Source organism: Dryobates pubescens, chromosome 23, assembly GCF_014839835.1.
Source record: "Dryobates pubescens isolate bDryPub1 chromosome 23, bDryPub1.pri, whole genome shotgun sequence".
NCBI lineage: Eukaryota > Metazoa > Chordata > Aves > Piciformes > Picidae > Dryobates > Dryobates pubescens.
In genome coordinates this window covers 589,267-712,757 of record NC_071634.1, presented here as the reverse complement: position 1 = coordinate 712,757, position 123,491 = coordinate 589,267, and the positions used below count along the sequence as shown (strand labels likewise).

Here is a 123,491-nt window from a genome sequence, read left to right as displayed (position 1 = left end):
TCTGCAAGCCATCGGCTCCTTGTGCTACACCACAGACCCAGCCCCACTCACAGAGGACGAGGAGGAGGCACATGAGGGAATAAATGGTTTTAACAGTGCCGTGAAAGGGGAGTCTGCATTTTGATCAGCCTGGGCCAGGACAGTGCTGTGTGGGGAGTGAGGGTGCCTAGAACTAGCTGGGCTCACTCCTGGCAAGGGTCCTGCCACCAGCTGCAGGGTGTGAGCCAGCCAGGCTGCAGCAGCTGCAGCGGCAGAGGTCAGCCCTGCTTTAGTGCGAGGCTGCGGGGGAACAGGCACCTTACCTGCAGCCCTGCCAGCCCCAGCACTCTGCTGCCTTCCTGCTGGGCTGCTGCTGCTTGCAGGAGCAGAGTGGGGCCCTGGGCCCAAGCTGCCCTCTGCAGGCTGGAGTTTCAGCTGTAGCAGGAGTTTGGTTAGAGCCAGACCCACGTGGAGTGCTGTGTTCGTGTCCTTTGTGCTTGAGAAGTGTACCAGAAGAGGCAGATGTGGTAGGGTTTGTGTATTTGTGCTTCACCTCCTTGTCTCTTGTAAGTGTTGAGCATGTGAAATCCACACCAGTTAACGATGTGCCCTTTGTGTTTGCTCCTGGAGCTGTCACATAGACTAGAAGCCACTTAGCATGAGGTAGGATGTGGCAGCGCCAGCAGGGCAGTGCCAGCTGGGCACCCGGCGCAGCTGCAGCAGGCCAGGCTCGGAGAGCTGGAGTGGCCTTGGAAACCTTCCCTCTGCTGGGTGTGATCCACATCCCACCTGTCCCTGAGGGGGAGCCCTGAGCTGTCCCACTCAACTTCCCACGTGTGTGGGGAGCAGAGAAACCAATGTGGTGTTTGCCTGACCTGGCCAGGGAAGGGCAAGGCAAGCAGGTGCTGCTGGTGCCTGCCACGGGGGCTGCCTCCTTACCTGGGGAGTTCCTTTCCTTTCCTGTGCTCATTCAGCCACCTTTGGCTAAGGGGAAGAGGGGCAAAGGAAGAAAGCTGAGCAGCACTCATGGAAGAGTCAGACCTCAGGACACACTTCAGCAGGGGCTCTGAGGTTGGTTTTCAAGCAGCTTTAGTTCATCAGCTTTCTTTTGGCAAGCATTAACAAGAGAGAGAACTCCTGCTGCAGTCTGTGCTGCCTGCTCTGCACTGGCTGCCCAAACCCCAAACCCTGACAAGTTTGCACTCAGTGATGCCAACCCCCAGCAGCAGAGCTGTGCCTGCTGCCAGCCTCTCCCAGCCGCACTGTGCCAGCAGTGGTGCTTGGCCTCTAACTGGGGCTGCTCTGCTGCAGCCTTGACTCTGAGCATCTGAGCTGGAGCTGCTGCCAAGGGAGCTGCCTTAGCTCTCTCCAACATTCACTGTACACACCAGAGTCCTTTCCCTGCCTGTGGCACAGCCTGACTGCAGCACCTGAGCTGTGCCCTTGTGCAGACAGGCCAGAAACAGAGCTGCCCCCACCTACCCCTGGTGCTGCAGAGAACCATCCCCTGCTTTGGGCTCCCCAGCCTCCACAGGTGCTTCACAGCCTTGCCCCGAGGCTGGCACTGCTCTCTGCTTGCGTTCCCTCAGCAGCCAGGGAGGCTCTGGTGCCAGCTTTTCACTTCAGCCTCTGCCAAGGCAGGGGCTGGGCTCAGCGCTGCCTCCCTGCACTGGTGCTGACCCCTCCTGACACGCTGCAGAGAGCAGAGGACCTGGGTGCCAGCTTTAGCCCTGTGCTGCTGGGGAGCAGCTCAGCCTCCTCCTCCTAAAACCAAGCAGGCTCTCAGCTGATGCTTTAGTAGCAAGAGCTGTGGCTCAAGTAAGGCAAGCCCAGTCTAGAGGCCCTTCAGGCAGCAGCCCTGTGGGGCAGGCAAGCACCTCCTGATTTTCAGAGATTGCCTGGGGAGAGTAAGGCAGCCTGGGACAGGCCAGCCCCAGCAGGTACAGCCTGTGCCCAGCTGAAGGGAATCCTGCACTCTTTGGAGCAAGCAGAGTCGAGGCTGAGAAAGGCAAGTGCAGCTGAAGCTGGGCCATGGGCCTGTGAATGCTCTGCCCCAGTTACCAGCAGTACTCCTTGCTCATGGAGCATGCATAGAGCAGCTCAGGGCAGCCTTCCACACCTCCTGTCTTGCCCCAGGGGTCAGCATCAGCACAGCTACAGCTGTCACCAGCTGCTGAATCAAGACTATGTCCAATGCACCCAAAGCAGACTCCATGGCTATGCCACCTGGGCACCAGTCCCACACCAAATTGTCCGAGGAACAGAGCCCTGCAGCAGGCCGCCCAGAGAGGTTGTGGAGTCTCCTTCTCTGGAGGCTTTCCAAGCCCACCTGGGTGTGTTCCTGGGTGCCCTGCCCTGGGTGCCCCTGCTCTAGCAGTGGGGGTGGGGTGGGTGACCTCTGGAGGTCCCTTCCAGCCCCTAATGTTCTGTGGTTCGGTGCAGTGCAAGCCCAGCACAGCAGGATCAGGCTGTTTATTCCCATCAAGGAAGAAAGCTGCTTGCAGAGCTGCTGCTGCCAAGCCTCATGGAAAGAGCCTGCTGCCTCTGGAGCCTTCTCACCTAGCCATGAAGCTCCTTCCTCTCTGCTGCTTGTTCTGGGTACTTGCTCTGCACCAAGCCCCACATCTGAGACAGCAGAGCGCAGCGTGTGGAGCTCTGGGGTCAGCCAGACCGTGGCAGGGTGGTGGTTGTGCACTTGCTGCCATGCCTCCTGTGCTGAGGGTACACACCACCTCGCCCCCATGGCCACCACTGCAGTATGCCAAAGGCTGATGCTTGGCTGGGTTTGGCACACTGCTTGGTACACACCTGGGATAGTCTTAACCTTTTCTTTAACAACAAGGGGGAAAAGCAAACACCTTGAGTCTGATCACTGTATCTGGCAGGCCAGAAGAGTTCCTTTGATGGCTGTACTATTTTTCTCTCACTTCTGGCTGACTGTAGATAGATGTATTCACCAAGTGCTGCATGTCCTTCAGAACTTCTTTCTGTATTATGAACTGGAAAACAAAATACAGCTCCTGAACCCTGTGACTGCCTGGTGAGTTCATTCCACTGCTACAGCCTGCAGCCCCCCAGCCCCTGCAGCCCTCTGCTCAAGGATGGGTTCATTAGGGAAGGTTTTGAAGCTACCACTGGGAGCAACTGCAGAGAAAACTCCCAACCCAGCCCTCAGCACTGCACACTCCAGGACACCTCTAACAAATCCTTGGCTGTATCCCCAGGCAGTCATGGGCAGAGACATGCAGTGGAAGGCAGAACTAGACTTGGAGAAGGAACAAGAAAATGCTCAGGCCTGACTGCTTGAGAACACGGTGCCGGAGCCGCAGAAGGCAGTCTCCCGTCCACAGGCCAACACAGCGCACACAGCGCGAGCCCTGCACTGCTGTGGTGGCCAGCACCTCTGACCCATCGGCTGAACTCCCCCTGCAGCCAGCAAGCACTTCCCTCGTGTGCCCTCCAGCATGCAGCCGCAGCGACGGGCCCTGGGGGGCCGCGGCGACCGTCCCGCCCTGGGGCGCCGCAGCGACCGTCCCGCCCTGGGGGGCTGCGGCGACCGTCCCGCCCTGGGGGGCCGCAGTGACCGTACCGCCCTGGGGGGCCGCAGCGACCGTACCGCCCTGGGGGGCCGCGGCGACGGGCCCTGGGGGGCCGCAGCGACCGTCCCGCCCTGGGGGGCCGCAGCGACCGTCCCGCCCTGGGGGGCCGCAGCGACGGGCCCTGGGGGGCCGCGGCGACCGTCCCGCCCTGGGGGGCCGCAGTGACCGTACCGCCCTGGGGGGCCGCAGCGACCGTACCGCCCTGGGGGGCCGCGGCGACGGGCCCTGGGGGGCCGCAGCGACCGTCCCGCCCTGGGGGGCCGCAGCGACCGTCCCGCCCTGGGGGGCCGCAGTGACCGTACCGCCCTGGGGGGCCGCAGCGACCGTCCCGCCCTGGGGGGCCGCAGCGACCGTACCGCCCTGGGGGGCCGCAGTGACCGTACCGCCCTGGGGCGCCGCAGCGACGGGCCCTGGGGGGCCGCAGCGACCGTCCCGCCCTGGGGGGCCGCAGTGACCGTACCGCCCTGGGGGGCCGCAGTGACCGTACCGCCCTGGGGCGCCGCAGCGACGGGCCCTGGGGGGCCGCAGCGACCGTCCCACCCTGGGGGGCCGCAGCGACCGTCCCGCCCTGGGGGGCCGCAGCGACGGGCCCTGGGGGGCCGCAGCGACCGTCCTGCCCTGGGGGGCCACAGCAACGGGCCCTGGGGGGCCGCGGCGACCGTCCCGCCCTGGGGGGCCGCAGCGACCGTCCCGCCCTGGGGGGCCGCGGCGACGGGCCCTGGGGGGCCGCAGCGACCGTCCCGCCCTGGGGGGCCGCGGCGACCGTCCTGCCCTGGGGGGCCGCAGCGACAGGCCCTGGGGGGCCGCAGCGACCGTCCCGCCCTGGGGGGCCGCAGCGACCGTCCTGCCCTGGGGGGCCACGGCGACCGTCCCGCCCTGGGGGGCCGCGGCGACCGTCCCGCCCTGGGGGGCCGCAGCGACGGGCCCTGGGGGGCCGCAGCGACCGTCCCGCCCTGGGGGGCCGCAGCGACGGGCCCTGGGGGGCCGCGGCGACCGTCCCGCCCTGGGGGGCCGCAGCGACCGTCCCGCCCTGGGGGGCCGCGGCGACTGTCCCGCCCTGGGGGGCCGCAGCGACGGGCCCTGGGGCGCCGCAGCGACCGTCCCGCCCTGGGGGGCCGCAGCGACGGGCCCTGGGGGGCCGCGGCGACTGTCCCGCCCTGGGGGGCCGCAGCGACGGGCCCTGGGGGGCCGCGGCGACCGTCCTGCCCTGGGGGGCCGCAGCGACGGGCCCTGGGGGGCCGCGGCGACCGTCCTGCCCTGGGGGGCCGCAGCGACGGGCCCTGGGGGGCCGCGGCGACCGTCCTGCCCTGGGGGGCCGCAGCGACGGGCCCTGGGGGGCCGCGGCGACCGGCCCGCCCTGGGGGGCCGCAGCGACCGTCCCGCCCTGGGGGGCCGCAGCGACAGGCCCTGGGGGGCCGCAGTGACCGTCCCGCCCTGGGGCGCCGCAGCGACAGGCCCTGGGGTGCCCCAGCGACTGTCCCTCCTTGGGGTGCCCCAGCGACGGGCCCTGGGGTGCCGCAGCGACCGTCCCTCCCTGGGGGGCCGCAGCAGCCCCCAGCACCCCAAGGGCCCTGCTGCCCTTTCTCCCCTTCCCCCTGGAGTCTCCATGCAGTGAGCTACCAAGCATGGAGACAGCCAAATCCACCCTGCGGTTCTTTAACCATGCTCACTGCAAACGCTCTCCCAGGAAGCGGGTGGGGGCTGTCAGCTGCAGTGCTGCCCAGCCTGCATTCACCCTTGTTCATCACACCCAGGCGAGGCCAGAGCAGGCAGGTGACCAGTGTGACCCCTGCGGAATCAAACCCAAACCACAGCTCAAAACCATCTTGGCTGTTAACATTCCTTTATTGTGGGCACTGGCACCCATCACCCTGACCAGCTGCCAGCACGCCGACTGGCAACAGCACAGCTGCTGCAGCTTTGTGTGCTCAAATCAAGGCCGCACCGTGGGCTTCGCCAGCGCTGTCCTAGACAACGCCAAGAGGAGCCCCAGGCTCCTACAGGCGAAGGTTGGTGCGATCGTGGTACTTCTGGTAGGGGTCACCCAGGTACCAATTCCTCCTCTTCCAGAAGGAAGTGGTCATTTTATCCAGGAGCTTGCACTGTGTCCTAGTGCACAGCATCAGCTCTCTCAGACGCTTCTTCTGGGCAGCTGACTTCTTCCACAGTTTCTTCTTATAACCAGCCTGGCAGAAGGCAACAGACAGAAGGCTTTCAGGTGGTCCCTATGGAACACTGATGAGCCACCCAGGAGAGACTCCCGCTGCACAAAGGCAGGAGTCACAGATTCAGACTGCACTGGGTTGGAAGGGGCCCTCAGAGGTCATCTAGTCCAACCCCCCAGCAGTCAGCAGGGACATCTCCAACCAGAGCTAATTTCATGCTAGCTATCACCTGCAGCAGAAGGAAAGGATTAGCCCTCGACTGCACAGAGCAGCTCTCTGCCATCAAGAGCTTTACCTTTCTCCTGACCCAGAGGCCGTTGTGCAGCCGGAGGAACCTCTTCACCACAGACTTCACAGTCTTCCTCTTCCCCTTCCGCAGGCTATAGTAAGTCAGGGTCCGCGCCGGCTGCTGCAGGATGCTCGGAAGCAGAGGCGTGATGCTAAAGACACCACACGGGGGGAAAGAGCAGCAGTGACACTTCTGCTTGGGAAAGTAACCACTGGCTGCCTCACCGCCAGAGAAAGCAGCCGTGGCTGTGAAGTACCAGCGGCAGAGGTGCTCGCAGGCCCAGTGGAGGAGCTGGCAGTGCTGGCTTGGCACTGGGACTGCTCCAACCTGAACCACTCTGTGTGTGTGTGCCCAGGCTGACTGCACTGCTGACTCCAAAACGAACCTCAAAGTCACACAGAGCAGCTTTGCTTTCATCTTCTAAAAGTGGTTACACATCAGCAAACAACTGAGCTGTTAGCGGCGCTGGGGAAAGCTTTGTGTGGAGCCTGGAGAAGAGGAGGCTCCGGGGAGACCTCACTGCTGTCTACAACTACCTGAAGGGGGATTGTAGCCAGGAGGGAGTTGGTCTCTCCTCCCAGGCAAGCAGCACCAGAATAAGAGGACACTGGAGGTGGAGGTGAGGAGAAAGTTCTTCACTGAGTTGTTAGCCATAGGAATGTGCTGCCCAGGGAGGTGGTGGAGTCCCCATCCCTGGAGGTGTTCAAGAGGGGATTGGATGTGGCACTTGGGGCCATGGTCTAGTCGTGAGGTCTGTGGTGACAGGTTGGACTCGATGATCTTTGTGGTCTTGGTGATATCGTGATACTGTGGAGCCTATTCAGGGTAGGGATCGGGAGGCTTCGGACTAGAACTGTGGTTAGGGCAGAAAGCAAAGCAAGCCCCCAGAAACGCTCCAAGAGGCTCACGGCAGTCCTCGCTCACGTTGGCTTTGCAGAAAGCGCCGCAGACTGTACCTGCAGAGGGCCGAGGCGGTAGCTCCCGCGGGCAGGTTCCCCCCGAGCAGGCTCCCCGCGGGCAGCCGCGGTTTCCACAGCGCGGCCGCCGCCGTCGTCCGCACATACCCGACGCAGCGAGCGGAGAGGCCGGAGAGAGCGGGCCCTGCGCCGAGGCGGCGGGCGGCCCAGGGCGCCCAGCGGCCCAGGATCCCTGCGGAGAGCCAGAGCCTCGCTCGGGGGCCCGCCCGGGAGCCCCGCTCGGGAGCCTCGCCCGGGGGCCTCGCTCGGGAGCCCGCCCGGGAGCCTCGCTCGGGGGCCCGCCCGGGAGCCTCGCTCGGGGGCCCGCCCGGGAGCCTCGCTCGGGGGCCCGCCCGGGAGCCCCGCCCGGGAGCCCCGCTCGGGAGCCCGCCCGGGAGCCCCGCTCGGGAGCCTCGCCCGGGGGCCCGCCCGGGAGCCCGCGCGGGGGGCCCGCTCGCGCCACTCACCTGCCGCGGCTCCTCGCGCTGCGGCGGCCGCCATGTTTCCGCGCGAGCGCGCACGCGCTAGGGCAGCCAGCGAAGGTCACGCTGCGCCCGGGCGGGACTGAGGGGAGGAGGCGAGCCACGCACGGCGGGGTCACGCGCGGCGCAGCTCTCACCGCCCCGCCCCGCCCCGCCCCTGCTGGCCTGTGCCCCGCTGTCCTTGTATCCCGCCGCAAGGCCGGTGACAACAGATTTCTACCCCGGAGGGTCCCGCATAGCTCCGCCAGGCCGCCTCAGAGAGGTGTGGGTGTCCCTGTGCTGCGCAGGCACCACCGTGGCCGGCCCGCCCCCGGCACGCGCGGGCGGCAGTAGGGCAGGGTATGTGCGCGCGGCCCCCCCGCTCTGCTCTGATTGGGCGCGCTGCCCGTCGCTCTCCGCCACGAGCGGCCACGCCCTGGCGGACCGGAAGCCCGCGCTGCTGCTGCGCGTGCGCGCCGCGCTCCACTCGCTGTGGAGGGACGGAGGCAGGCGGCGCTGGCAGTCATCTCGCACGGCGCCTTCCCGCAGCCTGCACCCGGCTGCCGCCGGCTCTGAGGCCATGCTGCGGGCGTGTCACCGAGCGGGGTTCGCCGTGGCCGCACAGGTGAGAGGGCGCGGAGAGCGCCCAGCCCTAGGGAAGCCCTCGAGCCGTCCTCGCTGTTGCTTGCCCCGGGCCGCTGAGGCCTGCCCAAGTTCCCGGCAGGGACAGGGTGCTGTTGGGTCTGCGGGTGGGGGCGAGCGGAGACGGCGCGGTGCCGAGGAGTGGGAGGCGCGTCCTCTAATCGTGGCTCCGTCTTCTCTGAATGACTCCACACGCGTGAGCCGCGATTGGCTGCCGGGCTTTGATTGGCGGCCGCAAGCGCCAACAGCGCGCCTGGGCTTGGCGGAGACTGCGGGCTGCTGGGCCGGGTGTGCTACGGGTGCCGGCGTGCGCCGCGGCCGCCCTGCGCGGAGGTGCTCGGCTCCCGCCCGCAAGGCATGCCGGTCCTTGCGGTGCGTGGGGCCGGCGGGGCGCGCCGCGCCGCATGCCGGGAGCTGTAGTCCGCCGGGTCCTGGCCTGCTGCCGCCTCCCGCCGGTGTCGGCCTCAGGGCAGCGCCGGGGAGCGGAGGCCGCCACGTGGAGTAGCGGCAGGGCTCGGTGGTGGCACATGACCAGCCTGCTCCTCGGCGGCGCGGCGGCCGGGCCCGCTCACCCACGGAGAAGGACGTGACCTTGGCTTCCCCGCCGCGGCCTCCCCTCTGCCGGCTCGGCCTGCCACGCCCGGTGGGTCACGGCTCGGCCGCTTTGAGCCCAGAGGGCGGCCGACCGCCCGGCCGTGTCCTCAGCGGCGAGAGTGCTGGTGCACGGTGCCGAGTAGTGCCGCTGCAGGCGTGAGCGGTGCCGAGGGGCCGTAACGGGGCTCCTCAAGCCCTCCCCGTCACATCCAGAGAGGAAAGAACACGTTTGCTGGCCCTCTGTCCTTCCTTATCAGCAGAGATTGGGATGATACTGTACTATGGAGTCTTTTAAAGCAGTTGTCCAACTTTGAGGAGCTCACATCGGTGAGAGTGACTGCTCTTGTAGTACACAGCTCCTAGTTAAAGTGTCTGCTTAATGGTAATATAAATAAGTTGGTCAGATCGCTGCACATTCCAGCGTTCCTTACCCTGTTCACATGGTACAGGAAAAGGGTCACAACAGCCCCACACAATGCTCCAGTCTTGGGACAGTGTCTGGAAAGCTGCCCAGCACAGAGGAGGTGTTGTTGACAGCGACCAGCATGTGCCCAGCATGTCGACAGTGACCAGCATCCTGGCCTGCTCAGCAATAGTGTGGCCAGCAGGACTATGGCAGGGGCTGTCCCCCTGTACTGGGCCCTGCTGAGGCTACACTTTGAGTACTGGGTTCAGTCTGGGGGCCTGCACCATACAAGAAAGACACCGAGGGCTGGAGGGGGGCAGAGAAAGGCAATGAAGGGGCTGGGCAGTAGCAGCTGAAGGAACTGGTGTTGTTTAGTCTGGAGAAGAGGAGGCTGAGGACAGACCTCACTACTCTCTAGAGCTCTGTGAAAGGAGGTTGGAGTGAGGTGGGGGTTGGTCTGCTCTCCCCAGATCAAAAGTGGCAGGACAGGAGGTCCTCAAGTCATGCCAGGGCATGCTGAGCTTGGATAGTTGGAAAAAATTAGTCACTGAAAGGGCTGTAGAGCTTTAGGACAGTGTGCCCAGGGAAGTGCTGGAGTCACCAGCATTCAAAAGATGTAGCTGTGGTGCCTAGGGACGAGTTCTAGTGGTGGACATGGCAGGTACTGATGGGGCTTGATCTTAAAGGCTGTGTCCAGCTTGAAGGATTCTATGATCCTGTGGTTCAAAGCTCCGCATTCAGCCCCCAGTGACTCTGTGAGGTACCCACTTCCAGCCAGCAGCTCTCTGGTCTGCAGCAGCTGGGGTTTTCTCTGCTGCTTTGTACAGCTGGAGAGCCCTGTGCCAGGTCATCTGATGCTGGCTAGTGGAAGGCCCTGGGTTTGCAGGCCTGTGGAAACTCTTAGATGGGAGGTGAGAAGGCAGAAGGGAGGAAGTGGCAAATGTTTGTCTGTCAGGGCTGTTTGCATCCTTGAAAGAGTGCCTCTGGAATGCCTGCACAGAGCTGGACAAGCAGTGCTGTGCTTTGCAGCTTGGGGCTGTGTCTTCAGTCTCTAAACACTGGGTGGAAGAAGTGTGCCAGCACGGGGGTGCCCCAGCACTCTGCTGTTTGTTGTCTGCAGAAAAATCCTTTTTTCCCTTCATTCCTGTTGGTAGTTTCTGACAAGAGTGAGCACAGTGGGATTTAGTTTGGGCAAGGAAATAGTATTTATACATGCAGCTGCTTTTGTTTCATGTGGAGGGGACTCTGTGGCATACCATAGTTATGCACATGAAGGCTGGTGCTGGTCCTGGGGACCTTCAGCAGCTACAACTTGTGTCCTTCTGAGTGACAGAGCCAGACAGTGGGAATGAGAGCCAGGGGTCTGAGTGCTTGTTCTGCAGGAGCTGCAGGACTGTGGGCTCTCAGCAGGAAGTGCTGACCTCATCTGAGGTGATTGCAGGTCATTTTTGCATAAGGAGCAACAGCTCCCCTCCTGGAGGTGAGCCCCTCTGGCTGTTCAGAGGCTGTCAGCAGCAGTGGCTTGTTCCCTGCTCCAGCTGCAGTGATTCCTAGGCAGCCACAGTGACACAGGTTTTGTATCTTACTCTTCCATGTTCTCCTCTTTACTGCTGCAGTGCTCTTGCCTTCCTTCACAGGAGGCTGGGTGCATCTCAGAGTCATACAATTGTGTTGGTTGGCAAAGCTCTCTAAGATCATCAAGTCCAGCCATGTCCCCAACACCACCATGGCCATTAAACCATGTCCCCAAGTGCCACATCCACACATTTCTTGAGCACTTCAGGGATGGGGACTTCACCACCACATGTACTGAGTGTTCCTGTTCAGTTAACTAAAGCTCAGGCCAGAGCCTCAGCCTTGGCCTGCAGACCTGCTGGTGCCATAGTTAGAGGGAGAGTGAGAGCAGCCTGCTGGTGCCTCTGCTGTTCAGCTATGGGAATGGATTGCTTTGCTTTGACACAGCCCAGATAGAGCCTCTTGGTCTTGTAGCACCTTAGGAGCAGCAAGGTGTAACAGCTTGAGGGGGCAGAGGGCAGCCCTTCCTCCATGGGTGTTACCAGTGAGGCAGGTACTGGAAATGGCTTCAGCACTTCAGCATTTGTGCTCTGTGTACCAGAGGGGCTTCGGGGGGGCAGTGGTGTGAAGTCCACTCTGGGTCAGCTGAGGTCCCTTCCAACTTGGGCTGTTCCACCACCAGCCAAATCTTCACTTTCATCTGTTGTTCATCCAGATGAGAGCAGCCAAACCACAGGCACTGTCTGTGATGCTGGACCCTGACAGCAGGCTACAGGCAGCAGTGGCAGCCAGAACTAACCCCCAGCCAAGTCTCCACTAACTCCTCCTTTCCAGATGCTGCAACAGCTGGAAATTCCTGCAGCTGGCCAGGGGAACAGCCACCCAAAAGCTTTAAGCACCAACATTTTATGAGCAGAGGCCCAAGGCTAAATGTTCTGCTCCCCATGCAGACACCCCAGCACCCCCACAGCCAGTCTGGGCAAAGCGTTGCTCTTGCTTGGCCATCAGGATGCTGATGCTCATGTTTGCTGTCCCACCAGCATTTGGACACTTACAGGCAGTTTCTAGTGCTCCCTTTGTTGCATTATTCCCAGGAGCTTGTCCTGCTTCAGGCCTCTGTTGTGGATTTGTAGCAGTGCCTCAGAGGGTTTGGAAGGCTGTGTTATTTATTCCAACTAACTTCTTCAATGTTCATTACTTTACATTCATTCTCTGTTACTCAGGAGAGTTACTTTGCAGGGCACATCAAACCTTCTCTCCAGTTAACACTAAGAGCCCCAGAGACTCCAGCTCTGGAGGTTCTCCTGAGCTCTCAGGGCAGGACATCATTAAAGCAACAAAACCTGCCTTGCAGCCTCCTGCTTCTCCCCTGACTGCAACCAGCCACAAGGCACAGTGCTCTGCCTGCACGCAGTCCCAGCTACACCTCTCCTAGTCACCAGGATCAGGCATCCTGGCCCAGAATCTGCACAGAACAAAGCCTGCAAGGCACGCAGAGTGCTTTCTGCATTGAGCTGTGTGCGGATGTCTGCTGCTTCTCCCATGCTTCATGTTGTAGCAGGGAGCTGTTGAGAGCCAGCAGCGTGTCCAGCAGTTGATGACAGAATGCTTAAGTTCCCTGTGAAGGGGCCAGGGAAGCCTGGGGGTGTGCTGCTGGACAGTCAAGGCCAGTACAGAATGCATTTCACAGTTCCTCTCCTGTCCGTCACAAAGCAGAGCACAAGCAGGGCCGGGGGTTCCTGCTGCTGTGCACATGGTCCTGTCACTAATGAAGACATTCTGGCTGCTGCTCAGTGCTCCTGCTGCTTCCCTCTGCTGCTGAAGCACAGGATCTGTGCTTGTTCTGCCCTGTGCCAAAAGAAACTCAGCCCTGGGGACCTGGTGTAGGGAAACAGCTCCCAGTCTGCTATTTGAAAGAAGAGTTTCCAGTTGACCTCAGTGCTGGGAAAAGTTCCCTCTGTGCCTTGTGCTCTCATTTCCTGTGGGTCCTGTGCTCCTCTCTTTGCAATTCACATGTGGGGAAGAAAAAAAGCCCTGAGAGGGGACAGCATTTCTCCTCCTTCTGTAGGCTGGATCAGTTAACCAGGCTTTCTAGTGAAACCCAAAGATTAAGCTGGGCAGTGTGGATTAGAAGGGTCAGTAGGTTCAGAGAGGTTCTCCTGCCCCTCTGCTCTGCCCTGCTGAGGCCACAGCTGGAATACTGTGTCCACTTCTGGGCCACTCTGTTCAGGAAGGACCTCAGAGAACTGCTTGAGAGAGTCCATCCCAGAGGCACAGAGCTGCTGCAGGCAGTGGAACATCTCCCTGTGAGCACAGCTGAGGCAGCTGGGGCTTGGAGCTGGGAGCAGAGCAGCCTGAGGGCTGCCCTCAGTGCTGGGATAAAGATGTGCAGGGCTGGAGCCAGGCTCTGCTCAGGGATGGCCAAGGACAGCACAAGGGGCACTGGGGGCAAGCTGGAGCAGAGGAGGTGCCAGGGGAACAGGAGGGGAAACTTTGTCCCTGTGAGGCTGCTGGAGCCTGGAGCAGGCTGCCCAGAGAGGCTGTGGAGTCTCCTGCTCTGGAGCCTTCCCAGCCCCACCTGGATGTGTTCTGTGTGCCCTGCCCTGGGTGCCCTGCTCTGGCTGGATGAGCTCTGGAGATCCCTTCCAACTCCTAATGTTCTGTGATGCTGTGATTGTTGAAGAGGATCCCAGCTGTGCTGCCCAAGGTGGAGGTCAGGAGCACAGACCAGCTAAATGCACAGAGGAGTTGGGGTGTGTTCAGTGTTCTCCAGACCACCTGGCTGTTTCTTGGGAGGCCTTAACCTGCAAGCTGTGTGGGCAAACTCTGCTTGGGGAAAAGGGAGCCCAGTGTCCCTGTGAGCGCCAGCTGCTGCTGTGCAGGATGTGGCCCAGCAGGTAAGGTGGAAGTGTCAGTGCTAACGCTTGCCTCCTCCCCCTCTTGCAGAGCAGCCGGTGTGGGAGAGCAGCGCCGCGCCCGGCACGGCTGCCCCGCGGCTACGCCACACACTCAGGAGAGTCTGGGTACGTAGAGGGGCTGGGGGGGCTGGGACTGCTCCCTCTGCTCCCTTCTCTGCTCCTTAGCCTGCTGTGGGAGGGGACCGGCGTGGGGGCAGTTTTATCTCTTTATTGTTGGTAGCTATCGTGTGGCCTGGTGTGGCCCTTGTTTGTGTTCAGTGCTGGTGGAGATGGTCAGTACTGAGGGGGCAGCTGTGGGCTGCTGTCTTCGGCTTAGCCCCGAGGCAGTGTGGTACCAGGGGCTGGATGTGGGGGCTGGGTGTGTTGGCAGGCTCCGGAGCAGAGCAGCTGTCCCAGCGTCAGCTGGAGCCTGCCAGGCTGCCGCGGCCCGGCGGGGGCCCCGAGTCGGGCCGGGGCCGGGGGGGGCCCCGAGTCGGGCCGGGGGCCGGCGGGGGCCCCGAGTCGGGCCGGGGGCCGGCGGGGGCCCCGAGTCGGGCCGGGGGCCGGCGGGGGCCCCGAGTCGGGCCGGGGGCCGGCGGGGGCCCCGAGTCGGGCCGGGGGCCGGCGGGGCCCCGAGTCGGGCCGGGGGCCGGCGGGGCCCCGAGTCGGGCCGGGGCCGGGGGCCGGCGGGGGCCCCGAGTCGGGCCGGGGGCCGGCGGGGCCCCGAGTCGGGCCGGGGGCCGGCGGGGGCCCCGAGTCGGGCCGGGGGCCGGCGGGGCCCCGAGTCGGGCCGGGGGCCGGCGGGGGCCCCGAGTCGGGCCGGGGGCCGGCGGGGCCCCGAGTCGGGCCGGGGGCCGGTGGGGGCCCCGAGTCGGGCCGGGGGCCGGCGGCGCCCCGAGTCGGGCCGGGGGCCGGTGGGGGCCCCGAGTCGGGCCGGGGGCCGGCGGGGCCCTGACTCTGTGCTTCCCCACAGGCTGTCGGTGGGCAGGGTCGTCGGCGCGGGGCTGCTGCTGCTGGGCGGCGGCGCGGGCGGCACGCTGCTCTATGCCAGCTACGACCCCGGCTTCCGCGACGGCGTGGAGAAGGCTCTGCCCTACTCCCAGAGGCTCTTCGAGGTGGCCCTCGGCCCCGCGGCCCCCAGCGCCCCGCAGGGTGCCCCCCAGCCCCGGAGACCGGTGAGTGTTGCGCTGCCGCCCTGCCCTCCCTGGTCCCCTGAGCAAAGGCAGCGCCAGCTCCTGGCTGTCCCTGCCGGGTGAGCTCTCCTTAATCGTAAGAGGCAGGTTCACAGCCAGGAGCTGCGGTGCTGCTGGGTGCTGCTCACACCATTCCCTCTGGGGAGCTGCAATCGGAAAGGTTCCTTCTGTGCTGAAACTGAAGGCACAAAGCCCTGGGGCCTGGCTGCTGTCCTCGGCTGTTCCTCCAGGCCCCTGTTTCTGCTGCGGCCCCCGGGGTGCGGCAGCGTTGCTCCCTGTTGGGCTGGAGTGGGGCAGGCTGCTGGGGAGGCTGATGGAGGCTTTGGGCTTTGAAGGTGCAGCACGGGCCGCTGAAGATCTCTTCTGTAGAAGAAGTAATGAAGGAGTCTAAACAGCCTGCTACCAAATCCCAGCTGAGCAAGCCAGAAGCTGCTGCTCCTCCAGAGGACAAAGAAGGTAAGCTTACAGAATGTGCTGTTGAGGGAAGCCAAACAGTGGGGCCCTAGATCACATCCTCAGGTAGGCTCAGGCCTTTGGAGTGGTGGAGCTGGAGTCTGCTGTCATTTCACAGAGTTAATGTTGTTTAATGTCAGGGGGAAATGTGTCTGAAATGCCTTCTGTGTTTGTCTTTTTGGGGAAGCTCTTTGCCTGATAGAACATTTGGTACCCAACACAAGCCACCTGCCCTCGGAGTGCCTGCAGAAGGCTGCATGAGTTGCTGCCCTGTTGCTTCACATAGCCAAATTGCAGGAAACAGTCAAAAGGCTGCACAGTGTGAGAGGACCAAGGCAGAGATTTCAGAGCTATGCTGCTGAGAATGGGGCAGCTTGGACCCTCTGCTTCAGTCCCCACCCCCCATCATTACAGCCAGAGGAGATCAGCTTTTACCAGCTGCAGACACCCTGGGGCAGGGTCTGCAGGGACACTGCAGCAGCAGCAGCCCGTGGACAGCACACGAGGAGGTGCTGAGTGCTCATAGCAGGCAGCTCTGCCCCTCACAGGGACTCAGCAGAGGTCTGCTGCCTGCCAGGAGCAAAGCTCTGAGAGGCTGCTGGGAGGTGCCACGACTTGTCTAGAGCACAGACTCATTTCCAGTGCTGCTCTACCACATGGGCACAAATGGCACTGCAGGCTGGAACTTGGACAGGACCCAGGATGACTTCCACAGCTGAAAAGTCTCGGTGCTGAAGCTGTCTCTGCTTCCACAGCAGCTGGAGGAAAGAGCACAGCCAGAAGTAGATGGCTGATGCAGATCAGCTTCTGGATTCAAGGCTGGTGCCTTCATGAAGTCTTTGACAGTGGGATGTGCTTCAAAGGCTGGAGCCCTCAGGGGTGGATGGGATCCACCTGTCTACAAGAGGCTAGAGACAGGCTGCTGGGGAAAGAGGCTTTAAACTGAAAGACTTGGGCTGAGTGGTACCCCTCAGATCACTGCAGCTGACTGGAGAGTAAGCCAGGCCAAGCAGAGCAGCTGCAGGGGTTCCTTAGCTGCTCCTCAAGACACGAACCAGAAGACAACGACCTCAGGCTTACCTCTGCCAGGGAGCTGCAGGAGGAACTGCAGCTTTGTGTCCAGAAAAAGCTTTCATGGCAATAGCTGCAAGCTCCCATGGCTGGAGGGCAGAGGGATGGCTGCAGGCTGTTCCATAGCGACAGGCAGTGAAGAGGAGGTGGAGGAGCTGCACTCTGTGTTAAGAAGAACCTGAATGCAGAGTTGTCAACTGCAGTGATTGTGGAAGCCACACTGAATGCCTCTGGGTCAGGATCAGAATCGTCATCTCCAAGGGGAATCTTGCAGCACCTGCTACCTGCCTCCAGCCAATAAAGGCAGTGAAGCAATATTTGGGTCACTTAAGCAAGCTTTGGGTCAACGGAGCCTGGTACTTAGGGGTGACTCCAGCTACCCTGTTGTTGGAAGAACAATACAGCAGCTCACAGCTCACCTGTCACCCATCAAGTTCCTTCGACATGTGGAGGGCTGCTTCCTCATACAGCTGTTGGACATGCTGGCCAGGGCTGAGGCTCTGTTGACTCACTGCTCACTGACCAAGAGGAGCTGCTCTGTGACATCTCAGGCAGCGACAGCCTGGACTGCCCTGGTCACAGTGGTGTGGAGTCTGGGATCCTGCTGAGCACCAGAAGCTTAATACCAAGAGAGTTTAGATTATAGAAGAACTAGCTTCAGCTCTTGGGTTCCAAGGCCTGGAAACAAAAATGGAGGTTGCTGCAAGTGCAGAGCAAGCATCGGTGAAAGAGGAGTCGAAGTGAGTCCTCTGCCAGGAGCTCAGCCCCTGCAGATCAAAGGGCCCAGGCATCACCCACCCAAGGGTGCTGAGAGAGCTGGCATGGCAAGGCTGCTCTCCATGGTCTCTGAGAAGCTGTGGAGATCAGGGGACATCCCAGAATAAGGAAGGCTGATGTGACACCCATCTACAAAAAGGGCTTGTGTTGTGAAGAAACACCCCAGGGCGAGATGGGCGAGGGAAAGCCCGCAGCACTCGGTATGATTGACAAGCAAGCTCCAACTTCATCCTTCAAACGCACGGCTTTTAAAGCATCTCGGCTCATCATGCACAGATGGCATTATTCCATTGGCTAGTAGTCCAGGGTTGCATTGTAACACACAGCCTCCTCGCAGTTAGGTCTATGTGCAACTTCACAAGCTCCTTTCTCAGTAGTCCTTTGTTTCACAGACACTTTGTTTCACATGCTGTTATCTTGTAAGCAGCTGCGAGCACAGCCACAAGGCTATGGTGGCCTTGCTGCATCAGCACACCAGCTTACTGTGAGCAGTAAACAAGATGCAGTCTGGCCTACACACTTTGTTCAAGCAGCGGTTCCATAGAACCATGTCCCTGCAATTCAAGCCATTCCACAGCAGGCTTCAAGGAGGACTCAGGCCCTTGCAGGCAGTCCCTCCACAAGTCACCTCTGGGATGAGGCACATGGCTGGGAAAAGCCAGCACAGAGTCACCAAGGGCAAATCCTGCTTGGCAGACTTGATCACCTGCAACAAGAGTGCTTGCTGGGTGTGGGGCAGGCAGAGGAGCTTGTCTGCCTGGATTTCTCAAAGGCTTTTCCTGTGGCCCCCTCAGCCTCCTCCTGCCTGCTGGTGCAGACCAGTCTGTGCAGACCCACAGGGTGCTGGTAAATAGCTTCTGTTCCAGCTGGCAGCCTGCCATGAGTGGGGTCCCCCAGGGACTGACCTTGGCTCAACACCTAGTTACTTCAGAAGTGATTTGGGTGATGGGATCAAGTGTGCCCTGGTGAAGTTTACTAATGCTACCAAGCAAGTGGGGAAGGGAATGCTCTGTAAGGGAGGTGCACCCTGCAGGAGGGACTGGATGTGGGCTGGCAGAGTGGCTAACAAGAACTGTGTGAAGTTCAGAAAGGACAAGTGTGAGAAGATGTAATCCAGCAGCACAGGCTGGGATCTACCCATCTGGAGAGCAGCCCTGTGGAAAAAGTCTTGGGAGCCTTGGCAGGCAGCAAGCTCAACGAGTGAGCAGTGAGTTGCAGGGCAAAGAAAGCCAGCAGGATGCTGGGTGGCATCACCAAGGGCATCACCAGCAGGGATAAAGAAGCCCTTGTCCCACGCTGCTCAGCACCGGTCAGACCACTCCTGGAGCACTGCCTGCAGGTTTGACCCCTGCACAGAAAAGCTGTGGACAGGCTGGAGAGGGGCCAGAGAATGACCAGAGGCTGGCAGCCCTGCCAGGTGAGGAGAGGCTGAGAGAGCTGAGCTTGTTCAGCCTGGAGAAAAAGCACTTGGGAGGCCTCACCACGTTGCAGTGTGCAGAGGGTGGCTGCAAAGAGAGGAGGAGGTTCTGATCTCTTCCCTGACTCCTTCAGAAAGAGTGGTGCTGGGTACCAGCTGCTCCTTGGGAGGCTCCCATTGGACTCCAGAGGAAAACTTCTCACAAGGACAATCTACCACTGGAATAATTGGAAGTGGTGGAGTTCCCAGGGCTGGACACTCTGAAGGTTTGAGCTGGAGAGGGGCTAAGCCATCCTGTCTGCACTGTGCTGTTGCCAAGGGAAGTTAGACCAAATGATCCTTGAGGTCCCTTCCAGCCTGGCAGTCTGATCCTCTGACTGTGCTGCACAGCTGAGCTATGAGACTCATCAGGAAGAGCACTTTGGGTGCTGCCATTTACCTTTCCTTCTTTGTACAAGTGCAGGAAGCCTGGTGCTGGGTAATGCCTGAGCAGAGGCAGGTGGAGTGGCAGTGGCCTAGGGGAGCAGCTGTGCCGGGGGTGTGTGCCTGCGAGTGATCCCTGCGCCTTGTTTGCCAGGAGAAGCCTCTCCTGGAGAGCATAGTGTGCAAATAACAGATGTGGGCAGAGGCCCAGCAGCGAGTCTTGCATGTCTGTGGTTGCTTTGCAGCTCATACTAACTGTGTGTGTTCTGACTGTGCTTGGCAGCAGGCAAGGAGGCAGCACAGATCCTCTCCGCCACGGGGGTGGCCGTGTCGGTGCCGGCGCCGGGGACAGAGCCTGCAGAAGGTGAAAAGATGCCAGAACACCATGAGCTAAGCCCAAGGGCTGTAGCCCCACGTGCAGAAATTCTGCTGCTCTGTTGGTATTTGTCAGCTTTTAAAGGCCTGCTTCCTTGTGCCTTCTGCTGAAGGAAGTTCCTGTTGTGTGGTGGCGGAGTGCTGGGGAGCTGAGCTGAGCGTGCTGGCTGGGGCAGCTTTAGCTGCAGGAGAGTCTGCTGAGCTAGAGCCACCACAGGCCACTGTGCCTCTGCTCTGGGGCCTTCTGACTGCTGTTAGAACAGCTGCCCAGGGCCCAGGCCTGTTGCTTAGTTCAGAGAGGCTGGCTCCAGCTGCCTGTCTCTCACCTCAGGCTGTGGGAGCACATGTCAGAAGAAGAGAGCCAGCAACAAGGGAATGCAGCAGCCCCAGTCTGAGAGGTGGGAGCCTGCACTTCTCTCTTCAGACACAGACTTGCTGCTGGGCTGCAGAGAGCTGCCTAGCTCAGTGCTCACTCAGAGGCATCCTCAGGAGCCTTAGGCTGGGCTATGATCCTGGCTCACCCTAGCTGCCTCCCTAGGCTGGGCTATGATCCTGGCTCACCCTAGCTGCCTCCCTAGGCTGGGCTATGATCCTGGCTCACCCTAGCTGCCTCCCTAGGCTGGGCTATGATCCTGGCTCACCCTAGCTGCCTCCCTAGGCTGGGCTCTCCAAGCATGTCACTTCCAATCTAAGCCTGTGTCCATTAGGTGTTTTGCAGGTCCTTGCCCTTCACTCCTGAATCTTGTGTATTTCAGTAGCTAGACAGCCTCCAGCCTGCAGGTGCTCCTGAGGTGTCCATGCTGCTGTTCTCAGCTCTAGGAGTCAAGGCTGCCCTTTGTTGTTAGGGGCAGAGCAAAGCTTGGAGTAGTTTCAGCTTGGCTTCTGCAGCATTCAGGTTTCTAAACAGAGCCTGACTGTGCAAATCAGTTCTGGAAAGAAAATTGCTTCCCTGCAAGTGTTCCATAGGCTGCTTTGGACTCTTCTGATGCAGTTAACTCCTTCTGCCTCTGAACAGGCCAAGAGCAGGAGGGGCCCCATGCCATCAGGGAGCGGCCCCCGGAGGAGGTGGCAGCCCGGCTGGCCCAGCAGGACAAGGAGGAGCAGGAGAAGGTTGCTGGTGAGTCTGCACTGAGCTGCCCTGGGCCTGGGCTCACAGCTCAGCTGAGCTGGCTTTAGAGTTTGCAGTTGTTCACACACCTCTGCCCCTTGTCCCAGTGTCATGTTGGCAGAACCAGTGGTCTTGAAGCTTCTTCCCCCCACTCAGAAGTAACTGACGGTCAAAGCACAATGGACAATTTGGGACTGGGATGGCCCTCCAGGGTCTCCAGTGTACCTCCCTGCCTGGGCAGCTGGGACAGCCTAGGCTAGACCAGCCCAGCCCTTCATCTGGAAGGGACCTACAGTGATCATCCACTCAAGTGCCTGACCAGATGAGGGCTGACCAAATCAAAGCATTGTGCAAATGTCTCTGGGCTTGGGCACTGACCATGTCTCAAGGAAGCCTGTGGCAGTGGTTGCCCACCCTCTAAAAGTATCAGTGAGGATCCTTCTGCAGGAAGGCTGCTCAGGGTATTGTCCCCTGTGTGTCTGAAGCCCTCCAAAGACAGGTGGTGTTCCCCACCCTGAGCAGTTTGCCAGAGCCCAATCAGTTTCTCTTGTTGGCCCTTGGGTCTGTTGCTCTGGGCACCTGTGAGAAGTCCAGTCTCTTCTGTAACAGCCCTTTGCTTGTGGAAGGCATTACCTAAGATACCTCTCAGCTTCTCTCCTTGGAGCTACAGCAAACCTGGCCCCCTCAGCCCCTCATCTGTGTCGTGTGCTCCCAGCCCCTAACCATCCTGGTGCCTCTGCCCCGTTCTCCACCTGGTCTGTGCCTTTCTTACCCTCAGGCTCTCAAAAGAGGCCTCCTATTCCTGATGTGTTCTCCTAAGTGCCAGCCAGAGCTGCACCTCCCCTCCAGCTGGGGCTGTGCTCCTGTGCCACTCAGCCCTCTCTGCAGCCAGGGCTCCTTGCTGCCCAGGCCACCCGAGATCCCCACGTCCTTCCCTGCAGAGCTCTGCCTTGGCTTGTTCTGCAGGGCTGTAGGGACAGTCAAAGCCTGGAGCTCCTGGGTTGGCAGCTAGGACAATTTCTTCTCAGGGCTGCAGAGCAGAGCTGTTCCTGCAGCTGTCACTGGGAGGTGCCTTGGCTTTTGCTGTGTCCTCCTCGTGCCTTCCTGCGAGCAGTGAGCTTTGCTTCCTCATCCTCCTCCTCTTCATTCCTTAGGTTTTTAAATACTTCTGGGCTCTTGTTTGGTCTTGGTTTGGCTGCAGCACAACTTTGTACATTGGGAGTTTTGGTTCTTTTCCTGGTCTGCCCCAGGGGAAGCCAGAAAACTAGAGAAATGTTTGCTGAGGTTTTTCTGCAGGTGGTTTTGCTGTCTGGTGCCAGGGCAGCCTGTGGCCACCTTCTGAAAGCAAACCCATCTCAAACTGCAGCTTGCCTGTAGTGGTAGAAAGCTTCCATATTGTCCTTCAGATACTGTTGGTGAGGGTGGAAGGGACAGCAGCCTCTTGGAGATCTGGATGGGTGCTGAAGGTTTGGGGCAGTGCAGAGGTAGCTGACTGCAGTGGCCCTGCCAGCCTTGGTGGCGAGGGAGGCTCTGAAGGTGGATGGGCTGGAGGCACAGGCTGCAGGGGTGCTGAACACAAACTGCATTTGCAGTGAAGCCCTTGGACTTGAAAGGGAGCCTGGCAGGGCTGAGGCCATGGGCTGAGGGTGCTCCAGCCTGCTGTGGTAGCTCCTCTCTCAGTGCTAGGAAAGGGCTGGTGGTGCTAGGAGAGGCTGGTACAGCCTGCTGCCTGCTCTGACATGTCCTGCTGCTAGGCATGTGGCAGAGGGGCTGACCACACTCAGACATCCTCTGAGAGCCTTGGTGCTCAGCCTGAGTCTGAGCCTTGGGCTGTGGTTGCACAGGAGGGTTGAGAAGGATGTAGGAGCCTGGAGCAGAGGTGCTGCTCGTGGTCTGCTGCTGCTTGCTTCTGCTCAGAGCATTGTCTGCTGTAGGAGAGCACCACAGACAGAAAGGAGAGGCCTGGCATTAGGTGCTGGCTCCATCCAAGGTGTTTTTGTAGTGAAGGGCTGAGCTGGTACTCTGAAAGGCCCAGAGGGTAGGTGGATGTTTCTACCCACTGCTCAGAGACAGCTGCTTGCAGGAGGGCCTGAGGAACCACTTTCCAGGCTTCTGCCTGGACCATTCACAGCTCCTTTGTGCTTCTCTACCACGAGAAATGAGTAATGGGAGAAGAGCTCTGCTTTGGAGTGGATTCTCCCTGTGGGACACAGAGAAACTGACTTGTTTGCTCTTCAGAACCATCAGGTGGAAGGTGGCCAGCAGGAGCAGGGAAGTCCTTGTGCCCTGTGCTCAGCACTGCTTAGGCCACACCTTGAGTCCTGTGTCCAGCTCTGGGCCCCTCAGTTTCAGAAGGGCATTGAGAGACTTGAAGGTGTCCAGAGAAGGGCAACAAGGCTGGGGAGGGGTCTGGAGCACAGCCCTGTGAGGAGAGGCTGAGGGAGCTGGGATTGCTTAGCCTGCAGAAGAGGAGGCTCAGGGGAGACCTTCTTGCTCTCTGCAACTCCCTGCAGGGAGGTTGGAGCCAGCTGGGGGTTGGGCTCTGCTCCCAGGCAAGCAGCACCAGAACAAGAGGACACAGTCTCAAGCTGTGCCAGGGGAGGTTTAGGCTGGAGGTGAGGAGAAAGTTCTTCCCAGAGAGAGTTGTTGGCCACTGAAATGTGCTGCCCAGGGAGGTGGTGGAGTCCCCATCCCTGAAGGTGTTCCAGAGGGGATTGGATGTGGCACTTGGTGCCATGGTCTAGTCATGAGGTCTGTGGTGCCAGGTTGGACTTGATGATCCTTGGGGTCTCTTCCAGCCTTGGTGATTCTGTGAATGCAGCTCCCTGGCACAGCTTGAGACTGTGTCCTCTTGTTCTGGTGCTGGCTGCCTGGGAGAAGAGACCAACCCCCAGCTGGCTACAACCTCCCTTCAGGTAGCTGTAGAGGGCAATGAGGTCTCCCCTGAGCCTCCTCTTCTGCAGGCTAAGCAACCCCAGCTCCCTCAGCCTCTCCTCACAGGGCTGTGCTCCAGACCCCTCCCCAGCCTTGTTGCCCTTCTCTGGACACCTTCAAGTCTCTCAATGTCCTTCTTAAACTGAGGAGCCCAGAACTGGACACAGGACTCCAGGTGTGGCCTAACCAGTGCTGAGCACAGGGCACAATGACCTCCCTGCTCCTGCTGGCCACACTGTTCCTGATGCAGGCCAGGATGCCATTGGCCCTCTTGGCCTCCTGGGCACACTGCTGGCTCATGTTTAGGCAGCTGTCAATCAGCACCCCCAGGTCCCTCTCTGTTTGGCAGCTCTCAGCCACTCTGCCCCCAGCCTGTAGCTCTGCCTGGGGTTGCTGTGGCCAAAGTGCAGCCCCTGGCACTTGGACTTGTTGAATGCCATCCTGTTGGCCTCTGCCCATCTGTCCAGTCGGTCGAGGTCCCTCTGCAGAGCCCTTCTGGCCTCTAACTGACCAACATCTGCTCCCAGCTTGCTGATGACTGTCTCAATCCCCTCATCCAGATCTTCAGTGAAGATGTTAAAGAGGCTGGGGCCCAGCACTGATCCCTGGGGGACAGGACTGGTGCCTGGCTGCCAGCATGCAGGCTTGCACCTCAGTGCTCCCCTAAGCAAGGAGCAGCTGCAGGTGACCTGCCTTCTGTGGGCTGCAAGCGTAGCTCCTGAAGTGACCAGTTCCTCTGGGGCAGAGAAAGTACCACATGCAGGTGCAGAGGACACACTGTGTCCTTTTACTAATCCTGAGGCTCTTTCCCTTGGAATTTAATTCAGTTAATGAATTTCTCCTCCAGCCCTTGCAGCAGCCCTAGAAGGAGCCCTCAGCACCACAGCTCGCATCACCCTTCAGGCCATCACTGCCCAGGAGTCTGCTGTGCAGGCAGTGAATGCCCATTCCCAGATACTGAAGGAGGCCATGGACAGTTCTGAGGTAAGCTGGGCAGACAGGGACTTCTTTGCTATTGTGTTCAATAGAACTTGGGATCTCACAATGATAAAGTTGGAAACCTTGCTTGCAACATCTGTGCCTTTAGCACTGTTTTAACTCTGCTCCAGGCTTTGCAGGTGGTGGTGCAGCTGAGATGAGCTGGCCCAGCACCCTGGCAAGCTGAGCCTGCAGCCTGTCCCATGCAGGGGACTCCACTGCTGCCCCTGGGAGCTGAGGCCAGGCCTGGCTGTGCTCCTGGGGTGCAATGGGAATGTCTCCAGCAGCACCTTGTCCCCATCACCCCTGGGCTTTGCCATGGCACTCCTTGCACCAAGGGAGTCTCCATGCCCCTGGTAGCCACCCTTGATGTGCTGGGCCATGGTGATGAGGTCTGCCCTCAGGCTTCTCTTCTGGAGGCTGAGCAGAGCCAGCTCTCAGCCTTCCCTCACCTGGCAGGTCAAATGTGGTGCAGCTGAGCAATGCAGTGAGTTTGCTTTTGAGTGTTAAGGACTTTGTCCCCAAGATGAATCCCTTTGGCAAAAAGAGAAGCTGAAGTTTGCTGATATTCTCCATGCTGTATTTTAATTCACTGCATCTCAATTCCCAGCCCTCTTTTCACCTGGGTGTAGTTGTGGTGCCGTGCTGTCCACCCTGAGAATGCCACTGAACCAATTCCCTTTGCCAAAATAGAATGGAATGGAATTAACCAGGTTGGAAAAGACCTTTGAGATCACTGAGTCCAACCTCTCACCCAGCACCATCTGATGAACTCAACCATGGCACCCAGGGCCTCATCCAGGCTCTTCCTAAACACCTCCAGGGATGGGGACTCCACCACCTCCCTGGGCAGCACATTCCAATGGCCAATCTCTCTTGCTGGGAAGAACTTCCTCCTCACCTCCAGCCTGAACCTCCCCTGGCACAGCTTGAGACTGTGTCCTCTTGTTCTGGTGCTTGTTTGCTTCTTGTCTGAAAGGAGCAGGGGATCACAGAATCACAGAATGGTCTGAGCTGGAGGGGTCCAAAGCTCACCCAGCCCAACCCCCTGCACTCAGCAGGGACATCCTCCACTGGAGCAGGTTGCCCACAGCCCTGTCCAGCCTCACCTGGAATAGCTCCAGGGATGGAGCCTCAGCCACCTCCCTGGGCAGCCTGTTGCAGTGTTCCAGCAGCCTCCTGGGGCAGAACTTGTTCCTCACATCCAATCTCAATCTGCTTTGCCCTGGTTTGAAGCCATTGCCCCTGGTGCTGTCCCTGCAGGCCTTTGCAAACAGTCTCTCTGTAGCCTTCTTGTAGCCCCCTTCAGGTCCTGGCAGGCTGCTGTTAGGTCTCCCTGGAGCCTTCTCTTCTCCAGGCTGAACACCCCCAGCTCCCTCAGCCTGTCCCCAGAGCAGAGCTGCTCCAGCCCCTGAGCATTTTCATGGCCTCCTCTGGACCTGTTCCATCAGGTCCATGCCCATGAGCAATACCAGCTTGTGGTTCAGGTGTGCCACTGCTGGGGCCTGAGTGGGGCTCCTGCTTCCTCTTCCCTTCTGGAGCAGAGAATATTGTGTAGTGGTTGGTCAGAGAGGGGCATCTGGGCACCTTAGCAAGCATTGGAGGCTGAATCACATAGTTAAAGCCCAGGTTCTTAGGAGCTTGCTTTCAGGGTTAGGTATTAGACTGGCTTTGAAAGTAAGCATCTTTCCAGCATGCCTGAGCTGGGAGCACTAGGCCTGGGAGCACTAGGCCTGGGAGCACTCTGGAAGCGTGAGAGTGGCACGTGGAGATCGCTCCCACACCGTGGCCCCAGCCAGTGATGCTCACACAAGCTTCTGCCAGCTAACACCCAGCAAAGCTGGGAAGGGAAAAGCCCTGAGTGAGGCTTCCAGCTCTGCTGTGGGTCAGGCTGAGGGAGATGGGGTAGCAGGGTGTGGATCTCTGCAGTGACCTCAGCCTGTGCTTCGCAGGACGCTGGGGACAAGAAGTCCTCGCAGTGGCGCACGCTGGAGGAGGCCCTGAAGGATCGCAGGAGAGCAGTGGATGAGGCTGCTGATTCCCTTCTGAAAGCCAAGTAAGTTCCCTGCTCTGAGGCTCACCAAGTGCTGAGTTGTGTCAGCCATGGGAGGGCTGGCAGGCACCAGCTGCACTGCTGGCTGTGCTGGCAGGAAATGAAGGTGTCTGGTTAGGGTGCCAGGCTGAAGAAAGGTTTCCTGCACTCAGGAATCTCTTAACTTCCAGTGGGTGCTCCTTGGGTGCCTGCTCCCGTGGTCCTCAGTGTGCCAGAGGGCCTGCAACAGCCCCATTCTTCTCCAGACCTGCAGCTCCTTGGTATTCAGTGTGGTGTTGCTGAGGTAGTAAGATTAAACAGGATCAGCCCAGAGTCCTTTCAGCACCGCTCGGGGGGGATCTGGCTGGTGTTAAACGTGCTCGAGGGACTCCCTGGGCCTCGCCACTCCCATCAGTAGCTTTTTTGGCTGTCATGACCTGCTTAAGCAGTGAGCTGTTGGCACAGGTAAGAGGCTTCTCCTGAGCACATCTGAGGAGCCTGACTCCTGCAGTGGAGCACTGCTGGCAGTCTGAGGTCCTGTGTGAGCCATGCCAGGGGGGCGGCAGGAGCCTCCCAGCTGCGCAGCTGCTGTACAAGGAACAAACTCCTCCTGTCTCTGCTGACTGGAAATGGTCAGGGGGTGCAGCTGAGGGCTCAAAGAGTGAAGGCAAATGGCAGCCCCAGGTGCACTGGCTCCCCTTCCCCAGTGCTCTTCTGCCTTTGCTTTTCTTTGCTGCTTGATTATAAAGCTGGTTCCTTATTCCAGTGAGGTCTCCAGAAGCCTGCTCTGTTTGCCTGGCTGTGCACAAGGAGTGCTTTGTAGAATCATGGAATTGCTTCCCTTGGGAAAGACCTTCAGGACTGGGTCACCATTCTCTAGCTCTGCTAAGGCTGGTGCTGAGCCACGGCCCTCAGCCTCCTTTAAACCCCTCCAAGAATGAGGATTCAGCCACCTCTCTGGGGAGCCTGTTGCAGTGGTTGAGAAACCTTTCAGCGAGGTTTCTTCTACTCTCCAGCCTAAACCTCCCCTGCTGCACCTGGAGGTTCTGTCATTGGTTACTAGGGAGAAGAGACCAACCCCCACCTGGCTCCATCCTCCTTGCAGGGAGCTGTAGAGAGCCAGAAGGTCTCCCCTCAGCCTCAGTTCCTGTAAACTAAACATCCCCAGTTCCCTCAGCTGCTCTTCAGAAGCCTTCCCCACTTTCCCTTGACCTCCAGTTACACTGGGGGAAGCACTGGGGAGAATCCATCCTGGCAGAGCTCTGTACATTTTCTGCCATCTTCACTTATCTCTGTCAGTCATCCAGCCCCAAGCTCCTCTGCCATGTTCAGAGGGTGTCCTTGATCCTGCTAGGTGATGGCTGGCTGCTTTCCAGTCCTACCTGAGTTTTACTGATGCCAGCTCCTTCCAGGGAGCTTCCCTCTTGAGCCCTGGCTGCACCATCTCTGATCCTCACTTCACATGGCACTGACTCACTGACATCTTCAGGTTTCAGGCTGTGGAAGAAACAATTCTTCAATCACAGCATCTTAGCCAGCCTCGAGTCAGCTCTGCTCGCTGCCAGGCTGTGAGGCAGAGCTGGCTACAGCTGGCAGCTGCTTTTCTTTCAGAGAGGAGCTGGAGAAGACAAAAGGAGTCATTGAGAATGCCAAGAAGTCTCAGCTGGCAGGAGCCAAGCCTCACATTGCAGCTGCAGAGGAGAATCTTCACCACATGCTCGTTGACTTGGACAACGTTGTGAAGAAGGTAACACCTCCCCAGCTGCTGCAGACCTCCACTGGCACAGCCCCTGCAGGAGGGGACACTGCAGTGTGCATTCCCCCTTCTGGAGCTGCACTCAGGTTTGGAGCTGGTGATGCCAAGGTCTCTGTGAGAACCTGAGCTCTGTCCTGCGAGTCTCCAGCAGCTCCGTGGGTGTCAGTCCTCCTGCAGGCCACGTGGGATTCTTTCCTGTGCTTGGAAGAGGCATTTAGCATGAGGTCAGGGAGCAGGAGCAGCACTGTCTGCTAATGGCTTGGTGGGGAAATCACACTGCAGCTCAGAAGAGTGGGGAAGAAACATGGAGGTGAAATCCATCTCCCTGTGCAGGACAGCTGGAGTACATCCAGCTGTGCTTCCAGGCAGTGCAGCCTGGCAGTGGGAACAGCACAAGTACCTGAGGAGGGCATCACACAGTGAGCTTACCAGGGTGACTGTAGGCAGAGGAGGAGAGCTGGAGATGTGCAAGGAGAGAACCTGAACTGCAGATACTGTCTTGGTCCTGGCTGTCTGTTCAGAGAGTGCCTGTGAGACAGAGGGGGCAGTGGGAGCTGCAGCAGCAAGCAGCCCCTGTGCAAGAGAGCTTTGCTCTCCCCGGGGGCTTTTTGTCCCCACAGCGACTGCTTTGGTTGGGCTTGAGGGTACTGATAGCTGCTTTCAGTGGGATCTGCCTCTGCTCAGTGCTTGCCCTGGAGAATAACTGAGCTGGGTTTGGTTTGTTGCAGGTGCAGGCAGCCCAGGCTGAGGCTAAGATCGTGGCTCAGTACCACGAGCTGGTGGCCAAGGCTCGGGAGGAGTTCCAGCGGGAGCTTGACAGCATCACTCCCGACCTGCAGTCTGGCTGGAAGGGGCTCAGTAAGTCTCCACTGGCAGCCTGCTGATGGATAGGTGCCCCTGGCAGTGCTTCTGTAGCTGTGGCACTCAGCTGCATGCCCAGCACCCTGGGGGATCCCCACTGGACTGGTTGGTTTGAAGTGAAAAGTGAGTTCCCCAGGAAGTGACCTGAAGCAGGGCTGTGAGGTGGGACCCCTGTGCTGGGTGGGAAGTTTCACCAAAGGTAGCTCTTGTAGGGCAAACACCACCTGGCTGTTCAGACAGCTCTGCCCTGCCATGGTGTTCCAGGCCACTCCAGACATGGACCAGATCTGTGTTGCTCACTGGCTGACTGTTTGGAGCTGTTGCAGACACCACTGCTAGGGTGATAAAGCACTCCCTGAGTGGCTCTAGTTCATCACTGCCATGACAGAACTGAGTTCTGAGAGACAGAACTCCCTGCTCACACCCTGCCTACCCCAGGATGTCTTACTCCTAAGTGAACCTGGCACAGTGGCTTGCCTGCAGCTGCTGCACAGCAGCCCTTTGGGGAGTTTCCATGCTGCTCTTGTTGCAGTTCCTTGCCTGGGGTCTGAAATCTCACAAGCTTGTCATTATTTGAGGTGTTGGAGTGTTTCTGCTTCAGCTCTTTTCTGCTCTCCCTGGGACAGGGTGAATTGTGGAATGTGATGCCAGAGCAGCTGGGCTGTTTGTCTCCTGCCAGGGAGTCCTGCCAGGGTCAGCTGTGGTGCCTGCACGCCACAGCCTTGCAGGAAGGAAGCAGGAGGGAGCTGACCTCCTGTTGCAGTGGTGGCTGAGCAGACAGCTGGGCCACAGCCTCCCCCAGCAGTGCCCTCAGCACACTGTGTGTGCACCAGTGCTGGGGACAGGCTGCTGGGAGAGCTCTGCTGTGTCCTGGGAGCACTTGCTGCTCAAAACGCCCTTTGCCCAGCTCCTTGCAGTCACATGTTAACAACAGCTGCAGCAGCTGGCCTCAGATGTGGCCATTCAGAGGGGACCATCATGTCTGAGCCACAAGAGATTTCCTTCCAGATGGAAGTGCTGTTAATGTGGCTAGCTGCTGCTTCCTGCTTTGGAAACGTGCACCATGGTCCCTAGCAGGACTCTGCTCTCTGGAGTGGCCAGCTTGGGCTGAAGATAGCCCCAGCCCCCCAGTGCATGTGGGGGAAGGGTGTTCAGTGAGCAGCTGGTGGGCCCAGCGTGCTCCTGGGTTGTACTGAGGCACCCTGCAGATGGAGCTGTGCAGGGGAAGGGGACAACACCTTTGGGGCTTGCACTCACTGCCCTTTGGAGCTTCCCAAGGGGTGGCTGTGTGTGGGAGTGACTGCTCAGCATCCCTGCCTCCCTCTGCTGCCTGGGGCTTTGTTTAGCCAACTGCTTCTGCCCTGTAAGAGCAGAGCTGTCAGACTCCAGTGCCCTGCTGCACTTCTCTCCTTCCAACTTGCATCCCTTGCTTTGGCTGAACTTCAGCACCCACCTGTGGCTTTCCAGAGGTGATTTCTGTTGTTGGGATGCTTTGGCCTCCCTCTTCCCTGTACTTGGCATACTGCTCCTGCTGAACTCCTGGGGACCTGGGCTCATGGTGAAGTCACTGTAGATGAGCAGCTCTTAGTTCCCTGCTTTTCTCCTGCACAACTGACTTGCTGTAGTGACCATGCATTAACTTTTCCACCCTCTTCTCTTTCTGTTGCAGAGATAACTGACCTAGGTGAGTTCCTGTGCCTTGTGGATGCCATCTCTTCTCTGTCCTTTCTGTCTTTGTGTGGCATATCAACAGAGGGGTGGAATGCTGCAGTCCTAAGTCACTTCAGTCTGAGGTTTGCTCTGAGATCCTTTCTGCTCATTTTGCATGGCCAGCTCAACCCACAGGCTGCCCAGGTCAGTGTGGCTGTGGCTCCTGAAAGGCAGGATTCCATTTTCCTGGTGAACTGAAGCCATTTCTGTGCTGCTGGGCTTCCAGTCAGGAACAGAGGGAGCAGAGTGCTGGTGTTTGTCTGGCAGCAGGCCCCCCGACAGCAGCCCTGGCCCGAGGGGTGCTGGGTCCCCCCAGCACAGGGCCTGGGTACTGGTGAGCTCGCAGAGCCATGCAGGGCTGCTCCGAGCGGGGTCACCAGGGCCAGAGCTGTGTCCTGTGGAGGCACTGGGTCCTCTTTATCTCCATGACTGACTTTAGGAGTGTTGAGAACCTCTCTGGTTCTGAGGTTGATGATCATTTACTTTCCCCCTTTGATGGAATGCAGTTTGAGGCAGTAAGCCCTGTTCTGTACCAGTGCAGCAGCTGAGCGTGGTGCTGGCAGCCCTGCACTGAGCTCTGCTGCACCACTGCTGCCTGCAGGCCTGTGGAGTTCCACTGCCTTTGCCCAGGAGCCCCTGGTGTCTCCATGCTGGCAGTGCAGCTGGCAGGGTGAAGCGCAGAGCCTGAGCCACGCGCTGGGCCTCCAGCTACAAATGCTGCAGGCACAGCTCGTCCCCTCCCCCACACACATGGTCCCTGCTGCTCTGGGGCAGCCAAACCTCAAAGGTACCACTGGGTAGCAGGAGTCTGCAGCTGATGTGGAGGAGCACTGAAGAAAGGATGGCACTGGGACTGGCACAGTGATCTGTAGGGTTAGACCCGGGGCCAGGGCTGCTCTGGGCACTCTCACCTGGGGCTGTGAGGCAAGAGGCAGCCAGAGCTGTGAGCAGACCCTCAGGCTGTGGCAGGGCTGGGGGGCAGTGAGACAGTTGCAGGCTGGCACTAGGCCGGGGGCGGCAGGGGGCAGCAGGCTGGCACTAGGCCGGGGGCGGCAGGGGGCAGCAGGCTGGCACTAGGCTGGGGGTGGCAGGGGGCAGCAGGCTGGCACTAGGCTGGGGGCAGCAGGGGGCAGCAGGCTGGCACTAGGCTGGGGGCGGCAGGGGGCAGCAGGCTGGCACTAGGCTGGGAGCGGCAGGGGGCAGCAGGCTGGCGCTAGGCTGGGGGCAGCAGGGGGCAGCAGGCTGGCACTAGGCTGGGGGCAGCAGGGGGCAGCAGGCTGGCGCTAGGCTGGGGGCAGCAGGGGGCAGCAGGCTGGCACTAGGCTGGGGGCAGCAGGGGGCAGCAGGCTGGCGCTAGGCTGGGGGCGGCAGGGGGCAGCAGGCTGGCGCTAGGCTGGGGGCGGCAGGGGGCAGCAGGCTGGCGCTAGGCTGGGGGCAGCAGGCTGGCACTAGGCTGGGGGCAGCAGGGGGCAGCAGGCTGGGGGCGGCAGGGGGGCGCTAGGCCGGGGGCGGCAGGGGGGCGCTAGGCCGGGGGCGGCAGGGGGGCGCTAGGCCGGGGGCGGTAGCCGGGCCTTAGGCGGGGGGCGGCAGGGGGGCGCCAGGCCGGGGGCAGCAGGGGGGCGCTAGGCTGGGGGCGGCAGCGCAGCGCTAGGCCGGGGGCAGCAGGGGGGCGCTAGGCTGGGGGCGGCAGGGGGCAGCAGGCTGGCACTAGGCTGGGGGCAGCAGGGGGCAGCAGGCTGGCACTAGGGTGGGGGCAGCAGGGGGCAGCAGGCTGGCACTAGGCTGGGGGCGGCAGGGGGCAGCAGGCTGGCGCTAGGCCGGGGGCGGCAGGGGGCAGCAGACTGGCACTAGGCTGGGGGCGGCAGGGCAGCGCTAGGCCGGAGGCGGCAGGGGGGCGCTAGGCTGGGGGCGGCAGGGCAGCGCTAGGCTGGGGGCGGCAGGGCAGCGCTAGGCTGGGGGCGGCAGGGCGGTGCTAGGCTGGGGGCGGCAGGGGGGCGCTAGGCCGGGGGCGGTAGCCGGGCCTTAGGCGGGGGGCGGCAGGGGGGCGGCAGGCCGGGGGCGGCGGCGGGCACAGCCCATCGGGTGCCCGCAGCCCCCGCTCCTCCCGCAGCCGGGCAGCTGTCCCCGGACGACCTGAGCTCGCTGGTGGCCCATGCCCACCGGCGCATCGAGCAGCTGAGCCGGCAGCTGGCGGAGCAGCAGGTGCGGCAGCAGCAGCGTGTGGAGGCCGCCCTGCAGCAGCAGAAGCTGGAGGACAGGAAGGCCCTGGAGGCGGCGGTGGCCAAGGCGCTGGAGCACCACCGCAGCCAGATCGACTTGGAGCAGGAGAAGAAGGTGAGCTGGGGCCCGGCGCGGCGAGGCTGCGGCGGGGCTGCAGGGCGCGCAGAGCAGCTGGGGCCTGCTGGGACGGGGAGAGCCCCAGGGGGGGCAGGGGCTGAGCAGGGAAGCTCTGCAGTTAGAATGGGGAAGTCATGCAGGCAAAGGGATGACCTCGTCGTGCTCCTGTCTGCTGGCACAGGACTCCTGGGTCAAAACCGAAGTCTGACCTGACCCGGCACGGCCCCCCTGGGGCTCTGCAGCCTGCCTCCAGCAGGTTCATAGGCTCACAGAATGGGTTGGGTTGGAAGGGCCCTTAAGCATCATCCAGTTCCAGCCTTCCCCTAGCCCAGGCTGCTTAAGGCCTCATCCAGCCTGGCCCTGAACACCTCCAGGGAGGGGACAGCCACGGCCTCCCTGGGCAGCCTGTGCCAGAGTCTCCCCAGCCTCGCCACCAAGAATTTTCTTCTAGTCTCAATCTCCCTTCCTGAAGCTCCAATCTGTCTCACAGTGTCACTCCCAGCCCTTGTCACAAGTCCTTCCCCAGCTCTCCTGGAGCCCTTCAGGCACTGGAAAGTTGCTCTAAGGTTTCCTTGAGCCTTCCCCAGGCTGAACAGCCCCAACTCTCCCAGCCTGTCCCCACAGGGGAGGTTCTCCAGCCTCTGATCATCTTGGTGGCCTCCTCTGGAAACTCTCCAGCAGTTCCTGGTCCCTCTTGTGCTGGGTGGCATCAAAACTGGAGACAGTGCTGCAGATAGAGTCTCAGCAGGGCAGAGCAGGGGCAGAATCCCCTCCCTGTGCTGCTCGGTGGCACTGTGGGCACTGAGGCTGCTCTTTAGCACTGGAAGCAGAGGCTCAGCTGTAGCATAGAATCCCAGAGTCAATAAGGTTGGAAAAGACCTCAGAGATCATCCAGTCCAACCTGTCACCCAACACCTGACACCTAAACCATGGCTCCAAGTGCCACATCCAATCCCCTCTGGAACACCTCCAGGGATGGGGACTCCACCACCTCCCTGGGCAGCACATCCCAATGGCTAACAACTCTCTCAGTGAAAAACTTTCTCCTCACCTCGAGTCTAAACCTCCCCTGGTGCAGCTTGAGACTGTGTCCTCTTGTTCTGGTGCTGCTTGCCTGGGAGAAGAGACCAACTCCCACCTGGCTCCAACCTCCCTTCAGGGAGTTGCAGAGAGCAAGGTCTCCCCTGAGCCTCCTCTTCTGCAGGCTAAGCAACCCCAGCTCCCTCAGCCTCTCCTCACAGGGCTGTGCCCCAGACCCCTCCCCAGCCTTGTTGCCCTTCTCTGGACACCTTCAAGTCTCTCAATGTCCTTCCTAAACTGAGGAGCCCAGAACTGGACACAGGGCTCAAGGTGTGGCCTAACCAGTGCAGAGCACAGGGCAGAATGACTTCCCTGCTCCTGCTGGCCACACTATTTGTGCAGGACAGCTGGGCTCTGGCAGTGCCACCCTGGCACAGCCCCAGCCTGGCAGTGCCAGGGTAAGCAGGCTGCTGTGTGTGCAGGTTGAGGAGGTGCGAGAGGTGATGGAGAACGAGATGCGGACGCAGCTGCGGCGCCAGGCTGCTGCCCACACTGACCACCTGCGGGACGTCCTCAAGGTCCAGGAGCAGGAGCTGAAGGTGGAGTTTGAGCAGGTGAGGGAGAGGAGTGTCCAGAGCAAAGCACACACTGCATAGCGGGGGGCTGAGCCACCTTCCAGGGGAGATATGCAGGTGGGGACACCCTGCTTGTCCTGAAGAGATCTCAGGTGCCTGAAGGTGCAGGCTGTGTTCAGCCTCGTCTGGAAAGTTCTTTGGTGAGAAGCTGTTGGCAGCTACAGAGCAGCAGCTTCCCATAGCTGCAGCTTCTCACCCCTGCATCGTCCTGGGCAAGAGCAGGGCTACAGGAAGGGATCTTAACAGGGAGCTGCCTGTAGGGTTGCTGCCAGCCTGACATAAACAACTTGCTCTGCTGCAGAACCTCTCTGAGAAGCTGAGTGAACAGGAGGTGCAGTTCAGACGCCTCACGCAGGAGCAGCTGGACAACTTCACCCTGGACATCAACACAGCCTACGCCCGGCTGAAGGGCATCGAGCAGGCCGTGGAGAGTGAGCACAGACCCCCCAGGGCCCCTTGCCCAAGCCTGTGACGGTGCCACCCCCAGGGCCCCTTGTCCAAGCCTGTGACAGTGCCGTCCCCAGGGCCCCTTGCCCAGGCCTGTGACAGTGCCACCCCCAGGGCCCCTTGCCCAGGCCTGTGACAGTGCCGTCCCCAGGGCCCCTTGCCCAGGCCTGTGACAGTGCCGTCCCCAGGGCCCCTTGCCCAGGCCTGTGACAGTGCCGTCCCCAGGGCCCCTTGCCCAGGCCTGTGACAGTGCCACCCCCAGGGCCCCTTGCCCAGGCCTGTGACAGTGCCATCCCCAGGGCCCCTTGCCCAGGCCTGTGACAGTGCCATCCCCAGGGCCCCTTGCCCAGGCCTGTGACAGTGCCACCCCCAGGGCCCCTTGCCCAAGCCTGTGACAGTGCCAGGCTTGGACACAGAGCTCACTGCCCTTGGGTTTGCAGTGCTGCTGAGCACCCAGCTCGGGCTGCCTCTCCCAGAAGCTCTGGGCCTGTTGTGGCCCTAAGCAGCAGCGCAGCCTCGCTTTGAGGGCACATGTCCAGGGACAGCTGCTGTGCCTGCAGGGTGCTGAGAGGGATGTGTTTCACTGCTTGTGTTCCAGGCTCCTGTAGTCCCCAGCCCCACCTGAGGCCGCTCCTTGGCTTCCTTTGCAGGTCATGCAGTAGCAGAGGAGGAAGCCAGGAAGGCTCATCAGCTGTGGCTCTCCGTTGAGGCCCTCAAGTACTGCATGAAGACAGGCTCCGGGGACAGCCCCACGGAGCCGCTGGGGGGCGCGGTGAAGGCCATCCAGGCCAGCTGCAAGAACGCCTTCACAGAGACCCTGACGGGGGCGCTGCCGCCGCAGTCGCTGACGCGGGGCGTGTACAGCGAGGAGGCGCTGCGGGCTCGCTTCCACAGCGTGCAGAAGCTGGCCAGGAGGGTGGCCATGATCGACGAGACCAGGAACAGCCTCTACCAGTACTTCCTCTCCTACCTGCAGTCCCTGCTCCTCTTTCACCCGCAGCAGCTGAAGCCCCCTGCTGAGCTGGGCCCTGCCGACCTCGACACCTTTAAGCTGCTGTCTTATGCCTCCTACTGCATCGAGCGCGGGGACCTGGAGCTGGCGGCCAAGTTTGTCAACCAGCTGCGGGGGGAGTCCAGGAGGGTGGCCCAGGACTGGCTGAGCGAGGCGAGGGTGACCCTGGAAACCAAGCAGGTGGTGGAGATCCTGACGGCCTACGCCAGCGCCGTGGGGCTGGGCACGACGCAGGTGCAGTGAGCCAGGCCTGCAGCCCAGGGGGCGCTCAGCTCCCAGCCCTGCTCCCCAGCAGCTGCCGCCCAGGCTGCTGGCGGCACTGGCTCAGAGCCGGGCTGCAGCCCCGGTGCCTTGCGCTGCGTCTGACTCCGACGGCTGTGTTTGCACTGGGTGTGAGCTACCCTGGCAGGCAGCTCCAGGAAGCTTCTCTGCAGGTTGTGTAACAGTTTTGTCTCCCCACGGTACCAGGCAGGCTACTGTGACCCAACCGAAACAATGTTTGTCTCCTGCCATTCATTTGCCACTTTGTCAGCTGAATAAACCAGAACTTCACCCTCTCTGCTGCTGGCCTCCTTTGTGAGCTCCAGCTGGTGCTGGGCAGTACAAGAGCTCCCTGAGCTGGGTTGCAGCTCAGCTCTTCACTCCTGCCAGGGGTGAGGGATGTGATCACTGTGTCCCTTCGGTACAGAACCCAGGTACAAGTTTGTGTAGCTGTACCTTAAGCTGGTGTCAGAGCAGGGACTGTGGTAGGCTTCTGCCCCTGCCTGTCCTCCTCAGACCTGCTCTGCAGTGGACAGCTCCAAGCCAAGATGTTTGAGGCTGCAGGTAACTCAGGGGGGTTTCCACTGCAGAGCGGTGGCAGTCTGCCCTTCTGGACTCAGTTTGCACATCTGTGGCACCTTGTTGCTCCTCCAGTGCCCTCAGGCAGTCACTCAAGGGATTGAATCCGGCCAGTCTCATGCTGGTGTAACAGCCACCTCTGCTCCTGCCTCAATGGTACCACAAACCCAGACTCTGGAGGGCTTAGTGTTTTGAAGTACAAGTTGACAAACTAGCACAGGTCTCTTGTAAGTCGAGGTCTGTAGATCCAAAGCCATCTGCTCCCCTCTCTTTTCCTCCTATATTGCTTATATGATTTTCAAAAGGCACCAGCTGGGCTACAACACTTCCTGGAGGCATAAAGACAGGGGGGATGGAGTCCACACCAAGGTTTGCATTTGACCTTCAAAATCAGAATCTGTCACACCAGGTAACTCAAAAAGTCCTTGCAAGGTACGACTAGATCATCCCACGAGCAGAGCACTAAGCCCCTATAGCACCGTAGGCATTTAGCGGCCCCTTGTGAACTAGATGATGTCTCATTGCTGTTGATGCTGTTGTGGAGACGTCCAAACCGGCACTTCCCTCTGTAGCTGGGGAGGGGGCGCTGACGAGGGTCTGAGAGGGCTGTTTGGTGTCACCTGCGCTGCCGTTCCCCTTCGGGAAGCATGTTAAAGCGTTGCCGCATAGGGGAGAAGAGGAGGCTCAGGGGAGACCTTCTTGGTCTCTCCAACTCCCTGAAGGGAGGCTGTAGCCAGGTGGGGGTTGGTCTCTTCTCCCAGGCAACCAGCAGCAGAACAAGAGGACACAGTCTCAGGCTGCGCCAGGGGAGGTTTAGGCTGGAGGTTAGGAAGAAGTTCTACACAGAGAGAGTGATTGCCCATTGGAATGGGCTGCCCGGGGAGGTGGTGGGGTCACCATCACTGGAGGTGTTCAGGAGGAGACTTGATGGGGTGCTTGGTTGCATGGTTTAGTTGTTTAGGTGGTGTTGGGTGATAGGTTGGACGCCATGATCTTGAAGGTCTCTTCCAACCTGGTCTGGTCTATTCTATTCTATTCTGTTCTATTCTATTCTATTCTATTAAATGTTGAGCGGCATCGGTGAGAAAAATGCTTACCCTTTGTGCACTTCAAGCACCAAGTAGGCGACTGAGGATCACCAGGGCTTTGTTGTTTCAGAGGACACATTCGTTTGAAGTGTTCCGTTCGTCCGCAATTGGAACATCTCTGAGACATCTTAAGCGCGGCGACAACTCCTCCCGCCCCGGCTGAGGCCACCGCAACAGCCACAGGCTGCAGCTCGCTGTCGTAGAATGCATTTTTGACACGCCTCGATCATTTCCACAATCGTAGGAGCCTTTAAAGCAATCAGCATTTGTTTACGCTCCTCATTAGCATTCCCAAACGCCAACTATAGAGGCAGAACCTCCCTAGGTTCCGGATTATCAACTTGCTTACCTATCGAGTCCTTAAGTCTGTCAGTAAATTGCAGGAGAGTCTCTGAGGGACCCTGTTTAAGAGCCGTGAAGGACAAGGTTTAGGTAGACCAGGGACATGTCGTAAAGCCTGCTCTGCCAGTCCGCTGAGCGAGAGCATCTCGGTGCCAGCGGGCTTGAGCTGGATCCGCATGCGGCGCCAAGCCCAGCAGCTACCGTGCCACGGCTCACCCTGCGGCCGCCCTGCGCTGCACCGCGCCCGAGCATCAAAGACAGCCAGCTCACGGGTGTCCAGATGGCTCCGACAGGAGAAGCGAGCTCGGAAGGGGTTGAAAGTGCCCCAAACGCGGTTTTCAAAAGACTCCAAGTGTAAGGAGAGCAGAGACCATGCTTCAGCAGCTGCCTTTCCTAAGTCTCTCAACAACGGCCGTGCCCCCAGCTCGTACACCCAGCGCCCTTGCGCGTCTGTAAGGCCAGGGAAAGCACAGCAATTCTCTCCTTCTCCCATCGCTTGTTGCCTAATTTTCCTCCAAGTCTCTCTCGGATCACGACGTAGCCACGGACTAGGTGAAAGGGTAGAGGCAAAGGGGGAGGCACAGAAGGCAGCGGTGAAGCGGAATCCTCGGGCGGAGGCAGGGGCGAGGCATGGGCGCAGAGCGCTGATGTGGAGCAGTAGCAGCAGCTGCCGCAGCGGCGGCTTTGCGATCTTCTTTTAACTGCCCTAAAGTGTCTCTAGTGAGACGCCAGGTCGTGAGACGAGACGTCGCTGTCTCATCTCCTTTCGTAGCGGCATCTCTAATTGCCTGCCCCCTTTTCCCAGGCTGAAAGTTTAATAATAATAAAAAACAAACAAAAAACCCAACAACCAGGTAGGAAGAGACCTTCAAGATCATCGCGTCCAACCCCTCAACCAATCCAACACCACCTAATCAACTAACCCACGGCACCAAGCACCCCATCAAGTCTCCTCCTGAACACCTCCAGTGATGGTGACCCCACCACCTCCCCGGGCAGCCCATTCCAATGGGCAATCACTCTCTCTGTGTAGAACTTCCTCCTAACCTCCAGCCTAAACCTCCCCTGGCGCAGCCTGAGACTGTGTCCTCACACAGTACAGCTCTCCAGACGTTCTCAGCCAGGCAAGTATCAAAGTTTCTCTTCATCATAGGCTATGCCTCTTTTCTTGGCAATCTGGGTCAAGAGCCCCACGACAGACTTCTCTGGTCAGCTGCTGACCCATAGTGCCACAGGCCGTCAGCTCCCCGTGGCTCAGCTTCTCCACGCTCCAGAGGAGCATTTTGTCCGGACACAGGGCTCTCCTCACCGCTGCTTCAGTGCTACACTGGGGCCGCCGCCGCTCTGCCCCGCGGCTCAGGACCTCGAGCAGGTCTCTCTCAGGACCAACGGCACCTCGAGCTCACCATCGTGTGGTGGTGTGAGCCACGGACTCCATGGACAGCTCCAAGCCAAGATGTTCTAGGCTGCAGGTAACTCAGGGGTGTTCCCACTGCAGAGCAGTCACTCCCTGGTTACATTTCCCCTGCCCTGGAGCAAGGCATACAATTGGTTCATGCTAACACCCAATCTTTCCAAACACTTCTCAACCCATCCTGCCAGCCCTGGGTGCTGTCTCCCAGTTCCCAGGTGACCAAGGTGGCCAATGGCATCCTGGCCTGCATCGGCAATAGTGTGGCCAGTAGGAGCAGGGAGGTCATTGTGCCCTGTGCTCAGCACTGCTCAGGCCACACCTTGAGCCCTGTGTCCAGCTCTGGGCTCCTCAGTTTCAGAAGGACATTGAGAGACTTGAAGGTGTCCAGAGAAGGGCAACAAGGCTGGGGAGAGGCCTTGAGCACAGCCCTGTGAGGAGAGGCTGAGGGAGCTGGGGTTGCTTAGCCAGGAGGAGGCTCAGGGCAGACCTTCTTGCTCTCTACATCTGAAGGGAGGTTGTAGCCAGGTGGGGGTTGGTCTCTTCTCCCAGGCAATCAGCACCAGAACAAGAGGACACAGCTTCAAGCTGTGCGAGGGGAGGTTTAGGCTGGAGGTGAGGAGAAAGTTCTTCCCAGAGAGAGTTGTTGGCCATTGGGATGTTCTGCCCAGGGAGGTGGTGGAGTCCCCATCCCTGGAGGTGTTCCAGAGGGGATTGGATGTGGCACTTGGTGCCATGGTTTAGGTGTCAGGAGGTGTTGGGTGGCAGGTTGGACTTGATGATCTCTGAGGTCTTTTCCAACCTTATTGCCTCTGGGATTCTCTACAGCTGGTTAATGCCAACACCCCATCTCTTGCCCAGCCCTGCGTGCCCTCAGTTCCTGAGCAGGTGTACAGCCCTAGACTCAAGTCAGCACACACCCATCCCACACCTATCCAAACCCAACCCTTCTCCTACACAGCTCTGATGGCTTAGCCCAGGTGCTCCTAGAGCGCCCAGGTGCTCCTCTGTGCCTCCTGCAGCAAACCTTGCCTCCAGCCTGCTGCTGCTCCTGCAGCCTGAGCAACACTCACCTGGGCTTTCTGCTGCCTCTCCCAAACTCGGTACCAGATAGGGAGCTGGAGTCGGCCCAGGGAAGGGCAACAAATGTGGGGAGGGGGCAGGAGAACAGGGCTGGGGAGGAGCAGGTGAGGTTGGTTTCTGCTCCTAACAGACAACTGGGGAGGAGATGGCCACCAAGGTGCCCCAGGAGAGGTTGATGTTGGATGCTAGAAGAAACTTCTTGACTGAAATGCTTCTCAACTGGCCCAGGCTGCCCAGGGTGGTGGCTGAATGCCCATCCCTGGAGGTGCTTCACTGAGGCAGAGCTGTGGTGCTGAGGGCCATGGCTTAGCCCTGGCCTCAGCAGAGGTTGGGCTGGGTGCCCTCAAGGCTGTTTGCCAGCTGCAGCGATTCCATCAGTCTGTGCCTCACCCCCTGGCTGCTCTCCTCACCCCCTGGCTGCAGCATCCCACACAGCAAGGCTTCATTGATCACTTTCCACTGGAGTGTGGTTTAATACCCCCACAGCAAGACCTGCTCAAAACAGCTCTCAGAATAACCTTCTGGCCTCCTCTACAAGCTGAGGCTGCTGAGGGCCCGTGCCCCTGTCACCACTGTGCCATCAGCACCGATCCTGCCCTCAGCTCCAGCTGTACCAATGGCAGCAGCTGAACACCTGCAGCCCAAGGAACAGCAGAGGCCTGAGAGCTGCACAGCTGCAGTGTTTATTCTGGACGTGAAGTGGTGGAGGGAAAGGAGTTGACTCCAGTGCAGGCTGATGCTGTAGAAGGTCCAAGGCTGTCAGATCTTGTACCTGGTGGAGCAGCCTCCAGGACTGCTCAGGTCACAGCTGCCTGGCAGGAGACAGCTGTGGGTGGCCAAGCTTGTGCTGGTACAGCTCAGGTGTGTTTGAAGTCACCAAGATGATAGAGGACAGCTTCCAGCTTGCTCTCACCCAGCAGCTCCTGTACCAGCAGGCTCTGCCCTGCTCAGCAGCAGCTCCCAGCAGCTGTCCCCTCAGTGCTGTCACTGCCCACAGCAGTCAGGGCAGGAGCTGCTCCCAGTTTCCAAGGGGCAGTGACAGCTACTCCTGGTCACTGTCACTGCTGTCGCCATCTGTGATGCTCTCCAGGGCCTCCCTGCAGGCACAAAGCACCCAGCAGTCAGGCACTGGAGCCAGCCCCTCCCAGGAGAACTGTCTGGTGCCTGTGCTCCTCAAGGGCAGGCCCACCCAGTGTAGTGGGAGCCACCCACCTCCACCAGCTGCCCACAGAGTGCTGGGCCAGCTGCCAGGGCACTGGGCTCCTGCTTACTCATGCTCTTGGAGCAGCCACAGGCTCCGCAGCGTGGACCTTCCAGGCCCCTGGGCTGAGCCTGGCTGCAGCAGCTCAGGAACAAACCCTGGTGCCTGGTACTGAAGACAGCATGAACCTCAAAAGCTGTGAGCCATGTGCAGGGCCACCCTATCCCACCTCCCTGCTGTCACTAGCCTGAACCTGGTGTCTTCTGCGTGGCCAGACCCAGCTAGGAGAAGGTCTGGGGCAGATGTGAGCAGTGGGTAAGGCTGACTCCAGCATGGGGGTTACCCTCCCTCCAGGATGGGAATGGAGTCCCTCTGAGGGGGCAGCTGGGGCAGGATCAAGCAGAGGCAACACAAAGGCATTCTGGGTCCAGTCCTCTGCTGCCCTCTCCAGCAGCCTGTCTGCAGCACCCCTGGGCAGTCACAGGAGGAGCTTCAGCTTACCTCTGCTCTTCAGAGAGCTCAAACTCTTTCTTTGTTCTGCTTTTCAGCTTCTGGGATGAAGGCAGGCCCAGGGATGCTGCCAGCTTTACCAGCCTAACTGCTGCATCTGCAGAGTTGCTCTGTTTAGCACAGGTCAGGAACTCATCCATCACCTGCTCACTGCAAAAGCAAAGGCAGAGAGCTGCCTGGTCATGGGGAGGTGGCCACCACCAGCAGATGCTTCAGAGGTGATAGGTTTCCAGATCATTCACCAGCCCAATCCTGTTCCTGCCAACAACTCCCCCTCAGCACTCACCCTGTGCCTGTGTGTGCTGGGCACCTCCTGTCCTAGCAGAATGCAGCACTGCTCCTTGCCCCAAACCAGAGGGCAGCAGCCCTCAATCACCTTCCCCACCTTGCACCCCCCCTCAGGCCCAGACCCTCCTGCAGGCAGCTGGCAGAGGCCACAGTGCCACAGGACTCACTGCCAGGGGCTGCTGTGCTGCCCTGGGGCACTGGGAGCTGCTGCCAGCTGCCTCTGCTCTGCCAGCTCCACCTGGTACCCAAGTGCTGGCTCTGCTCCTTCACCACCAGGGACAGCTGCTGGAGAGCCCTCTCCTGCCTTCAGGCAGGGAATCAGCCAGGGAATCAGTGTTAGCAGCTGCTGCTGCAGGCAGCTGGGCACAGGCAGGCAGGCAGGGGACTGCTCCACCAGGGCAGGGAAACCACTTTCCCTCACCCCTGGCATCCAAACCAGCTCCACCACCAGTTCAGAATTCTCCCTTCCCTGTCCCCCAGAGTGAGCCTGGGGCTCTGCCATGGCTGGCAGTGCCAAGGCCTCCTGGGCCACGGCAGCAGCAGTCTGCAGCCCGGGGCAAGCGCAGAGTGCTGCCAGCAGGCACTGGCACCGCAGCTCTAAGTGCTTCACTTGATCTAAAGCCCCCAAACCAAACCCACTGCTGCAGGCAGCATCCCCCCCAAGGCAGAGAGAGGCTTCCTGCTGTAGCCTAGCAGTGTGTCAGAGACCCAGGGCTTGACTCCACGTCGTCTGCAGCTATCCAGACACCTGGAACACCAGAGCCTGGTTGAGAGCACCCTGGCTTTGCTGAGCACACAGGAACAACACATTCCCAACAGCCCTGCTCAGCCTGAGTCATCAGTGGCACTGTCCCCATGTCCCAGAGCTTCAGCCCCTCCCTAGCCTTGGAATGTTTCAGCTGAACAAAGCCCCAGCCCTGCTCACAGGGACAGACACAGCCTCCACAGCAGCAGGGAGATGCAGACCACTGTCAGCTTGGACTGGGGCTAGACTGGATGACCCTCAAAGGGCCTGTCCAACTCAAGCTGTTCTACCAGAGCAGGGCAAGATGCCAGCAGCAGGGAGACTCAGCACTGCTGTACTCACCTGGGAATTCTGTTGATCTGCTGGAACCTCTCCATCATGCTCCTGTGCAGAAGGGAGACAGTGATGAGCCCAGAGAAACCCCAGCACAGGGCACAGGCACAGACAGCACAGCTCTGGACCAGGCCCTGCTGAGCCCTGGGGCAAGCTCCCTCTCAAGCATGAGCTACTTTCAGGATACTTCTGTTTCAAATGGCTCAGTGCAGAGTATCTAACAGGAAACAGCTCAGAATCTCACCCTGCAGGACAGGTATTTTAGCCAGGACCTCAAGCTGAGAGCCAGGGAGGCCTAGCTGCTGGAGAGCCCCCAAAATATCCTCTTTAGAGTTTTAATTAGGGCTAACTCCAAAATGTCCTCAAACTCCACTTAGGCTCTTCAGCAGTTTGCACTCCAAGGGGTTGTAATGGTTCACAGATGGGGAGCTGGCTGCAGTCAGCAGTGTGTCAGTGACACCCAAGCCTGCCTTGCCAGGATGCTCTGAGCCAGCTGCTACAGCAGCTTCCCAACCACTTTTGAGGCAGACAAGACAGGGGAGGCCCCACAGCCCCAGGGGGCTGGGCCCCTCCCTTTGCCTGCACTAACATTCCAAGGCAGCTCCTGACTTCTGCCCCAGCCCAGAGCTCCAGGCAGCCAGGCACCTACCAAGCATCCTGGGTTCTCCCAGCCCTGGAGAACAGCAGAGCCACATGGCCTAGGCTGCTGCCTGTCCACTGTAGTGGGGCCTGATCCCTCCCAGCAGGCTCATGGGCAGCTCTGATGTCTTCTGCACAGGTGGCAAATGCCAGCTGAATCTGTGAAGAGATGCTGCTGCTAATGCCCACACCTCCCACCAGACATCCCCTGTCCAGAGCAGCTCCCCCTGCAGATCTGCCCCAGCTGGGAGTTCCAAGTGGGAATCAGCAGTGAGAGCTCCTGGCAGAAAAGTCCTTCCCTTCTGTCAGGCCAAGTGCCCTCACTGGGCAAGCTCCAAGGTGGCTCTGCAGGGACAGCTGTACCCAGAGGCACCAGCAGCACACATGACCTGAACACTCAACCCTCCAATGCCATCCCTGCCAACCCCCTGGGTCCTGCCAGGTGTGCCTGGATGGGCTGGGTTCCCTCTCCAAGAGCTGCTAAGAAGGGATTCTCTGCTGTGTTCCTCTGAGCTTTCTCTCCAGGCTGAAGCCAAGCTGCAGGGCTCAGCAGGCCTGGAAAGCTGTCCCAGGTGCACACAAACACTGGAGCACTGAAGTCTGCATGCTGAGCACAGCTGGGAGACATCTCTGCTCCTTCCCTCAGCTCCTGCACTGCTGGGGGCTGGGACACACATCTCTCACAGCAGCTCCTGTGGGGCTGTGCTCTGGATGTGCTGAAAAGATGATCTCAGCACTACTGAGCACAGCCTACAGAGCCCAGGCCCCTTCTGCTCCTCCCAGCATCCCAGCAGCAAGCAGGCTGGCAGGGCACAGAGCTGGGACATGGTGGCATGGTCAGCACCCAGAGCTGAGGGGAGGAGGGACAGGAGGGCCTTGGGAGTGATGCCTTTGCCTTCCTGAGTCCCTGCTCCCCCGGGGGGGCTGGAGCCCTGTCACACTGGCAGTGGGGAAGGAGTCCTCTGCTGCTGTGTCTGCAGTGTTTGCTGCCTGCTCTCCCACCCCCCACAGGGAGGGAATGGGCTGTGTGGGGGGAGCTGCTGGCAGGGATTAAACTCAGGAGTTCCCTTACCTCCTGAGGGTGCTGATCCCTGCTCATCAAGGACAGGAGCTCATCCAGCAGCTCTGGTCTCCTGCTGAAGCCCAGCTGTTTCATGTCTGTTCAGAGAGAGGCAGTCAGCAGCTGTGACTCCTGCTCCCAGCCCCTGGCAGCAGCAGCACCACCACCACGCCAACAGCCACTCTCTGGTCACCTTCTTAGTTCCCTATCCCCTCCTTCCCAGGCCCTACAGGTCCTGTGCACCAACAACATGAACTGGTTTCCTCTTCCCCTCTCTGCCAGCCTTGAGATTCCTGGGCACCAACTGCCCTCATTACCAGCCCTCAAGGTGTCAGGGACCTGGCCAGCCTGGTGGTGATGAGGACCCCATCACAGCCTAGACAGGTCCCAGCAGAGCTGCACTGCTGCTGGACACCGAGACTTGTGGTCCCCCAGCAGCCAGGGTCACCTCCAGGGGTCCTTGAGGCCAGATCATGATTTTTATGCTGATACAGCAAACCCATTACTAAGATTTGATCTGACCTGCAGAGTGCAGGTGACCAGAAGCCATAAGCTAAGCAGTGCTGTGGAACTGAGCTATGGCACTTGGGAATCTGTGCTACTGACTCTGCTCACAGCAATCCTGTGCTCCTCTGACTGCAAGGTCTCTGCTATGCTACTCATAAAATCCTCTCAAGAAAACAAAGCTTTAATTGTGAGTACCAGTCAGTGCTGTCATTGTGCTGCCCAGGATGCCCACAGGACCCTCACTCTTGGCTGGCAGCAGGGCATTCTGGTCTCCTGTTCTTGAGGCAAAGAGCAGGCAAATAGTCTAAGTGAGTTCAGTCTGCAGTGCTGGTTGAGGCTCTACCCTCTGCTGAGCATTCAGCCTCCCCAGACACTGCTGTTGTGCTGTGACACAGCCATGACCTCCCCAATGGTCTGTGCTGTGCCCCTACCCTTCTCTACAAAGCCAGCCCCACCCCAGCCCTAAGCAGTAACCCCCTTCAGGTCAGAGCAGCACAGCATGGCTGCCCTGAGCACTGGGGAGCTGCCCAGCTGCCCCCTTGGCACTGCTCCTGACTTGTCACACTGACTGTGTGGCCATGTGGCTCTCACCAACCTTCCCAGACTGAAGGGAGCATGTCCAGGTGGTTGGCTGCATCCAGTGCTTGAAGGAGGTCCAAGATGTTCTTGGCACTGGGATAGAAGAGCTGATGATGGAAGAGGTTGGTTTCAGTGGCTGGAGCTGCTCCCTGCAGGGGAGAGCCCTGCAGCTCGCTCACCCCAGCACAGCTTACCGAGGGGGACATCTCCCTGTACCACTGCAGCACAACATCAATTTGCTCCATCATGCACAGCAAGGAGAAGAACTTTGACCTAGAGGAGGAGATGTTCTCATGCAGTAATGGTTGGAGTGATCAAACCACAGAGAAGCACCAAGGGATGGTGTTCTGCTCAGACTTGTCAGCAGAGCAGGGAAGCCTCCCTGCAGGGCTGCAACAGCACGAGAAGAGCAGCAGCAGTGGCACAGGAGGGAAGTGGCAGAATGAATTCTGCAGTCTCCCAGAGGCCACCTCCCTGCCTGAGGTACCTGAGCCTGTCTCAAATACAGCCTCTAGTTCAGAACCACTTTAAGAAGTGAACTAAATTATCCTTTCCCCTTGTGCAAGTTTGCAGTGCCAGCCTGAGACCTTCACCCTGGCTCTGAAAAGCATCCCTGCACCGAGGAATTCCTTCCCATTCATTTCCCTTGAGGCCATTACAGGCTAAGGAAGGTAACACTCCATGGATCATCCCACCCTGGAGCAGCAGCTTGTGTGGAAGAGACTTACTAGAGACTCTTAGTTCCAACCCCTGAAGAGGCTTCTGCTCAGACCAGGGCTGCTCAGTGACTGCAGCCCTTAGTGACACAGTGTCAGATGCCATGATCAGTGTCAAGTGGTGGAACCCCCTGGGGGCTTGGTGCCCAAGGACACTGCTGCACTGCAACCTCTCCTGCTGGGGGCTGGACCAGACAAGCTTGAAAATCTCTCCCACAACCACCCCATGAGTCTGGGAAGCCATGCAGGGAGCCAGGTCTGACTGCAGACCTTCTGGTGACACCTCCTGAGCTGTCATCTCAAGTGGACACCAGGACTGCAGAAGCTGTCAGTGGTTGGCAGCTGCCAGAGGGGGCTCTGGCTAGACTGCTCCAAGGCACTGACCTCCCTCTGGGCAAGGCCACCAACTGGAAACCAATCCTAAGCTGGCCCTGTCCTGAAGAGGGCTCCAGCTCCCAAGCTGCAGAGAGAGCTGTTCAGCAGAGCACCCTCATGCAGTGCTGCACTCCCAGTCTGCAGAGGCAGCAGAGCAGAGGCTGGAGGCAAGGGGCCCTGCACTCACCAGTAGGTGTTGAGCCGCTCCATGTCCAGGAACCTCCAGTTGTCTCCCTTCTCCATGGCCTTGTTCAGCCTGTAGGCCAGCTTGATGTCCTTCAGCTCACAGCACTGCAGCACAGCAGACACAGCACTCAGCACAGCCCCTGAGAACACCCCCACACACCTGTGCAGAGCCCCATGCTGACAGCACACAGCTGCACAGCTTCCTAAGCCAGGCTGAGCCTTGCAGGTGCAGCCACCACTGCAGCAGGGGGAGAGGGGCAGCAGGGACCCAGCATCAGCAAGAGGTGAGTGCCACAGGCATGCAAGGCACCAGCTGAGAAGGCAGCAAGCAGAGAACTGCAGAATGCTGGAGGACAGTCAGAGGAGGGGACAGGCAGGTGAGGAAGATGGAGCTGAACCTTGGCTGACAGGCTTGTGAGCTGAGAGGCAGGCTGCTGCAGGCAGGGTACTTACCACTTGCATAGCATTGGTGAAGAACTTGGCTGAAAGGGAGAAGAGGGAACCTGTTAGCTTGAACCTTCAGGGGGACACAGCAGCTCACTGCCCCAGCATGCTGGGGACAGGTGAGACACAGCCAGCAAGCTGAGAGTGCAGCAGAGGTCTTCACTTGATGTGTAGAGACCTTGGTGTGGCCTAGGCAGCCTTCTGGGGGCAGTCACACCCCATGCTCCTGCAGACAAAGCATTCCTGCAGCTGAGCTGCTTGACTTTGGGCATTCTGCAGAAGCTGCACTCTGGTCTGGTGCAGGAGAGCACTGACAGGCAGGCTGCACAGCCAGGCTGCACAGCCAGGCAGCCACACCACTCACAGCCTCTGCTAGCTCCAGGGGCAGAGAACACACACAGCAGAAAGCTTTTCAGGCAGGTTGTCCCCCTCCTCAGTACAACCCAGAGCTGCCCAAGGACAGGCAGCTGTCCCCTGGAGAGGTTTCCTTCCTGCTCTGTGAGGCTCTGGTTTCTGTGGCTGCCACCTGACAGCAGCAGGGAGCCAAGCACTGCGCTTCTGCACGGGAAGCCGCAGCAGCAGGCAGGACATGAACTACCCTCAGCAGCTCATTTGTGTGAGCAGAACTGGGGACAGGTGGCTTTGGTTTGCTGGAGGAAATGCAGGGGCACTGGCTGCCACAAGAGCCTGAAGCAGTGGCTAGTTGTGGGGAGCAATGTGGTAGGAAAAACTGGAATGCAAGTTAAGTAAAGCCAGAGAGTGCAGTGGCCCCACCTGGCCCTGGCAAGACCTAACACAACAGCTGGACACTTTTAAGGTGGAAAAAGCACCTCTGTGTTATTAGGGTATTTAGTAGGCACTTCAACTACAGCCTGCAGAACCCTCTGGGCCAAGGAAAGGCCTTGCAGCAAACTCAGGTTGCTGAAGGTGAGTCAGCTCACATCAAACAGGGGAAAGCAGCCTCAGTTCTGTGCCAGCCTGGATGCTGCAGAAGCAATCAGCAAGAGTGCAGGATCCACCCTGAAGGACAGGAAGCATCTACAGAACACTTGCTCAGACAAGTGGCTTTTGGCTAGTCAATGTGAGCAGCCTCCCTGTTCCACAAAGCTCATTCAGCTCAGAGAAGGCCTGGGTGTGCTTGCTGCTCACCACTGCCTTTGCCAGCCCAGGCATTTCTGAGCAGTGTCAAGCAGAGCAGGGTCACTACCCAGGCTGCTGGCAGCAGCTCACAGCCAGGGCAGTGGAGCACACAGGGCCAGGCAGAGAGAACGTGTGCACTGTCCTGCCAACTCACAGGCCTCTTTCCAAGGACAGAGCCAGCCCTGCCAGGAAGCCCTATCATAACCTGCCACTGTCCTTTCATCTGCCCTTTGCTCCATCAGTGATCTGGGTGAGGGGAAGGAGGGCACCCTCAGTAAGCCTGGGGACAAGATGCAGCTGGGCACGAGCCCTGATCTGCTTCGGGGCAGGGAGGCTACAGAGGGAGCTGGCTGGGCTGGATCAGTGTGCCAAGGGGCAACAAGGCCAAGGGCTAGGCTACAACTACTCCAGGAGAGCTCCAGGCTGCAGGAGGGTGCCTGGAAAGCTGCCTGGAAAGACCTGGGGAGAGTTGATCAACAACTGGCTGAAGATGAGACAGGGTGTGCCCAGGTGGCCAAAGCCATCAGCATCCCAACCTGGAGCAGCAGTGCTGTGGGCAGCAGCAGCAGGGCAGGGATTGTGCCCCTGGGCTCAGCACTGGGGAGGCCACAGCTTGAGTGAGCTGACACTGAGGAGCTGGAGCAGGTCCAGAGAAGGGCAACAAAGCTGGGGAAGGGTCTGGAGAACAGAGGTGGTGAGGAGCAGCTGAGGGAGCTGGGGGGTTTAGTCTGGAGAAAATGAGGCTGAGAGGAGACCTCATTGCTCTCTGCAGCTGCCTGGAAGGAGGTTGTAGTGAGGTGGGGGTTGGACTCTTCTCAAATAGCAAGGGACAGGAGAGGAAACAGCCTCAAGTTCTGCCAGCAGAGGTTTATGTTAGACCTGAGGAACAATTTCTTCCCTGAAAGGCTTGTCAAGCACTGGAACAAGCTGCCCAGGAGGTGACAGAATCACCAGCCCTGGAGGTATGCTGAAGATGTGGTGCTTAGGGAGATGGTTTAGCAGTGGCCTTGGTAGCATTAGGTTAATGGCTGGATGTGATGACCTTAAAGGTCTTTCCCAGCCTGAATGTTCTGATTCCATGAAATGCCCCAAACACTGCCATTTCCTGGAAGGAATCAGGAAGCACTGGAACAGGAACTCAGCCACACTGCCACAGGAACCTGCTGGCTCCAGGGGAGGATTATGCTCAGCACAACTTCCCAGCACTGGAATTCGACTGCCTTTGTCTCCAGCAGGTTTCTACAGGCACTGACACCAGCAAGTTGCATGCACCCCTCCCAGGAGGGCAGAAGCACCTGTGCTCTGCAGGCAGCCTGCAGCCCAGGCCCCTGCCCCTGGCAGCCTGCCGCAGCGGAGGCCCTACCGTCGTCGGGGTCCTGCGCGGCGAAGCTCCTGTGCTCCACATCATCCAGCACCTCACAGATGATGCCTGAGGAGGGCAGCTGAACTGCAGGACAAACAGAGAAGCACCATCACACTTCAGTTGTGCCGAGCCCTTTGCCAGTAAGGAGTTTGCAGGTTGCATGTGGAACCAGAAACCAGCAGCATGGTGATTCTCATGGTGTCTGCACCAGCTGCAGCCTTGTGGCTCCCAAATCGGCCTCATTCCTGCCAGGCAGCCACTCCAGAAGAGGGCAGGGTCAGAGGGATAAAGGGACTTCCTAGCAAGGAACCCAGGAGGCCTGGCAGCCTGGCTGTTAGAAGCCTGCACTGGGAAAGGCAAAGCCTTTCATAAACACTGAAAAGGGGAAAAACCCAAAGAAAAACCCAGCAAGCTGTGCCGGGGCCAGGGCCAGGCTCCAGGCAGCTCCTGCACACTCATCAGCAGGCAGGGACTGCAGCTGTCACTGCTGTGCCCATTCTCTTCCCATGCCCACAGAGTTTTGGCTGAAGGGCCTCCAGCAGCTGGGCTCTGTGCTCTAACACAGCTCTGATGCATGGAGCTGGTGCAAAACCCAGCAGCTCTGCAGTTTCTTCCTTCTGAGTGCTCTGCCATCAGGCACCTCGTGGTCAGATCCAGCCTCCACAGAGACCCAGCAGCACCTGCTCTTCAGCTTCACCAAGTGGTGACCACGAATGGAAAGGAAGCCTGCTTCCCTGCCCATCCTCAAAACCCCAAGGGCTTTTCCCTCCTGTAAGAGGCTGTGATCCCCAGGAGCTTCAGCCAGGCAGAATCAAACTGCACAGGGAGCATGAGGGCTGCATGCAGAAGGGCTGCCTCGCTCCATAAAGCAGCTGCCTTCCCCCACTGCTCTGGGGAAGGCTGCAGAGCAGCTGTGGCCCGAGCCGGCACTGCACCTACCGCCTCTGTAGAAGATGGCCAGCAGGTGATCGTAGGTGGCCAGGCTGGGCTCTGGAAAGCAAAAGCACTGAGGTCACTTTGACATCCTGGGCTGGCTTTATGCCCAAGCTCCAGTCCATAGTCTGCAGCCCTTCCAGCTGGACAGCAGGCTTGTCCATCCTCATGTGCCCACATTGCAGCTGGCAGGGTGCACAGCAGCTGCAGCATCCCCCTGCGGCGAGGTGAGCCTCCTGCTCTACACTGAGAGCAGAAACACTGCATCCCTCGTTTCACAAACACTCAACAAGACATCAAGTCAGCTGTGCAGATATTGCCTGGGTTTGCAATGTTTGTTTGGCACCAGAAAACCTCTCTCAGATCAAAAGCCTTTTGTGGTCCGAGGTGCGGGTGCAGAACCGGCCACGACCCAGCTGAGCGCTGCAAACATACTCCTGCTGCTCACTGCCTCTACTGCAGTGCTCCAGTAAGGAGCCAGCTGAGCAAGCCTGTGAGTGAGGGGACACTGCACACACACAGCTCCTCAAGCAGCTGGAGGTGAAAAGCAAATGTTTCCCCCTGGTAAGAATGCAGGAGAAACCTGCTCCTGACAGAAAAGACTGCAGCACCAAGATGCTTTCTTACTTGAGCTAAGGGGCAAAGCCCACCCACTAGACTCTACCCAACCATCAGCACTGACCAAGGACTGAAGATGATGGCTCAGCCTGAAATCCACAGCCACTGGCTTGCTGAGCAGCCACAGCTCAGCTCTTCAGCAGTTTCATTTCTCACTTTTCTTGCAAAAGGAAACAAACTGAAGCTGAGATGAGAGTGAGAAATGCTTCTTTCCACAGGCCCCAGATTTCTGTCCTTCAAGTAGGGATCACTGTGGTGTTTGCTTGCTGCTCAGCTCCAAGCTAGCTGGTCTGGAGATGGCCCTGGAACACAACAGCCACTCTGGCTCTCTTACCTATATCCAGTGCCTCCATTTCCTTTATAACCAGCAAGGACATACTCCTGCCCACACCACCACATCTTCTCAGAGTCTTCAGCAGAGCATTAAAAGTCAGCAGATTTGGCTGCACTCCCTGTTGAACCATGTGGTTCAGGAAGACCTTAAAGAAAACCCTTACTTAGTGCTTCACACCCCAGGATCACAGCTCAGTTTTCACAGCTGCAGCTCCTCAGCCTAATCCTTCTCACCCCCTGCAAGTGACTGAGGGCATCCTATCCAATCTTCAGTTCCACCAGCAAACCCCTGGGCTACAAAATGACATCTGATCAGAGCTGTGTCTAGCAGCCCACAGACACTTTTCAACCTCTGTGTATTTCTCCTTACTGAGGGAGGTGGAGCCTCTAACCTTCCCCCCAGGACTCCATTTCTATCACCACCAGGAATTACAACACAGAATTGTTTCTGAAGTGGTTTGGGTTTCTCTCCCATAACCTCCCATGTACTGTCTGTCTGAGCAGTCCTTGGCTCGGGTCCACTCTCACTCTGCAGGGGTGGGTGGGACACTGCAGGCTCCCCACTCCTCAGCAGTCTGTGTAAGCTGGTGCACTTCCTTTGCACCCAGCATTAACCTTCCTACAAAGCTCTACTCTGTAGTACTCTGACAGCTACAAAATTCTCCTGGCCCCCAGTCCCAGCCCCTACCCCCTGCCCCTTCCCCCCTCTCCTGCTCTGCACCTCCTTACCTTGGCCAGCTCCCACCTCTCCAGGAACCTGTCCTTCAGCTGCGGGACTGCCGCAATCAGGCTGTTGAAGGTGTGCACATCAGCTGGAAAGGGCAAGAGAAGGGACTGGAACTGCCTGGAACTGCGAGCCCCTGCACAGAGCAGCTGGCCCTGAGATGGCTCAGCTTCTGGCAAAGTCTCGTGCAGAGCCGCCGCCGCCAGCCGGCCACGCGCCAGCTGCGCCGCGCGCCGCCCGCACTCAGCTCCCATGGTGCAGCTGAGGTCCGTACCCCTGCGCCAATCATCACCGCCTTCAGCAGCCACACCAGAGAAGGCAGCTCAGAGTGACACTCACCCTTGTGCCTTTGGTTCAGCAAGTCCATGTACATGTCATAGGCCTTGGCAGGAGCCCCGTGCTGCAACGACAGCGAAGCGATCCCTGAGCCTGCGAGACGGCAGGAGCCGAGGGGCGCCCTGCGGCCCCGCAGCACGGCTTTACCTTCACCATCCCTCGGATCATGGTGCAGTAGGAGTGGGCATTCCTCTCAGGCATGATCTTAAATATCCTCTCAGCATTGTTGTTCTCCCTAGAACCAAGGGACAAGCTGAAGGTCACAAAACTCAGTGGAAAAGACCTTCAGGAAAAGGACCCAAGGCGCACAGCACAACACGGGCTCTGCTCCCCAGGGCTGACACTCAGGTGTTCTACCGTCACATACTCCATGGCCAGCAACTCCCTAAGAGAGCAGCAAGCACAGAGGTATTCACAAGCAACACCTGCATGCAGGGCTCCCAGTAAGGCTGTAGGTCTGGTTTGTCACAGCACTGCATGTGCACAGTGTGCTGCTTCCAGGAGTGCCAGCTACGTACCTCCACCTAGTCCCGGCCGGCTGCGACCCTCTCCGGAGCTGCCTATTGGGAGCCTTCTGCTCTGAAGCATTCCCCTGGAGGAATTTTGGTAGAAGCAGGTTTCTCAAAGTTATGGTTAAACATGCTAAGACATGATTTGGTAACAACACAGAGGCTCATCAGCCATTTCTGTGCTAGCAAAGGCACTTTCCAATGGCTTGGATTCAAACTCCCAGACACCATCCAGGAGTCAGTAAGCAGATCAGGAACACCGGTGATGTTATGAGGCACACTAACAAGGGGATCCTCTGTCTGTGGAGCTGGGGGAACCACTGCACCACAGCAAACACTTTGCAAAGCACTTTCTCAAAAGCCTTCCCAGGGCCAAGCACTGTATGACATGTCTGCTGTGACCTGATGCCCAAGAGGGCACACGGGAGCACTGAAGTCTGTGCTTTAGACTGGCAGAAAACAAAGCAGCTGACGGTACAGTGAAGCTCATCTGCACTTGCAGGCAAGTATAGAAACAAGGCTGGCAGTGAGAAATTACTGAAAGACAGCTCAGCACAACTAAGCCAAGACAGGCTTCCAGCTGCTAAGCTCAGCTTTATAGCAGGTCACAGGATTGTTGTAAGTGCCACCTCTCCAGGGACTGTTGGCTGAAGTGGACTCCCCTCACTTATCCTGGCACCAGCTTCACATGCTCTCAGCATGCATCAAAGAACCAAAGAGCAACATGTTTGTCACACCTCTGCTTCTTCTGAATCCTCTTTTTCTTCTTCCTCTTTTTCCAGGGTAGATTCTCCATCTCCATAGAAGCATAACAAATCCAGAAGGCTGTTTGTGGTCTCCAGAGATACAGGAGTGCCTGTGGGAAATGAGGATGTAGATCAGCTGCAGACCAAGCAGGAACACACCAGCCTACATCTGTACTGGATGGAGAGCTGCTGAACACCTGCTTAGGCCACTGTGCTCTCCTCCAGCACAGCAGTGCTCCAGCCAGCCACCAACCCTACAGCTCCCACAGGCCCCGTCGCAGCAGAGACAATTCAGCACTGAACTGCAGGATCTGTTCTGCTGAAGCCACTGAAGGCACAGAGTTTCCCTGATCAAGAGGAAAGGGAAGTGGCAGCTGGCAGCCAAAGCTGTGAAGCCTCACAAGCCAACACAGCATCAGAAACTTCCAGTGCTCTCCATGACCACCCCTAGGACACATCCTGCTGTGAAGACCACTTTGTGTGTGTCACTTTCTGAGACACATTTAAAACCAAGTAAATAAAACAACTCTATGATGGACTCGTATCCTTTCCACCTTGTAGCAGATCCAAGTCTCGCCCTCCCAGGATGTTCTCTCCTCTGTCAGAGGCTGTGGCAGTTACAGGTTCCTTTTGCCTCCTCCTCAGCCACCCATGACAGAGATAAGGTCCAAACTAAGGAAGAGCTGGGAAACACTCAGCATTTCTTGAGAGCAGGCTCACAGCAGGGCACTCAGCTGCTGTGTGACACCAGTGCAACAAAGCAGCAAAGTGCTCAGCACCACTGTAGCTGCAGGGGGGGCAGAGAGCAGAATGGTATCACTCAGTCACCCAGCATTTGCCCACCCCAGGCCCTACTGCATCACAGTTCTGCTCTGGAACACAAGAAATTAACTCAGTACTGTACTGGCTGCTTTTTGATCTCCTAATCTGCTCTCTGTGTCACCAGGCAAGCACTGCTAAGCAGGGCCCAATAATTCTGGACAATCACCTCCACAGACCAGAGTCAGCTGTGAAAGGCAGTTAGGAAACTGTCTCCATAGCCTGTGGCAGCTACTGAAATATTTTTGCCAGAGTTTCAGCGGAGCTCCACCACAGAATCTGCAGGTGACCACACACCTGCTTGTACGAGCTGATCAAACAGGTCCACAGACTCCTTCACCCTTCTGAGGCAGATGTGCTCTTTTAGAGCTTCCTCACTCACTCCTTCAGTCTGAGGTGTAAGAGTCTCTGGCATCAAGCACTGAAACAAAGACTGCCAGTTAGCCACGAGCTCCAATCGTCTCCAAACCCTCACTGCAATGCCAGGCACCCTGGGCACTGCTTGGACAACCTCCCACCCCTCCCACCCCAACAGCAGCACTACTTTTGGTGATGAAGGACCACCCCCCCACTTCCCCCTCTTGTGCTGGGAAGCCAGTGCTTAAACATTTCTTTTCTTACTTTCATCTACAGAAGTTGCTAGGGTATTGAACTCCTTAGGGAAAATGTTTGCTCCAGAAGCACAAAGGAAATACAGCACAGCTCTCCTGGCTGGCTGCAGGCGCTGCCACAACGGTCCTGCCATGGCACTTTGGGAGCAGTCTGGCAGCTGATTTCACCACCTGACAAAGCATACATGGAATTAAAATGGAACCCCAAGAGCTTACTGGTACATTGGGCTCTGCAAAAGTCTTGTCAAAATACTGAGGGAAGTGTTGAATGATGTATCTTGCAGCATTCCTCCCAGACTCCTTCGACAGTGCAAACAGCCGCTGCAGAGCACAGAGGGGAGAGATGGACAAACAGGGTGAGGAGAAACATCTGCCCCAGCACTGAGCACGCTGCTGGCATCAGCTGAACTCAGCTGAGTGAGACAACAGTCCAGGCAAACCTTCTGCTATTGGTGCCAAAGTGGGAATGTTTACTCTTGAAATGAAACTCTTGTACCAGGGCTCTGAAGTGCTGCACTGCTACCTCAGGCTCAGAAGCATCTCCCTTACAAACAGTGCCTACACTCAGAGGCTCCTCTCCCTGGCACTTCCAAGAGCATCTCATGCTTCCCCTTCCTTCCCTCCAGAGGAAGCCAAGGCACAGAGACACAGCTTCACCAGGCTGAACACTCACCTAAGCAATTGCTGTTGGGAGCTGTTGAAGACAAGGACCTGAATAACCCAACCCCTCAGCAGGGGAGCCACTGCCCTGCAGGAATGGGAACTGAGCTGGCAGGTCCCTCCCCAGAGGGCAGGAAGACACAACCCTTGTGTGCAGGGTGGATTTGCCCAGAGAAATGTTACAGACATCATGAATTCAGAAATGCAGAGGGCAGAGAGCTCTCAACCACATCTGACGCTTCATTTCCTTTAGGGATTGAAATTGGAGTTGTGATTCCTAGGCTAAACAAAGAGAAGGGGGTGGGAAGCCATCAAGGTTCTGAATGGGAGCACTTACAGAACTGGCTGCATTTCGTGGCATAAGGAAAGGGTCATCCTGGAACATGTAATGAGCAGCAGTAGGGTCCTGCAGAAAGGAGAAGCCAGGATTGAAATGTTTACACAGGCAGACCACACTGCCTCAGGGGAGGGAGGGCACAATGAACATCACAGACACCACCTGATGCCCATCTCAGTCAAAAGGGTTCAGCCTGCTTGGAACAGTTATTCAAAAGCATTTCTATTCCACAACAGAGAGGCTACCAGGGTGACAACAGATGAGTCCCTCCTGTGACACAGCAAGCAATAATGGCCCTGCAAAGCAAGCAGGACCCCAGCTGTAACAGGCTTGGGGGAGCTGAGGGAGCTTGTAGCACTGGATTTACTTTTCACAGCTCAAGAGAGAGGATTAAAGAATGGCACTGCAGCACTTACAGGTCTGGCCTAGCAAGAGCAGACAGTTGTTGCTCTTTGCAGGGCCTGAAAGCAAGAGGTGGCAGTCTGGACTGGGAAGCTGACCTGGTAAAGGATCCTGATGTCAGAAAAAGCTGTCACTGGTAGCTGCAGCTCTCTCAGCCCTGAAATGAGGCTTTGTGGGCACAGCAAAAGGGAAAACCCCCAAGAACTGCATGTGACAGCCTCACCTTTCATTTGAGGCCAAAGCAAGAGAGGCTGCAGAGCCAAAGGCTGCTGCACCAGATGGGCAGCTGGAGCTATTGCCTTGCTCAAGGCAGCTACTCACCCTTCTCACAGTAGAAGCCAAGGTCTGCAGAACTGCCAGCTTATCCCTAAAGAGAAATCAGCTCTCATTAGTACTTGCCTGCAGCTTCCAGTGCTGTGCATTACACTGCATGCAGAACAGGCATGGGCTTATCCTGCAGGCATTTTCAGTTCTAGAAAATACCACCTTGCTGGCCCTAGAAAACATCACTTTGTGCAGCAGGAGGGAAAACTCAACTGCAAAAAATGGTCAGTCCTGGAACCACCACAGAGTGGGGAAAGGAGGACAGCCAGAAGAGGAGGTGTGCTTCCTGCTACCACTCCTGCCCTTACTCTGCATTACCAAAGAAAGGCCACACAGAAGAGACACAGCAAGGATGACCTGGAATGCTTCTCAGAGCCTCCCATCTCTGAGGGGTGGATTCAGGAGCTCCTCTCCAAGGCTTGGGAGCTAAAAAACCCAAAGAAAACCAAACTAGATTGCTCAGGACCCCTGTGCCTGGGATCCCTCAGACTTTGGCTGTGTTTCAAGCAAGCAAAGGCCAGTGAGAACGTTCAGGGGCTCTTACTGCAGCCCTGACAGCTGCTTTTAAGGAAAGGTCCACAGTCTGCACAGGGGAGTCAGGAACATTCCCAGGGCTCTCGGCCAGCAGGAAAGCCATTAGTGGGACACTAAATGCAGGAACAAGACAACCTGATGCCTTATTCCTCTCTCTCAGATGAGAACCAGCTGTCTCACAATGACTGTCTTCCAGGTGAGACACCTACTCCAACAGTGAGCACTTACCAGGTTTTCTTGCGGGGGAGCACAATCTCTTCTTGAGCAACTACGAGGAACAAGATCAGAATTGGTATTAGACACAAAGAGCTGCCCAAGAGGTCCTCACCTGATGACAATGGATCACTCAAGCTGATGCAGCTCCAAGTACTAAAGCAAGGAATTTAAAACCATCACATAATGTAGGCCACAGTTTATTGCAATAACAATAGAAAAGACTGGTGAGAAACTTAAGTGTCTTGTGACAAGACAGGATCAGGGCCCCATGGTACACATGTCCAAGGCATGGCACCCACTTACCCAGTCAAGCTTCTTCAATCCTCCTTACCCTCCTTCTTCTCACCCCAACCCTTCCCATTCCCCTGCTTTCCTAGTCCTCTAGCTCCAAGTCTGCCCTCTTTGCCCATTTGGCTCCTCCGGCTCAGCCTGCCTGAGCACCACAGCAAACTGCCCTCTGAGTGTCCTGCTCTGACAGCCTGACTGCAGCTGCTCCACTCATTCCACTGCAAGGATCAGCCTGCTCAGAGAGGATAAAGACAAGAACAAAAGCTAGAAGCTGTCAGTAAAGTACCTCAGGAAACTCATTGACAGGGGGGCATGTGGGACCCCTGACTGCAGCCCCCAGAGGCAGGGTCTGCAGCGGCACAGTGGGAACCCTGCCCATGTGCTGATGCTTTGTGAGCTGTTACCAACTGGCAGGAGCCTGCTCCCGTGTGCAGCACAGCTGTGAGCACCCCAGCTCACACAGCTCCCAGGAGAAACAGTTAAGCAGTACAGGGGAGAAGTGAGGACATGGAGGAAACTCTCAGGATCAAGGAGGAAAGCTCCTTATTTTTCTTGTACAGTTCATTCCATTTCAAAGAGCAACTGGGCAGCTCATGGAACTGACTGACATGGAGATGAAAGCAACCAAGCCAGGAAATCCCTGCACAAGGAAGATGGGAGGAAAGAAAACCCAAGAAAGGGAAAGAGAGCATCCATGCCTTCTTTATCTCCTGACACACTCTGTTGTTTGGAGATTAGAAAAAACAAAGGCAAGACATGAGTAATTAAGACATCTTACCTTCTGAAGTAGACACAGTCTTCCCAAGGGCTGCACTACTGGAGGAGCATCTATAAAGCAGAGGTGTGGGGTCATGATGTTACCATTCCAGGTGGAAAGTATATTTTGCTCAGAGCACCCTGTGGAGCAGAACCTTTCCACGTGAGGCATACCCCAGAAATAACCTCCCCTCTTCACCCCACCCCCAAAACAGTGTGGGCAGCTGCTCAGGGAAGTGAGTGTGCCTCTGTTCTCAGCGCTGGAGAGGACACCTCCAATCAAAACTAATGAAAACATTGTTGGGGTAAAACCTAAAGAGAAAAGGCTAGCACCAATCCTGGTGTTAGTTTTGGGCTCCTTACTCCAAGAAGGACATTGAGGTGCCCTTAGAGCATGTCCAGAGAAGGGCAACAAAGCTGGAGAAGGATCTAGAGCATGAATCTTGTAAGGAGCAGCTGAGGGATCTGGAGTTGTTCAGCCTGAAGAAAAGGAGACTGAGGGGGGAACCTTCTCCAAATCCCTGGAAGCAGGGTGGAGAGAGGTGGAGGTCAGTCTCTTCTTCCAAGGAAAAGCAATTGGACAAGAGGAAGCACCATCGAGTTGTGCCAGGGGGTATTTATATTGGATGTTCATAAAAAGGGCTGAAAAGGCTGTCGAGCCCTGGAACAGGCTGCCCAGAGACATCGCCACCCTGGAGCTTTTCAAAAGTCGCAGAGCCGTGGTGCTGAGGGCCATGGGTTAGTGGTAACCTGGCAGCGCTGGGTAGGGGTCAGGCTCCAGGATTCTCTGATCGGCTTTCTCGGGAGATCCAGCTCTAGAAAACACTTCACAGCCCAAACTCACCCCTGGTGCAGCTCCGACCCTGTGAGCGCACAGGGAAAAGCCCCAGAAGAGACGCTCAGCTCCCCGCCGCGCTATTGCCGCCCCGACCCTGCGGCCACCTCCAGCGGCCCGGCCGCATGCGCCGAGCGCGGAGCACGCAGCCCCGGCCCTGCGCGGCCTGTCCCGCCTCAACTCCCAGCACCCTCCCGCCTCGGTTCCTCCGCCTGCCACCGCCCCGGGCCCTCTTCCCTCTGCTGCGGCAGAGCCTTACCGCCGCCCGCCCGCGAGGCAGCACGGCCTGCGCAGCAGCGCCGCTCGCCGCCAGCCGCCTCCTGCCAGCCGCGCCGCCATGGCCCCGGCGCAGTGCGGGCCGGGAAGGGGGGCGGAGCCGCCACGGCCCCGGCGCAGTGCAGGCCGGGAAGGGGGGCGGAGCCGCCACGGCCCCGGCGCAGTGCGGGCCGGGAAGGGGGGGCGGAGCCGCCATGGCCCCGGCGCAGTGCGGGCCGGGAAGGGGGGGGCGGAGCCGCCATGGCCCCGGCGCAGTGCAGGCCGGGAAGGGGGGGCGGAGCCGCGGGCCCGGCGGGACCCTGGGCGGGACCCTGGGCGGGACCCTGGGCGGGACCCTGGGCGGGACCCTGGGCGGGACCCTGGGCGGGACCCTGGGCGGGACCCTGGGCGGGACCCTGGGCAGATCACTCCTGCGCTGCCCCCCGGCCCCGCCCGCCCGCTGCCGCCGGACCGCGTGGTGCCTCCCGGGGTGCAGCGCCGTCGGCTGCGGAGAGGTATCGGCCGGGGAGGACTCTCTTGTTCGCCATGAGGCCCACCAAAGTGGTGCCGTGGCGGCGGCTGGTTGGGGTCTCCTTTGGGATGTACACGGCCGAGGAGATCAGGTAGGTATCTGCGGGCGGTGCGGCTGCGCTCTGCCACCCGGCCGTGCCGCTGAGGACTACGACTCCCGGCGTGCCCTGCGGCAGGGCGCCGGCGGCCCCGGCGGGCTGCGGGCGCGGTGCCTGCCGGGACATGCAGTTCGGCCGCGGCGCGGCCCTCGCTCGCCGCTGGCATGGCGGCAGCGCCCTGGGTGTTAGGAGCCGGGGGGATGCTGGGGTCTCCGCGGGGCTCTCAGACCTAGGGCCACCAGAAGGCTTGGAGGAATGGAGAAGGGCTGGGGGAGAATTCCTCGCTCGGGACTGAGCGGGGCTGGAGGAGGCAGGGAAGCCGCCCCGGAGCTCTCACGGGCAGCCCTGCTCTGTCCGTTGGGGTCGGGGGGCAGGGAGGGGTACGGCTAGTCCCATGTGCTGCCGGCGCCCAGGCTGCAGCTTGAACTCGTGAGGCCGACAGCCTCTTGGGGGCCTCCTCTGAGGGGGTGTGCCCCTGCACCCCAGTGCCAGCAGGGCCTGCCGCAGCCTTGGAGAAGCCCTGTGCTGGGCACGTTGGCTTGATCCTTGATGGGCGCTCTCCTGGAACGCTGGCCAGGACCTGAGCCTGCGCGTCCCGCACGGAGGAGACCTTGGAGACACCAGCGAGCAGAGAATGTTCAGATACTTTAGTGCCAGTGTAACTACTGCAGAGCTGAGGTCTCTGTTGCTGAGTGGGCTAGCAGCTTTTTCATCCCTCATGGAGTACTAGAGAGCTGTCAGCATTTCCTTAGCTTTGGTGTTTGAGCATTGTGTGTGGTCAAGAACATAAAGCTGCTGCCATTGAGGTGTTTTCATGGTTCTCATACCTTCCCTTCTGTTTGAGAGGACACATGGATGAATTAACCAAGCTTCTTAATAGAGTGGGTTTAGGTCTAGAAGAAATGGTTCCTGTGTTACTGGTGGTACGAATGATTGTGCTCAGATGGTGAAGTTAGTGCTGCAACAGTGCCCACAGTACCCTCACAAACATGCTTTCATCAAAACAACCATCACAGAGATGCTAAACGCCAGGGCTAGCTGTACCAATAAGTGCCTGTGACCCAGCTGTTTGCTGCCACTGACTTCTGTTCTTTTCCTTCAATTTCAGGAAACTGAGTGTGAAACAGATCACCAATGCTCAGTATTTGGACAGTGTGGGGAATCCAGCTGCTAACGGGCTGTACGACCTGGCTTTGGGCCCTCCCAACTCCAGAGAAGTGTGTGCAACCTGCATGCAGAGCTTCAGCAACTGCCCCGGGCATTTTGGCCACATAGAGCTGCCACTGACTGTCTACAATCCTCTCTTCTTTGATGTATGTATGCCTCCTTGTCATCTTGCTGGGGAAATGGGTGATGGTGCTCAGGCTGCCCTGGGGTTTGCAGTCCTTGCAAAGAGAAAGCTCTCAACATCTGTTTTCTTTCTGAAGTGTAACAACAGCAAGTACAGTCGAAAAGGTTTGTTGAGCCACACTACAAACTGACTTCATAGAGTTCTGCAAAACTTGTGCTTTACTGCAGACTTTTTCCCAGTGCTGGTGAGGAAGTGAGGGGGGATGCTGGTCACTGACTGTGTGGCTGATTGTTGTTTCCTTTAAACAACTCTTGCAAGGTTACACCAGCAGCTGCCTGCTTCTGCTGTAGGATCTTGGTGTGCTCCTTGGACACACAGAGCTTGGTTTTGCTCTGGATAGCTGTGTTGTACATTCTGTCCTCTTGATCCTCTTACTCCAGAGTGATTTTAGAGCTGTGGATCGGTGTGGGCAGAACTCAACAACCTATCCGGTCACTGGAGAGGGACATAACCTGTGTGACCGGCGAAGGGGACAAGTGTAAGTCTGGTGGCAGCAGAGTTAAAAGTGCTGATTGTGTAGAAATCCATCAGGCTTTTTTCATTGAAGAAATGTAAAAGGTTGCCAAGAAGCTTTCTGGCATCTGAAAGCCAGACAAATGCTCCTCACAGCTTTACAACTGTTGCATTTAGATGGCATGTGGGATCTCTGACACAGAGTAGAGAGGTGACTTGGTGAGCATCACTGGGACAGGTGTCACAGGCTCATTTAGAAAGCTCCTGTGACAGACTGCACATTCTCCTGAGTGCTTCCTGTGGGTGCTTTTTCAAAGGCTCATCTTCTAAACAGAAAAGGATTCCTGGCCATAAGGGCAGGACTTGTCTTACTTTGGTCCTCTCAAATTTAGGTTCATAATCTGATTGTACTTGGCTCCTTCTGGAGTTTGAGGAAGGGCCTGTGTGCAGAGAAGGATCATTTAGTCTGTGACAGGAACCTGACCTGGGATGAATTTCCCTCCTAAAGTGCTGATCTCCCCATGATGCTGGCTCCTGCATAGGCTGTTAATTGAGACTACAACCCTCACTTCCAGATGACTGCAGTTAGATGAAGTCCATCCTGCACCTTGCCCCAGCTCCTTGTATTGACCAAGGAATGAAATCACAGAGTTGTCAGGCTCGGAAGGGACCTCAAGGATTATCCAGTTCCCACCCCCTGCCATGGGCAGGGACACCTCACACTACAGCAGGTTGCTCACAGCCACATCCAGCCTGGCCTTCAACACCTCCAGGCAGGAGGCTTCCACCACCTCCCTGGGCAGCCTGTGCCAGGCTCTCACCACCCTCATGGGGAACAACTTCTTCCTCACAGCCAATCTCAATCTCCCCACTTCTAGTTTTGCTCCATCCCCCCCAGTCCTATCCCTCCCTGACACCCTCAAAAGTCCTTCCCCAGCTTTCTTGGAGCCCCCTTCAGATACTGGAAGGCCACAATTAGGTCTCCTGGGAGCCTTCTCCTCTCCATACTGAACAATCCCAACTCCCTCAGTCTGTCTCCACAGCAGAGCAGCTCCAGCCCTCTGCTCCTCCTCCTGGCCCTGCTCTGGACACCTTCCAGCAGTAATTCTTGGCCCGCAGCTGATGTGTGCAGCTAGAGCAAGTTGTGTGCAGAGCTGTGGTGAGGCTTGAGGAGAGTGGTTGCATGAAGAGTCTTGAGGGACACTGACAGTGCTTGTGACCAGAAGGTTGCATTTTACTGGTGTGGAGTTCTGGGTACCACATTGTCCTTTATGGGACAAGCTGCAGTCAGTGCTACATCAGAGCTCCTTGGTCCCAGAGCTGCTGTGCAGGTGACAGGTCTGGCTTGCAGGTGACAGATCTGGCTTGCTTCCACCAAATCAGACCTAAACCCCACTGCTGCTTTTCTCCCCCCACCATAAGCTCCAGTGCTCTTTCTTTCCCCCCACACTGCTGGGCTGGTTTCAGGCTGGCCAGGCCCAAACTGCCCCCTTTGTTTCTGTCTCCCAAGACCCATTAGGGCCATGCTGCACTCCCCATACCTGAAGATAAGAGAGGTGCCTCCCACAGGAGCAGAGAGGGAAGAACTTTGCAGCCAGCTGTATAGGGATGCAGGATTTATGGGAAGAAACACAAAGATCACACCTTCCAGCACACCTCCTGGAGGTCTCAACTCTGTGGCCCTCTTCAAGGCACCTAGGCTCAAATGGCCACAGTGGCCCAGAGGGAGTTTGCTGCAGATTGCTCTTTGCATGTGAGTTTGTGTGCTTGAAAGGTGTGTGGGGTTTTTCAGTCCTATTCTTTGTGATTAAAGGTAACAATTGGTCTGATTTTTCACTTGCAGCAGCACTTTGTTTGAGTTCAGTCAAATCACAGAATGGCAGGGGCCTCTTGAGATCTAGTCAGACCCCCCCAGCAGAGCAGAGTCATGCAGAGCAGGAACATGTCCAGGCAGGTTTTGAATCATTGTAGAGGTGGAGATTCCACCACCTCTCTGGTCAGACTGCTCCACCATCTCAAAGTAAAGAAGTTCCTCCTCATGCTTAGATGGAACTTCTGATGTTCAAGTTTGTGTCAGTTGTCCCTGGGCACCCCTAGAAAAAGCCTGGCACCCACTGTCAGCATTGAGGAGATCCCCCCCTCAGTCCAGGCTGAAAAGCCCCAAGTCCCTCAGCCTTTCTTCCTAAAAGAGATGTTCCAGTGCCCTCAACATCTTCAGAGCCCTTTGCTGTACCTCTCCCCGTCCTTGAACTTGGGAGTCCAGATGTGGCCTCACCAGTAGAGGGGGAGGAGAACCTCCCTCCACCTGCTGGCCCTTGGCCTTGGCCACAAGAGCACATTGCTGGCTCATGGCCATCCTGCTGTCCACCAGCATTCCCAAGTCTTTTCCCACAGAGCTGCTTCCCAGCAGGTCTCCCCTCACCTGCACTGCTGCAGGCTTGTCCCTCACCAGGTGCAGGACCCTGCACTTGCCCTTGCTGATTTTCATAGGGTTCCTCTTTGCCCAGCTCTCAGCCTGTCCACACTGGATGGCAGCACAGCCTGGGGGGCTCTCAGCCACCCCTTCCAGTTTGGTGTCATTAGCAAACTGTCTGAGGGTTCATTCTGTGCCCTCATCCAGGGCGGCGATGGCCCCAGTACTGACCCCTGGGTGACACCACTGACCTCCAGATGGACTCTGTGCCACTGACCACAACCCTCTGGGTTCTGTCCTTCAGCCAGTTCTCAACCCCTCCATTGCCCACTCATCTCACCCTGAGCTTGCCTGTGAGGATGCTGGGGGAGATGCTGAAGTCAAGGTAGACAACACCCACTGTCCTCCCCTCTGTCTAGCCATGTCCCTCTCAGGGCTGTCAGATCTCAGGCAGGACTTCCCCTTGGTGAATCCATGTTGGCTACTTCTGACCACCTTCATCTCCTGCACATGCTTTGAGTGCACCCAGAGCAAGCTGCTCCATCAGCTTTCCAGGGGTGGAGGTGAGGCTGTCCTTACCCAGGTCTTCCTTCTTGCCCTTTTTGAAGACTGGAGTGACCCTGGCTTTCCTCCAGCCCTGAGGCACCCACCTTTCAAAGGTGATGGAGGGCAGCCCAGGAGGGACTCTGCCAGGTCCCTGAGGTTCATTCCATCAGGACCCATGGACCTGTAGATACCCAGTTTTATTTAACTGCTCTCTAACTTGATCCTCCTCAACCAAGGGAGAGCTTCCCTTCCTCCAGACTTTCTCTCTGCCCTCCAGGGACTAAGGTCCAACCTTACAGTGGAGACTGAAGCCCCTCTTGTTATTTTGTGCATCCTTGGCCAGATTTGATTCCAAGAGTGCCTCTGATGTCCTTGTGGCATCCCTGCATACTCTGGCAGTGTTCCTCTATTCCTCCCAAGTGAACAGTTCCTTTTTCCATGTATTGTGGACTTCCTTCTTCTGTTTGAGCTTTTCTAGCAGCCCCTTGCTCATCCCTGCAGTTCTCTTGCCTCCCCTGCTTGATTTCTTACTCAGGGATGCAGTGATCTTGAGCTTGGAGGAGGTGATGGGTATTAAACCAGCTCTCTTAGCCTCTCTACATTTTAGAGCCCAACCCCATGGGATTCTTCCAAGGAGGTCTCTGACTAGGTCTGAGTTGACCCTGCTGAAGTCCAGGGCTGCAGTCCTATTTGTTACTGTGCCACTTCCCCACGTGATCCTGAACTCCACCATCTCATGGTCACTGCAGCCAGGGCTGCCTGCAGCCTTCCCATCTCCAGCCAGACCTTTGTTCATTAGCACAAGGTCCAGCAGCACACCTGTCCTCATAGGGTCCACACTGCCTGTGTCAGAAAGCTCTCATCCATGCCTTCTGGACTGTTTGTGCCTCCCTGTGTTTCCTTCCAGCAAGTATCTCAGGCTGGTTGAAGTCTCCCATGATAATCAGGGCATGTGACCCTGAGGCTGTTTGGAGCTCATTGATTTCCCCTTCCTGATGAGGTGGACTATAGTGAGCACTCACTGCAGTGTCACCCCAGCCACTTGCTTACTGTGCAAGCCAGGACAAATTTCACTGTGAGGGTGCTGGAGCCTGGAGCAGGCTGCCCAGAGAGGCTGTGGAGTCTCCTGCTCTGGAGCCTTTCCAACCCCCTCGGATGTGTTCTGGGTGCCCTGCCCTGGGTGCCCTGCTCTGGCAGGGGGTTGGGCTGGATGATTTCAAGGTTCTGTGATTCCGTGAGAGCTGCCAGGATAACTTTCTTCCCCTATTCTCTGCAGAAATTGTTCCTCCTGATCCGAGGCTCCTGTTTGAACTGCCACATGCTGACCTGCACCCGAGCTGTGGTGCACCTGCTGCTGAGCCAGCTGAAGGTTCTGGAGAAGGGCTTGCTTCATGCTGTCCACGATCTGGAGGTCATTCTGAACAGGGTAAGTACTGTGTGCTTCTCCATTCCTTTCTGAGTCAGCAGTCCTGCAGCTGGAGCTGTGACAGTGGTTTGTGTATTCTCTTGCTTGCAGTTTTTAGAGCAGTGTGCAGATGCAACGAGCTCAGAAATCGAAGAAGAGTTAAATCAGCACGTTCAGGAAATGCTGGAGAGCCACCAGCTAAGGGATCAGTGCTCAAATGTGAGTACAGCACTTCCCAGCTTCTGACAGCACTCATGCAGGAGAAACTCCTCCCTTCACTGTGCAGAGTTCTGAGCTGTGTTATACTTAGAGGACTTTCTGGAGGAAATAAAGCTTAAAAAGGTTTTGTTTTCATTAGCATAACTGTGAGGCTTCCCCAAATCACTCAGTGTAGGGAGATGATTGGCTGCTGTAAATAGCACATAAATCCAGCCTGCTGCTGCTGGCATTGCAGGACCTACAGGTGCTGGTAGGTCTCTGAGTGGTGCTGCAAAACTTTCTGGAGCACTCCTGGATCCAGCAGATTGGCAAAATTGCTTCTAGTGGCATTTCTAGAGTGAGGGAATTGAGTTCTCATCTCCATTGAAATGAAGGGTGATGGACATGGGTAGCTAAAGGAAAACCTTAGTGAAGAAGGTAATCAGAGGTCTGACATCTTAGGTTTCTTTGTAAGCTAAGTTTAATCCTGACTCACATCTTTCAAAAGCAGCCTTAAGCAATTCTCATGACCAAAGGAAGTGATTTTCCTCAATCTGCTGTCATCTTAAATGATCATGAGAGGAAAGCTTGACAAGTCATTGCTGACTTCAGCAGAAAGTCCATTTGTGAAATAAATTTCAAAAGGAGGGTGGTGATCCAGAATCCCAGAGCTCATCCAGTTAGAAGAGACCTCCAGGATCATCCAGGCCAACCCTTCCCCCAGCACTGCAGGCTCAGCACCAAGCCATGGCCGTTAGCACCAGCTCCACAGCTGCTGGAACACCCCCAGGGATGGGCACTGCAGCACTGCCCTGGGCAGCCTCTGCCAAGCTCTGAGAACCCTTCCAGGGCAGAAAGATTTCCTGAGCTCCAGCCTGAGCCTCCCCTGGGGCAGCCTGGAACCATTGCCTCTGCTCCTGTCCCTTGCCACCAAGGAGCAGAGGCTGCCCCCTCCTCACTCCAACCTCCCTGCAGGGAGCTGCAGAGAGCAAGGAGGTCTCCCTCAGCCTCCTCTTGTCCAGCCTGAACACACCCAACTCCCTCAGCCCTCCTCTAGCCCAGGGGCTCCAGGCCCTTCTCCAGCCTTGCTGCTCTCCTCTGGACACCAACCCCTCAATGTCCCTCCTGTGTGTTTTCAGCTATGTGGGAAGGTGACAAAGGAACACTAGAGAACAAGGCATGAATTAACTTATTACAGGGATGTGTGTGCACTGATTCAGAGAGTCACTGAATTGGTTGGGTTGGAAGGGACTTCAAGGATCATCCAATTCCATCCCCCTGCCATGGGCAGGGACACCTCCTACCAGCCCAGGCTGCTCAAGGCCTCATCCAGCCTGGCCTTGAACACCTCCAGGGATGGGGCTTCCCCAGTGTCCCTGGGCAGCCTGTGCCAGTGACTGATGTTAGCACTGGTTTTCTTGCTAGCTCCTGTTATTGTGGAGTTTTTAAGGAGTTCCTCACATCAAATGCCTGGGTTTATTTTGTATTACTTTCATGGTTTTTAGGCCTTTGTTGTTTTTTGTTTCCTCTGTCAGGTCAAAAATGTTTGTGAGTGTAGGAATAAACTGATAGCAGAGTTCTGGAAAACACACATGAGTTCCAAGAAATGCCCACACTGCAAGTAAGTTTGAGTACATGAGGTGGAAAGAGCTGGTGCAAAGCTCAGCACTGTGAGCATTGTGCTGACCTCCTCCTGCCTCTCCTGGCTTTCCTCTTTCCCCTTCCAGATCCAGGAGATCCTTGGTGCGGAAGGAGCACAACAGCAAGCTGACAGTGACCTACCCCTCTGCAGTCTACTCCAAGGCAGGGGACAAAGGCCTGGATGAGCCTGCAGGTACAGTACTGCTCCAGGACTGGGCACTGGGCTTCCTGTATCAAAGGCACAGACTCCTAGCAGTGACAATGCCCTTGGGACTCATGTACAGCAAGTGTCACTAAACCAGTGAGGCCAGCAGTGGGGGAGAACACAAACCAGTGAGGCCAGGAGTGAGGGAGAACACAAACCAGTGAGGCCAGCAGTGGGGGAGAACACAAACCAGTGAGGCCAGCAGTGGGGGAGAACACAAACCAGTGAGGCCAGGAGTGAGGGAGAACACAAACCAGTGAGGCCAGGAGTGAGGGAGAGCACAAACCAGTGAGGCCAGGAGTGAGGGAGAACACAAACCAGTGAGGCCAGGAGTGAGGGAGAACACAAACCAGTGAGGCCAGGAGTGAGGGAGAACACAAACCAGTGAGGCCAGGAGTGAGGGAGAACACAAACCAGTGAGGCCAGCAGTGGGGGAGAACACAAACCAGTGAGGCCAGCAGTGGGGGAGAACACAAACCAGTGAGGCCAGGAGTGAGGGAGAACACAAACCAGTGAGGCCAGCAGTGGGGGAGAACACAAACCAGTGAGGCCAGCAGTGGGGGAGAACACAAACCAGTGAGGCCAGGAGTGAGGGAGAACACAAACCAGTGAGGCCAGGAGTGAGGGAGAGCACAAACCAGTGAGGCCAGGAGTGAGGGAGAGCACAAACCAGTGAGGCCAGGAGTGAGGGAGAACACAAACCAGTGAGGCCAGGAGTGAGGGAGAACACAAACCAGTGAGGCCAGGAGTGAGGGAGAACACAAACCAGTGAGGCCAGCAGTGGGGGAGAACACAAACCAGTGAGGCCAGCAGTGGGGGAGAACACAAACCAGTGAGGCCAGGAGTGAGGGAGAACACAAACCAGTGAGGCCAGCAGTGGGGGAGAACACAAACCAGTGAGGCCAGCAGTGGGGGAGAACACAAACCAGTGAGGCCAGCAGTGGGGGAGAACACAAACCAGTGAGGCCAGCAGTGGGGGAGAACACAAACCAGTGAGGCCAGCAGTGGGGGAGAACACAAACCAGTGAGGCCAGCAGTGGGGGAGAACACAAACCAGTGAGGCCAGCAGTGGGGGAGAACACAAACCAGTGAGGCCAGCAGTGGGGGAGAACACAAACCAGTGAGGCCAGCAGTGGGGGAGAACACAAACCAGTGAGGCCAGCAGTGAGGGAGACCACAAACCAGTGAGGCCAGGAGTGAGGGAGAACACAAACCAGTGAGGCCAGGAGTGAGGGAGAACACAAACCAGTGAGGCCAGCAGTGGGGGAGAACACAAACCAGTGAGGGCAGCAGTGGGGGAGAACACAAACCAGTGAGGCCAGCAGTGGGGGAGAACACAAACCAGTGAGGCCAGGAGTGAGGGAGAACACAAACCAGTGAGGCCAGCAGTGGGGGAGAACACAAACCAGTGAGGCCAGCAGTGGGGGAGAACACAAACCAGTGAGGCCAGCAGTGGGGGAGAACACAAACCAGTGAGGCCAGGAGTGAGGGAGAACACAAACCAGTGAGGCCAGCAGTGGGGGAGAACACAAACCAGTGAGGCCAGCAGTGGGGGAGAACACAAACCAGTGAGGCCAGCAGTGAGGGAGACCACAAACCAGTGAGGCCAGGAGTGAGGGAGAACACAAACCAGTGAGGCCAGGAGTGAGGGAGAACACAAACCAGTGAGGCCAGCAGTGGGGGAGAACACAAACCAGTGAGGCCAGCAGTGGGGGAGAACACAAACCAGTGAGGCCAGGAGTGAGGGAGAGCACAAACCAGTGAGGCCAGGAGTGAGGGAGAACACAAACCAGTGAGGCCAGCAGTAGGGAGAAGCTGACTCCATCAGGTTTCTCTGTTTCTGAGCCTTGGGTGCTCCTGCAGCTGTCAGGATCCAAGTGCCAAAGAGTGTTCTGCCAGCTCTAATGTGTCTGGGGGCACTCTGGTTCTGGCAGGAGATGATCTCCTGCTGGGTTTCAAAACACACCAGATAAAATCTAATGTGGGAGGAAGGTGGCAGCCTTACTTCAGGAAGAAAATCAGTTGATGCTAACACGAGGAGAATTTCCTCTGAAAGAGGGAAAGAAAGGGGGTGGCACTTGCCAGGATCAGTGAACATTGTGTTTGAGTCACTTCAAGCTTTCTTTTTCCCTCTTGTATCCTTGATCCATCACACAGCCAGGTGAAATTGGAGCTACTTGGTGTTGAAGTTCTGTAACCCTTACAAAAGATTCCTGCCGAGATCTTGCTCTGTTTGCTATCTGTGCTTTAAATGCTAGACTAAATCTGGAGTTGTGGCTGAGGAGGCACAGTGTCAGGGTTGGGCTCTGAAGCAGGAAGGGCAGGACCTGCTCCAGCCCCTCAATGTCCTTCCTGCAGGGAGGGCCCAGAGCTGAGCACAGCACTCCAGCTGTGGCCTCCCCACTGCTGAGCACAGGGGGATGGTCACCTCCTGTCCCTGCTGCCCACCCTGCTTCTGACCCAAGCCAGGAGGCCATTGGCTCCCTTGCCCCCCTGGGCACTGCTGGCTCCTGGTCAGTGACTGCCAACCAACACCCCCAGGTCCCTCTCTGAGTTGCAGCTTTCCAACCACACCTCCCCAGGTCTGTAGCTCCCCATGGGGTTGTTGTGGCCCAGGTGCAGGACCTGGCCCTTGGCCTTGTTGAACTTCCTCCAATGAGCCTTGGCCCCTGGCTCTGACCTGCTGCAAAGCCTCCCTAGCCTCTTGCAGATGGACACAGCCACCCAGCCTGGTGTTATCTGTAGACTTACTGAGGCTGCCTCAATGTCCTCATCCAGACCATGGATAAAGAAAGAGGGCAGGCCCCAGCACTGAGCTCTGGGGGACACCACTGGTGCCATTAGTCACAGTATCACAGTATAACCAAGGTTGGAAGAGACCCCAAGGATCATCAAGTCCAACCTGTCCCAACAGACCTCACAACTAGACCATGGCACCAAGTGCCACATCCAATCTCCCCTTGAACACCTCCAGGGATGGGGACTCCACCACCTCCCTGGGCAGCACATCCCAATGACGAACGACTCGCTCGGTGAAGAACTTTCTCCTCACCTCGAGTCTAAACCTCCCCTGGCACAGCTTGAGACTGTGTCCTCTTGTTCTGGTGCTGGTTGCCTGAGAGAAGAGACCAACCCCTTCCTGGCTACAATCACCTTTCAGGTAGTTGTAGAGGGCAATGAGGTCACCCCTGATTCTTCTCTTCTCCAGGCTAAACAACCCCAGCTCCCTCAGCCTCTCCTCACAGGGCTGTGCTCAAGGCCTCTCCCCAGCCTTGTTGCCCTTCTCTGGACACCTTCAAGTCTCTCAATGTCCTTCTTAAACTGAGGAGCCCAGAGCTGGACACAGGACTCAAGGTGTGGCCTAACCAATGCAGAGTCCAGGGGCACAACGACCTCCCTGCTCCTGCTGGCCACACTGTTCCTGATGCAGGCCAGGATGCCATTGGCCCTCTTGGCCACCTGGGCACACTGCTGGCTCATGTTTAGGCAGCTGTCAATCAGCACCCCCAGGTCCCTCTCTGTTTGGCAGCTCTCAGCCACTCTGACCCCAGCCTGTAGCTCTGCCTGGGGTTGCTGTGGCCAAGTGCAGCACCTGGCACTTGGACTTGTTGAATGCCATCCTGTTGACCTCTGCCCATCTGTCCAGTCGGTCAAGGTCCCTCTGCAGAGCCTTTCTACCTTCTAACTGACCAACATCTGCTCCCAGCTTGGTGTCAGCTGCAAACTTGCTGATGACTGACTCAACCCCCTCCTCCAGATCATCAATGAAGATGTTAAAGAGGATGGGGCCCAGCACTGATCCCTGGGGCACACCACTGGTGCCTGGCTGCCAGCTGGCTGTGGCACCATTCACCACCACTCTCTGGGCTCAGCCTCCAGCCAGTTCCTAACCCAGCACAGAGTGTTGTGGTCCAAACCACGAGCTGACAGCTTAGCCAGCAGTTTGCTGTGGGGGACAGTGTCAAAGGCCTTGCTGAAGTCCAGGCAGACCACATCCACAGCCTGCCCCACATCCACCAGGCAGTCACCTGATCATAGAAGGAGATCAGGTTGGAGAGGCAGGACCTGCCCTTCCTAAATCCATGTTGGCTGGGCCTGGGCCCTTGGCCATCCTTCAGGTGCAGTTATTGCCCCCAGGATAATCTGCTCCATCACTTTCCCTGGCACTGAGGTCAGGCTGCCAGGCCTGGAGTTTCCAGGTTCCTCCATCCGTCCCTTCTTGTGGATGGGGACCACCTTGGCCAGTTTCAGTCATCTGGGACCTCTCCAGTGAGCCAGGACTGGAGGAAAGTGATGGAGAGCAGCTTGGCCAGCTCATCAGCCAGCTCTCTCAGCACCCTAGGATGGATCCCATCCGGTCCCATGGACTTGTGAGTGTCCAAGTGGCTCAGCAGGTCCCCAACTAATTCCTCATGGATTTCCAGGGCACTACACTGCTCCCCGACCCTATTGCCCAGCTCAGGAGCCACTGGTCCTGAACTCCTCCTGCCTTGCTGTTAAACATTGAGGCAAAGAAGGTGTTCAGGACCTCAGCCTTTGCCTCGTCTTCAGTCACCGTGTTCCCCTCCAGGTCCAGTAAGGAGTGCAGGCTCCTCTTGCCCTTCTTTTTAGTGTTGATATGTTTGTAACATTGCTTTTTATTGTCTCTCACTGAGGTGTTCAGCTTCAGTTCCAACTGGGCCTTTGCCTCTCTAATTTTATTCCTACATAATCTAACCACTTCCTTGAACATACCTGGAGAAGCCTTCCCCTCCTTCCCAAGGTGACACAGCCTCTTTTTTCCCCTTCAGTCCTCCAGGAGCTGCTTGCTGCTCCAGGCCCAGAGCCTTCCCCTCAGCTCATCTTTCGGCACATGGGAACTGCCAGTTCCTGTGCCTTCAACAGATGGCTTCTTTCTTTCTGTACTGAGCTGTTTTTGGGCTTCAGTTGTTTCATATCCCCACAGCAGACATGTTCATGATACCTTTCTGTGCATGTCAGCCAGTATATTTCAGCTGTATTTTCATTCCTGCTCTGGACTGGAAGCACATATTAAAAACAAAACCAAAATTCAAAGTAACCTTTGGTGATATTTTTAAACACTTTTCTTTACTGCTTGAAAAAGACAAATGACTTTCCTTTTTCCCCCTCAGCTCTTGATGACAGCCAGCTGGGGAAGAGAGGCTACCTGACCCCCATCACTGCCAAGCAGTACATCATGGCTCTGTGGAAGAATGAAGGTGAGGAGCAGCATTACTTTGATTTCTGTATCATTTAGTGGACAGAGTCTGCAAATGTTTTCCTCTGCCCTCCTCAAATCTTGGCCTTTGGCCTGAAGGGCTCCAGGCTAGCAGGCAGATGTGAGTGGAGGGCTGGTGGGAGGTGAGTGCAGAGATCTGGATCAATGAATAGTCTGTTCTTAGACTGGGGCTCCCCACAATGGATTTGATGTTCATATGGTGCTGCATCTAATGTTTCCCACAGGTTCTTTGGTTACAGACTGGAAATGTGTCCAGTGGTCTCCTAAGCTCCCTGCAGGCTGCCTCTGTCTGCAGTTGCTAGCAGAAACCAAAGCAGTTTGATGTGTGGGTCACAGCTGGCAGCTGGGAGCTGTTTCTTCTGCTGTTGTGCTTTTCCCCCTCACTCAGCTCCATGCTCCTGTTGGGAGTTGTTTCTGAAAACATCATCTGTGTGACCAAAAGGGACACCAGCAATTCTTTGTGCCTGAATGGTTTGGTTTGAACAAGCTCCCCGGCATTTCACTTAGCAGATGCTTTTGGCTTGCCCAGCAGGGCCTGTGGGGTTGGATTCCCCAGCAGCAGCACTGCTCAGGCCTTTGTCTCTTCTGCTCTGTCTTTTCAGGTTTCTTTTTGCGCTATCTCTTCCCTGGGATGGATCCCCAGGAGAGTTCAGGATTCAGTCCAGACATGTTCTTTTTAGATCTACTTGTGGTTCCACCCTCAAGGTAAAATTGTGCCCCCCCAAATCTGTGGCAACCCCGGGGCTTAGTGCATGCTGTTCACGGGGGTCAGAGATGCAGAGACGCCAGCACTGCTCTGCTGAACTGCCACTGCAGTCTTTACATGACTGCCAAAAATCACAGCAGCAGCTGCTGCTGAGTTTATTTATTAGTTGGTAAAAGACTGAAATGCTAATTGTGCACACAGGTGTGTTTTGGTGTCAGTGTTTGAAACCATCACAGAGCACTAGCTGCCTAGTGCCTAGTGTTGTTCCACCACGCTGCCTGCTGCTGGTGGAGCTGCTTGTGAAGGAGTTACTCCTCTGTTGGTACTGTCCCAGTCTCACCTGTGACTTGTTAAGTGCTCACTGCTGGTTTCTGGGATTCTTTTTGCTTCGTTGAAGATTTAGAATCTCAGAATGGTTTGGGTAAGCTGATGAAGGCTGGAAGAGGCTGCCCAGGGAGGTGGTTGAGGCCCCATCCCTGGAGATACTCACGGTGTGGTTTGGCAGGGCACTGGGCAACCTGATCTAGTGGATCTCTGCTTATTGCAGAGGGGCTGGGACTGGAAGGCCTTTGGAGGTCCTTTCCAACCCAATCCATTCTATGATTCTGTGATTCTATTCCGGAGCCACAGCGTCCTCCTGGGGAAGAATTTCTTCCTAGTGCCTGCTGTAAATCTCACTTGCAGTTGGAAGCCGTGCCCCCTCATCCCCTCCCCAGCCCTCCCGTAGCCACCCCAGCCCCGGGGGCTGCCCCGCAGGCGTCGGGCCCTGCGCGGCGGCGCCGCCCTGAGCCCTGCCCTCTGTGCCGCAGGTACCGGCCCATGAACCGCCTGGGGGAGCGGCTGTTCACCAACGGCCAGACCGTCAACCTGCTGGCCGTGCTCAGGGACGCCCAGCTGCTGCAGAGGCTGCTGCTGTGCATGGCCAGAGAGCAGTGCCAGCCGCTGAAGCTCCCGCAGGAGGTACAGGCGGTAAGAGCTGCTGGGGGGCTCTGCTGGCGGCTCCTGTGGCTCGGGCGCAGCGAGGCTCCGGGAACCCTGTCCTGCCTCAGCTGCTGGAGCTGTTCTCCATGGGGTTTCGATGCTGCCCCTGCCTCTTCCACTCACCCTTCTGGTGCGAAGGGAAAAACATCTTGTACGCACTTCTTGGCCATGGTTTTTGTCTTAGATGACTGTATGTGAGACATAAAGGGCTCCTCTTACTGCAGGGGGAAACATGTACAGCACAAACAGCTCACCACCAGCCTTCATCCTGGCTTGGGTCAGAAGCAGGGTGGGCAGCAGGGACAGGAGGTGACCACCCCTCTGTGCTCAGCACTGGGGAGGCCAAAGCTGGAGTGCTGTGCTCAGCTCTGGGCCCTCCCTGCAGGAAGGACACTGAGGGGCTGGAGCCTGTCCAGAGCAGGGCAGCCAGGCTGGAGAAGGGCCTGGAACCCCTGGGCTAGAGGAGGGCTGAGGGAGCTGGGGGTGTTCAGGCTGCAGAAGAGGAGGCTGAGGGAGATGATCTTGCTCTCTGCAGCTCCCTGAAGGGAGGCTGCAGTGAGGAGGGGGCAGCCTCTGCTCCTTGGTGGCAAGGGACAGGAGCAGAGGCAATGGTTCCAAGCTGCCCCAGGGGGGGCTCAGGCTGGAGCTCAGGAAATCTTTCTGCCCTGGAAGGGTTCTCAGAGCTTGGCAGAGGCTGCCCAGGGCAGTGCTGCAGTGCCCATCCCTGGGGGTGTTCCAGCAGCCTGTGGAGCTGGTGCTTAGGGCCATGGCTTGGTGCTGAGCCTGCAGTGCTGGGGGAAGGGTTGGCCTGGATGAGCTTGGAGGTCTCTTCCAGCCAGATCTGTTCTGCAATTCTCCAACATCTCACTGAGTTACAATTGAGGCAGGGGCAGAAAAGCCACTTTGTCTTTTAAGCCAAGTAGAGCCAGTTGTGATTGTGGTTGGTTTTGACCATTAATATCTAAATAGAGTTTCAACATCACCAAATCACACTGCTTAGTATCAGGGCTTGTTTGCTCCCAGCCCGTTCCCATGGTCACATAAGTGCTATGGCACCTGCATTATTGAGCTGCATTATTCTGTGATACTGCACTTAGCTTCAGCTGATCTTGGGTACAGCTGGGGTGTCAAACCCTTTTCATGCAATCCTAGAATGGCCACGTTGGAAGGGACCTCAGAGACATCTGATGCACCCTCCCCATCATGGGCAGGGACACCTCTTAACTAGTCTTGGCTGCTCAAGGCCTTTTCCAACCTGGCCTTGAACACCTCCAGGCAGGAGGCAGCCATAACCTCCCTGGGCAGCCTGTGCCAGAGTCTCACCACTGAAGAACTTCTTCCTCAGCTCCAGTCTAACCCTGCTCTCCCTCAGCTTCAAACCATTCCACCTTGGCCTGGCTCCAGACACCCTCATGACAAAAACCCTCTGCAGCCTTCCTGGAGAACCCCTTCAGTTATTAGAAGGCAGCTCTAAGGTCCCCCCTGGAGTCTTCTCTCCAGGCTGAGCACCCCCAGCTCCCTCAGCCTGTCCTCACAGCAGCGCTGCTCCAGCCCTTGGATCATCTTTGTGGCTGCCTCTGGACTCTCTCCACGAGCTCTGTGCCCTTCTCCTGCTGGGGACACCAGAGCTGGAGGCAGGATTGGAGATGAGGTCTGAGCAGAGCAGAGTCAAGGGGCAGAATCCCCTCTGCTGCCCACACTCCCCTGGCTGCAGCCCAGCACACAGCTGCCTGCTGGGCTGCAGGAGGGCACTGCTGGCTTTGAGAACGTTTTCCTTTACTTAGAACTTAGCCCCTGGGTGACCTTTAAGCATCTTGCTGGTGGGACAGAAGGTTCCTGAATTTGGGATGGGAGTGGGACACTGACTTCAGGCTGGAAACAGAGGGCTGGAGGTGATAGAAGCTGTTGTGTTTGTGTTTACATCATTTTTTGTCTAAGAAGGTGTTGTGGTAGCTGAGGGGTCCGTGGCCTGTGCTGGCTGAGCAGTGCCATCTCCTTTGGGCAGAGGCTGTGGCAGCCTCTGGCCCGAGCAGCAGGCCTGTGTCAGGCACCGGGCTCTGATCGCATGGGAGTCAGCTTCACACTGTCAGTCCTCTGGTGCCACACTGGTGCCTTTCATGAGGGGCAGAAGTGGCCAGTGCTGCAGCCCTGCAGCTTCAGCCTCGCAGGCAGCAGGGATCTGGTTCAGGCTGAGCTTCTGACTGCTGTGTCTGTAGAAGGCCGGAGAGAGCGGTGAGGCTCTGGACCGTTCCGTCCTGGCGACGATTCCAGGCCAGAGCCTTGCGGATAAGCTGTACAACGCCTGGATTCGGCTCCAGAGCCACGTCAACATCGTGTTTGACAGTGACATGGACAAGCTGGCGACGGAGAAGTACCCTGGCATCCGGCAGGTGGGTAGCAGGCAGGGCCCGAGGGGCTCTGGGCTTTGAGGCACAACCACGAGGAGCCGCGGCAGTAAGGGAAGGCACGGTCTCTGTGGGCAGTGTGAGGGCGCTTGGATGGTGTCAGCTGTGGCAGGTCTGGGGCAGCCTGGCTGTGGCTGCAGGCTCTGCCATGCTAACCTTGCCCCTCTGTGTCTGAAGCTGCTGGAGAAGAAGGAGGGACTGTTCCGCAAGCACATGATGGGCAAGCGCGTGGACTTCGCCGCCCGCTCTGTCATCTGCCCCGACATGTACATTGGCACCAACGAGATTGGCATCCCCATGGTGAGCACAAACACAGGAGGGCTTCCTTCTGCTGCAGCTGAGGCCTGAACTCCACTGCCTCACTTCCACCTACCTAGCTAAATGTGGAGATGTGCTGGCTCAGTGTCACAGCTCTGCGCTACTGCTGTAGTGTTAAGTACGGAGCAGGAGGTTGTCACTGGTGTGCTGAGCACCACATCTGGGAAACAGTACCAAATCAAGCAGGAAGAGCTGCCCTTGTTTCCTGGGGTTATGAGCTGTGCAAACTCCATGAGCAGATCCTGTTTGCCCTGTGCAGTGCGTGCTGGGGGAGCTCTGGTAGCCGTTCAGGGAAGGCCACAGTCACGTCACCAACGTCATTCACCCTGGGTGGTTTTTACCCACACAGACATGACACCAGGCCTGAACCTGAGCTTTTCATGTTACCATCTTTCCTGCTTGCCTCTCTGCAGATGTGGGGCTGGGGATACCCTGCTTTTTTTCTGTACTTTTGGGGTGTTTGCAGAACCTAAAGTCATCCTTTCTTCTTTTCCAATGCCAACTGAGTTTTCCTTTTTGGCTCCAGTAGAGAGTGGTAACAAGGTGTTGTTCCTGTTCTTGTGGTGGGGGGGTTGAAAACTGAAATGTGTGTGTTTGGCATGGCAGTAGGAGGAGGAGCAGATGCATCCAAGAGCTTAAAGTTCTTTCTGCTGTCCTCCTATCAGTTACCATCTGACACTGCTTCCTCAGCAACCCTGTACTACTTCAAGGCAAAGCTGAACAGGGTGTTGCTTCTCACCTCTTTTCCCTTCTGTTTAGGTATTTGCTACCAAACTGACTTACCCTCAGCCAGTCACCCCCTGGAATGTCAAAGAGCTGAGGCAGGCTGTCATCAATGGCCCAAAGGCTCACCCTGGGGCCTCCATGGTCATCAATGAAGATGGATCTCGCACAGTGCTGAGCGCCACCAGCCTGACCCAGAGGGAAGCCATAGCTAAGCAGCTCCTCACTCCTTCCTCAGGTGCTGCCCAGTCAGGCCTGAAGATTGTAAGTGTGACAAAGGGCTTGTCAGAGCCCCGCTCCCCTCTGCTAGTTTAGTTTAAATGGAAGCACTGCTGACCACTGCTGATTGCAGTGGGCCTGCTGGCAGAGCCTCCAGGGGCAGGGCTGCCTTGGCTTTTGGTAGGTGGCCGAGGAAAAGAGAGGAGTGTGGTGGGGAGAGAAGCTTGGTACTTCATCAGGTGTTACTACCCCCCCTTCTCCATCCTCAGTTTTGCTGCTTTAATAGGCAGTGCTGACATCCTGCCCAGATGCAGAGCAGGCTTTCTTTTGCAGCTGGCTGTTCTTGGAAAGTCTTTAGAGCATGGAGGATAAAATGCTGCAGTCAGCCCTGCCTTCTCACCTCAGCAAATGCTGCTGGGTTTATTTTCTCTCCTTTTGAAGCATTACAGATGTTCTGCTGTTGTTTTGGGGTGCAGTTCAGAGAGCTGCAGTTTGGTGTCCTTGAAGGACAGGTGCAGCACCAGCTGGTGATGTTGGGTGCCCATGGGTGTGTGTGGAGCAGCATACCCTGCCTCTTGTGTGCTGTGCAGCCAGAGGGGAGTGCTCTGTGTGTCAGCAATGACTGCTGCAGCCTGAGGGCTATCTTCCCATCACCATCACCATTTTCAGCTGACAGATCAAGAAGTGAGCACACTGCTGCCCCTCTGTGCCTGGAGTGCTGGAGGGGCTTCACTTCAGTGTTGCAGCTTAATCAGCCTTGGAAACTTCTTGACCCTCTCCCTTGCAAGAGCTGTGAATTTATTGCTTGCCTGCTAGGGCAAAGGCTTTGGTGATAAACTCTTTTCACTGTCTGACTTGTGTATTCCTGTCTCTGGTAGAGCTGTGGTAGAGATGTCATATTTAATCTTCAATAGTTAGTATTTCAGACTGGCAATTTGTGTGGTGTCAGCTCCTGTGGAACCTGTCCCAGAGGCAGAGGGAGCAGTGTTTAGGCTGTGCAGAGAGCTGCTCATGCTGCTGCTGGCAATCACTGAAGTGGATGTGTGGCTGCTGCTGGCAGAAGTGGAAATCAGACTGTTTTGAGGGACTCTGTTCTCTGTTATGTCAGACTCGAACCTAAAATCATAACTTGGAGACCCCTGGCCTCTGCTTCAGCTACTGGGTTGCGGGAATACCTTATTCTGGTGGGTGGTGTTACCAGTTCAGCCCTGTGGCTTTGGATAAAAAGATTATTTTCTCATTTACAAATTGTCTTCCAGCCTTTGGTCTCTGTATTGCCAAGGGAGAGGAGGGATTGGTGGAGTGTGGCTTGTGCTGTTGGCTTGGTTGGATCACAGTGGTCTATGGGGGGATGTGTAGGCTTAGTGTGTGGCTTTGTAGAGAGCAGAGGGCATTCAGTTTAAGAAGGACCTCAGGGAACTGCTTGAGAGAGTCCATCCCAGAGGCACAGAGCTGCTGCAGGCAGTGGAACATCTCCCTGTGAGCACAGCTGAGGGAGCTGGGGCTTGGAGCTGGGAGCAGAGGAGCCTGGGGGCTGCCCTCAGTGCTGGGATAAAGATGTGCAGGGCTGGAGCCAGGCTCTGCTCAGGGATGGCCAAGGACAGCACAAGGGGCACTGGGGGCAAGCTGGAGCAGAGGAGGTGCCAGGGGAACAGGAGGGAAAACTATGTCCCTGTGAGGGTGCTGGAGCCTGGAGCAGGTTGCCCAGAGAGGCTGTGGAGTCTCCTGCTCTGGAGCCTTCCCAGCCCCCCCTGGATGTGTTCTGTGTGCCCTGCCCTGGGTGCCCTGCTCTGGCAGGGGTTGGGCTGGGTGAGCTCTGCAGGTCCCTTCCAGCCCCTCAGGATCTGTGATTCAGGGCAAGTCTTCTTGGTTCCCTTGAGCCCCCTGCAGCGCGTGGGCTGCAGCCCCGGGGCGCTCTGCAGCGTGCTGGCAGCCGGGGTGCCCGCAGCAGCTGCTGTCCCGCAGGTGTGTCGGCACATCCGGAACGGGGACGTGCTGCTGCTGAACCGGCAGCCCACGCTGCACAGGCCCTCCATCCAGGCGCACCGTGCCCGCATCCTGCCCGGGGAGAAGGTGCTGCGGCTGCACTACGCCAACTGCAAGGCCTACAATGCCGACTTCGACGGCGATGAGATGAACGCCCACTTCCCCCAGAGCGAGCTGGGCAGGGCAGAAGCCTACACCTTGGCCTGCACTGATGAGCAGTATCTGGTTCCAAAGGTAAGGACACCTGAGAGGTTTACTAAGCACCCAGAGAGGTTTACTAACACCTGGAGGCACTTGGATCTTTTTTTGTTGGCTTGGATTGTGCCAAGAGAGCCAATGGCCTCCTGGCTTGGGTCAGAAGCAGGGTGGGCAGCAGGGACAGGAGGTGACCATCCTCCTGTGCTCAGCACTGGGGAGGCTACAGCTGGAGTGCTGTGCTCAGCTCTGGGCCCTCCCTGCAGGAAGGACATTGAGGGGCTGGAGCCTGTGCAGAGCAGGGCAGCGAGGCTGGAGAAGGGCCTGGAGCCCCTGGGCTAGAGGAGGGACTGAGGGAGCTGGGGGTGTTGAGGCTGGACAAGAGGAGGCTGAGGAAGACCTGAAGTGAGGTTGGAGTGAGGAGGGGGCAGCCTCTGCTCCTTGGTGGCAAGGGACAGGAGCAGAGGCAATGGTTCCAAGCTGCCCCAGGGGAGGCTCAGGCTGGAGCTCAGGAAATCTTTCTGCCCTGGAAGGGATCTGAGGGATTGGCAGAGGCTGCCCAGGGCAGTGCTGCAGTGCCCATCCCTGGGGGTGTTCTAGCAGCCTGTGGAGCTGGTGCTTAGGGCCATGGCTTGGTGCTGAGCCTGCAGTGCTGGGTTGAGGGTTGGCCTGGATGATCTTGGAGGTCTCTTCTAACTGGATGTGCTCTGTGATGAGACTGAGAGGAGTCTCTGTATTGGTTGTTGAAATGGATTCCTGGTTTCTGTTCTGCTTTCACTTGTTCCCCTCAGCTAAAGGAGGCCCAGCACAGCCAAACAGTCCTGTTCCTTTTAATCACAAACTCACAGAATGGTCTGGGTTGGAAGGGACCTCCAAAGGTCACCCAGTCCAACCCCTCTTCAGTCATCAGGGACATCCTCTGCTAGATCAGGTTGCTGTCCAGCCTCACCTTGAATAGCTCCAGGGGTGGAGGCCCAAACCATCTCCCTGGGCAAGCTGTTGCAGTGTTGCAGCAGCCTCCTGGGGCAGAACTTGTTCCTCACATCCAATCTCAATCTGCTCTGCTCTTGTCTGAAGCCATTGCTCCTAATGTCAGTGTCCAGAAGAGATTTAGCAGAGTTGTGCTGTGCTGATGATTTCTTTGTCTTATGAAATACCCATCTGGAATAACTTTGGAAGCTGCTGGGAGATGACTTACTGCTACTTCCCAGCTCTCTCTCTTGTTGCCTCTCCAGGACGGGAAGCCACTTCCCGGCTTGATCCAGGACCACATGATTTCTGGGGTCAGCATGACCATCCGGGGCTGCTGCTTCACCAGGGAGCAGTACATGGAGCTGGTTTACAGAGGGCTCACAGACAAGACAGGAAGAATTAAAACCTTTCCTCCAGCCATCATGAAACCACAGCGCTTGTGGACAGGAAAGCAGGTAGCTTCCAGTGCACTGGGCTAAGGAGTGCTGCTGCTTCCAAAGCAGTCAGGGTGCTCATGCTGGAGCCAGCGCTGCTGGGAGAAGCCAGATGCCAGCATCTGACAGCACACACCTCGGGGTGTGTTACTGAGAGTCACTGACAGTGACTGACAGTGTGGAGGAGAGCTTGTGCTGCTTGCTGCTCCGCGCGTCCCTGGTGCAGCTGCAGCGCTGCAGCTGACAGGCAGGGCAGCAGAGGAGCCATCTGTTGCTCATAGCAAACTGAGTTATGCCAGGCAGTGCTTTTGAATCTCTGAACTTAGAATCGTAGGGAAAGGTTCTGGTATTGGAGTTTTGGGTGGAGATCATCCTTAAGCTGATGTCACATCTGAGGAGAGTGCTCCACTGTCTGCTGTTGAGGGTTGAACACTCAGTCCCAGTGGCACAGCAGGGGAAGTTTTCTCTCAGCTTGGCTGGTGAACCCCAGCAGGCAGCTCTTTATTTCCTATGTCCATGTGGATATAGCTCACTACTGGAAAAACCTCTGGTGCCTTCTGCATATTGAGGTGTCTCAGCTGGGTGGTCTTTCAAAGGCAGGGGAACAAGGGGGTGTTCCTGTCTTGCCAACAGGGGATTTCCAAGCCTTTAAAGCTTTGTTGTCAGTGTGTGTAAGACACTGCTCTTCTCCTCCATCTGAGAACTGAGAGATGAATGACTGCTCCCCCCCTGCCTGCTTCTTACAGGTTGTCTCCACCTTGTTAATTAACATCATCCCAGAAGACCAGATCCCGCTGAATTTGACTGGGAAGGCTAAGATTGGGGGAAGAGCCTGGGTAAAGGGACCTGCAAACAAATGTCTGAAGCTGGACTCCATGTGTGAATCTCAGGTATGCTGGGGCAGCAGCTCTGGAGGCTGGGCAGGGCTGTCACAAAATGCTGCAGACAGCAGAGGAATAGGAAGGGAAGCAGGAGTGCAGCCAAGTGAAACCAGGTACAAACAACAGTGGTGATTAGAGGATAGGGCTTGGCATCAGGAAAAGCTCTGCTCTGATCTTGCCTGGTGCAGATTCCTTCTGCTTTTATTAGACCATGCTCAATAGGACAGTCTAGTTGGAGGCCTGTGTCTAGTGGAGTCCCTCAGGGGTCAGTACTGGGGCCAGTGCTGTTCATCAAAGACCTGGCTGAGGGCACAGAGGCACTGCCAGCCAGTTTGCTGAGGGCACCAGTCTGGGAGCAGTGATGACACCCCTCAGGCTGTGCTGCCATTCAGTGAGACCTGGACAGGCTGAGAGCTGGGTGGGGAGGAACTGAATGACATCCAACAAGGGCAAGGGCAGAGCCTGGCATCTGAGGAGGAACATCCCCTGGGACCAGGATAGGTTGGAGACTGACCTGTTAGAGAGCAGCTCTGAGGATAGGGACATGGGGGTCCTGATGGACTGAAGGATGCCCATGAGCCAGCAATGGCCAATGGCATCCCGGGGTGGATTAGAAGGGTTGTGGTCACTTGGTCCAGAGAGGTTCTCCTGCCCCTCTGCTCTGCCCTGGTGAGGCCACATCTGGAGTCTTGTGTCCAAGGACAGGTCAAAGGGCACTGGGGGCAAGCTGGAGCAGAGGAGGTGTCATGGGAGCAGGAGCAAAAACTTTGTCCCTGTGAGGATGCTGGAGGCCTGGAGCAGGCTGCCCAGAGAGGTTGTGGAGTCTCCTGCTCTGGAGCCTTCCCAGCCCCAGCTGGATGTGTTCTGTGTGCCCTGCCCTGGGTGCCCTGCTCTGGCAGGGGGTTGGACTGGGTGAGCTCTGGAGCTCCCTTCCAACCCCTCATGTTCTGTGGTTCTGTGACATTGTTTGTCTGTGTAGGTGGGACATTACAGATGGTGTTAGAGCTTTTATTTCTGCTCTCAGTGCTGTGTGTTGCTACCCTGACCACATTTAACTGTTCACAGTGCGGGGGCTGTCATCATGGGGATCACCCAGCAACACCTGCAGGGATCACAGGATCACCATTTCTGTTTTCCTCCATAGCTGTGCTCTGTTTTTCAGGTTGTTATTAGAAATGGGGAGTTGCTGTGTGGAGTCCTGGACAAAGCTCACTTTGGCAGCTCTGCCTACGGCCTGGTCCACTGCTGCTATGAGATCTATGGGGGTGCCACCAGCGGGAAGGTGCTGACGTGCCTGGGCCGGCTCTTCACTGCCTACCTGCAGCTCTACAGGGGTTTCACACTGGGTGAGTGCCACAGGGCTGCAGCACCTCCCCACATACAAAGCAGGCATTGTTGGACACCATAGATTCATAGGATGGGTTGGATTGGAAGGGACCTCAGAGATCATCCAGTTCCAAGCCCCTTGCCAAGGGCAGGGACACCTTCCCCTAGCCCAGGTTGCTCAAAGCCTCATCCAGCCTGGCCTTGAACACCTCCAGGGAAGGGACATCCACAGCCTCCCTGGGCAGCCTGTGCCAGTGTCTCACCACCCTCACTGGAAAGAATTTCTTCCTAATCTCCAATCTCAATCTCCCCTCTTCCTGCTCTAAGCCATTGCACTTGTTGTATCACTACAAGCCACTGTATAAAGTCCCTCCCCACTGCAAGACTGCTGAGGTCTCCCTGAAGCCTTGTCCAGGCTGAACAGCCCCAACTGTCCCCACAGGGGACATGAGGAGAGTCCTGCACCAGTACAAGTGAGGGGTTAACATGCTGGAAAGCAGCTCTGTGGAGAAGGACCTGGGAATGCAGATGGACAACAGGTTCCCTGCAGCCAGCAAAGTACTCTTGTGGCCAGGAAGGCCAACGGCATCCTGGGGTGCATCCGGAAGAGTGTGGCCAGCAGGCTGAGGAAGGGTCTTGTCCCCCTCTATCGTGCCCTAGCAAGGCCACATCTGCAGTACTGGGTCTAGTTCTGGGCTCCCCTGATCAGGAGACACAGAGAACTGCTGGAGGGACTCCACCAGAGGAACACAAAGATGCTGAGGGCACTGGAACATTTATGTGATGAGGAGAAACTTGGAGCTCTGGAGCTGTTAGCCTGGAGAAGAGCCAGACCCAGAGGGAATCTTTGCAGTGCTCAGCAAGAGCTAAAGGGTGGGGGAAAGGGGATGGGAGAAGACCTCTTGTCAGTGGTGCCCAGTGACAGGACAAGGGGCAATGGGCACAAACTGGAACCCAGGAGGTTCCATCTGAAGAGGAGGAGAAACTTCTTTGGTGTGAGGGTGCTGGAGCCCTGGAGCAGGCTGCCTAGAGAGGTTGTGGAGTCTCCTGCTCTGGAGAGATTCCAAAACCACCTGGGCGAGCTGCTGTGGGTGACCCTGCTGGAGCAGGGGGGCTGGATGAGGTGGTCTCCTGAGGTGCCTTTCAAGCCCCACCAGGCTGGGTTTCTGTGAGTCTCTGTGCTCTGTCTCTCTCACAGGGATTGAAGATATCTTGGTTAAGCCTGAAGCAGATGAGAAAAGAGACAAAATCATTGAGCGGTCACGGCAGGGTGGTGTTGGGGTAAGTCCCTTGCAGGATTGGTTTCCTTCCCATCACTGAAATTGGTTGCAGTCCTGCCCTGTTTAACCTCCCTGTGTTTTACTTTCAGGCTGTTAGAGCTGCTCTTAATTTGCCAGAAGCAGCTTTGTGTGAGGAGGTGCAGGGGAAATGGCAGGATGCCCATCTCTGCAAAGACCAGAGGGACTTCAACATGGTTGATCTGAAGTTCAAGGAGGAAGTGAACAGTTACAACAATGAAGTTAACAAGGTTGGCATCAGGGTGCCTGTGTTTGCTAATCTGGTTTGGAGACTTTCTTACTGAGTTAATGGAATGGTGCTGAAGGCTGCCTGATTCTTCTGGAGGCTGAAGCTTTCCATCTGTCCCCAGCATGAGGCTTCACATGCTGCCCTACTTCCCTGAAGGAGAAGATGGTTTGGTACTCAAGATGCTTGTGAAATGCTGAACAGTTTGTGCTTGCTCAGCATCTCACTTGCCTAAAGCTTCTGCAGCAGCTGGGTCAGTTTGTTATTTTATTAATAGTGTTTTGATTTTGTTCCCTTCACCCCACCACAACTCTTTAGGTTTGCATGCCCCATGGCCTCCACAGGAGCTTTCCAGAGAACAACTTGCAGCTGATGGTGCAGTCAGGCGCCAAAGGATCCACTGTGAACACAATGCAGGTAACACAGCTGAATACTCAGCAGCTGCTTCTCTTAGGTGGTTTGTCCTGCAGTGTGAGCTACTGAGAAGCTCTTGTGTGGATAACTGATACCACAGCAAGGTTTTTATTCTGGGCTTCTGAAAAGACAGGCCTTTGGCATGGAGAAATTGTAGAAGAATGTGATAAAGAGCTCAGTGAGTGGTAGAGGAGAGCCCACATTCAGTGAACCTTCTGGGTTTGAATTGGTGCCTTCTGCATTGGGGTTTATAGAAGCAGGAGACCTCCTTTTGGGAAAGAATGCTGCAGGTCCTACAGACAGTCCTGCTGCAGGAGAAAGCTTCTCCTGGCCTCTCTTGGAGACTGACTCCTCTGTGCCATACTTCCACTACTGAATAGGAACAGCTGGGACAAAAGGAACAAATGGGAGACCTTAGAGCAGCCTTCCAGTACCTGAAAGGGACCTGCAGAAAAGCTGGGGAGGGACTGTTGACAAGGGCTTGTAGTGATAGGGTAAGAGAGGATGGATTGAAGCTGAAAGAGGGAAAATTTAGACTGGAGATTAAGAAGAAGTTCTTGGCAGTGAGGGTGGGGAGACACTGGCACAGGTTGCCCAGGGAGGCTGTGGCTGCCCTCTCCCTGGAGGTGTTCAAGGCCAGGCTGGATGAGGCCTTGAGCAACCTGGGCTGGTGGGAGATGTCCCTGCCCATGGCAGGGGTTTGGAACTGGATGATCTTGAAGGTCCCTTCCAAACCAACCCATGCTGTGAGTCTCTGTGCACTGAATGTTACCTTGCTTGTGGTAGGAATGGCAGCACAGGCAGCAGGCAATGCTGTACAATCCTGTCTCAGAATGACCAAAGCTCAGGATGGGCTTGGGCTTGGGCTTAGTACACTGCTGAGAGGTGTTGTAGGGGCCTTAAAAAAATATTTCTAGTACTTGTACTTTCACATCTCTTTGTATTACAATAAACATTCAGAATGAGGGGGGAATGTTGAGATGAGGCAGGGCTGGAACATCTCCAGAAGGCCAGATGAGGCTTGCCTGCCTTCCTTGCCCACGAGCAGCAAGGAGTTAATGGACATGGTGGCACTGAGTATTTCTAGAAAAGCTGTTGACTAAAGTGAGCCAAAGGAGTGATGGACATGTGATGTCTCCTTTTTCCTGGCACCTTTAGATTTCCTGTTTGCTGGGCCAGATCGAGTTGGAAGGCCGCAGGCCCCCACTGATGGCATCTGGCAAATCGCTGCCCTGCTTCCAGCCTTACGACTTCTCCCCTAGCTCAGGAGGGTTTGTGACTGGCAGGTTCCTCACTGGGATCAAACCTTCTGTAAGTGTAACACTGCTGTGCTAATACTGAAGTGTATTTAAATCAAGAGGCTGCCCAGGGCACTGGTGGAGGGGTTTGGAAGCCATGGAGGTCGGCAGAGGGTGAGCTGGTGAGAGGTGAGCTGGCAGTGCTGGCTCAAGGCTTGGCCTTGGTCCTGAGGGACTTTTTTTCCAACCTGAACAATTCTGTCATTCTGTGGTTGTAATACAGTGTCTGCAATAAATCAGCCTGGTTCCTATGTAGATTTGAGAAAGAGCAAACCATGCCAGCCATGGTGTCCTCCTCAGCAGAATGCTGATGGTGTTGTGCTTACCTCTAGGAGTTCTTCTTCCACTGCATGGCTGGCAGGGAAGGTCTTGTGGATACAGCTGTCAAAACCAGCCGGTCTGGCTACCTGCAGAGGTAAGGGGCTTGGCTTACAATGTGAGACTTCAGAAGGCCCTTAAGTTTGTTTGGGATGGTGTTGGTGGTGCTCTGGTGAGCACGTAGCAGAAGCAACTTTCCTTTAGGAGAAATCTTTTTCCTGCACAAGATGCACAAATGCAGGCAGCTCCATTTCCCTTGGCCACGTCCTGTGGCCCTTCTCTTTATTCAGGCAACACCTCTGGTATGTAGAGGAGGAAGGACCTTTTTTAGGAAGAGGCTCTAAAGGAAGGATGCCTCCTCCTTTCAGACAACCCTTTGGGAGGGATAGCAGAAACAGAGAACAGTTTGCTGGTTCATGTTAAGTCGCTTTACTCCAAGGAAACTGGAGGTAGAAATGTGCAGAAAGCTTTGCAATGTGGAATTAGACTGAGTTGGGTTGGAAAGGACCTTAAAGATCATCCCTGCCATGGGCAGGGACACCTCCCACCAGCCCAGGTTGCTCAAGGCCTCATCCAGCCTGGCTTTTGAGGAGGCATCCACAGCTTTGGACAGCCTGTTCCAGTGTGTCATCACCTTCACAGTGAAGATTCCTTCCTGATGCATAATCTAAATATACCCACATTCGGGGCTGTTCAGCCTGGAGAAGAGAAGGCTCCAGGGAGACCTTAGAGCTGCATTTCAATACCTGTAGAGGAAGGCTGAAGAGGGATTGTTCAGAAGGGCCTGTGGGGATAGGACAAGTTTGGAAGTAGAGCAGGGCAGAGTTAGATTGGACACCAGGAGGAAGTTTTTCACTGAGGGTAGTGAAATACTGGAACAGGTTGCCCAGAGAGGAGGTGGAGGCTCCATTCCTGGAAACATTCAAGGTGCTGGGGCTCTGAGCAACCTGGTCTAGTTGAAGAGGGCTCCTTCCAACACAATGTGTTCTGTGATGCTGTGATTCTACCCTTTCTCAGGGTCTATCACTCCTAATACCATTGTGCAGGTCACCTGTATGCTGTCTGTATGAGTTTTGGCTTCCAGAATTCCTGATCAGCTCTTAAGTGCACTTAAAATACCAATGAAACAGTGTTAGATATTCCTGTTGCTCTGTAGCCTCCTAACAAGGTTCCTTGTTCCCCCTTTTCCTCTGGCACAGGTGCATCATCAAACATTTGGAAGGGCTGGTGGTTCAGTATGACCTGACCGTACGAGACAGTGATGGCAGTGTGGTGCAGTTCCTGTATGGAGAGGATGGGCTTGACATCCCTAAAACCCAGTTCCTACAGCCTGAGCAGTTTCCTTTCATTGCAGACAACTATGAGGTGCAACACCTAAACCCTGAGTGTTTGTGTGAGCTGGAGGGGGAGGCTGGAATGCATGGAGACCGTCTGGCACGCCTGCTACCTGGATCTCAGGCACTCTCAGACCAACCTACATTTGGAGTTGCCATTGTGTGCACAGTGTGGCAGATCTGAAGCCTGGGGCCTGATTTAGCAGTCTGTTTGCAGAGAGCATCAAGAGCTCTCCCTCTTCTCACCTACAATACTCTGCACTTGGATTCAACACTGATGGCTTCTCACTTCTGCCAAGCTTGATTCACTTCCTGTCAGCAGTGTCACCACTGCTGGTCAAGAATGGCAGGAGTTAGATACAGATAATGAGGAGTTTTGCCTCAGTTGGGTTGAAAAACAGTTTTGAAAATGGTTTTACAGCAGCTGAGCATTTTGAGTGGCAGCAGCTGAGCTTTCCAGCTTGCCTCTTCTGCTACAGTGAGCACTGAGAAAAGGATAATCATACAGGTGACCTTCTTGCAGGTAATCCAGAAGACAAACCATCTGGATGAAGCTTTAGCAAGGATGGAGTCTCACCGAGCTAACCAGCAGTTCAAAGCCATCAAGAAGTGGCAAGCCAGGCACCAAAACTCTGGGCAAAGACAAGGAGGCTTCCTCACCTTTTCCCAGAAGAAACTGGCAAGTGTGAAAGCACAGATTCCAGAAGGAGAAATCAAAAATGGGAGAGATCCAGTGACCTTGCAGGTAACACAGGAGCAGCTGAGCTGCTGAGCCCTTGAGAAAGCTGCAGAATCCAGTGGTTCTTTTTCTAATGTCTTATTATGTCCCAGAGTGGTTCACAGTCTGTTCATATGAGCTGCCTGTGGAAGGAATCACCTCAGCTGTGGCAGTGGTGAACCTGATACTCACTTACTGAAGTCTGTAGGCCCAACAGTTAGGGCAGAGGGCCAAAGGCCTGAGGGCAGGCTGGTTACAGAGAACAGCCCATGTCCCTGGGTGAGCTGGGGAATTGGGTTTGTTTCCTTGGTGGTAGCTTGGGTGTGCTGTAGGTTTTTCCATGAGCACAGAGTGTATCTCTAGGATGGACTGATGCTTGCTCCTTGGATGAGAGCCTGTTTAAATACAAAGACTGGAGGGCTGAGCCAGTCCTGCCTTCTGTTTCAGCAAAGTACTCTTGCTTAAGCCTCTCGTACCTCAGGGCTCTAATCTGTGTGTTGTGGCCTTGCTTTCACAGGGAGTTTACCCTGGTAGAATAAGGACACATAGCATGAAACTAAGGTGAAAGTGTTGAGAGAGCTGTGAGCCTGTCTGCAAACACCCTGCAGTCCCTGCTTGATCTGTTCAGGAGTGCTGAGGCTGTGTTGCTATTGGCACTTCTGATAACATTCAAAACTATTTGGCCTGGGGATTCATTCACTCTTGTTTTTGTTTCAGTAGCTAGGCAGATAAAGCTCCATGCCTCTGTCTCAGCTAAGTGGACAGACTTCCATACCATGAGCAAACTCTTCCCTCACAGAGCAGCAGGGCCTGTACAAGACAGGGTCAGCACTTCTGCCATGGGCCTTTTTTGTTTTAATTGGTATTAACTTCTTCCTTTATTAAATGCAACAACTGAAAAGTTACTTCAGAGACTGACAAGCTGAAGACAGGAATGGAGTGGGTCCAGAGGAGGGCTGGAGCCCATCTGCTATGAGGGAGCTGGGGGTGTTCAGCCTGGAGAAGAGAAGGCTCCAGGGAGACCTTAGAGCAGCCTGCCAGTACCTGAAGGGGCTACAAGAAGGCTGCAGAGAGACTGTTTGCAAAGGCCTGCAGGGAGAGCACCAGGGGCAATGGCTTCAAACCAGAGCAGAGCAGATTGAGATTGGATGTGAGGAACAAGTTCTGCCCCAGGAGGCTGCTGGAACACTGCAACAGGTTGCCCAGGGGGGTGGTTGGGGCCCCATCCCTGGAGTTACTCAAGGTGAGGCTGGAGAGGGCTCTGGGCAACCTGCTCCAGTGGAGGATGTCCCTGCTGAGTGCAGAGGGGTTAGACTGGGTGAGCTTTGGAAGATTCTTTGAACCCAGAACATTCTGTGATTCTGTGAATCTAGACAATGCAATCTGTGTGTCAGGTCTCTGCTGGGCTGTTGGGCTTGAATGTGACAGCTGCAGACCTGGCAGGCTCCTTTGTTGTGGCCAGCTTTAGACAGGCAAGGTGGTGAGTAGCTACAAGTAAAGAGTAAATAACTCCCTCAATATCAAGTCATCCTTAGAGGACTGCTTTTCACTGATCTCTGGGGTCGTTACCATGGATAGGCAGGTGACTATTTCAGGCTAGCAAAGAATCTTGAAATCCTTGAGGTCACAAGTGTGAAGTATCAGAGCGTGGAGGGCACGAGGTCTGTAGCGTGACCGGTTTGCCACGTCGCACCCAGCCTGCAGTTCTGTGCAGGGTGTCCCTCCCTGCTCCACTGTTGCCTGATCAGCCCTGGTGGAAGCACTGTCCCACTCTCCTTCACCATCTGCTCATGTTTTCAGTTGCTGAAGATGTGGTATGAGTTAGATGAGAAGAAACGAAGTAAGTACCTGAAGAAGGCAGCCAGGTGTCCCGACCCAAGCCTTGGGCTCTGGCGTCCGGACACTCACTTTGCATCTGTGTCAGAGACCTTTGAGAAGGGAGTTGCAGATTATGTCAGCAAGTGGGAATCTGAAGGCAAACGAAGCTGTGTGCACCCAGCACTTCCTTCATACAGGTGATGACTTCTCTGTCTTCTCTGCACTCAGTCAAAGCACAAAACACCTTTCTGTACTGTTTGCTAAAGCTGGAGAGTCTTTGTCAGCTCCTGGTTTGGCTGTGCCCTGTGTGAAAGACATCACTGGGGCTCAGAGTGGCTCCTGCCAGCCCAGCATGCTCAGTGTGCTGGGGAGGGGCCCTGCTTCTTCATCCTCCAAACCTGCCTTTTCCATGCTTTAGCCTTTGGGGACTAACAGCAGCACCTGGCTGTCACCCTGCATGTAAAATGGTACTTCAGCAGCTCTAAAACCCAAACTCTGCTCCTGCCACACCTTGGAGTTAGCAGGGCAGTTCAGATGAGCAAGCTGGGAGTCGATGGAGTCTCTTTTGCCATTCTGGCAGCAGCACTGCAATGCAGTTCGGCCAAGGCTGCAGTCCAGACCAGAGTGGGACAGAGTTGCTGCTGCTGTGTCCATAAGGCAGCAGGAAAGGAGCTAACCATTGGACTGAGAAATGTTTAAGGTTCTTCTGAGCCCTCTATTTTGCACTACACTGAGCTAAACCTCTTCTTCCCTGTCTTCAGGCTGAAGGACTTGCTGTATTTGAAGTGGCAGCGATCTCTTTGTGACCCAGGAGAAGCTGTGGGGCTTCTTGCAGCTCAGAGCATTGGGGAGCCTTCCACCCAGATGACTCTGAACACCTTTCATTTTGCTGGCAGAGGTGAAATGAATGTCACACTGGGTATCCCAAGGTGAGCAATCTGAACTGTGTTCTCAGTGGGTCCTTTGCCATCTTTGGCACTTACCTAGAAGTGCTTCACCTGGCTGGCAGGTGCAGCTGTGATCTTGAGGGCAAAGGATCCTTCAGCTGAGTTACAAATTGGGCCTGTTCTGAACTGTTTAGAGTGGTTTACAATTTTCTGGTCATTTTGGTTCACTTTTCAGGTAGCACATCTCTGTTCAGGCCTTTTTTTCCTACTGATGGACAGCAAATGGCTTCTTTCTTCCTGGGTTTTAGTCAGTGCAGTAGAAGCCTAAGGATGTGGTGCTCTGTGGGTTTGCCCTCTGCTGATCTCTTCCTCTCCCTAGCAGCTTGGGACCCTATTCCTTTCATACATCTGATGTCACTGCAGCCATGCAATCTGGCATGTTCAGTACTCACCAGTGCAGAGAGAGCCTTAGTTGCTGGCAGCCAGGTTTCCCCTGGCTCCTGTTTGTGGCAGTGACTTTGTCAGCACCTTTGCCAGTCATCAGCTGGTTGTGAGTAACGGGGCTGCTGTCCCTGGCCTCCTGCACTGGTGTGTGGGCTCTTGGGTGGGAAATGGTTGTGTTCTGGCAGAGGAGGAGGGAAGGCAGACAAAGTGGAAGGAAGCATCTGTAGGAAGCAGGTTTCAGCAGCTCCATTCTTGGAACAGTTTCTCATTCTGCCTGTTCTGTTCCCATAATTGGGTGATAATCTAATTGAGGCAGTAGAGCTGCTGCTGTACTGTGCCTGATGAGCAGCCAGAGGAGAGGAGCTGTGCAAGGTCACCTCTTGAGAAATAATGACATTGAAGCAATCTCTGCTGTTGCATAAAACCATACCACATCTGTGACAGAGGGCAGTGGAAGGAGTGCTGCTCAGACCCCTGTTGTTATCCATCTCCACACTCCCAGTGGGAATTATCTATCCCAGGAAACTCTTGTCTCTTTGGACACCATATTACATGCTCTAAGCCTGGGAATGAAGTTGAATAAGAGGTGGGCAAAGTTTTGAAGCCATATTCTTAAGCAGTATCAACACCTGTAAAGGTCTGTGGGGTGGGTGCCAGGATGAAGGTGCCAGGCTCTTTTCAGTGGTGCCCAGTGGAAGGACAAGGAGCAGTGGGTACCAGCTAGAGGAGGCTTCATTTCAACCCAAGGAGACGCTTCTGTATGGTGAGGTTGACCAAGCCCTGCAGCAGGCTGCCCAGAGAGGTTGTGGAGTCTCCTTCTCTGGAGCCTTTCCAAACCCCCCTGGATGTGTTCCTGTGTGCCCTGCCCTGGGTGCCCTGCTCTGGCAGGGGGTTGGACTGGATGGTGTGCAGAGTTCCCTTCCAAGCTCTCTGTGATTCTGTGTGGCGCAACCACAGTGCCTGCTGCGTGTGGCTGTGGCAGCGCTGGCAGCTGCTCTGTGCTGCCCAGTGAAGTGCTTGCTGAAGTGCAGTGCTTTTATTGCTCAATTTGAAATGTCATTCTTGATTTAAAGGCTGAGGGAAATACTGCTGGTGGCTGGTGCCAACATCAAAACACCAACCATGAGTGTTCCTGTGTTCAATACCAAGAAAGCTCTCAAGAAGGTGAAGCAGCTCAAGAAACAGCTCACAAGGGTGTGCTTAGCTGAGGTGAGCCTCCTACTGAGGAGTATCTTTTGGGGGGCTGCAGAACAAACGTTGAGCTTTGTGGCAGTTCCCAGGTTTGAAGGCTTATCTGCAGACACAAGAGCAGAGGGTCCTTTCTTTTCACCTCTTGCATACTGAACCTGTAAGATCTACTAGGACCTGGGGCAGTGGAAGCAATCACAGTTACTGTGGCTGCATTGGACTTCAGTCTAACCTGCAAAGCCTCATCTTAGGCTGCAAACTATAGAGCGTAAAGGAAAGGCAAGAATTTAGTTACAGCAGCACTGTAATGGCAGGAAGGTTGAAGCTGGCTGTCACAGCCTCCTTTGGCTTTCTCTCAAGCCCCTGGTCAGTCTCAAGAGTGTTCAGTCTTTGAGACAGGCTCACCTGGCAGTGATGGCACAGCAGGGATCTTTCTGTTTGACCCCACCCCTTCCTTATCTCATAGAAGTGGCTGTGCTCAAGAGAAGCAGAACCTGTGGCTCTGGAGACTCCATGTACTGAATTGTGATGTATTCTGTGCTCCCTCTTCCTAGGACTGCCTAGGGCTTCCTAGGCTTTCCTGGGCCCTCCTGCAGGTCCTGTCAGCAGGGGGCTGAAAGCAGCAAGGACAGAGTTAAGAGTCAGTTCTGTGCTGAAATGTAAAACAAATATACAAATAACTAGGCAAAGGTGTACAGACAAATACACAAGATGTACAGGATTTACAGCACTTACAACAGGGATTTATAGTTGATCAACAGCACAAGGACCAGGGGAAGCTGCCAGCTTCTCCTTCCCTGCCTCCCCTTCCCCCTCCCCCGTACAAAGGGGACAAGAGACAGAAGCACAGAAATTAACAGCAGTCACGACAAAAGCAGTGCAGCCAAGGTCAAGCAGAAGCAAGGCAGGATCTGCCAGCCCCAGGAAGCAAGAGGGAGATTGTTTTGGTACAAGCAGTTGAAGTCCTTACCTCTGCAGTGGGGCTGTTTGGAACCAGCTTTATTTGCCTTTCTGCAGCCAGCAGTGAGTTAGTTACAGTTTTACTGCTTTCTGTTCAAGACCTGTGAAAAGCTTTTAAAGGCATGGCCTAAACCCCACAATAGCATTGGGATGGCAGGGAATAAATGAAGGTCTTTGTCAAAGGAGTCAAGCTCCTGCCTGGGGCCTCTGTAGGTCCTGCAGAAGGTGGAGATCGAGGAGTCGCTGCGCATGCAGTGCGAGCAGGACCGGCATCGCCTCTGCAAGGTCCGCTTCCACTTCCTGCCCCACCACTGCTACCGCGAGGAGAAGAGTGTGAAGCCCAGGCAGATCTTGCACTTCATGGAGACAAGGTGAGTCTGCTTCCAGGCAGTTCAGTGTGTGCCCTTCTCTTGCCTTTCCCTGGGCTCTGAGTCACTGTGTGCTGTTCATTCCTGCTGCTGTGGCTCTCAGAGCAGCAGCTCCCTGTCTGCACAGCTGCTCTTCATGTCCTGACTGAAGCCCTGGCTCTGGGGGGATTCTCCCAGTGCAAGTTTAGCTGGTCAGGTACCTGTAGAAGAGCTATATAAACAACCTCTCATCCCTTTTCTCTGCATGCTTAAACCAGCTTGTCAGCAGCAGGAATGTTTGGGTAGTTCAGGTATCCCTTCGTGCTCTCCTTGAACAAAACCAAACCTGAATTGCCTTTATTATTAGAGAAAACAAATCAGAAAAGGCTGGCTGCCTTGTCCCCTCTGCTTCCTTCCCCATGTCTGACCAGATTTGTGCTATTACTAATAGAGCATTCAGTGATAAGTGGCTGGTAAAAGCTGGTTTTTGCAGAGGTACATTGAGTTCTTCCTCCCCTGGGCCAGGCAGGCACAAGCTGAGCTGCTTTATTAGCAGTTTTGCATGTGCTTGGTGATTCACAAACCCAGCCCAGCGGTAATCCATCTCTCCTGGAGGGCAGTTGATATGCAGATTTTGTCTGGCTGAGCTTTGGAAGCATGGCAGCATCTGTGGTGGTAAGAGTGCCCATCCCAGTGTTCTGATTTCTACAGGGAAGGGAAAGGGAGGGGAAGAGAACTTCTTTGCCTTTTCCTGGAAGTACTTTTGTCCCCGGCAGAGAATGTGTCCTGTCCTGAGCTGACTGACTCCTTCACTTTCTGACAACTCCCAATCCCCTGCTGTGCTGCTGAGCTCTGACACTCTGGGGTGCTGCTTCTTTCAGGTTCTTTAAGTTGCTTCTGGATGCAATTAAAAAGAAGAGTGCCAAGATGGAATCTTTTACTGCAGTCAGTGCTTGGAGGGCAACTCACAAAGATGTAGACAGTGACCAAGACAAGGTACAGAAAAGCACTGCCTGAGGAGTGCCTCACTCCCTTTATTTGTGTTTGAGAACCATGCTTTTCATCTGAACATGAGATGTGTGGAGACTGAATTACTGCTCTTTATGCATAAACTGTTTGCAGTCTCCTGAGATCCACAAGGAAATGAAGGTCCATGAAATCCTGATTCACTTCAGGCTGTACTCCAAAGATGCCTCTTGATTTTAGCTTCAGTGAGATGAAAGCATAGCACAGTTGGCTCCCCAGAATCACACACAGAGAACACATTCAGTTGGAAGAGACCTTCAAGCTCATCCAGGCCAACCCTTCCCCCAGCACTGCAGGCTCAGCACCAGACCATGGCCCTAAGCACCAGCTCCACAGCTGCTGGAACACCCCCAGGGATGAGCACTGCAGCACTGCCCTGGGCAGCCTCTGCCAAGCTCTGAGAACCCTTCCAGGGCAGAAAGATTTCCTGAGCTCCAGCCTGAGCCTCCCCTGGGGCAGCTTGGAACCATTGCCTCTGCTCCTGTCCCTTGCCACCAAGGAGCAGAGGCTGTGCCCCCTCCTCACTCCAGGTCCTTCTCCAGCCTCACTGCCCTGCTCTGGACAAGCTCCAGCCCCTCAATGTCCTTCCTGCAGGGAGGGCCCAGAGCTGAACACAGCACTCCAGCTGTGGCCTCCCCACTGCTGAGCACAGGGGGTGGTCACCTCCTGTCCCTGCTGTCCACCCTGCTTCTGACCCAAGCCAGGAGGCCATTGGCCTTCTTGGCCCCCTGGGCACTGCTGGCTCCTGGTCAGTGACTGCCAACCAACACCCCCAGGTCCCTCTCTGAGTTGCAGCTTTCCAACCACACCTCCCTAAGTCTGTAGCTCCCCATGGGGTTGTTGTGGCCCAGGTGCAGGACCTGGCCCTTGGCCTTGTTGAACTTCCTCCAATGAGCCTTGGCCCCTGGCTCTGACCTGTGCAGGTAAAGCTTCCCTACCCTCTAGCAGAAGAGCACAGCACAGCTGGTGTCAGCTACAGGCTATTGAGGCTGCCTCAATGTCCTCATCCAGACCACAGGGATGTTAAAGAGTCTCTGTCCTGCTGTGGCAGTCATTGTGAAAACTGGTGGGAAGATCCTGCTTCCAGTGAAAGGCTTTTGCATGTTCCCTGGGCCACTGCTGTCCCACCAGGGACTGTCCCTTCACCAGCTGGCAGCTGATGTATCTTGCAGATGTTTCCCTTCCTTCTGTTCCAGCTGCCACGAGTTTATCTCTGCCTTATAGCAGTGGGCTGAGAGAAATGAATTTGCTCTTACAGGTCCAGCATGGAGCAAGCTCCATGTTTGGCTGAAGCCTTTTGATGCAGTTGATGCTTCCTAGCAGTCAGCCTGATTATCTCCTCTATCCTGGGTTTCTAGGTACAGAGCCTTCATGAAGCTCCAGCAGAGGAAGAGGAGAACATTGTTGATGCAGATCCTGATGAAGGGGATGGTGATGCTACAGAAGCCAAACGGAGGAAGAAGCAGGAAGAGGAGGTAATGAGTTTAGAGGAGCCCAGCACTGCACTTTAGCTCCCAGTTTCCTCTGCCTTGGTTTTAGTTGCCTGCCATTCATTGCTTTTAAAACTTTGCTGTGGTTCTTGATAAACATTCTCCATGGCCCTGCATGTTCCTCCATGCCCCAGTGGTAGGTGGTTGTAATTAAGAGGTTAAATCCTCATTGAGAATCCCATCTTCAGTTGGATTATGGGAAGAGTTTTTCTGGGGGAGACAAATAAATTCTGCTACAGCCCCAGCAAGCTGCAGTGCCCCAGGCTGTGCTGAGTAACAATGGCAACCTTGTGGGTTGCTGTGAGCAACCTGGGGGCAATTCCCTCGCTGCAAGAGTGGCCAGGTATTGGAACAGGATGCTCAGGGAGGTGCTGGAGTCACTATCCCTGAAGGTCTTCAGGGGCTCTGGACAACCTGATCTAGTTGAGGATGCCCCTGCTGACTGCGGAGGGGCTTGGAGCGGATGACCTGTGGAGGTCTCTTTCAATCCAAACCACTCCATGATTCTATAAGACATGGATATGGCACTGGGAGAAACGGCTTAGTGGTCATGGTGGTGTTAGGTGGATGGTTGGACTCAATGATCTTGGAGGGCATTTCCAACCTTCCTGATTCTCTGGTAAGCAGCAGAGACTGCCCTGGATCCGTTGTGTTATTCGCTGTGCAACAGAAGCACTGTGACCCTGTCGCAGCAGAGAGGCTTGCCGCTCGCGGACAACAGCGTCCGTGGTCTGCTCTGCTTTGGTAAGTGTCCTGGCTCAGGTGAACACAACATGATTTCTCTGCAGGTTGATTATGAGAGTGAAGAAGAGAAAGAAGAAGAAAACATGGATGAGAATCTGGAAGGTGAAGAGGCTGAGTCGGAAGAAGAAGAGCGGCCTCCTGGAGCCGAGGATGAGAGCGCGGCGGCTGGCGCGGCGTGGCTCCTGCCCCCGGCGTCTCAGGCCAGAAGGGAGAGAGGTCGCTGGGCTCAGTCTGCAGAGCTGCGAGTGAATGCTGTGCTGGAGAGCCACCCCTCCATCCAGGGCTACAGCTTTGACACTGAGAATGACCTGTGGTGCGAGGTGAGGTCAGGTGGGGCCTGCATGCCGCTTGCAGGTCGCTCCATAGCAAATGGAGCTTGGTGCTCTGCTGCTGCTGCTCTCTCTGAGCTGTCCCCTGTGGTCGCAGCCAAGGGCAGCACAAAGTGCCTCTTGGCATCATGGTGTAGGAACTGGCAGAACTTCTGATGAAACTGAGCTTTAGGAGCAGCCTTGGGACAGGTTTGTTGTGGTTTCATCTATAAATGTATGATGCAACACTAGGTAGCTCTTAGATGTGTAGAGTGATTTAGGTTGGAAGGGACCTTGGAGATCATCTAGTTCTTGATGAACAGAAGTGATTGAAGAGTCTTAACATCTTAAAAGCCAACCAGCTGAAGCAGCAGGTTCTGGACAGGTTTGTTGTGGTTTACTCTTTGAATAGGTGATGCAACACTGTGTAGCTCTTGAGGAACAGAAGTGATGGCTGGACTGATGAAAGAGACTAAGCATCTTAAAAACCAACCAAAAAACCCCCTAACAAACACAAGCCCAACCCCACTCCCCTCAGAATAAGCCACCCAAGCCCCCCAGTCTGTAAGTTCAGAGGTGTTAGAAGCAGTGTGGAGGGGTGGTGCTGGGGTGCAGTGTTCACAGCAGCGTCACTCGGCTCTCACCCCAGGCAGGTGCTGGTGTAGTTCCATGTCTGCTTTGTGCCTCGGTAGCAGCAGGCAGGTTACTGACCTGCTTCTCAGAGCGACACTCTGTTGGGTTTCTCCTCTCAGGTCTCCCTGAGACTGCCCCTGCTGAAGGTGTACTTCGACCTGAGCTCGCTGCTGGCCTCGCTGGCGCGGAGCACCGTGATTCACGAAGTGAAGGGCATCACACGCTGCCTGCTGCAGGAGGGCACCGCCCGGCACGGAGGGAAGGAGCTGGTCCTCCACACAGAGGGCATCAACCTCTCCGAGCTCTTCAGATACTCTGATGTATGTAGTGGACTGCTAATCCTGAACTTCTGATCCCGAAGCTGAGTCAGCTTTTCTTGTTCCATTTCAGTTCAGCAGGGGTGACTGGAGCCTTTGCAGCTCTAAACCTCCCTTCTGCCCCTTTTTTACCCCCAGATGTGTTCAGAGCTTGGTTGAGCCTTTTCTCTAGGGCTGCTGGCAAACCAGGCTTTGTGCAGCAGCCTGTGGTCTAAGGACAGATAATGTCACAGCAGGCTTCCAGCTGTCTCTGATGTTCCTTGAGGGAGTTCCTCCATCTGAATGATTGCAGTACTGGGAGGTGAACAGCTCTGTTATGCCACCCAGGCCCTAAGTCTGCAACACAGGAGTGGTTCAAGCTAAATCTTCTTTACTGCTTTTGCTGGAAGCTCTTGCTGGCTGAGGAGCAGTGGGCACTCATTGTGCTGCGCTGAACACTCTGAACACGTTCCTCTGCTGCTTAGGATGGGTGCTTAGGTTGCTTTTTCTGATTTCAGATCATTTTCTCCTGTGGTGAGCTTTGATTGCAGTGTTCTTATCATGGATATCATGCTGTGACCACTACCTTAGACCCCAGAATCGTTTCTGGCTGTGTTTGAGCTAGTGCCTGGTTGTTCTGTACCTGCTGGTGCTGCTTATGAATAATGGAGAGAAAGAGCTAGCTGAGTTAGCTTCAGTCACTCGGAGCTGGCAGTGCCAGCTGCCCTCACCTGTATCCATGGCTTTGTTTGCTTTCAGATTTTAGACCTCAACAGACTGTACTCCAATGATATCCATGCCATGGCCAAGAACTATGGGATTGAGACTGCCCTGAGGGTGATCATAAAGGAAATTAAGGATGTGTTTGCTGTGTATGGTAAGGTTCCTTGGGATTTTTAGAGCCACTCTCTAATGTCATTCAGATGGGAGAAGCCAGCCACAGGACTACACAGTCCCGGTTCTGCAGGACAGCCACACGTACGTGTGTGGCTGCTACTTGCACCTTGCCATCAGTTAGTCATTGTCACAGAATGGGCTGGGTTGGAAGGGACCTCCAAAGCTCATCCAGTCCAACCCCCCTGCAGACCTGTCCAGCCTCACCTTGGATATCTGCAGGGATGGAGCCTCAGCCACTTCCCTGGGCAGCCTGCTGCAGTGTTCAGCAGCCTCCTGGGGCAGAGCTTGTTCCTAACGTCCAGTCTGAATCTCCTCTAGTTTGAGAGTGTGCCTTCTGTGAAGGCTGTCAGTTACTTGTTAGGTTCCATTTTATCAGCAGAAAATTCAGAAGAGAAGGTTGAGTTGATGCCCCCTGCAGAGAGCTTTTCTCTTCGGGTATGTTTCTTTTTTGCAAGCTGTAAGGTGCAGACTTCTGAGGAAGGTAGCTAACTGTTGGCCCTGAGGATAAGATTCATCTTGCCTCACTGTAGCTGTTTAATGATGGGAGGCTGGGCTCCCCTTGTAGCTGAGGCTTTATGTCTTTCCCTGTCCTGTGTGACTGCTCTCTGCAGAGATGAATTGGAGAGTCCAGCAGCTAGCCTAGGGAAGTGCCTGACCTTACAAGTATGCTGGATGTGCCTTCAGGGAGCTAGGTGTTGCTGCTGAAAAGGGGGAAGCTTAAGGCAGTGGGAATTGGAGCAGCCGGTGATACCAAACAGATCTCTGCCCTCTGGCAGCCCAGAAAGGTCTGCCCCAGGAAGTGCCAGGTACATACTGACTGCTGATGGTGATCACCCATGGCACTGCCCCCACTGCTACAGACAAACAAGTGCTTGCTCCTTTTAGCCTAAGCAGGCCCTTCTGTGAGTGCTTAATGTGCTGCACAGAAGAGGGCACAGAGAAGGGCCCCAGAGCTGGTGAAGGCTCTGGAGAGCAGGGCTCATGAGAAGAAGCTGAGGGACCTGAGCTTGTTTAGTTTGGGGAAGAGGAGGCTGAGGGAGACCTCATTGCTCTTTACAGCTCCCTATCTCGGGTGATCCAATAAGAGGAAATGGCCTGAAGTTGTGCCAGGGGAGGGTTAGGTTGGAGGTGAGGAAAAATTTAGTTCCTGCAAGAGTGGTCAGGGCCTGGCAGAGGCTGCCCAGGGAGATGGTGGAGTCCCCATGCCTGGAGGTGTCCCAGAACCCTGTGGCCATGGCAGCTGGGGCCATGGTGGTGTTGGGTTGATGCTTGGACTGGATGAGCTTAGAGGCCTTTTCCAGCCCAAGAGTTCTGAGAAAATACCAGAACTTCTCTGCCCCCAGTGTCCAGCTGAAGCAGAGCAGCAGGGGAGGGGCTGGAGCTCCATCCCACCCCAGGAGGGTAGATGTGTGATCCCCTGTGTGAACCGAGAGCACACACACCTCGTGGAGTCGATGCAGAGAAACTGCTGCCATGCAGCACTCCTGGCACCTTGGTCTCCTGGAGAGGTGGTGCTGGGTGTTCCAGTGGGGCCTGCCTCCCCTGGGTGTGTGAGGGAAGCAGCTGTGCACAGCCAGGGCGGTGCTGGGGTTCGGGGAGGAGCTGGGAGCGCTGGCGCTGGAGGGCTGCTTGCCTTGCAGGCATCGCGGTGGACCCGCGGCACCTCTCGCTGGTGGCCGATTACATGTGCTTCGAGGGCTGCTACCGCCCCCTCAGCCGCCTCGGCATCCAGTCCAGCGCCTCCCCCCTGCAGCAGATGACCTTTGAAACCAGCTACAAGTTCCTGAAGGAGGCGACAATGATGGGTGAGTGCCGCAGGGCTTGCTGCAGCCTTCCACACCTGCTTGCTTCTGGCAGAGCTGGCCACTGATGCATGGCTGCATGAGGAAGAGATGCCAGAGGCTAGCACTGGAATTAAGGTTTTGCCTGGCAAAGTGTTCCACATGTTTCTAGTTAACTTCTGCCAGCTGGGATGAAGGCAGCTCCTCTGGGGGGCCTGGGACTCCTTTCTTTGAGAATGAGATAGGCATTTGTGTAACCAAGCCTTAGGATTCCCCAGAGCAAAGCCTTTGAGCAGTCACCACATCTGCCTTTTGCTGTCTTTGCCACTGACATTGTCAGCTCTGCTTTGATCTCCTGTGTGCAGAGCTCTCACATTTCCACCTCTTCTCTAACCTCACTACTCAGAATTTCATTGTCAGGTCAGTCCTCTTGCAGCTTGGGTTCTGGTTCTCTTCTGCTTCCTTTGTTTTCCTCGAACACGGTGTGTCAGATTCATTTACCTAGTGGTAGCTTTCTGGGGCCATGGGAGATGCTCAGGGCTGTCCATTGTGGCTTCTGGCTGCTGCTCTGGAAGGTGCAGAGGTGACCTGGCTGCATGGATCATTTGCAGTGGCACCACATTCACATCTCCATGCAGGGGCTGTACCCACCAGGCTTGTGCTTTAACCCTGGCTTTAGACAGTTTGCTTCATCTCATGCTTTGGACACTGTGCCAAGAGGCCTGGCTCCTGCCCCTTGTCAGCTGCATGCTGCTGTGCTGCTCCTGTGCTCCCTCTGCTGCCTTACACGTGGGAAAAGCAGCTCTCAACTTCAGCTCTTCAGCTAGAACCTGAAACTGCTTTGCACAGATGTTAGAGAGACTTTTATCACTGAATTCTGTTGTGTTCCTGCTGCCTTCCTGATTTCCTGGGAAATCTGGGGTTTCATGAGTAATACTGGTTCCAGTGGATCTGAGAATCAGAAAGGCAGAGGGTAAGTCTGGCCTGAAGTTGACTAGAAGAGGCAGCTTCGTGCCCAGCTGTGCTCCCTCTCTGGATTTGTGTTCTGCACACTGACTTAGAAATGGGTAAAATGTGGATCTGTCTATGGGCAGTGCTGTGATTAAAAACAGGAAGGGCATGCTGGCAGAGGGCACAGTGAGCTGGCAGAGGGCACAGTGAGCTGGCAGGGAAGCTGCACTGGGTACAAGGGGAGGCAGTTACTGATTTCACCACGATGGAAACCAAAGCCATAAAGGTGGATTGCAGCACTCTGGGTCTGCTTTGCTTTAATGGAGCTGATACTTGAGAGTCACTGCAGAGCAGTCACAGAGTCAGTGTCAGGGGGCAGCCCAGCAATGCCTTTGCCTGGTTGCTCCCAGCATGGCTCTGTGACTAGGAGCAAACAGGACACTTGCGGCTGGTCAGTGACCTCACACAGGAGCTCCTTTCCCCTCAGCTGATACAGTAAAGACTGAGCTGTAGCTGAGGTGGGAGCCACAAGCACTGCAGTGCCCTGCAGTGTGCTGTGGTGCAGCTCCAGGTCAGTGCATTGTACTCAGCAGAGTAAGGAAGAGCCAAATTCCAGGTTCCTGTAGTCAGGATGAATGAAAAACAAGCTGGATGCCTATAAAAGGGTGGAAGCAAAGCAGCTGATGTCATCTGGAGAGCTTCCAGTTTGCTGTGACACCATTTTGCTGCAGTGAGTAACCACAGGATCAAAGGAATTCTTGGAATGTCTCTCCAGTGGAAAATTCCCTGAGGATTTCCAATGCACTTCAGAAGGGTTCACTCCAAAGAAGGCAGAAAGCAGCACTGAGAAGGGGCTCTTTGGGGCTTTGCCTCCTGCAGTCTGTGTGCTCAGCAGGATGTGTTCACCAGGAGGGCAAACCTGTGGGCTCCCAACAATCAGAACACATTGGCTGTTCCTGCTGAGCAGGGAGAGCTCAGTCATGTGTGGCCCAGTTCCTTGCTTGCCCAGAAGGGCTGGGCTGAGGGAGCAGTGGCTGCAGGAGCTGTGGGCAGCCCCAGGCTGCTGCTCCCAGCAGTACAAACCAGTCTCAGGAGCAGGTGGCAGTGCCCTTCTGAAACGGGCTGGGGCTCACCCGGGGGGCTGCTGGGGGAGGCCAAACTGCTGCCTCTGCAGCCTTTGAGAAACCTGTGGAAGCATCCTGATGGGATTTTGTCTGGATTGTGTTGCAGGAGCCCATGATGAACTGAGATCCCCTTCTGCTTGCCTGGTGGTTGGAAAGGTGGTTAAAGGAGGCACTGGCTTGTTTGACCTGAAGCAGCCCCTCAGGTAGAGCTCTGGGTGCAACTGCAGGGCTCTGGCTGCAGCGCTCATCACGAGATGCCTGTGCTCTGCAGCTCTGCAGCAGGGGCACACACTGTGTCCCCTTCCTTCAGCCCACAGCTTTGTCCATCTGCACACTTGGTAGGCCTCATGGATCTGCTGGGACTGCCTGCACCTGCAGGAGCTGTGCTGCAGCCCAGAGCAGCATTTGTCTACTGTTCATTAATGTAAAAAAAGAGATTTTTTATTTCCAGAGGAGAGAAGAGGAAAGGAGCAGATCAAGGAGAGCCCCTGGGGCTCAGACAGGCTGTGCAGCAACTGCAGCAGAATCTCTTTGTGTGTCTGAGCTCTGTGGGGCAGAACCCCACCCAGCTGGGCAGTGCCAGCTGCCACACCATTGTTAGGTGACAAATCTGTACTGAACTGGCAGCCAGAGCCCAGGGCTGTAGCTGGGCAGCACTGTGCTGAACTTCTGTCAGTGCCTGAGGCACAGCTGCTGCTGCTGCTGCTGCTGCTGCACCTGGGGGTGCTGCTGTGGCTTCAGAACTGCATTTGCCTGTCCTGCTGCATCAGTGATTAACAGTGATGTGTCTGTGAGACAACTGAGACATTTCTTCACCAGCCAGTGCTGGAATCCAGAGTTTCCCTGGTTTCTGCAGGCACTTTGCAGTGCCTGTGGGACAGGTCTCTGGCATCTGCTAACCAGTCATTCCTGAAGTGGCAACATCAGCTGCTGGGAGAGTGGCTACACAAGAGCCTCCTGCTGCAATCACTAAAGCAGATTTGCCAACTCTTTTTGCTTACCTTTGCTATATCAAAGAGGATATTTAATAAAGGACACTGCAGAGACACTCTTGAGGCCTTGCTGTGTGGCTGTTACCCAGGGGACTTTGTTCTGCAGCCAGCAGCTGTCCCTGTAGCTGATGGACCTGGCTGAGAGCTGTCACTCTTCAGACACCAGACTTTGATCTTAATCAGAATGCAGTGCTCAGAAGCAGCTAAAACACTCTGAGCATTGCTCCCTACCATCCAGGCAGGTTTGCTAAGAGGTTTCAGTCTCTCATCACTCTTTAGTGCTCCCTTGAAGCTAATGGCAAAGGGCCAGAGCTCACTTAGCCAGCAGGGTTGCTGCTTCCAGTGGAGCTGCACTGAAGAGAGTCAGATCAGGCAGTGGGAGGCCTGGGCTTGGGCTGGTGAAAGAGGATCTTGATGGGCTCCGTTCTGCCTCAGCCCCTTCACACTGGGTCAGATGTAGTGGTGCTGAAACTCAGCAAATGCATTAGCTGGGTAGGCCTGCAGCATTCATGAAAGGTGTCCTTGTGTCCTTCTCCAGCCTTAGCAGCTGCTGTGTGTCTGTGTTAAAAGCCTTTGCTCTGTGAACATTCAGGAAAGGGTTGGGTGCAGTTTCACAAATGGTTAGCTGGGCAGGAGCAAGGCTGATAACAGAGCTGTGAGTTCAGGCTGCAAGCTCTGCTGCCACAGACCATTTGCTGAGAAGGAGCCCCAAGAGGTATTCACAGCCCTGCAGTGAGGAGCATCCTTGCCACATCTGTCTGGAGCTGTGCTGTCCTGCAGTTCTGGGAAGAGCTTGACCTGAGTAACTCAAGTATCCCAAGTGTTCATGTCATAGAACCACAGAATGCTTTGGCTGGAAGGGACCTGCAAGATCACAGAACCACAGAATCACCAAGGCTGGAAGAGACCTCAAAGATCATTGAGTCCAAGCTGTCACCACAGACCTCATGACTAGACCATGGCTCCAAGTGCCACATCCAGTCCCCTCTTGAACACCTCCAGGGATGGGGACTCCACCACCTCCCTGGGCAGCACATTCCAGTGGCCAACGACTCTCTCAGTGAAGAACTTTCTCCTCACCTCCAGCCTAAAATCATCCAGTTCCAGCCCCTGCCATGGGCAGGGACACCTCCCACCAGCCCAGGTTGCTCAAGGCCTCATCCAGCCTGGCCTTGAACCATTGCAGGGAGGGGACATCCGCAACCTCCCTGGGCAACCTGTGCCAGCCTCTCACCACCCTCACCAGTGAGGAATTTCTTTCCTACTCTCCAGTCTCAGTCTGCCTTGTTTCATTTTGAAGCTCTTACCCTCATCCTGCCACTTCACGACCTGATAAAGAGTCCCTCCCCAGCTCTCCTGTAGCCCCCTTCAGCTGCTGGAAGGCTGCTCTAAAGTCTCCCTGGAGCCTTCTCCAGGCTGAACAGCCCCAACTCTCCCAGCCTGGCCCCGCAGGGGAAGTTCTCATCTTGGAGGCCTCCTCTGGACCAGCTCAGGCAGTACTGGATGCAGTATTCCAGGTCTGTGACCATGTGATGGTAGTGAATTGTCCTTAGAGCTATGGAGCCATGAAGTAGAAGGGATCTCACTGGACTTTGGCACAAGATCTCCACACACAAATTGCCTTTGCAGCGTGCAGTGAAAGCTGTGCTGCAGCTGAGCAGGGCGTGAGGCTCCCGAGCAGCTTCATGTCCTTCTCCGGACGCTAGCTTGAGCTTCTCCTGCTGTCTGAAGCTCCTGGGGCCAGTGTTGGCTGTAGCAATCCTGGCAGGCTTCCTTCTGCAAAGTGGTCCTGTGTGGTGGGGGGCAGCAGGCAGCCAGCATGCTTCAGACAACAAGGGCTGTGGGTGCTGAATGAGCAGGGCAGTGCCTGCAGCTATCACTGGGCCTTGTTCTGAGCAGGGCTGCCCAGGGGCCTGTGCTTTGCTCCACGCCACGCTGTCACTTGGCTGCTCCTGGCTGCCTGCAGGAGGGGCTGTGCTGAGTGGTGAGGATTCAGAGGGTGCTTAGTGCTGCTCCCAGGCTAAGACAGAATTCTTTAATGGAAGTGTGCAGACAGTGTGCTCTGCCTGTGGCAGGAGGAGCCAACCTCTTTCAGTTTTGAGTTGCCCCAACACAAGAAGGACATCAGACTCTTGGAGTGAGTCCAGAGGAGGCCACAAAGAGGCTGGAGAACCTCCACTATGGGGAGAGGCTGGGAGAATTGGGGCCACTCAGGATGAAGAAGAGAAGGCTCTGGGGACACCTTCCAGAGGCTCTAGGAGAGCTGAGGAGAGGCTTTGGACAAGGGCTGGGAGTGCCAGGATGAGGAACAATGGCTTTGAGCTGGGAGAGGGGAGACTGAGACTGGATGTAAGGAAGAAATTGTTGGCAGTGAGGGTGGTGAGATTCTGGCACAGGCTGCCCAGGGAGGCTGTGGCTGCCTCCTGCCTGGAGGTGTTGAAGGCCAGGCTGGATGAGGCCTTGAGCAACCTGGGTTGGTGGGAGGGGTCCCTACCCATGGCAGGGGGTTGGAACTGGATGAACTTCGAGGTCCCTTCCAACCCAACCATTCTGTGATTCTATGAAACCTGTTCAGATGTGTACTGAGGAAACTGCCACTGCAGGAAAGCCTCTAATGCATCAGAGCTCACCTCAGGAGAATGCAGAAATGCCTGCTCCTGTTCATGGACAAAAGTGACAGGAGAGAGTCCTGTCTGCAAGGCTGGAGAGCAGTGCTCAGGGTAAAACTGGGCTTGGTTTATGCTGTGAAGGAGGAGAAGCTGAGGGAGCAATCACCCAGTCCATAACACGAGCAGCTTGCTATGGGAATCATCTGAAGTGCCCTTCTGAGGCAGGAGCAGTGTGCTCTGCTTCAAATGCAGAAAGCTGAGGCAGAGGAAGCCTGCTGCGCCCCATGGCAGAGAGCCTGGGTTGCTTGCCCCCCTGCAGCGTGTGCCCCCCTGCAGCGTGTGCCCTTGTGCATCTTCTGTGTTCCAAGTGTGGGTCCTGCCCTGGCACCCACAGCTGCTGCTGCCCAGGGTGGGAGCCGAGCTGCCTGTCCCCAGACACAGCCTGGAGACCGCGCTGGTGGGTGGGGCTCTAGACCGGCAGTGCTGTCGGCCAGCCAGGTGGGATCAGTTTGGGCATGCGGGACCCCAAGGAGCTGGCAGCAGCTCTGATCCTTGCAGAGCAGAAGACTGAGAGGCCAGAGGGATGAGCCTTCGATGTGTGAGATGCAAACACCTCAGCAGTGTGGGAATTTGTAACTGGGGCTGGATTGCTCTTTCTTCTCTGTGGTTTTTGCTGCTTCCCTGGAGGCAGACCAGACCCAAAGCTGAGTGAAGGACCACGCTGGATGGCACTGAGAGCTCCCCATGAAGCTCATGCCTGCTTTCTGCATGATGCCTTTAAGCACACACTGTCCACAAGTTTTCCTTCACATCCCTTTGCCAGCCCTGTGCCAGTTCTCAGCAATAACACAAAACTGATCCTGAGCAGCCAAACCTTCTGCTGATTTCCCCTGCTCTGTGTGCACTGCATTTCCATTTGCAGGTGACTTACAAGTCAGATGCAGTGCTGGCAGCTGGCCCTGGGAACCGTCCCTGCTCACACTGATCTGCTGTGCTGTAGCCCTCAAGGGGGTCCTTAGGCTGAAACCGTGGGAGGGGTGAGAGCAGCAAAGGTAGCTTCCAGAACTGTCCCCTCAGAAACTAGTCCCCTCAGGCAAGAGTCTGGGCAGTAAGCTAGGGTCAGAGGCCAAACCAGCAGCCCAGCTGAGGTGCATGTACACTAATGCACGAAGCATGGGAAACAAACAAGAGGAGCTGGAAGCCTTGTTGCAGCAGGAAAGTTATGATGTAGTTGCCATCACGGAGACGTGGTGGGATAGCTCACATGACTGGAGTGCTGCAATTGATGGCTACAGGCTCTTCAGGAGAGATAGACAAGGAAGAAGGGGTGGAGGGGTGGCCCTGTACATCAGGGAGGCACTAGATGCCATTGAACTGGAGATTAGGGACAATCAGGTTGAATGCTTGTGGGCAAGAATTAGAGGGAAGACCAGCAGGGCAGACATCCTGGTTGGAGTCTGTTATAGACCACCCAGCCAGGAGGATGATGTCGACGAAGCATTCTATAGACAGCTTAAGGCTGTCTCAAGATCTCCTGACCTTGTCCTTATGGGCGACTTCAACCTGCCTGACATCTGCTGGGATCTCAACACAGCAGAGAGGAGGCAGTCTAGGAGGTTCTTAGACTGCATGGAGGACAGCTTCTTATCCCAGGTGCTGCGTGAGCCTACCAGGGGTAAGGCTATGCTTGACCTCCTCTTCACCAGCAGGGAAGGGCTGGTGGGTGATGTGGTGGTCGGAGGCTGTTTAGGGGCCAGCGACCACGAGAGAATTGAATTTTCGGTATTTGGTCAAACTAAGAGGGGCAGCAAGAAGACCTCCACTCTGGACTGCCGGAGGGCAGACTTCAGGTTGCTCAAGGAAATAATTCAGAGGGTTCCATGGGAGAAAGCCCTTAAAAATAAAGGGGTCCAGGAGGGCTGGACCTGCTTCAAGAAAGAACTGATGAAGGCTCAGGAGCAGGCTGTGCCAATGTGCCGGAAGAGGAGCCGCCGGGGCAGACGGCCAGCCTGGCTGTGTAATGAACTTTTAACAGAACTAAGGGAAAAAAAGAGGGTGTATCATCTTTGGAAGAAAGGGGAGGCAACCCATGGGATGTTTAAAGAGGTTGCTAGGGCATGTAGGAGGAAAATTAGAGAGGCAAAAGCACATTTGGAACTCAAACTGGCCTCTGAAGTGAAGGACAACAAAAAGTCCTTCTATAAATATATTAATGGCAAGAGGAAGGGCAGGGACAACCTCCACTCCTTGGTTGACATGGAAGGAAATGTTGTAACACAGGATGAGGAAAAGGCAGAGGTACTTAACACCTTCTTTACCTCAATTTTTACTAGCAGGACAGAATGTCTTCCAGACAGCTGGCCTGCAGAGCTGGCAGAAGGAGCCAGGGAGCTGCATAGTTTCCCTGTGTTCCAAGAGCAAGTGATAGGAGCTCTCCTCAGCAGCTTAGACCCCCACAAGTCCATGGGACCAGATGGGATCCATCCCAGGGTGCTGAGAGAGCTGGCAGATGAGCTGGCCCAGCCACTCTCCATGATTTTTCATCAGTCCTGGCTCACTGGAGAGATCCCAGAGGACTGGAAGCTGGCCAACGTGGTACCCATCCACAAGAAGGGCCGGTTGGATGAGCCAGGGAATTGCAGGCCTGTCAGCCTGACCTCAGTGCCAGGAAAGATTATGGAACAGGTCATCCTGAGTGCAATCACACAGCACTTACAGGATGGCCAAGGGATCAGGCCCAGCCAGCATGGGTTTAGGAAGGGCAGGTCCTGCCTGACCAACCTGATCTCCTTCTATGATCAGGTGACTGCCTGGTGGATGTGGGGAGGCCTGTGGATGTAGTCTACCTGGACCTCAGCAAGGCCTTTGACACCGTTCCCCATAGCAAACTCCTGGCCAAGCTGTCAGCCCATGGCTTGGATGGGAGCACACTGCGATGGGTTAGGAACTGGCTGGAGGGCCGAGCCCAGAGAGTGGTGGTGAGTGGTGCCACATCCAGCTGGCAGCCAGGCACCAGTGGTGTGCCCCAGGGATCAGTGCTGGGCCCCATGCACTTTAACATCTTTATTGATGATCTGGACGAGGACATTGAGTCCATCATCAGTAAATTTGCTGATGACACCAAGCTGGGGGCAGGAGTTGATCTGCTGGAGGGTAGAGAGGCTCTGCAGAGGGACCTCGACAGGCTGGACAGATGGGCAGAATCCAAGGGCAGGAGATTGAACACATCCAAGTGCCGGGTTCTGCACATTGGCCACAGCAACCCCATGCAGAGCTACAGGCTGGGGTCAGAGTGGCTGGAGAGCAGCCAGGCTGAGAGGGACCTGGGGGTGCTGGTCGACGGTAGACTGAACATGAGCCTGCAGTGTGCCCAGGCAGCTAAGAGGGCCAATGGCATCCAGGCCTGCATCAGGAACAGTGTGGCCAGCAGGAGCAGGGAGGTCATTCTGCCCCTGTACACTGCACTGGTTAGGCTGCACCTCGAGTCCTGTGTCCAGTTCTGGGCCCCTCAGTTTAGGAAGGAGGTTGACTTGCTGGAACGAGTCCAGAGAAGGGCAACAAAGTTGGTGAGGGGCTTGGAACACAGCCCTACGAGGAGAGGCTGAGGGAGCTGGGTTTGCTTAGCCTGGAGAAGAGGAGACTCAGGGGTGACCTTATTACTCTCTACAACTACCTGAAGGGAGGCTGTAGACAGCCAGATGTTGGTCTCTTCTCCCAGGCAGCCAGTACCAGAACAAGAGGACACAGTCTCAGGCTGCGCCAGGGGAGGTTCAGGCTAGATGTTAGGAAAAAGTTCTATACAGAGAGAGTGCACATTGGGATGTGCTGCCTGGGGAGGTGGTGGAGTCACCATCACTGGAGGTGTTCAGGAGAAGACTTGATGGGGTGCTTGGTGCCGTGGGTTAGTTGTTTGGGTGGTGTTGGATTGGTTGATGGGTTGGACGCGATGATCTTGAAGGTCTCTTCCAACCTGGTTTATTCTGTGTATTCTATGTATTCTATGTAACTGCCTGCTTGCTAGGTGTCAACTGCCAGCAGTGGCAAACGGTCTGTCTAAAGGTGGTAAGGCTGAGTGGAGGTGCACCCAGGAGTGGGCTGGCAGCCTGTGCAGGGGCAGGAGCTGGGGCAAGAGGCTTGTTTCAAGCTGGACTAGAAGAACTTGGAGTCATTCAGCCAGAACTCAGCACTGATCACTGTTTTCTAGTCCTGCCTGTGGGGTTTGTCCTGCTTGTGTAGCCCAGACAGCCTCTCCCTGATGCAGAACTATTCTGCCAACCGGGGCCAGCAACCCCTCCGGGTGCAGCGGCCACGGGGGGTCAGTGGTGTCTCACAGCAGCTGTGCTCAGGTCTGATGAGCCCAGCAGAAGGCCTGCTCCCCTTAGTGAGTTACAGAAGTGGGGAATCAGGCAGGCAGATGAGGCCAAACAGCAGTCAGTGCTTCCTTCATCTCACAAGCGAAGCAGGGAGCAGAAATGTTTGGGTTGCTGGGTGCGAGCTGCCGTGGTGTTCTGTGCAGGGCAGGAAGCGAGCAGGGGCCACAACACACCTCCGAGAGGTGCTTGGGTGTTTGGAGCCTTCTGGGCAAACCATTGGAAGCCTCCCAGTATCAGCTGAAATCTGGAAGCTGCTGAGGAGTTGGGCAAGGGCATGTGACAGCCAGAGACACTTGGCAGCAGGTCAGGCTGTGGTGAGCAGACCCTGCTCCCAGGTGTGGGTTGGGTCAGACAGGAGAATTTGTGCACATCACCCAAAGGATTGAGATCCAAGAAGTGCTTGGAAGGAGTGAGTGCTGAATCTCTTTTATCTTTGGGGTCTGTAGGTGTGAAGGTGACCACTGCAGTAGGTGACAGTGACATCTCCCTACCCCAGCTTGCCAGGTAGCTGTGATGGCCAGAAGGGAGCAGTGGAGACTTTGTGCATCTTCAGTCCCTCCTTTTCTTGGCTTTTCACATCCCTGCTGCTTCCCTCTGAGGACTCCCAGGTTTGGTTTTGTGGATAAAACAACAACCAAATAACAACAACAACGTGGAACACCTGCTTTGGGCTCTCTGCAGTGCCCTGAGGGGCTTCAAACCCACCTCCTGAGTGCCCAAACCACAACCCACGGCAGAGACGCTTCAGTTTTCCTGCTCTGCAGCTGGCTGCTGCTGCTGCTGCTGCTGCTGGGAGTAATGTGCTGTTTGTAGGGATAAGGGAGGCAGGAGGTCAGCTCCCTCCCAGAGCAAGCAAGGGGAAGCTGGGGCTGTCTTGCAAGACCAGAGAGAGCTTTCTTGCAGTGTTTGTGCAGCCTCCTCCAGAAGAGCAGAGAGAATTCCTGCCTCAGAACAGGGTTGGAGCTCTCTGCTTCCCAGAGTCCAAGGCATTGCCGTGACAGGCAGGGGCTGTGAGTCCCTCAGGCAAGCTTCTGGCAGGCATGAGCACCCCCCCCCGGGGCAGGCAGCTGCCAGCTCCTCCTGCACAGCCTTGCTGCATCTGGAGTGGCCCTGCAGTATGGGGTTGGTGAGGCCTGAGAGCCTTCTCTCAGGGGCAGGTGACCACTGGTGCTGCAACACCCAAGCCTGGATGCTGAGCTTGGAGGTGTCTGGGGTGCTCAGAGCACTGCAGGGTGAGAAACCAAGGCCCTACATTGCTGCAGTGGCTGCAGGGCAAGGGGCAGCTCAGCAGTGGCTCTCAGGAGTGCCAGGGTGATCAGTGGGGCAGGGCTGAGCTGAGCCTCTCGCCAGCCCCAGCCCAACAGCCTGCTCCTGCTCCAGTCCCACTGGCTGCCACGGCACTGGGATGAAGCAAGCTGCTGGTTAATAGCATCTGACCCTTCTCTGGCTGAGATCCCTGGAGCCAGCTGACTCCAAACTGCCTGTGAGGTCTGGCGCTGGTCACAGCTTTCCCTCTTTCCAGGGTGCAGCTCTGCCAGCCTCAGGGAGACAAAGCATCCTCGGCAGGGCTGGGGGGGCTGTGCCTGCTCTGCAGTGACCCTGCTGGGCATGGAGCATCGTCTGGTGCTGTGCCAGGAAAGGAGTGAGCAAGAGCAGGGAGAGGGGAGGGAGTGAGCAAGGAGGCAACAGGGAGTGAGGGTGGAGCGTGAGGGCCAGCTGCAGGAGCTGCAGGAGCTGCAGGGCTGCATTATTAATGCATTAAAGCCAAGAGGGCAAGGAGAGCAGAGCCTCTGCTGACAGCACAACAGCTCTGCAGAAGAATCCCAGGGCTGTGCCTTGGACAGAAGTCAATGCCCTGCAAAGCTCTTTAGCCCTGGCTCTGCTTTCTGTTAGCTCCACTTCCTGAGCCTGGATTGTTTCTGGGAGAAACAGCATTTGAGATGTGCTAAGACCCAAGAGGCTTGTGAGTGTAAGCAGTGCTACAGCCCAGGGCAGTGCCCTCAGCCCCCAGTAGGCATCAGCTGTGGCTAAGGTGATCTGCTTTAATTTGGGGTAAAGCTGCAGAACTTCGTTTTTAACAAGAGTGGGACCTAATTACTGCTCTTGCCAAGCTCAGGCTGGGCAGGAATTTGTGGCTGGGCCAAGACTGGTGACAAGAGAAGAGCAGACACTCGGTGCCGATTTCAACCCCCTCCTTCACAAACATCAACTTGAGCAGGCTGCCCAGGGAGGCTGTGGCTGCCCCCTCCCCAGAGGTGTTCAAGGCCAGGCTGGATGAGGCCTTGAGCAGCCTGTGCTGGTGAGAGGTGTCCCTGCCCATGGAAGGGGGAGTGGAACTGGATGAGCTTTGAGATTCCTTCCAACTGAAGATTCTGTGCCTCTATGAAGCCTTACAGGTCCAGTCCAAGCCCCCTGCAGTAAACAGGGACATGTTTTAGCAGAGCAGGTTGGTCAAAGCACTCTCCAATCCGACCTGGCATGTTTCCAGGGATGGAGCATCTGCTGCTGCTCTGAGCAGCCTGCTCCACCCTGGGTTTGTTACAGGCTGATTTAGAGTGAAGCTGGAGCAGCTCCCAGCTCCCAGTAAGCAACGGGGTAAAGCTGAGTGGTTAAAGCAGATGTTTTCAGTGCTCACGAGCTCTGGGCTCTGTTCCCAGCTCAGCTGCAGATGTCTCATGATCTCAGATCCCATCACTGCTCCATGCACAGGGGAGGCTGGTAGCTGATGTACTTCTTCCTTAGCACAAGCCCCTTGCAGCATCCTGTGAGATGCCAGCAGAAGCCACCTCTCCTAAGGGTTCCCCCCCCATTTCCTGGCTGCTCTTGCTTTGCATTTCTGCTTTGCTGCTGCACCAAGGGCACTCACTGCTGGCTGTGTTACACTGAAGGCCTGGTGCTGTGCTCACTGGCACTCCTCACTCAGCCCTTGCCTTGGCACCCTGCAGCACACAGTCAGCCTCCTGTGTGCTCACAGGGGCAAGGAAAGATGGATAGGCAGGAAGCAGCCTGTCCAAGCTGTGCTGGTTGTCTTGTGTTAAAGACAGAGCAGGCCAAAAGCACTTTTGCTTTCATTATGCCTCAATCCTGTGCTGCACTGCTCCAAGCAAGAGAGAACATCTCCTGGTACAGAAGCTCTTTAGCCAGCTGCTGTCCACAGGAAATCCTCAAAACCCCTCAGACCCCAAGACAATCTAAGGAAGACCTGGATCCTGGGGTCCTTCTGCCTCCTGGCTGCTTGCCTTGGCTGGTCCATTTTAGGTCAGCTCAGAGAGCCTCCAGAATGTGTGATGTTGTTCCTGCAAACCTGGGGAGCATGGCAGAGGACTTGGGCAGCTTTTGGGGTCTCCACAGATTAGTTTCCCACAGACTGCAGTCATCTGCTGTGCTCTGCCGAGGAGAGCAGCGTGTTTGGGAAGCAAGCAGTGCATCTCAACACAGCTTCCATCTGCTAGATAGTTCCCTTCTGGGAGAGGGAGGTGCAGAGACACACTGAGGAAGTTGAACTCACTTCATTCATGTTTTACAGCCATTTTCTTCTCACACTAAACTTTTCAAAAGAAAAATTTCCCTGGAAGCCACCTAGCCCCTAAGGGAGAGGGCCAGGAGGATATTGTAAGGTTTCCTTAGTCACTAGCTTAGGTCTCTGGCAGCTCCACCAGCCCTGCCTATGCCCACTGCTGCTCTTGGCCTTGCCTTGCAAGATGCTGCCCTAGAAAACCTCTCTGCTCTTTCCCAGCTGATGACTGTGTGGTGTGGAAAGCCCCAGGGCAGAAAGCACCCAGCTGCTGAAGCCAGGGCAGGGACACTGTGTTTGGGGCTGTCTGTAGGTTGATGACTTCGAGCCTGGCTGCTGCATGCAGCTTTCCCGGGGGGTACTCTGCTGCAGACTGAGCATGTGTATGTGGTAACCATGCCCCCAGGGGCAAGGCAGTGATGGGGCCAATGTCTCAGGGGGTTGAGGCCTCAAGAATGTCTTTTGAAAGAGGAAGTTTCTTGCTGTGATGGTTGCTGTTGGGAACTTCCGCAGGTGAGCTCAGATCAATAAAGTGACCTGCAAATGTGTTGCCTTTCAGAACTCTTGGGGCGTTGAGTTGCCTTCCCAAGCCGCCTCACCCTGGCCACCAACCTTGTGACTTCTGGCTTGGTGGGAGCTGCCAGCAAGGTGCCCTTCCCAGGGCTTCTTCCTGCATGGCAAATCTGTTGATGTAGATTGGAATGGCAAATGCTGGCATGGCCCCCGAGACTCAAGCTCTGGGGTACGCTGTCAGGAGGGGAGAAAGTTGTCATCCACCTTCTCCATGCCCCCCCACCCTTGCAGGCTGGGCACAGAGTCCACCTAGCTCTTTGAAGTGGCCAAGACTTCAGCCCTCAGCCTGTGGGGAGAGTTAATGAATTGCTGGAGCAGAGTGCCAGACCTTGAGGTGAGGTTTTACTGTCAGGGAAAAATCCATACCTGGGATTTGCTCTGGAAGCCTCCGAGCAGGATGGTGGTCAGCACAGCTCTGCTGGTCTGCATCTCACTGGCCAGAGAGGGGAGAACAAAGGCTGGAGGACCCCTGACTGCAATGTCCTGGATTGCCAGTGTCCCTCAGCCCCGGTACCTCTCTGCCTCCTTTAGTCTCCACCTTGAAGCATTTATGGCTGTATCCCTGTCCTTCCCACCACCTCTCAGCACCCTACCCATGACTAAGGCATCACCCTCGGTTTTTCTCCAGGCTGCAAGCAGAAGTGGTGGGGAGCAGGTGTGGATGTCGCCAATGACAGCCCAAGGGTGGCTTCTGCCAGGTGCCAGCCTTGAAGTGTCAGAGTGCTGAGCTCTCAGGAGCCCTCTGAGGATAGTGATGTGCTGTTTGTACGGTGTCCTCAAACCCTTTTCCTCCTGGCTGTCAGAAGAGGCTCATGCTGCTTCCTCACCCCTCCTGCCTGCTTTAAAATGACTTCATTTTGACTCTGCAGTGCAGCTGCCCTCTGTCAGCAGAAGCACAGCAGGCTGCCTGGAATGTGCAGATGTGTGGTGACACAGATGTGTGACCATACACAGCATGCATCCCTTCAGCTGTTGACGAAAGACTGAGATGCAAATAATATCCCTGCGGATCAGAAGTGTTGGATCCCTTGCTCCAGCTGTGGTCGAGCTGTGCCGCTGAGAGTGTGCCTACAGTTGTGCACCCAAGTGCAGATAAACAGAATCAGTCCAGCCAGTAAGGAAGCAGTGAACTGCAGCAGTCTCTGCAGAGCAAGGATCCATGCAAATAACCTCCCTGGAATCTGCCTGAACAGCTGCAGGTGGAATTGCTTTGGCACTGCAGGTACATTTGTGGTGCCTCTGCCAGGCTGTGAAGGAGCAGATGTGGAGCACCTGCAGTGCCCCCAGGGCACTGCACAGACATTTGTCTTTGTATCCCACTCGGCAGCAGGCAGAGCAAGGCTTTGCTCACAGAAACTAACACTGCAGCTTTGCTGGCTCTTGCAAGGGTAAAACACCAGAGCCCTGAGTTGGAAAAGACACATCCCAGTGATGGAAAGTGATGGGAACTGTGACTTATCAAGAGATCCAACCATTGCAGCTGGGAAGTTTGCGGAGAACAAGGCCATCCAACCACCAAGGCAGGAGAGAGAAGAACCACGCAGCAGTACTTTTCTCAAACACTTTTTTGCCTGAGAGTTCAAAACCACCACAGCCCTGGGGTAAACTTAATTATTAACTACCTAGCAGGAAAGAGTCCCTCTCGTGTCAGCTTTCAGTGGAAAATCCTGCAGTGTGGGCTGGGACATTCTGGCTTCCTCTGCAGCCCCACAGCCTCTCCCTTCCCCTGCAGCCTCTTGGTTTCCTGCTCCCTCACCCTCGGCCCAGGAGCTGGGTGAATGAGCTCCCAAATTCCCATTACTTTTCCACTCAGATCTGGTTTTGTTAGCTGGGATCCTTGCCCTCTGAGCAGCCCTGAGCCAGGCAGTCTGTGCTTCACCTTCAGGGCATGCTGGCAGGGAACAGCTCTAGCTGCACCAAGGGAGATGATTCCAAACCCAGCAGTCCTGAGCCATGCACTCCTTGCCAGGAGATATGTGAGAGGTGAACCTTCTAAAGGGCTTTGAGAAGAGACGAGGCCAGTTCACAGAGGGTCCTTGGCAGCTTGGCTGGCCTGATTACATTCTCTGGTTCCTTACATTGCTCCTTGCCAGGATCTGAGAAATGGTCACAGCCAAAGGACCACCCTCTGCCTGCCCTTGCTTCCAGTGGCACCGCTGGAGAGCCTCACTGAGCTATGGACATCTCAGACCTGACTCAGTGTGGGTGTTTTGATGGGGTCACCAGATCAAGCCCCTGGGCCTGGCACGTGGCTCTCTGAGCCCATGGCTGTCAGACACCAGGCTCATTTCACAGGGGTTGTGACCAGAGGTGACTGGTTCAGGGCAGTACCAACTCCCCAGACACCAGCAAGGATTCCAGTTTACAACCCTGCTCATCCTCACCAGCTGCTCCTGCTAGGCCTGTCCAAAACCAGTCCCTGACCCTTGCCCCACCACAAAAATCCCAAACCTCTTGAGTTCAGTTCTTTCTTTTCTTTTTTTCCCCCAGAACTTGCTGGTGTCGTGGGCAGGGTTGACATGTGAGGCACTCAGTGGCTTTCCTTTCCAAATCACAGCAGCTCTTGGGGACAGGGAGCTTTCAGAAGGGTGTCTCAGTGCCTTAGGCTCCCCTTTGGGCTCTGGGGAATGTGACCTTGCTATGGACCCTTGCAGCCAGCAGTGAGGTCTTCCTGGTTTTCTGATGCCCAAGGGTGTGCCTTGCTCTGGGGTTCAGTGCAGCCTGCTACTGTCCCACCTTCTTGGTCCAAATTGCTGGGCCAGATTCTGCCCAGTGATGCTCACAGCTTCTCCTCTCCATCACTTCCAATTCCTTCCTGACAGGTTTGGCTCCAGCCAGTCACCCTTGCTCCAGAAGTGCCATTGCTGCAGTCGTGGCTTGAGGCAGGAGCTGAGCCTGCTGAGCTCTCTCAGTCCTTCAGCATGATCATTTATGTCTCTTCCTATTGAGGTTCCATGCTCCATGCACTAGTTTATCCCTGGAATTTAGAGTGAGTGCTACCCCATGGTCCTCCCTGATCCACCAGTGTCCCAATGCCATGCTGGGGAGGAGCTGCAGAAAGAGATGGCTCTGGAAGTGCTTTCCCCCTCATCATCACTCAGGGCTATATGGTTGCTTTCGGCTTCAGGTCCAGCCCTCACCAGTCATGCCATCAGGTTGTTTGCAATAAATTTGCTCAGGCCTGGAGCAGCCCAATTGAGTGGAAGCTGCTGACTCTGTGGCTAGCAACACCCACAGCATGAAACAGATAGACCAACCCCCATGAAATTAATAGACCAATCAAAAGGATCCACGGGTTAGATCCTTTATTGAAGCACTGCATCTGGCTCAGCCTGAAGGCCTCTGAGGAGCATGGGACACATTGGTGTGGACTGCTGCTGGCTACAGCTGCAAGTATCACTGGAGCTTGCTAGCTGAATTAGTCTGGCTGCAGCTCACTTTCCAGCACTTCTGCTGCCAATTGGTCAGCAGTGAAGTGCTCTTCAGCATTCTAACAAGAGCCCCCTGTGCTGGTGTGTCAGCTCTGCTGCCAGCAGTGCTGCCATCCCTGCACATGGCAGCAGCTGGGCTGGATGCCTGCGTGCTCTCCAACACCTCCTTAATCAGGGGCTGGGGGAGAGATGGAGCTGAGCTTTGGGAGATTGAGCTGAAGAGACAAGGAAGTCCATCCTGTGTCACTCCACTCCTCTTAAAATGACACCACCATCACTGGTATCACCTCTTGGTTGATTTGGTGGACTGAACTCTCCTCCAGCTGGTCCATTAAGGCAAAGCCTTCAGTCCCCTCCTGTTCTCTCTCTGGCCAAGGATCATCTCTCTTCCAGAAAACAAGAAGAGAAACAAACCTAAGTGAAAAGGAGAAGTGGTAGAGCTAGCAATGATTTGCTAGGAGGCCAAGTATGTGGAGAAACAGGAGCAAGCAGTAAGCGAGGAGGTGATGGGAGCAGGCACTGGGGCAGTCTAAACCAGACACCAAACAGATATGCATCTGCTGCTGCTCTCAGTAGGAAAGCACCTGGGCAGATAACTGCAGCCAGCACCAGCCTGCAGACCATGCTCATGGAGATGAATCAGTGACACATCAGGCAAGGCACTGCCAGGTTCAGAAGGTAAACCTCATCCTTGTGAATGGGATAGAAACCAGGCAGGGAGGGCTCATCTAGGCGACAGTATTCAAAGAAGTTAAGGATCAGATGAGGATAAGCATGGCTCTGCTCTGCTGCCAGGTCACTGCACAGGCAGCAGAACAAGGTCCTGGCACAGACAAAGCAGGGTGGAGCATAGAGGGCTGAAGGGCTGAGCCCAGAGAGTGGTGGTGAATGGTGCCACAGCCAGCTGGCAGCCAGGCACCAGTGGTGTCCCCCAGGGATCAGTGCTGGGCCCCATGCTCTTTAACATCTTTATTGATGATCTGGATGAGGGCATTGAGTCAGTAAGCAGTGAATTTCACAGTCTCACAGAATCACCAAGGTTGGAAGAGACCTCGAGGATCATCGAGCCCAAGCTGTCACCACGGACCTCATGACTAGACTATGGCTCCAAGTGCCACATCCAATCCCCTCTTGAACACCTCCAG

The 123,491-nt window shown here is 56.3% G+C and overlaps 4 protein-coding genes and 1 non-coding gene across 8 annotated transcripts; 2 read left to right on the top strand and 3 right to left on the bottom strand.

Moving 5' to 3' along the window:
- Window positions 1-5,411: 5,411 nt before the first annotated feature.
- MRPL35 (mitochondrial ribosomal protein L35) lies at window positions 5,412-7,489 on the bottom strand. The gene is made up of 4 exons (XM_054172063.1): window positions 7,456-7,489; window positions 6,989-7,181; window positions 6,039-6,183; window positions 5,412-5,764 (listed from the first exon to the last, which is right to left on the bottom strand). The coding sequence occupies exons 1-4, from the start codon at window positions 7,487-7,489 to the stop codon at window positions 5,576-5,578; spliced, it is 561 nt and encodes a 186-aa protein (XP_054028038.1). The 3' UTR covers window positions 5,412-5,575.
- Window positions 7,490-7,933: 444 nt separating this feature from the next.
- On the top strand, window positions 7,934-36,616 carry IMMT (inner membrane mitochondrial protein). 4 transcript variants are annotated; one of them, XM_054172234.1, is made up of 15 exons: window positions 7,934-8,074; window positions 13,553-13,629; window positions 14,477-14,678; window positions 15,032-15,152; window positions 19,121-19,201; window positions 20,228-20,329; window positions 24,102-24,238; window positions 26,185-26,288; window positions 27,876-28,011; window positions 28,749-28,878; window positions 30,551-30,565; window positions 32,702-32,925; window positions 34,431-34,562; window positions 34,885-35,014; window positions 35,681-36,616. In XM_054172234.1, exons 1-15 carry the CDS (start codon window positions 8,030-8,032, stop codon window positions 36,283-36,285), a joined length of 2,241 nt encoding a protein of 746 aa, XP_054028209.1. In that variant the 5' UTR covers window positions 7,934-8,029; the 3' UTR covers window positions 36,286-36,616. The 4 variants fall into 4 exon arrangements, with proteins under 4 accessions (XP_054028209.1, XP_054028210.1, XP_054028208.1 ...); XM_054172235.1 differs by lacking the exons at window positions 19,121-19,201; window positions 30,551-30,565; XM_054172233.1 differs by lacking the exons at window positions 7,934-8,074; window positions 13,553-13,629; window positions 19,121-19,201 and having other exon boundaries at window positions 14,570-14,678; window positions 35,681-36,615.
- A 4,747-nt stretch (window positions 36,617-41,363) lies between these two features.
- PTCD3 (pentatricopeptide repeat domain 3) lies at window positions 41,364-61,212 on the bottom strand. The gene is made up of 24 exons (XM_054172237.1): window positions 61,133-61,212; window positions 60,061-60,110; window positions 59,007-59,046; window positions 58,242-58,287; window positions 57,519-57,587; window positions 56,738-56,842; window positions 56,208-56,331; window positions 55,083-55,201; window positions 54,355-54,428; window positions 53,984-54,071; window positions 53,840-53,900; window positions 53,506-53,588; window positions 52,778-52,922; window positions 51,832-51,882; window positions 50,893-50,976; window positions 48,399-48,427; window positions 47,947-48,050; window positions 46,863-46,941; window positions 46,685-46,775; window positions 45,595-45,680; window positions 44,533-44,681; window positions 43,893-43,934; window positions 42,509-42,667; window positions 41,364-41,903 (listed from the first exon to the last, which is right to left on the bottom strand). Exons 1-24 carry the CDS (start codon window positions 61,210-61,212, stop codon window positions 41,849-41,851), a joined length of 2,013 nt encoding a protein of 670 aa, XP_054028212.1. The 3' UTR covers window positions 41,364-41,848.
- On the bottom strand, window positions 53,661-53,798 carry LOC128898460 (small nucleolar RNA SNORD94). Its single transcript, XR_008462840.1, has one exon. It is a non-coding gene; the product is annotated as a small nucleolar RNA SNORD94 (small nucleolar RNA).
- Window positions 61,213-61,625: 413 nt separating the features above from the next.
- Window positions 61,626-107,921, top strand: POLR1A (RNA polymerase I subunit A). The gene is made up of 34 exons (XM_054172236.1): window positions 61,626-61,751; window positions 62,866-63,070; window positions 67,797-67,946; window positions 68,037-68,144; window positions 69,659-69,744; window positions 69,851-69,957; window positions 75,102-75,188; window positions 75,811-75,913; window positions 76,724-76,883; window positions 79,112-79,285; window positions 79,478-79,600; window positions 80,378-80,605; window positions 82,526-82,780; window positions 83,977-84,168; window positions 84,894-85,037; window positions 86,191-86,374; window positions 87,553-87,635; window positions 87,724-87,882; window positions 88,197-88,295; window positions 89,451-89,603; window positions 89,923-90,005; window positions 91,108-91,273; window positions 91,766-91,987; window positions 93,761-93,975; window positions 94,540-94,707; window positions 96,183-96,318; window positions 97,471-97,628; window positions 98,486-98,600; window positions 99,995-100,105; window positions 100,909-101,184; window positions 101,925-102,125; window positions 102,861-102,978; window positions 104,639-104,803; window positions 106,961-107,921. Exons 1-34 carry the CDS (start codon window positions 61,675-61,677, stop codon window positions 107,059-107,061), a joined length of 5,112 nt encoding a protein of 1,703 aa, XP_054028211.1. The 5' UTR covers window positions 61,626-61,674; the 3' UTR covers window positions 107,062-107,921.
- Window positions 107,922-123,491: the final 15,570 nt, after the last annotated feature.

What these genes read in the sequence shown, in the direction of transcription:
- MRPL35 (XM_054172063.1), bottom strand. Translation starts at nt 7,489, where the DNA reads ATGGCGGCCGCCGCAGCGCGAGGAGCCGCGGCAG. An exon ending in ACCGCCTCGGCCCTCTGCAG is followed by an intron (nt 6,184 to 6,988) that starts GTACAGTCTGCG and finishes TGGTGTCTTTAG; the next exon opens with CATCACGCCTCTGCTTCCGA. An exon ending in GCCTCTGGGTCAGGAGAAAG is followed by an intron (nt 5,765 to 6,038) that starts GTAAAGCTCTTG and finishes GCCTTCTGCCAG; the next exon opens with GCTGGTTATAAGAAGAAACT.
- IMMT (XM_054172234.1), top strand. Translation starts at nt 8,030, where the DNA reads ATGCTGCGGGCGTGTCACCGAGCGGGGTTCGCCGTGGCCGCACAG. An exon ending in TCCTCCAGAGGACAAAGAAG is followed by an intron (nt 15,153 to 19,120) that starts GTAAGCTTACAG and finishes TGTGCTTGGCAG; the next exon opens with CAGGCAAGGAGGCAGCACAG. An exon ending in CATCGAGCAGGCCGTGGAGA is followed by an intron (nt 35,015 to 35,680) that starts GTGAGCACAGAC and finishes CTTCCTTTGCAG; the next exon opens with GTCATGCAGTAGCAGAGGAG.
- PTCD3 (XM_054172237.1), bottom strand. Translation starts at nt 61,212, where the DNA reads ATGGCGGCGCGGCTGGCAGGAGGCGGCTGGCGGCGAGCGGCGCTGCTG. An exon ending in GACTGTGTCTACTTCAGAAG is followed by an intron (nt 59,047 to 60,060) that starts GTAAGATGTCTT and finishes TGTTCCTCGTAG; the next exon opens with TTGCTCAAGAAGAGATTGTG. An exon ending in AGAGGTGGGAGCTGGCCAAG is followed by an intron (nt 52,923 to 53,505) that starts GTAAGGAGGTGC and finishes GTTTTCTTTAAG; the next exon opens with GTCTTCCTGAACCACATGGT.
- POLR1A (XM_054172236.1), top strand. Translation starts at nt 61,675, where the DNA reads ATGAGGCCCACCAAAGTGGTGCCGTGGCGGCGGCTGGTTGGGGTCTCC. An exon ending in ACAATCCTCTCTTCTTTGAT is followed by an intron (nt 63,071 to 67,796) that starts GTATGTATGCCT and finishes TATTCTCTGCAG; the next exon opens with AAATTGTTCCTCCTGATCCG. An exon ending in AGAATGACCTGTGGTGCGAG is followed by an intron (nt 101,185 to 101,924) that starts GTGAGGTCAGGT and finishes TTCTCCTCTCAG; the next exon opens with GTCTCCCTGAGACTGCCCCT.